Genomic DNA, 122,012 nt, shown 5'->3' with positions numbered 1-122,012 from the left:
ACAACACGTTTATTCAGAGCAAGGATACAAAATGAAGGGTATGAAATGACCATTGCCTTTAGGTCTGACAGCAAGAAACATCAAAAGAGCTTTACTTGAAACTGTTTAAAAGTACTAACAGCAAATGCTTACCAGTTGCTTCTGTGTCCACCTACAGTAAGTACTGCGTCCCCCAGAAATTACTGTTATTTCCATATAACATAAGGGAAGAGGCTTAGTGAGGTTAAGTCATGTGTCCCAATCACACAATTGCTATGATGGATTAAACCAGGATTTAACCTTAGCAATTCAATCCCAGCACTCAGAGTGCTCACCATTCACTGCAGATGTCTCCCCTCTTCACGCTGGGGAGAGATTCACTTTTATTAATCGTAAATCGAAGGTGGGTTTTGCTTAAAAGCAGAAGAAATAGGTTAAATGGGAAATGGGTTGAATATGTAGAGTCTACAGCTCATCTGATAGCAAAGTTAAGTTCATTGGATGCAAAAATAATCATCAGCACCCAAAGTTCGAAAGTTTTCAGTTGGTGTATCCTCATTATTGGATATGCTGTAAGTATTCTCTCTTCTTTTTCACTATAAGAGCAACATCATTTTTCAGTTTCCACAAGCTGGAATCTAATAGATCCCCAAAGTCCCTTAACATTTGTGACTGTTGGTGTACAAATGGTCGAAGCATTTGATCATCTTCCTAAAAATAAAGGGAAGGAAAAAAATGTGAGTAGACACATAATCAGAGTAAAAATACTGTGTGTACAAGGGTGGGGGCCCCACTGTGTTCTCCCTTTGCGTTAGAAAGCTGCATTTGAAAGTTGCTAACAGAAGCGGTGAGTTTTAGGAAGGCCACCCAAAAGACCTTTTAGTTAATGCCAATAGGGAAAATTGATGAGCTAATCTAAAATTAAAGGTTAGAGTGGTGTATATTCTAATGGTATATATTCTTTCAATACTATATAAGTTTTGAGGTTAAAAAAAAAAAATAGCCATGGGGGGGTGGGGATTCTCCCATCGGTTGGGTGTTGCCAATACATCCCCTGCCGCGCAAGAGCAGGGATCCCAGAGAAGGGCTGCGCGATGCCTGTGACCAGCGCTGGTGACAATGGCAGTCGCTCACTGAGGGGGCCTGGCCAAGAGCAGAGTGTAGGTCTCGCCATATCCTTTTAGTTCCTGTTTCCCAAAGTGCCTGATCAGGTATTTTGCCCATTTTTTCCAATGTGTTTTCCAACATGTCTGATTTTTTTAAGAGTAGTTATTGATATATTCTGAACACTGATCTTTGATGACAAATAATACAAATAGATCCTCCTAGGTTACGACTTATTTTAACTTTGTTTATATCTAACTAGTTCTTTCTTCCTTTTTCTATTGTGAGATGCATATACAAAAGAGGCCCCAGAATGGACACATAGGTACAGTTAAGGTGAACACACCCGCTCGAAAAAGACTCTGCCTCTAAGCTCTTCCTGCTGTCCCCTCCCCATTCCTAAAAGCACCACTACCCTGACATCTAGAACTAGCCCTATGCAATGCAGCCTGTTCACTGTTTATGGAATCACATGGGAGGTGTCTTTTTTTTTTTTTTAAAGATTTATTCATTTATACAAGAACCGGGGAACAGGCCAGATGCATGGGAGGGTAAGAGGATTCACCAAAGACAGAGCGGGGAACAGAACAGGCAGACTGACTGAAATACACTGCTAGGGGAGCAGTGGGTGAGACAGGAGGGAGAGGTCTGTTTTGTTATGTGGGGTTCTCGCCGGCCGGCCAGGCCGGGATCAAACCGGCACTGCAGAGATTGCGGACAGCCTAACAGTGTGGCGCTTAACCACCTGCGCCACGAGGGAGGCCCAGGAGATGTCTTTTCTGACTTGAAGGTTTTCATCACTACTCTTGGTGACAAGAATCATCCTGTTCATGTAGCTGTTCATTTTCTAGACAGCAATATAGTGTTCCACAGTATAGAAGGTGCTAGGCTTTACCCGCCTCCTGTGGGTGTGCACAAGGATACTATGTACAGTTTGGGACTCTTTGGAAGATGATGTTAATGTTAAGACCAATCAGTACACATATGCAAGTGTTTTTGCAGAATTTTCAGCTATCCCATCTGAACCACAGGACAGAAAATGATTTGACTTTTCTCAATTCTCTCAAGAATGGTGTATAACTAGTACCATTCTAGATGTACAGAAAAGAATCATTAATTCATTACATAATTGGGTACTTTAGTGTGATAGTTCTCAGACTTCAGTTGAAGGCAGAGTCATCCGGAGGGCTTATTAAAAGCACTGATTCCGGGCCTCACCCAAAGATTCCAATTCCGTAATTCTGGGCTGCTACCCTGTAAGAGGCATTTTTAGCAAGATCTCTGATGCTAATGAAACTGCTGGTGGGAAATCTCTGCTTCAGGGCATTAGGGTCAATTCTCTGCAGAAGCATTTTACTGGTGAAGGAGTTGAATTCAGGTCTTCTGGGGTAGATGCATGTTTAACTTTTTTAGGTTAATGGCGAACGTTTTTTAAAGTAGTACTGGGAGTTGCAATTGTATGAGGAATATAAAAATAAAATTTATTATAAAAAAATAAAGTAGTACTAATTTATACTCCAGCACTGCATAAGCATTTTTTTTTAAAGATGTATTTATTTATACAAGCACTCGGTACAGTCAGAAGCGCGGGAGGGTGAGAGAATTCACCAGAGGCAGAGCGGGGAGCAGAGCAGGCAGTCAGATGGAGGACACTGCTGAGGGGATCAGCGGGCGGGAGGTCTGTCGTGCCATGTGGGAACCTCTCTGGGGGCCGGGGATCGAATTGGTGCTGCAGAGGCTGTGGGCAGCTTCACAGCCCAGTGTTCAACCGCTGTGCCACCAGGGGAGGCCCACTGCATAAGCATTTCTAATGCTTCATATCTACACCAAAACTTGGTATTTTCAGACTTTAAAGGTTTTGCCAGTATGGTGGGTTCGTAATTTATTGTCATTTCAATTACTATTTTCTGAACTTCTGAGCACTTTTTCACATATTTATTGGACTTTTTGATTTCCAAACCTTTGACCATTTTTTTCTATTGGGTTATCTATATTTTTCTTACTGGTTTTTAAAGTAGTTTTTAATTTCAGATATTCATTATATGTTAAATATTTCACAAATAACTTTTCCCATCCCTTTGACTTCATGTTAGCATCTGGACCAAAGTTTAAAATTGTAATATAGGTGAATCTATCAATCTTTTTCTTGAAAGACAGGTGTTTTTCATGTCATGTTTAAGAAATCTTTTTCTTAGACATTCTCCTACAGTTTCTGCTAAAAGCATCAGGATTTGGGGGGAAATAGTTTTAGATAAGACTCCAAATTCATTCTTTCTCACATATATTCTTAGTTCTCCTAGCACAGTTTATTTAAAAATCCATCCTTGCCACGGTAATCGGCAGTCTCACTTCAGTCATTTGTCAATTCTTTAACCCCGAGTGAATCTTCTTTTCCTCTGATTATTATGTAATTTGGGGTCAGTACCTTAATATGGTCTGTTATAAAAGCATTAAAATAAACCTTGGTAACAGGGTTAATACACTGTTTGGGGGCTCCTAGTCCTGTCTTTGCCATTTTTGCTTTTGTAATTCTATCTAAATTATAGAATCATCTTGTCAGATTCCATTACGCTTAATTGGGATGACGCTGAATGGCAGGAAGACTTGACAGATTTAAAATAGCAAATCTTCCATGCCATGGAGACAGGACATGTTTCTCCACTTACTTAGGTCTTCCCTAACAGCTGTCTAACACATTTTAAATGTTTCTTCAGAGACGTCCACAGTTTCATGTTAGCTATAGACTTTAAAAACTTAATGTATTTGATGCAATTATAAAAATTTTCTCCTAATTTTTTTCCTGTTTGTTGCTATTATAGTCAAATGCAGTTCATTTTTAAATAGCAATTTTGTGTCCAGCAACTTTATAATTCTATTAATTTTAGAAATTATTTTGGACTGTCTGTTTACATAAACATGTCATCTGAGAATAATAGCAGAGGCAGTGTAGTGTAGTAGGGGAGTATGTAGACTGTGGCTGGGTTTGGCTCTTGGTCCTGCCATTTACTAGTTGTGGATCCTTATACAAGATACTGTGTCTCTCATCTGCTGTCAACTACAGATGGCTAATAACAGTACCTACATCCTTAGGTTGTGTGAGAATTGGACAGTATATGTAAGGTATTAGTAAGTATTATATAAATGTAGGTTATTATTGCTTTTATTTTTCCCTCCCAATCTTTATATCTTGCTTTTCTTCCCTTGCTGCACTGGCTAGATCCTAAAGTACAGTGTCAATACTGTACATTCTGTCTGTCATCAGGTGGATGCATATCAACCCTGCAATGACCATGGCGACCTAGAACCAGCCAGATGGACATTAAGATATAAAAGCAAGAACAAAGCTGGACGGTGGCCTGAGAGAGCTCTACACTCACACTGTTACAGGCTCTTCTGCTTAAGCACACACATGGCCAAGCTCAGGAAATGCAGTTAAATAAAATACCTATATGTATTAGAAAATAAAATTCCTTTTTCTCCCAGGATCCTGGTTACTTACGGGAGGTTTATAATTCCTCAATCTGAGGAACTGTCCTCTCGCCATACTCATGCTTTGGTAGAACACTTTAAGAGCTTTGGCAAATTCTCTGTCACAGCTGACTTGCTGAGTGTACATTTGATTCATCTCTTTGGCTGCTGGCAGTTGGGCTGTCATTCCAGTTATCTTCAGGATACTGGAAGGCTTGTGTACTGAGGTAAAAAGAAAAGATAACACTTATTCATCGATTTATCCGGGTGTCTGAATATTTTAGTTATCTTGATGGCATTCCACTAAATCAGTATTTACCAGGCACCAGTTTGGATCCATCCAAAGAAATCTTGTAAGGGGGAAGAGATAAAAAAAAGCAATGCCTCTTTTTAATGAAACAAAATATGAGTTAATTCATTAAAAAGGTCATTTCTTAGACAAATACACATCCAAAATGTAGGTTTAGAGAAAAGTTACACAACCAAGACGAGTAGCCTCTCACCTTGTTGACTAGAACCAGTTTTCCCAAGTGATTCTTTGAGAAGTACATTTTCCTCTCTGAGGGCTCTGTTAATGTTTCGAAGCAGTTCTGTTTCCTGTTCTAACTTGAACAGCTTCAGATTGAGTTCTGATACCTGGTTTGATGTCATCTACAAAAAGCATGTCAGTTTATCCTTTTGCTGCATTATTTGCATATCCTTTGAGAGACTGGCAACTTTATTACCACATGAAAACTAGATGGCAATGTAATGGCCAAGCTCAGGAAATGCAGTTAAATAAAATACCTATATGTATTAGATATTAAAATTGCTTTTTCTCCCAGGATCTTGGTTACTTACAGGAATGTGGTGAGCAAGGTTTAAACCCCTCAAGAGACACAGGAGTAAAGTAAGAAAAAGTTTGTTCAGGGGAAGGTACATTGATGATCCTGAAACAGTTATCATGCATATTATTTAATATCACATAAATGTACACACCTGGCCTGCATCCATCACAGTGGAAATTTTCTTGGTGTCCACCATGATGTGGCCTTCACCCGTTACCATGAAGTCAGCCTGAGAGCAGCTCAGCTCAACACAGCCTTCTGTAGTGTAGGGGAGAAGGGAAGACACCATCAGAGAAAGAAACCTCTGTTGTCCAGCCCAGTGTTGTGTAAGGAGATTGAAACCACATGTGGGCTAGGACCCAGGGGAAGGGATCCAGGGGGAAGATGGCTCTTGGCCATTGCTGTTAAGTCCTTGAGCTCCTCCCCACTCTGCAGCCCTAGGTAAACTGACATGACATCTGATGAAGAATTCATGCAAAAGAGGAAGTAAACAGAGTACCTTGGAGGCCCCACAAATCAACAATAAGAGCATTTGTCTGTAAATAATTCAGAAAATCCTGAGATACATTTAAGGCTGTAAATTGGACAGTCTCTTCGATTTGGGGGTTCACCATTTTCCATACAGGTTTGGTATATAAATTGTTTGGAAGATCATAAATTCTGTATCTGAGAAAAGATAAATAAAACATCATTTAAAAGCAGAAAGGACACATTTGCGAAGAAAAGAATCAGATAAGTGAAATAAATATGGCCTACATTGGTTAGCTGTAGTTTAGGCATAAAAAATGATATGTAATTGATTCTCCTGATTACCACCTCCAATGTGTCAGCAATTCACTATGGACATCATCACTACGTGGGTAATATTAAATGTCTGTGAAAAAAGGAAAAGAACTTTGATACTTTCTACACAGATAATCTAAAATTGTTCATTCTCCTTCCGAAATGGTTATTTGGTTTTTGTTCTTCCTCAACACCTCTCTTTCTTAATTGTTTTATTTTTAGCGTTCGTTAAGCCTAGTAAGTTTAGGCATAACTAGTGCTTCTGCCATATTGTAATATAATATGGCATAGACTTAAAAAATTCTATGTAAATGATACAATTTTCTGGAAATTATTTGTGATAATTAAAATTTCTGACTGTACTGCTTCAATTACTTAGAAGGATCACTACTCATTGCTCACAGCCCAGCCACCTGGAGGAACATGTGTTTCCTCCCTATTAAACAGATGGGGGATAAATCATTTTTGGGTGAAACTAAAGAAAGGAATCCCTTTGTAATATTTGCGAGGAGACCAGCCTCCCACTAGGCCCATAAGGTGGGTGGTTTGTGCACAGCAGCAGTGCAGGGTGATCTGTACCCCATCTGAACACCCCGAACTGCATCTTCCTTTAGCCACTTGGTGCCAAGGCACTGCACAATGTGAATCTGGAAATCCATCCTCTTGCCCAGCAGGTCCAAGGGGTCAATAACCACATCTTCCTCGCCACATGCCCTATAAACAGAAGAGGTGAATACCAATCACAGGCTACACTGGGTCTAAGCAAGTCAGGGTTGTGAAGTCATAGGGAATTGTACAGACTTCTTAAGAGATGACCAATTTCACTGAAGGAAGGCTAGATAATGTTGCCAACCATGGAACTCATTCATTCATGAGATACTTAACAGATCCTGTATTGCCACAAAGGTCAGCAGGCAGCACAGATTGAACTAGAGAAGCAAACAAAGACACCTCAATTCCTACCTTGAGACTAAGGGCAAAGAAACTATCAGAGCCTGTATAGAGGACAGAGAAAGAGGGAGCTCAGAAATCAGCTTTCTGCTTCTGGCCCTTGGGCCTCTTCAGCAGGAATGGGCCTGCAGCAGGGAATAGAACTGCACGTGGCAGGTGCCAGGGAGGGTGGGTGGAAGGTGCCACAAAACACCTGCTTCTCTATTCTGAGGGTAGATTTTTGGGAACCATCCCAGGTCTCCTAGCTCTTGTTCAAGGATCCTTCTACTCCTGCCTCATTCCCTTGGTTCCCAGAGCAGTGCTCAGCTGGACTTGAGATTTTTAATATTCCAGGTCAGCAGATTTGGCTGCCAAGGCAAAGATCAGATTTGACGTGGCCAAATCATGAATGAATGAGCTCGTTTATTAGCACCATGAATGACATCTTTAGAGTCCCAAGTAGACCACCTCCTCCAGGAGTTTGCTATGTGTGACTGACCCAGAACTAGGCAGAGAGATAAGGAGACACCCACTGTCCTGTCGGGGAGCAGGGCACTATGTGGATACACAGCACTGCCTCATCCAGTCCATCGCAGTTCAGAAACTCCACTTGTTCTTCTAGCTTCATGCAGTAAGCAAGCGCCTGAAGCCAGATGTGAGCCGAGCCCAAGGGGATGGCCTCAATGGGATCCCAGAAAGGGTCATCCTGCTGCGCCACACCGCTGTCTTCTCCATCTAGAAAACGCTGGTAGACTTCCTCCATTAGGAATCTCCTGTTGATAAACTTGGCCTTTGACCAGATCCACACCTGGAAACACAAAGGCAGGTCACTAATACTTGATTTCATCCATGTTGTTGCCCTAACAATTCCTTTTAATGTTCCCCCCCCCCCCCGCCAGCACGCTGCTCTGATAAGGTGGGTCTTGGGACCCTAAGGCCACGTAACATATCAAACTCGGCTATGTGCGGTCCTTCAAGAGCCCCATACTCATTCCTGGAGCTATTACTTCAGCATTCTTCACTTGCCGGAGACCAGGAAGTGACTCAGAGGAGGTAGTGGAGGAGACAGAAATCACACCCTCCCAGGAGAAATGAAGGTTTGGGACTGAGGTGCAAGAAGAATGACCCTCAAAGATGTCCACGTCCTAGTCTCCGGGACCTGGGGCGAAAGGGAACTAAGTTTGCCGATCGGCTGATATGACAATAAGTAGGTTAACTTGGTTTATCCAGGTGGGCACAAAAAAGATGGCCACAAGTAACAGAATATTGGAGGCCTCAAAAGGTGAGAAATCAAGCAAACAGAATCTGCCCCAACTCCCCCCAACCCAGAAAGCCAAGCAAGCCTCCCAACGCCTTGCCATTAGCCCAGTGAGGTCCACCTCAGACCCTTCCCCTACAGAGCTGTGACAATAAACGGGCGCACACACCCTGTGAGCAGAAACTCCAGGACAGGGAGGGGCAGGGTCTCTTTATCAGCACTGGCTGCTGGGAGAAGCCAGAGCACAGGGGATTCAAGTTACATGGAAAGTGTCCTGACCATTGACACCACGTCAGAAGTGATCACCATGGAAAACCAGCAACTCCTCTGAGCAACTTGGGGAAAAACAAAACAAAACAAAACAAACAGGCAAATCATTTGTTTTCTGAATGTTAGTGAATCTTCATAAAAAGGAAATCCTCCAGACGCTAAAAAGATTTCATTCTTTTTTTTTTTAAGATTTATTTATTTATGCATCAAGAGCTGGGGTACAGGCCAGAGATGCGGGGTGTGAGAGGATTCACCAGAGATGGAGTAGGGAGCAGAACAGGCAGACTGACTGAAATACACTGCTGAGGGGAGCAGCAGGCAACACAGGAGACGTCTGCTGCGGCATGTGGGTTGCTCCTGGCTGGGGATCGAACTCGTGCTGCAGAGGCTGCGGGTAACCTCATAGTGTGGTGCTTCACCCCTTGCGCCAGCAGGGAGGCCCAAAAGATTTTATTCTTGTTTATTTGCCTCAAGTAAGGAGCACATCATTCCTCTCCTAGAAGAGTCAAAGACTAAGAACCAAATGGGACACAAGAATGGGCTGCAGAGTCCAAGAGGAATCCTAGTGAGTTTTTTCACTTTTTATAAGGCCCCCAGGCGAGGGAACTAAGATAGTGGGAATCAAGATCATGAAACCAGTCCTCGGTCTCATTACTTATCATAGGCCACAGGCCCCTGTAAGTAAATGTGCTGCCACCCTTGCAGGTCAGGAGGAGGCTGTGTGGGACAGGCGGGGCGCAGGATCAATTCCCTGGCTGGAATGCTTTCATCTGAGTGACAGCTTTGGGCAAGGACTGCTGAAGTGTACCCAGGTCTCAGTGGTAAAGGGGTTGTGGGGAGGCAGCGAGTGTGTGTGTGTGTGTGTGTGTGTGTGTGTGTGTGAGAGAGAGAGAGAGAGAGAGAGAGAGAGAGAGAGAGACAGAGACAGAGACAGAGAGAGACAGAGGGAGACAGAGAGACAGAAACAGAGATTTGGGAGGGAGCAGCCCTCCCAGGGTAACAAGGGAATTAAGGAACATCCCCTGAGGAGGGGCTAAGGAGCGAGCACTTGGCTGGTGTGGAAGTCTGGGGCTGCTCCAAAGGAACAATATGCATTTGGGACATCAAAATATAAGCCTACTCTTTTCTCTCAAAGGAAAGGTGTCTTAAGTTCCCAAGCAGGACCTTCCTGATAGGGAGTCATGTCAAACATGGGAGTGCATCAGCCAGTGTAGCTCGCAAAAAGGCCTTTGTAGGAATCTTAATGCAAGTGTGGATTTTCTTATTGTGCAGAGTGGCAGATCTCGCTGGCATGCACGTGCACAAGGACACCATTGCCACTTGGATACACTTTCAGGGTCCCTTCCGGTACTAAAACCTCTGAGTCATGTTAAGAGGAAACTGAAAGTGCTCGATGCAGGTGGTTAGGCAGGAGCTGAGAACTGGGTGGGGGAGGCCCAGGAAGGGGTCCATGGGGAACATCCTCCTCTACATAAAGTCTGTGCCCAGAATCCCAGCTCACACTTGGAACATCGCACCCCTTTGCTGGGTTTCCACGGGACAATTAACCTGTGTACTCAAGAAAACTGAGGACCCCTTGGAGAGGCTCATGCCCACTCAGAGAGAGCCTCACCTCGTGAGTCATTTGGTTGGTCACCTTCACCATGACCTCTTTTTGTAGGTCATAGCCCCTGGAATCTGATGATGCTAAATTCTTCACTTTCAATTCCATTTTAAGTCCCTGGAAGAGAAACATTTATCACTAAATAATCCTCCATTTATCAGTTTCTACCATTTTGGCATTTTCATTTTCATTCTCTCCAAACGCTTTCTAAAAGAAGATGGAACATACAATCCAGCAATTCCACTCCGAGGTTTCTACTATAAGATCAGAAACACTAAAACTAATTTGACGGGACATCTGCATGCCCTTGTTGATTGCAGCACTATTTCCAATAGTCAACCCATGAAAACAAACTAAGTGCTTAAGGACAAATGAGTGGATTAAGTGATGTGTCATATATACATAATGGAATACTACTCGGCTATAAAAAAGATGAACTCTTGCCATTTGTGACAACATGAATGGAGCTAGAAGTGATTATGCTAAAAGTGAGAAGGAGAAAGAAAAATACCAGAAAATTTTAGTCATATGTGGCATATAATAAACAAAACAAAGTAACAGACATAGCTAAACAAAAATAAACCCTAGAAGCCTGACTGTAGAATTGAGGCTACCAAAGGGGTGTCGCAGGGGTGAGGAGCACAGGGGAGAGAGAGCCCGATGGACTACGGTGGAAGATTATTGGTGCTTTAGCGGTGTGTGTGCCATGGTAATGGATCAGAGACTAAATAGTTAACTTTCTTTCAGACCTTAAAGAACACAAAAGAAAAAGAAATGGTCTGAATTTCCTCTTTAAGGTTTGTACTTACAGATGCAGTTTATCTGACATCCTGAGCAAATGAAGACCGCATTGAGCTGTGTTCTCATGCCTGCTGGGAACTGAAAATGCAGAAAAAGAAGGGGCTACCCAGAAGAGGAGGAGGGACAGGACACCCTGAAAAAACACTGAATCCTGGCCTTGAATTCCTATTATAAAGAAAGTCTTTTCTAATTGGTTTGAATGGCTGGGCCGTGGTTTCTACAATAAGCTTAATGCTATTGGCCTTTGGACCTTGTCTCCTGAATTAGACCCCTTAGTCTCCAAAAGGCTGGAGACATTAAAACTTACGAATAATTGTAACTCGAGGGTATAAATAATTGGAATATAACCCTACAACAACCAGTTATAGCTGAAGTTAGCTAGGGGAAGATTCTGCTCTTCTATGGGCACCCCAAACTCCTGCCCCCTTTAAGCAGGAAGCAGTTACAAAAGACAAACCTTTGTCCATCACCCCTCAAGAATGAGGAGCAGATACAGAGGAGGGGATTGTTACTGGCCTAATAATCATGTGTTTCTCATCCTTGCCTTGCTCATTCTTGCTCTGCAGCTGTTTATCATTTTGCAGACAAAACCAGAGAAAAACAGGCAAGACTGGCTGAGACCAAGATGGAGGTAGAAGTAAGACCAGGGTTAAGCCAAACCTCACGACCACAGTGCAAAGCACACCCACCAGCACCGTGGCAGATCTGGTCAAGACCAAACTTGGAAGAAAAGGGGCCTGAATATAGTCCCTGGAGACCCTCAACTATTTTCCTGAAATCCTGCCAATACAGACACGTTCGCCTTTCCCTTTACTTATTACTACCCCATATAAGGCCTTGCTTCTCCCCAGTTAGGGAGATGGCTATAGAGACAAGGGTTCACTGGCTCCCCGGGTGTCCCGAGTTTTGGCTTATGAGCAGTAAGTAGCTAGACCCAGGTTCCTATGACAGTAACATACATCTGAAGAGGTGTGAACCTACACCCCTAAATCATATCATGTTGTAAACCAATGAAAAAATTATATATTTTTTTTAAGAAAAAAGATGGTCCAATTCTTGCTCCTTGGAACTCCCCCAAAGGAAATGATAAAGCATCAGCATTTTATTTATCAATATCCCAGAAATTACATGTATAGTTCTTACTAAAGTGACCAAGTCTCTTACAAGGTTCCAGATTTTTGTGACCCTCTGCCCCCAGGGAGCCAAACCCAGCCCAGGACTGACCCAAAGAGGCCCCTTTGGAGAGTTGTCTGGGATGGGTGATTATGGAGAGCAAGTGATGGTCTGGAGTCTTAGGGAGTGGGGGGGGGTCTTAGTGACCACAGTGGACCCAAAATGGCTGGAACTGGGAAGGTTGGGTGTCAGACAAGGTCTGTCACAACTGATTCTCAGCTTGTTCATCACAAGGTTCTTTCCAGACCTGGCATCATACCATTTTTCAGCTTTTACCTTCTTTAGCTCCTCACTCATTTGATTTGCTTCTGCAACCAGCGGCATCAGTTTGATGTAGTCCTGGAATGCAGCCAAGACACTGGGGTCTGCTTTCCCATCGCCTTTGCTCACAGCACCTGGGGAAAAATCAGACTCAAGTCAGTCACTTGCACTGGGGTGTTACCAAGATTTGTGGGTTGACCAAATGCCCAAAAATAGATGACTGGATCAAGAAGATGTGGTATAGATACACAATGGAATGCTATTCAGCAATCAAAAAAGATAAATTCATGTCATTTGCAGCAACATGGATGGAGCTAGAAGGAATTATGCTCAGTGAAATAAGCCAGAAGGAAAAAGAAAAATATCAGATGGTTTCACTTACAACAGAAATATAGGGTAACCAAATAAGACATCAGCATAAAAAAAAATAACAACAGTACAAAACACAACAAAACAAAAACAGACGATTATAAATGAGAGACATCCTGCAGGGGAGGAGGAGGGAGAGGGATTAGAGAGACGGAGGGAGGGAGGAGCACAGGGGACTGAGGTGATGGTGCGTGGGTGTCTTGGGGAAGGAAATTCTATGGGGACTCAACCTGAAGGGGTTGGGGGAAGCAAATATTGTTTAAAAAAATAAAAAAATTTAAAAACAGAAAAGAAAGATTTGTGGGTTGAGATGATCAACTACTGAAGTAAAAGTCAGGAAGTGTGTTTTTTCTCCACCTACTTAGCTTTTTTCTTTTAATTACATGCTTACGACTTTAAAATGTAGTTATTTGATGAGTAATTCAATGAATGATGAATAGAATAAAACTTCTTATAATAGAATTTCTTCAAATAAATGTAGCAGAAACGACGGAGCTAGAAATTCACCATTTGACAAGAATTATCATAATAATTAATCCAAGTAAGAACGATCAAGGGATGATAAATGAGTGGCTAAAAATGTGACATATAGATATCAACATGTCACAGGTAGATACCAACATGCCACCATCTCTCCCTGCAAAATGTTTATTCATTTAAAAGATAGGACTTCTGGGCCTCCCCGGTGGCGCAGCGGTTGAGCGCTGGGTTCAATCCCCGGCTGCCCAGCGAGGGTCCCACATGGCGTGCAGACCTCTCTTGCTGCGCCCACTGCTCCTCTCAGCAGTGTGTTTTGTCAGTCTGCCTGTTCTGTTCCCTGCTCTGGCTCTGGTGAATTTTCTCACCCTCCCGCGCTTCTGACTGTACCCAGTGCTTGTATAAATAAATAAATAAATCTTTAAAAAAAAAAAAAAAAAAAGAAAGAAATCATCCAAAACATAGAAACAAGATGGAAGGATAGGGGCCTCCCTGGTGGTGCAGGGGTTAGGTCTCAGCACTGTAAAGCTATCCGAAGCCACTGCAGCACCAGTTCGATCCCTGGCCAGGGAGGTGACCCACATGGCGCAGCAGACCTCTCCTGACTCGTCCGCTGCTCCCTTCAGCCACGTATTTTGGTCAATCTGCCTGTTTTGCTCCCTGCTCTGTCTCTGGTAAATCCTCTCACCCCCTGCACTTCTGCCCTACACCCCAGTTCTTCTATATAAAAATAAATAAAATCTTAAAAAAAAAAAGTGCAAGGATAACTGTTTTTTACTGCCATGGCCCAGCCGTGAAAGGAAGGAGTCTAGAATTTCCTGAGAGAATGACCATTGTCTACTTACTGTTAACCAGGCCTGCACTCCCAGCTCTGTCAATTTGTAAAAGATTAGGACTTTACAGTGGTCTTTGCCTGGTCAATCACTGGCCACTCACTCGCTTTTCCGGACGCAGCAATAATCCCATTTCTTGCCTCCGTGGGCGACCGGCCAGTATCCTCTAGGCCCGAGGCCATCTTTACCGTGACTGGGGGAAACAGCCTAGTGAATCAAACTGTTTGGCACGTGTCACTCTGTATTTAGAGATCACATTTCAACTTCCTGGACGTGCTTTGACACAATAAAAGATCATTTTTAAGACAACAGGAGAGCACCCAGGGAAAGCAGTTGCTTTCACGTCTGCACACGAGGACAGCCGAGTCGGGAGCCTGGAGCTGCTTACCGAGCTTGTCCACACTCATGCCCTCTGCGGCCGCCCTCTCCTGCTGGAAGAAGTCGTAGTCGAACCTGCTCAAGTCCTCGCTGCCGCGTTCTGAAGGAAACCCAACGTAGAGGTAGGCACTGCTGGGCCCCAAGATGATGCGGTCCTAGGAGCAGACGGTGGACTCAGGATGCGCCCCTCATAGGACTCCCCCGAGCACGAGTGCTCGGAAAGAGCCATGCGTGAGGACGGGCTGGGTCTTGCTTCTGTGCACCTGCTTTCACTTATTTCTCCCTGCGGTCAACAGGAGCACTGACTCCTCCGGACACTAGGGAGCAGTGGGGACCAGAGACCCAATCCTCTCCTCCAGGAGGTGGATTAAGGAGGCAACCATCGCTTGGAGAGACACCGGCAGGACAAAGGTGCTGCCTCTGCAGAGGACAGGGGGCCTGGGTGACGCAGGGACTAGAGAAGTCTCCCGCAGAGGTGCACTCTTGAGGTGAAACTTCAAGTGTGGAAAACTCTAGAGAGGCAGAGAAGGCTGCTTCCCAACAAAGCTTGGATGCTTCAAGCAACTAAGAGATCAGTGTGACCAGGGGAAATGTGAGGAGCAGTGAGGTGGTGTTCTGAAAGGGAGGCCACTGAGGACTTGAAGGAGGGAGCGAGCTGGTCAGTTTGCTTATCTAGAATACCCTGGGGACCTCAGCAGTGTATTTCAGCAGATCTGCCTGTTCTGCTCCCCACTCTCTCTGGTAAATCCTCTCACCCCCCACACCTCTGGCCTGTACCCCGGTTCTTGTACGCATAAATAAATAAATCTTTTTTTTAAAAAAAAAGACTCTGGAGAGAGGATAGGACTGCAGGGAGGCTGGAAGGAGCCCCTGCGGTGCTGGGTCCCAGCTGAGGTGGCAGGGAGGGGGTGGCAGGAGGTCCGTGTTTGCAAGGTGCTGTGACATGAAATGTCATAAAATGGTAGAGGTGGATGGGATCTTGGGGATCACCTAGCTCACCCTTTCTATAAGTGAGGTCCCAAGAAAGGAAATGACTTGCCCAAGAACACACATGAGGTCATTAATACCAGACCTCCCCTGGCTGCACAGCTGTGACCCTGTCATTAGAACGTCACCGCAGCAGGGGACACGGGGTGGTAGCACCCAGCCCTGCCCAGCCTTCACTCTAGCTCTCTCCTAGGTCAGACAGGAAATTCTAAGATCCAGCAGGAAAGTTTACCAAATGCTGCAGCTTCGTCGTGGTGGTGATGGGCACTCCGTTAACGGCAACCCTGCATTTGCTGTGCGGAGTGACTGTCACTTTACCATCTGAATTTGTGAAGGAAGCGTGTTTATCTGAAATTCTAAAAAGACAACTTATCTGCATGACCAGTTAAATTGCCATTTCAGTGAACAGTTTAGGTTGTTTTTTCTCATTCACCCAATTAAGTTAGACCCGCAGCTGCTGAGAAGTGGCAAGAAGCCTTTGCACAGGGCTGGGGCGTGGCTCAGAGGGGGTGGCCCTGCATGCGACATTGGGAGACATAAAGTCATTATTTCATTACTAGACCCAGCACCTACCAGGTGCTGAGAGCTGCAAGGAGCCAGGAGATGCAGGGGTCATAGTGAAAGACCTCAAAGCCCACAGACCAGTGGGACTGAGTGGGAGGGAAATGAAGAAAATTTAAAAAGATATTTCAGAAGAGGCATTTGGGAATGGGACTTGGTAATGAGCTTTATGTATTTCAGAGAGGTTTGCATCTGTTTCTGGGTCTTTAGTACACAAATCGAAACTTTAGATAAGATTTAGGGCCAGATGTGAGAGGTAGCAGCCTGACTGTTCCCTATACATTATCTGTATGGCATGAATGGCCAGGTCCATAACTGTTCTAGAATGTTCCAGGACTCTGATTGTTATGGAATGTTCTGGATGTTGAAACACATGTTCACCCATATCCCTTGTTTGCATGAGGTCTAGGATTCCCATGGCATTAGTTTTAATCTCAATTTAACTGGAGCTCAGCCATTTACAGACCCATGTGTTGGAGTGAGGGTCTTCGCAGGAAGTGGTCCAGAAATGCAGGGGAGGGGAAAGAAGCAAGAGGTCCAGGAGCCTGGAAGCTGGCAGTGCAGGGTACCAGCAGACCCTAAGTCAGCTCTACCTCCTCCCCTCCCCCTGCCACAACTCCAGGAGCCTTGACTTGGGAGGCTTGGGAACAGCGGAGAAACTCTGGGCTAACTGGTCTGACATTGCTCACATCTGGCCCTGAATCTTATATTTGTTTGGATTTGTATACTAAAGACCACTCTCTGTAAGAGCTGGGCAAGCCTATTGGCTGGAAATCTGTGGCTAGTCAAGACACAGTGGTCCTGGAGGCAGGAGGGAGAACCCTGAGGAGGGGCCGCCAAGGTGTGGAGACAGCTCTGGGGCTACGAAGCAGCCTGCCCACGGAGCACCCGCCTGGCTTTCCAGTTGAGTGCATCCACCCCCAGATGGAGGCCACTCTCTTCACTTCCCGGTCAGAGGCTGCTACATCTTGTGAAGAATTATGCAGAGTCTAGCAACTGACTTTCCTTCCTGTCCCAAGATCAGAGCCAACGAGGCAAAGTGAGCGCTGCAGAAGGGATTTCAGAGAGAGAAGGAAAGCCCTTCCCGAAGCTTCCCTCCGAGTGTGCCAGCCTGGGCCGCTGAGGAAGGCGTGCGCTTGGCTGTCCAGCAGGGTCAGCAGCCTGGCCTGATGTGACCAGGTGAATTTTGAGAATATCCCCTGATTACGTGATCATGCTCCTCTCATACTGGACAAAGACTCACCCTAAACCTTGAAGGGTGATGGCATTCGAAGAAGCCTGACCAGCATCGCTTGAGCCTGGAAAAAAATTATGATCATTTCTTTTCAATTCTTTTCAGGATTGGACCTTAGAGACCTAACAGGTCTGGTGTTTGGGAAGTGCTCTTTCTTCTTCAACAGGATGATGGGAAGGGATCTTCCCACTGAGGTGTCAGTCTTAGCGGTGCTCGAGCCTGCCTTGTTTTACTTTCTGCCTTTCGTGTGCGAGTCCTAACTTTTCTAAAGTTCCACCGTTCTTCATGGGAATTCTGGAGGGAGGAAGTATTGAGTTTTGGCCATAGGGGGGTGCCCTGAAGCCTGGACGATGAAGGAATTGGTGTGGGAATCTGTTTCTGAGCCGTGACTGTCCCTGAGGACATGGCAGAGCAGCCCCCCAGCCCCACTGCAGCGGCTGAGCCATGTGTTGGGTGTGCCCAGGGTTATTAATCAGCCTTTAAAGTGAAGGAAATTCTGACACATGCTGCAACATGTGTGGAACGTGAGGACATGATGCTAAGACATCTGTTGTAGGATCCACTTACATGAGGTGCCCAGAGCAGTCAAGTCCCTAGAGCGAGCTGGTAGGATGGTGGGTGCCAGGCACCAGGTGAGGAGACGCGGGGTTACTGTCTGGTGAGTACAGGGCTCAGTTTGGGAGATGAGAAACGCTGGAGATGCAGCGGGGCACAGCAGCCCAGTACGTGAATGTAGTTCATGTCCCTGCACTGCACGCTTAGAAGTGGCTAATGTGGTATATTGCATGCTGTGTATGTTTCACCCCACCTAAAATAAATTAAAAAGAGGGGCCTCCCTGATGGCGAGGGGTTAAGCACAGCACTGTGGGGCTGTCCGCAGCCTCTGCAGCACGATCTCGATCCCCCGGCAGGGAGCCGACCCACATGTGGCTCAGCAGACTCTGCTGTCTCGCCCACTGCTCCCCTCAGCAGTGTATTTCAGTCAGTCTGCCTGTTCTGTTCCCCACTCTGACTCGGGTGCATCCTCTCACCGCCCCCCCCACACCTCTGGCCTGTACCCTGTTTCTTGTATGCGTAAATAAATGAATCTTAAAAAAAAAATTAAGAAACAGGTTCGTGGGCAGGAAGGGTGAGTACCAGCGTGGATGATGTACTTGAGAACCCCGGTGAGCTGCGGGTCCTCGTTAACGTTGAGCAGGTGAGGGAAGGCCTTCATCAGCCGCCGCTCCTGGAGGGGAGACCAGAGGTTTCGTGTCCCAGTCAGCAGCACATTTGAGAGCAAAGTTCCTTTCCCACGACTTCTCATCAAAACCATTTATCTGTCCCACTTGTCAAACCGACTAGTGAAGCAAACCCAGAGCAGGAAAGTCGAGCGGGACAGGGGCTTCGCCCTTGGCAGGAGCAAAATCTGGGGCCGATCAGCTGTCAGGGGCCTGCGTGCCTCTGGACAGGACCTTCCCAAAGCCCTGCCAGTTCCGACGCTGCTCCTCCTTCTCAGCTGCCCTTGCTTTATGCCTCCCTCCGGACTTCTCCCCTAACATTTTCTTCATGTTCCTGGTGTACCCGGCAGTCTGGATTCCCTACTCTGGTGCTTCCCCCGGGGTCTCCATTCCGTTAAACCTGCAACCCTGCATCTCACTGTCCCCAAGCCCGGCTGGCTAGTTCATTGGCAAGCAGATGTTGGTAGCGAAAGGCGGCGCGTTGCAGCGCCCTCTCCTGGTCACCCGAGTGCACACATCCTTTAATGCACAGGTACTGCTCACAGAGGGTTGAGAGTCAAACAGAACCAGAATAAACTACTTAGACACAAGGAAAGCATTTAAAGTTTGAAGTTCTGATAAAGAAAGGGCATAACACGCCTTCCAGTAGCTGTTGCTCATATGGAACACAAAATCCTGTGCTCATGTGCTTTGTCTGACTCCTACTTGACCCCTGCTGCTAAGCAGCCCAGCCCAGCTACCCCTTGCATAGAAAGGTTTACTTGAATGGCATTTCTGGCTGCTGCATGAGCCCCTGTTATGCCCCCCACACCTCTGGAATGCCTGGTCCCTAATGTCATCCAGTCTCCTGCTGCCGCACTCCCTCCCGCTCCACCGCCACTGCCTGGGCTCGCATCTATTCCAGGCTCACTGAGCTTTTCAGAACCCAGGCTGGACCTCTCCCACCACTCCCCATGAGCGCCGCGTCTACCCATGACTTTGGGGACTGTCCAGAGTCTTTTGACTCGTGGAGTAAGACCATGGTGGGGGTGTGGCTGGCAGCAGCAGAGAGAGGAATGAAAGTCCCATCACAGCCCGTTTATGATCTGGGGTTGGCGGTGAACGCCAGGATACCACGGCTCCGGGCCACACTGCACAGTCCTCAGAAGGAAACCTGGGTGCCTTACATACTCCCTAGATCCTAATGATCAAGGCCTTGAATTCTGTCCTCTGGTCTGCCCGACGAGACACACCAAGCCCTCTCGGCTTCCTGCCCCCATGTGCCCTGCTGTTCTCTCCTGACTCTGCCAATAATTGTACTGTCCGTCCTATGTCACATGCCATATTTCACATATCACACATTAACCGCACAAACACCTCATCCTGACTACCCCCCTGCCAGCGGCGCCGTGTCTGGTTGAGTGAGGCGGCCTACCAGGCGGCCGGCCTGCGCGGGTGCAGGGAGAGCAGCTCACCTGAGCAATGGCCACGCACTGAGCCTGCCACTCTCTCCGCGCCTGCTCCAGCTGGTGCCCCCAGGTCATCTCATCAGAGTGAGGCCCCAGCCCGCGAGGTGCCAGCAGACAGCCTGGGTGCTCTAGAAGGAGGGAGGCATTTCAAGCCACAGGTCTGCAAGGTGAGGCCCAGGATAAATGCTCCTCTTGGTCTAACTGCAATGACTCAGCCACAAGGGATTCCCATGGGCGTGGGAGCTAGAACTGCTCTTCTCTTATGTGTGAAAAAGACAGGATGTGATAAGCTTTCAAAGAAGAGCGCTGCTTTTAATTTATAAGAAACTAAAGCAAGTGATGTTTTATAGGAGACATGAAGCTCAGTATTTATTTTTGTGTGTAGGCATGTGAGGGTGTTTGGATTTATAACATTGTTATAGAGAATGGGATTTGGGAGGAATCAAAGATTTATCCTACATTATTTTTCATTTAGTCTGTGTCTGTGCTTATGAACAATGGGGACGAGATACAATATTTTGGCCCACACCCGCACGTCCAGTTTTTCACCTGACAGAGATTGGTGACCGGCCAGAGCCACGTCTGGACTGGCACAGGCTCCTACTCTGCTCAGGAAGTGCCCTGTTGAGGCTATTGCCTTAGCGAGCCAGGATGTGGTGGCCTGAGCTAGGCCTGGTGGGGTCCACCCGGAGCCGGACATCCATCCAGGCAGCTCCTGTCTGTGCACACGCATGCGCGGCTGCCTGTGTTGCCCGCGCTTCTGTGTCCCTCTGGAGCGAGATGCCTCCTGGGGAGGGCAGGCAGGTGACAGCTATTAAAGCACACTGAGCACAAGAGGTTTGGAGCCTTTTGGTATTATTGTTTGGATACTGAATACCGTTATCAGTCTTACTTCAGCTACTTTTTATAGCTTTCATCCATCCCATTCTAATTTATGAATGGGCATAAAAATCATATACCTCATGCCCATATGAAATCTGAGGCCTTAGCTCAAAGTACTGGGTCTTGGTCAGTAGAGTTTCCTGAAACTTTAAGAACCGTCACTCCCCAGTGGTTGATGCAGTTGGTCTGGTGGTGCCCAGTCACTAGGGCCCGGCCCCCAGCCCTGTGCCAGCCATTCCCCCGCCTTCTTGCAGCTGGCTGGGACTCAGTGCTGACTCCCGACTCAGTTTACCTGCAATTCTGGAGTGTCCACTTCCAGGTAGCCGCTTGTTGTTCTCTTCCTTTGACTGTCTCCTCAGCGTGGAGGTGTTGACCACGGCTTTGTTCTGGATCTTTTTAGCCCTTTCATGTGCAGAGATGAACACGCACTCAGGCTCTGTGTGGCTGGGGAAACCCCACCACAGCACGGACCAGAAACCAGGCCTGTTCTGACCTCAAAAGGTCAAAGTGGGGACCTTTCATTCAGGTGACTCCAGATTCCACCACATCAGGTTCCACGAAGCCATTAAGGCCAAAAGGGACTTTGTGACTTCTGTAGCCCAGAAGCTGGAATCCAGCCCCTGATATGCTTGTTCTTTATCTGAAATTCAAATGTAACTGGACAGCCTGTATTTTTATTTGCTAAATCTGTCGACATTGCTTTTTTCATCTTACAAAGTAGAGACTAATGGAACAAGACTTGCTCCAAGTCACACAGCCCATGGCAAGTCTGGGACTTCAGGTACCATTTTCTCTTTCTTCTGTATCACACAGTGGGAGTGCTAGCATTTTACAGATTTGCACAAGCTGAAAAAAAAACAAATTTCTAGATATCACTAAAGAAAAACTCAACACAACGATCTGGACTGTGGAGAAGATGGTGGAGGAAAACATCTAATGGTGTGAAAAGCGGTCTTGAGCCTGCACAGTGAAGAACAAGAAAGCAAGTATCTGCCACTGAAATGCAGCAGCTTCCCTTCCTGAGAACAAAAAAGGACAAGCCAGGTGAGCACTGGGAGGCAAGATAACTGCCACTTCTGAGCATCAACTATAATCCAGGCAGAACTTTACCAGGAGTGGTTTGTGACTCCACATGGTCTTCACCCCAGCTCTGAATGAGGTACTGTCTCTTCGTGTGTGAGTAACTGGTGGTTAGGGGATGCAGGGCACACAGCTGGTAGCAGATCCTGACCAAAGCAGAGCTGACAATACACCTGACAAATGGTGTATCAGATAGTAATATAGTTTTGTGGGACAAGTCATGTCCTGGAAAACAGGTCCCCAATTTCTTGTCTGGCCCTAAAGGGGGTGCTGCAGAGGCAACTTCTCAATGTCTGCCCTGCAAGTAGGAGGGAGTGGGGTGGCATGTGGTTTCTACCCCTGGTTAGAGTGGATCTGCCACTCTTCACACCCTTCCCTTCTTAAAAGGGTCAGGAGAAGCAGCTTGGGTCGGGCTGCCGATGCCCATGTTGAAAGGACAGATCGTGCGGGCACGGTGACTCACTTCCCTGCCAGCCCGAAGGGAAGGTGCCTGAGAGCCCCTCCCTGGGAAGAGACACTGATGACTCTCTGGCCTTCTCCTGCTGTGTGGGGCTTAGCACAGGGGAAGCTCTAGAGCTGGTGAATGGCTGCCCACCCCGGGGGGTCGCCTCCTACACACTCATCTTCATTACCCAGAACTCTTGCTTGCGCTATTCTCTACCTATGACCCATGTGACATAAGGGGGGAGCTGTGAATGGCCACGCTACTTGGCAGGAACATACGGGGATTACAGTTATTAACCACATCAGGAGAGGCATCGGGTCTTCCTCCCCATGGATTGGAGTCCATGTTCCTCTCCCATCCAGGACTGCAGCTACAGAATGGCAGCTCAGGAGGACCCTGAGTCCTCAGGTCTTGCTCCTCTTACTTGTCTCATGCCTCCTCACTCCTCTCTTACAAATCATTTTCTTCTGCCTTCCCTTGGAGCCCTCCCCAAAATGCCAACCCACCAAGTATAGGGCTAGAAGACTAGAAGAGTTTGCCAGGTTTAGAATTTAGAACATTGTGGATGATAAATATTCATTAATGTACCTTTCAGCATATCTTAATGTTGATAATGTTTCCTCGTAGCAGATGTCAGCTGGGCTTATGGCCACTATCTGTAAAAAAAAAAAATCCCTTTCAGATTTTGTTTTTTATATAGGGGCTTAATATTGCTGTTGATATTACACAAGTAACATTCATGGAAAATCTTGTATTTTACAATATTATGCAAACTTTATAACTCAGACAGAACTCCAAGACTTAAAAAAACAGTAGGTCAGGGGCCCTCCCTGGTGGCACAGGGGTTAAGTCTAGGTACTATGAAGCTATCAGCAGCCACTGCAGCACAAGATCAATCCCCGGCCAGGGAGCTACCCACATGGCACAGCAGACCTTACCTGTCTCACCCACTGCTTCCCTCTGCAGTGTATTTCAGGAGATCTGTTTGTTCTGCTCCCTACTCTGTCTCTGGTGAATCTTCTCACACACCCCCACACACCTCTGGCCTACACCCCAGCTCTTGTACGCATAAATGAATAAAATAAATTTTTAAAAAATATAATTAGGCCAGATACTAGCTCGCAGAGCTGGGATTTGAACTGAGTCCTGACAGACTCTTCACACCTGTGCTGCTGGCCTGTGTTGCACTGCCCAAGGATGGAGCCCCCCGCAGATTTACTCGGGAATTTAAATGAAAGACAAATGCTAGCATTGCAGAGACCAATTAAAGTTACTTGTGACTGGTAGCTACTGGTTTTAGGTCTGGTTATTGATTTTGGATTATTGTTCTCAAGTTCAAATGAGAAAACAAACTTCTCGGTGAATGCAGGGGTGGGCAGGCTCCCTGAGGGTCAACCTGAGGGAATGGCACTGCCGTGTGGCAGTTAGTGGCCTATGGGCCAGAGGTCATAGTCCAGAGCACAAAAGCCCGGTGGACAATCCTTTATCTCTGTTTACCTGACAGCTTCTAAAGCTTGTTCATGTGTATCAACTCATCTAACTACCACAGCAATATTTCCCAGCGGGTATTGTTATACTCTCCACTTTAGAAGGGAGGAAATGTGGTTTTAAGAAAATTGTGCTGAGCCTGGAACTGGAGTCAGAGAGGCTAGAGTTTGGAAGTTAATCTTGAGAATTCTTTTGTTATTTGTCTCTTGAAGCGATTCAATGGCCACCTTCCCGACACTCCTAAACACCAGATATTTCCTGTCAAACCATTGTAATGCCTCGGGTACGGCCCTGCCAGGAGACCCAAGTCTGCCTCCCTTGGGTGACTTTGCACACATCTGCTCAGACCCGTGAGCTCTGACTCTGGTCTCACATGCAGAGGGCACCTTAGGGCACCTTATTTCCTCCATGTTCTGGGGGATTATCCCACTGAGGCCCAAAAGTACTGACAACCAAAAAACTTTTAAGTGAAATATTTAAAAATAGGCAGATGAAATGACAAAGAGCGAGACTGTATTTGTTGATTTAGGAGAGAGGTGCATATAACAGGTCTCAAATTACATCCAAAAGTTGAGATGCGGCGAGCATGTGTCTCCTAACTGGGATAGCAGGCTGGAGGTTCTTGGCTTTGTTCCTTCCTGCACCTGAAACTAAAGAGCAGAACTCCCTGCTTTTAACACGTTTCACATGGTACCCCCTCGGCAGCTATTTAGAAATAAGAGTCTGAGATAACAGGACTCAGTTACTCTCTAGGCTGATTTCCAGTCCTGTCAGGCAATGACTGCTGATTTAGAGTAACATGACATTGTGAGTGTTACTTTTTAAATTGCCTTTGTTTGCTTCTGACAATAAAAGTAACTTATCTTCCTTGTAGAGATCCTGAAAAGTACAGAATTTTTCAAAATTAAAATTAACAATATCGAAACTTTGAACACTGTAATAGAACAGGCTTCAGGAGCCCTCAGATAATATATATAAGAATGTGCTGTGAAATGCAGTGGTATACTGAGAATGATTTTATTAATAATAAAATAATGGTAGTTGAATTAGTTTAAAATGTTGCAAGAAAGTCACTTTACCAAAGCAGTTCTGCTGTTCCCGCCCAGAGCCGACTGGAGCAGCTTGGTCAAGACAGAGTCTCTGTAAGGAATGTGCAAGACTTTCTTCCCCATGGCTGCATCAGCCAGAGCACTGAGTGAGAAAGAAAATACAAATGAAAATTTAAGAGAATGTACCAAGAAGAAATCTGCTTCCCTGAGGATAAGTCAGAAACACCTCCTCTAGTCCCCTCTTTGACCCCCTAAACCTGATATAACTCTAAATTACAGCCAAAAGTTGAGAGCCCTTCTGTATAAAGATGCCAAAGCAAGACAGCTAACCACAGGGCTGCTGGCTCTTTCCTGAAATCAACCCAGGGAAAATGATAATGGAAAGAAGGGAGCCCAGATCTGAGTAACTAACACATTAAAATCTGTAAGGAAACCCTGAAGAGCTGAAGGCTGTTGTAAATTTGTGTCTAGGGCTATGATCTGAGAGGTGTGGCAGGCTAGAGAGTGAAGATAGGTATGAGCAATGAGTTTTAGTTCCTGCCTTTCTCTCATACTGCCTTCAGAAGAACCCATAAAATTAGGAGCTCATCTGATTACAGCATTAGAGTAGGTGAGAGATATAGATCTCAGCCCACCCACTCCAGGGGATCACAAAAAAGACATTGGCCTTAAAGAGAATGGGGAAGAGGAGGAAATCATATCTTTGAGAAATTATAATCAGAGAAATCTATCAAATTAATTTATTAATTTGAAAAAGAAACAAAACAATCTTTTAGAAAGGAATAAACAGTTAAAAACCACAGAGAGGTTTAACAGCAAATTAGACACTGCTGTAACTGCAGTTGTGAACTAGATAGTTCAAAAGCAGTCATCCAGATTGCAACCTGGAGACATACAGATGAGAAACAAGAAAGGAAGGTTAGACATAAACAACAGAGTGAGATCCAATAGTCAAACTGAAGTTCTAGGAGAGGAAGGAGAGTGGAGGTGGGCAGAGAATGGGCAGAAGCAACAGTGGAGATAATCACTGAAAATTTTCAGTGTTGATGAAACTCTAATCACAGAGCTGTGGAGGTCAAGAGATTGGAAGCAGTATAAATAAAAGCAAAAAACCATTCAAATGCAACATAATGGAATTAGGGAACATTAAAAGAAAGAAGGTGGGCCTCCCCGGTGGCGCAGTGGTTGAGTACTGGGTTGCGAAGCTGCCCGCAGCCTCTGCAGCACCAGTTTAAGCAGCACCCTGGCTGCTCCCCGGCCACCGGCAAGGGTCCCACACGGTGCGCAGACCTTTCATGCCTCACCCACTGCTCCCCTCAGCAGTGTACATCGGTCCTTCTGCCTGCTCTGCTCCCCGCTCTGGCTCTGGTGAATTCTCTCACCCTCCCACGCTTCTGACTGTACCCAGTGCTTGTATAAATAAATAAATCTTAAAAATTAAAAATTAAAAAAAAAGGAAAGAAGGTGAAGGAGAAGGAGGGAGAGAAGGAAGAGGGAGAGAGATAGAGAGGGAAAAGGGAGAGTTTAAAATCAGCTAGAACCAAACAACCAATTATTTCAAGAGAATAGCAATTTGAACAACAGTTGACAGCTGGAGAATGGTATCTTCAATGAGCTGAAATAAAATATTGCCCATGTAAAATTACATACTCAGCAAAATTATCTTTTAAGAATGAGATGAGGGACCTCCCTGGTAGCACTAGGGGTTAAGTTGCAACCTATGCTCTCCACAGCCTCTGCAGCACAAGTTCCATCCCCAGCCAGGGAGCTACCCACATGGCTCAGCAGACCTCTCCTGTCTTGCCTGCTGTGCCCCTCAGCAGTGTATTTTGGTCCTTTTGCCTGTTCTGCTCCCCACTCTGTCTCTGGTGAATCCTCTCATCCCCCACACCTCTGGCCTGTACCCCAGCTCTTGTATCCATGAATAAATAAATCTTAAAAAAAAAGGAATGAGATGAAATAAAAATATTTTGTTTCACCAAAACAAAAACTGAGAATTTGCCATCAGCAGATTATTACTAAAGAAAATTCTAGAGAATATATTAAACCAGAAGGAAATTGCTCTTAGATAACAACTCTGAGGTTTAGAAAAGAATAAACAATAACAAAAAAAAGAGATATGGATGAACTCTGACATAAAATAGCAGTAATAATGTCTTTTTTTTTTAAGATTTATTTATTATTTATTTATACAAGCACTGGGTACAGTCAGAAGCGCGGGAGGGTGAGAGAATTCACCAGAGCCAGAGCGGGGAGCAGAGCAGGCAGAGTGATGAAGTACACTGCTGAGGGGAGCAGTGGGCGCGGCAGGAGGGGTCTGTGCGCCATGTGGGACCCTCACCTGTCGGCTGGGGATCGAACCGGTGATGCAGAGGCTGCGGGTAGCTTTGCAACCCAGCGCTCAACTGCTGCGCCACTGGGGAGGCCCAGTAATAATGTCTTTTAGGGTTAGAGAATAATAGAATTAAAATGCATATCAACAATTACATAGGTAGGATACAGATCTTTGGATTATCCAGGAAAAAGGTATTTTCTATGAAAGAAAATACAGGGAGGGAAATAATGAAAAACACGCCTACCTTATGTTACACACAGAAATCAGAAACTTCTATAATATAAGTAGATATTTTTCTGACTGGTTTTCTTAAATGAGACACATACAAAAATGTACAAAACAAACCATATCTCTGCTCATAAATAGCTTCCTTAAAGAAGTTGAAAAGATAAGACACTGGTAAAAGATGTTTATAATACATATACCTGAAAAAAGAGTAATAATAAAAATATGTAAAAAATGTCTAAAAATTAATATAAAGGAAAATTACTCAATAAAGTAATGGAAAAAATATAAGCAGGTACTTCCAGAGGAAATACTGATGGTTAGTATATCAAATGGTACTCAAACTTGCTAGTAACCAAGAATATCAAGGCCATATTAAAATAATTTACAGTTCTTTAATTAGTAGAAATCAAGAAATCTAATAATACCAAACCTTAGAAAGAATAAGGATCAATAGGCTATGTTATACAATGTTGCTAAAAATGTAAATTGGTACAACCACAGAAAAAAAAAAACACCAAAAAACTTGGAAACAAAATGCCAATCCCAGGGAATATTGAATAAATTGCAATGCATTCCCATAATGGAATATATTCAGTCATGCATCACTCAGTGAGAGGGATATGTTCTGAGAAATGCATCTTCATGTGCTTTCACTGTTGTGCTAACATCATAGAGTATAATTAAACAAACCTAAGTGATATAACCTATTATAAACCTTGACTACATGGTAGAGCCTATAGGAATCACCATTATATCTACCAGTTGTCATCATTAAGTGATGCATGACTGTACTACATAACAACAAAAAGGAAGTAACAACTGCTGCAACAACATGGAAAAATATCATAGAACAATGTTTAGTGAAAGAACAGAAAGTAAATTAATTGTAGTCACACATAACATGGATAGATATTGTTAATAATTTTGAGTCTAAAAGCATATCCCAGCAATTCTACTCCTGGGCATACATATATTCAAAAATGAGTAATTAGTGTCCCCCAATGTGTATATATAAGAATGTTCATAGTACAAGTTATATGACTTGATTTATAATAGTCCAAAGCCAGAAACAAGTTAAATGTCTATCAATAGGAGAATGGACAACTTATGGTATATTCCTTTAATGGAATACTACAAAGCAATGAAAAAGAACTGCCAGTTGCTACAAGAAATAACATGGATTACTATCATAGTGCTAATGCTTAGTGAAAGAAACCAGATGCAAAAGACAATGACTCATATAAGTGATTGCAGTTATATGAAAAATTCCTACAAGGTAGGCAGAACCAATGTTTGGTGACAAAGTCAATTTTGTCTGATGAAAGTAAAAGCTAGGAGAGAGGGATAAGGGGGCTTTCTGGATTTTAGAAATGTTCTATATTCTGATCTGGGGACAATTACATATATATATATATATGCACACATATATATAAAAATTCATTGAGCTGAGCATTTAAGATTTATGCACTTCAATATATGTAATTTATACTTTAATAACTTAAAAAAATAAGATCCAGAAGACAATATAATATTTTACAGTTTTTATAAAATTAAAAAATGAGTGCCACTAAATTGTAATACTAACATGCAATAACACAAGAAAGGATGAAAGAAAGAATAAAAGAAAAGAGGGAGACAGACAAAAAGAAGGGAGGGAAAGAGACAGAGACAGAGAATAAATATAAAATACAACATGGCAGTTACCTCCAAGAGGAGACTAGGTCATGAATGGCACAAATATCTATCCACTGATTACTTACCTGATAACATTTCCTAAATTGGTTAAACTCAAGTTAACTCGTGATCCTTCCCGCAGTCTGTCTCCTTCAGATCCTGAAGATTTCTGCCTCTCACTTCCTGCTAAATCCACCAAATTAATAACGGACTGTTTGGTGAAGTCTCTGTCGAGGAAAACCTGTAGGAAAGCACCCAGGTCATGTGATTAGAAAGGTAGTAGATTACACATGAAATTCTCCTGGTTACATTTTAAAATTTTTCTTCTAATGTATTTCACACACAAAGAGATGGAATTAAAATCTGCAAATTAAAATGTCATCCTCTCTACAACAACATTTACAATGATGTGTCACCAGGTCCAAATGTCTCACTTGCCCTTCCCCAATGCTGCAAAACTATTTTCCAAGTTTTACTCCAGTATTTCTATGTCAATAAACTTTTACAACATAAAATCTGCAAAATAAGTAATAGTCCAAGATGGTGTGGTCATGTAGTAAAAAGAACATGATTTTAGAGAGCTATAAAAGTCCTTGTGGGCTACATGATTGTGAGCAAATAACTTTCGAGTTTCAACTTTTCAATTATATAATATAGCATCATGTTGAGATGTTATAAGGAGGGTAAAATACAACTGAATAATGGTTCTCACCATGCTTGGCATACAATAACAGGCGTTAGTATTATTACTGACATCAATAAAAAAATATTGATGTTAAATCTCTGCACTCATTTTTTCCCAATGGTTTCTTCTCTTGCCTCTAAAATATCAAGAAAAATAGGAGGGCAAACCATTTATAAAGCCTCTAAATGACTAACATTATAAAACCAAGTGAAATGTACTTAAAAGTTCTCTAAAATATAGTGTTTATTTGGGCCTCCCTGGTAACGCAGGTGGTTGATCGCAGCACTGTGAGGCTATCCGCAGCCTCTGAAGTGCCGGTTAGATCCTGGCCACCCACGAGAATCCCATATGGCACAGCAGACATCTGTCTCGCCCGCTGCTCCCCTCAGCAGTGTATTTCGTCAGTCTGCCTGTTCTGCTCCCCACTGTGTGTCTGGCGAATCCTCTCACCCTCCCACGCATCTGGTCTGTACCCCAGCACTTGTTTAAATAAAATAAATCTTTTTTTAAAAAATGTAGTGCTTATTTAAGCCTTCCTTCTTGTGAGGAAAGCAATTACCTCATTTTACTGACGAGAAAACCGAGGTGGAAGAAGAGTAAGTTATTTCCCAAAGTCTCACAGCTAGTAAACAGAGTCATATGTGGTCCAGTGTTTATTCCACCCTTTCTGGTTAGAGTAGACAATCTTCATTTATCACTATTTTATCATTCATGCTGTGGCTTAGGGGACAAAGGTAATAAAACAGTAGTTGCTTACACACGCTTTGTGAATAACCATTTCTGAGTTAAACCACTCTCTGGTATCCTCCGAGGAATATCAACGAGAAAAGTTAAATCAAAGAGTCTAGTTAGTGGAGAGTTATGGGATTACTTGGCTTCAAAGACTTCACATTTGTCTGGAGGGCCCATAGTGGTGGCTCATGATTCAGAAAACTGGTCACACCACACAGAAGGACAATGATAGAATTCTCCTTGACAACCCCCCTTGTGTCTCTACAATTTGCTTCTGAATCAACTTAGGGTCAAAATTCACACCTAAGGGCATGTAACTTACTGGAGGAAAGCAGCCTGTAGTACCATGGGCACTTTGGGGGATCTGGTAGCACTTCCTACGGGCACACCATGAGCAAAGCAATCACTTTTTCCTGCTTCTGACTTTATAATCTGTGGTTAATCCATAGGTCAAGTCAGAAAAGATTCTTAATATTCACCAACCTGTTGCATCGCTGGAGCCCTTCTCATAGACCACCTTTGAGGGGAGATAAGGAAAATGGCCTTCACTAGAATCTCACCTGCTTGAACTGAATGGTGATAACCATATGCGATCGGCTGCTGCTGGCGTTCATATTGGTGGAAGCTGTGGTCCTTGTTCTTGTCCCTTGTTCCATCAGCCTTTCAATTTGTACATAGTTCTCACATGGCACTGACTTCAGACCCTCCACGTAAAAACCCAGCTGCTGATCTTCCCTTACTTTGAGTCCTCCGGGTTTCTTGGTTCTGGACAGCAAGTCTCTTACCTATGGAACAAAGAATAAAAAATGTTAACTTCAGGAAGGCAGGGATTTTTGCTTACTTCACTGTTATAGCTCTGCCTGGAATATATTAGGTGATCCATAAATATTTTTGGATGAATGAATAAATGCTAAATTTCCATAGGCACCAGACAACCTTATTACTTTAAGAATTAGGGCTCTTTTCTGCCTGTGGATGCCACCAAGTAAGTATTGTAAACGTCTCCCCTTCCACTGCTATCATGTCCAAGTCATTCTCCCAGGGAGCTAGAAAATCTGCTTCATCAGAGGTTTAAGCTTTTAAACAATTGATGAGAGTCTAAGAAGCCATTTTGAGCAACTGGAAATGCCCACAGATTCTGTGGTAACGGGAGATCCAAACACCAAGTGAGCCAGAGGCTTTGGGTTTGCCACATATGCCACATGGAGGAGGTGGCTGCAGCCATGAATGCACAGCCCCGCAAGGTGGAAGAAACTAATGGAACCAGAGGCTATGTCAAGGGAAGATTGTCAAGGAACTGGTGTCCATGCAACTGTGAAAAAGATTTCTGTTGGTTGCATTAAATAAGACACTGATAAATAAAGAGATTTTGAGCTGTAAGGGAAATTGAAGTGACTGAATGACTGCATGAGGCAGTGGTGAGAGCTGAGGCTTTACTTTTGTAACCTTTGATGACCATGATTCTTTCATGGTCAGAAATCCCATGCTGTGAATGGCCACCACTCTGAAGTCAGGAAAACCCTGTCTAAGCAAGAGATGGCCAGTGATTCACCCAGCCAAAGGCATCCAAGTGATTCTGGAAACTTTGGTGGTGGTCGTGGAGGTGGTTTTGGTGGGAATGACAACTTTGGTCATGGAGGAAATGTCAGTGGTCGAGGTGGCTTTGGTGGCAGCCGTGGTGGTAGATGTGGAGGTAGTGGGGATGGCTATAGTGAATTCAGTAATGATGGAAGCACTTTTAGAGGTGGCAGAAGCTACAACGCTTTTAGCAATTAGGACAATCAATCATCAAATTTTGGACCCGTGAAGGGGAGGAAACTTTGGAGGCAGAAGCTCTGGTCTCTAGGTTGGTGGAAGCAAATATTTCACCCATCTATGAAATCAAGCTGGCTATGGTGGTTCTGGCAGCAGCAGTAGGCATGGAAGGGGCAGGAAGTTTAAATTAACTGCGGAAACTAAGCTTAGCAGGAGAGCAGGGCCAGAGAAGACGGGAAGAGGCAGGTTGCAATAATTTGTGAACTTGGCCGAGCACAGTGGTGGCAACGCCCAGCTGCTACAAAGAAAATATGTTTTAGATAATGCTCGTGTATGGGGGGGCCTCTCTGGTGGCACAGGGGTTAAAGACAGCTCTTTCAAGCTATTGCCAGCCACTGCAGAGCGAGTTTGATTCCCCAGCTAGCCAGGGAGGAAGCAGACCTCTCCTGTCTCACCTGCTGCTCCCCTCAGCAGTGTATTGCAATAGATCCACCTGTTCTGCTCCCCACTTTGTCTCTGGTGAATCCTCTCATCCCGTGCACCTCTGGCCTATACCCCAGTTCTTGCATACATAAATAAATAAATCTTTTTAAAAAAATACTCGTGTATGGGCAAAAAGCTCAAGGACTGTACTTATGATTAATTGTATAACAGATTGTTTTAGTTTCTGTTCTGTGTAAAGTGGAAAGTATTCCAAAAAAGGCTTTAATATAGTGGATTTAAAAAAAAATTTGGCACTCACACTGTTGATTGCTAAATGTAATAGCCTGATGATGACACTGAATAAATGTGTCTTTTAAATATATATATTTACATAAATATATGTATATATATGGAAATGGCAAGCAAGAAAATAGAGGAACCTGTTGTAATTATGAAGTCAGAAGTATAATTTATTTTAGAAACTCAGTTTTATTTTCAAATCCCTATTTATTTTATTTTCAAACACTCCAACCAGACAGGAACTCCCTTAGCAGGACTTGATTTCTTACTAGACGATGGCAACGTAATCCCTGACAATCAGTTGTTGGTTGAGAGAACAGTCTAACCAGAACTAGCTTGGCAAATGTTTAGTAACTGCACGCAGAGCAGTGCGGCATCACCCGCCCGTTCTTCCCCACAAGAACTTGGTAATAAAGGAAGTAAAGTCCTCCTAAAGTTATTCTCTGAAATAAAAGAGTCATCCCATCATCCAAGCCCATGAATGTGAAAGAAAAAGAAACGTAATCAGTGACCCACTTAAATCTACAATCAACCTGCCCCAGTAACAACTGACTCATGGAAGCATCTAAGGAACAAAATGGACATTTTCTCTCCTTGATATAAAAGGATAAATAATGACAGATTTATTCCTCTAATAATATTAACAATTAAGTGCAAGGCTTTGGATCGTGGTGGGAGTTACACAAAAGCTATTAGGATATGATCGCTGCCTGTAAGAAATTTACAATGACAGAAAACCTTCGTCAATTCATCCTCTCAGCAAGCCCCAGGGGCACCCATTCTAAACTAAGTATCTCACTCAGTGCTGCAGCTAGGATGGTGCTCACGAGGAGACCATGATGTGTTTTGGAGACACAAACATGTAAATGGGCTTTTAAAGGATAATCTGACCTGTAAAAAAATGTAATCACCTTACCTGTTCATTGTAAATTTCCAAATTTTCCTTGACCCTGGTCAAGGAAAAAAGCCCTTGCTGAATTTCTAGTCTTCTTTAGCACTGTGTAAGCAATTTAGAATTTAGTACGTCTTAATGTGCTGTATCTCATTTTAAATTCCCTGCTTTACACATGCGCAAACTCAACTCTGAGACGAAGTGATTTTCCAAAGTGACACAGCTCGTGCCCGAGAGAGCTGGGGTTTGAACTCTCCTCTTTTCTACCTACCCAGGAGTAGGCCTGGGTGCCAAGTTCAGCCTGCCTCCTTGAGACAAAGATATTTTTCACATTTTTATATGAGTGAAAAAAATTCCAAAAAATTATGTGGTGGTACACGAAAAGATGTGAAATCCAAGTTTCGGGGTCCATAGTTTCACTGGGGCTCAGCCACATCCATTTACTTACATGCGGCCTATGGGCGCTGTCATGCTACAAAGTCAAGTAGTCGCAACGGGGACTTTATGACCCTGAAAGCGTAAAATGTTTACTCTCTGATCCTTTGAGCAACACCACGCTGACTGAGGCCAACTGTCTCTGCATGTCTAGAGGAAATGACGAAGTTTAGTGGTTTCTTTAAGGGCAAAGAAAGCAGGAAGGGCATTCTGGAGAGAGAAAGGGCAGATGTAGCAGAGAATGCATGATCTCCATGGCCGAAGCATGGAGTGTAGAGAAAAAGGGACATTTAATGAAGCTGAATCTACCTAAAAAGAAGTAAAGTAGATTGTCAATGCCAGGCTGAACAGTTTGGATTTTAAGCGTGGGATAAATGAGGGGGCACCCCTAATGTTCATGAAGTGGCAGAGAGACCCTCAGATTTGTTCATCAGAAAATATAATCACCTTACCTGTTCATTGTAAATTTCCAGCATACTGAATGTAACCTGTATAAAAAAGAGCATAAATATTCTTTTGAAACAGTGAAAAAATATGGAATCAACATATATGTGCATAAAGGGAAAAGCTAATGTTAGATGTAGTAAAACTCTTTCTCATGCAATATGAGACTCAGATTTTTTTTTTTAGGATTTATTTATTTATGCATACAAGAACTGGGGTACAGGGCAGAGGTGTGGGGGGTGAGGTGAGAGGATTCACCAGAGACAGAGTGGGAAACAGAACAGGCAGACTGACTGAAATACACTGCTGAGGGGGGCAGCGGGCGAGACAGGAGAGGTCTGCTGCTCCATGTGGATAGCTCCTTGGCTGGCTGGGGATTGAACTTGTGCTGCAGCTTCATAGTGCTGTGCTTAACCCCTTGCGCCACCAGGGAGGCACCAAAACTCAGATAATTTTAATGATGAGGAGGGAATTCTTAATATAATATAAATTCAAAAACAGATAATAACTCTGTGGGTGTGTATTTGTATTGCTCACCCACCAACCTGAACATAGGCAGAGAAAAAAAAATGGTCTTCACACTTCTGGAATATTGCTAGCAAAGCTTGCACCTCTTAGCAGGAGAGGGAGGAGTCTGAATGGCTCTAACTGAAAGAAAAGGCTCTAAGATACTGACATTTCGCCCCCACTACTTCCCATCCACAGACAGGCTGGTGTAAGTGTCAGTCACCTGGGGTAAATCTTGCCAGTCTAACCTCATGTCTATAGAACTTCCAACTAACCAGAATGTCTCATGTTTTAAAATGAACAAATGGCTAAGGATTAGCAGGCAAGGACAACCTCCAACAAGAGTCAAAACAAACAATAGAAAAACATACAATAGAGAAACAGAACTCAGAGGAAAAGACAATGCATAGAGTAGAAGAAAACATTTTCAAAAGCCTGTAGTGAATAGCTCTAGAGAGATAAAGAATTATATCCATGAAAATACATGTTGGCGGGCCTCCCCTGGTGGTGCAGCAGTTGAGTGCTGGGCTACGAAGCTGCCCCCAGCCTCTGCAGCGCCGGTTGAATCCCCGGCCACCGGCGAGGGTCCCACATGGCACGCAGACCTCTCCTGTCACGCCCGCTGCTCCCCTCTGCAGTGTACTTCATCAGTCTGCCTGTTCTGTTCCCCGCTCTGAATCTGGTGAATTCTCTCACCCTCCTGCGCTTCTGACTGTACCCAGTGCTTGCATAAATAAATAAATAAAACTTTAAAAAAAAAAAAGACATGTTGGCATTAAAAAGATGCAGAGTTCAAGTGTATAAATTAAACTTATAAATTATAAACTCATAATTTATGCAAAACTAGTTTATAAACTTATAATTTATGCAAAAAGACTCCAAAATGGAAAATAGGAAGTAAAAGGTAAAATTAGAACTTTAGTACAAGAAGTCCAAAATCCAATTAATATGCATTCCAGAAAGAAAAAAATGAGAGAAACACAGGGGAGAAGGGTATAAGGAAGTAAGAGTAGAGAAGTTTCTCTGGATTGAAGGACAGGAATCTCCAGATTAAAAAATCCATCAAGTGCCTGGGATGATGAATGAAATAAAAGGCTCAGACTCAGGCACATCAGAACTTTGGGCATGGGGCCTCCCTGGTGGCACAGAGGGTTGAGCACAGCGTTGTGAATCTGTCCGCAGCCTCTGCAGTTCGATCCCCTGCCAGGGTGCTGACCCACATGGCGCGGCAGACCTCTCCTGTCTTGCCCGCTGCTCCCCTCAGCAGTGTATTTTGGTCAGTCTGCCTGTTCTGTTCCTGCTCTGTCTCTGGTGAATCCTCTCACCCCCCGCACCTCTGGCCTATACCCTGGTTCTTGTATGCATAAATAAATAAATAGTTTTAAAAAACACACACAAGAACTTGTTTTCAAGTTTCATCCATGATGTAGCATGTATCAGATGCTATGTTCTGTTTTAATCTTGAATAATAATCCGTTACATGGATGCATTTTATTCATGAGTTGATGGATATTCAGGTCATTTCCACTTTGTGATATGTTGCTATGTATATCCATGTAGATGTTTTTGCTTCCTTTCTCTTGCGTTTTTGAATTTTTAAATATTTTATTGTATTGATGTGGAAAATTTTTGGTTAAAAATTTAGAAAAATGTACTGAAATATGAATGCTTTTTAGTGAGGTAATGGGGTTTTAGTCATTTTTCTCTCTAACTTGAACATATTTTTAAATCAGTTGATGATTAAGATTTTAAAAGATGGTGCACTGTTGAATTTTCATAAAACACTTTAGTCACTTTTGTCATTTGGAGGAAGCAGAAATACAAGACTGCTTACTGTCATGTTCTAAAGCTAATTATGTTAATGGCTACTCTCCATTTTGAAAATGTCACTAAGCTTTAATGATTGTAAAATTCAGTTTTGAGGGTTTTATGCTAGGGCAAGTAGGGAACTATACTGGGTTAGTTAAGAAACAAAATAATGTTCTTTATTCTTTTCTTAAAATTAAAAACCAATAAGCTAAGATAAGCACACACCCACAGATTTGTAGAAGAGAGAAACAAAGGAAAGGGTAGACTTGAGTCAGCAAAAGTTTTATGGTGTAAGCTTCAATGATAAAAAATGTACTATTGTTAGCATTTAGGATGTCAGTTTCTTTGATACTCAAAATGCCTTTTAAAAAATTTCTTTGACTTTTACTCCATAGAACCAGAAAAAATTCAACACTTCATTTAGTGGCAATATGATTTTGTATTCATGTAAAAATTTTGGTATGGAAAATTAACATTATCCTAATAATAAAGATGCTGATAATTTTTCATTTGGGGTGAGGGATTTCCAAAATGAAAAAAAAAAATTCCCTAATGAAGGGATTCTAGGGATTCCCCTGGTGGCACAGGCAGTTGAGTGCTGCGCTGTGAAGCTGTCCACAGCCTCTGCAGCGCCAGTTGGATTCTGGCCGGCCGGCGAGGGTCCCACATGGTGAGGCAGACCTCTCCTGTCGTGCCCGCTGCTCCCCTCAGCAGTATATTTCACCAGTCTGCCTGTTCTGCTCCCCACTCTGTCTCTGGTGAGTCCACTCACCCTCCTGCGCATCTGGCCTGTGCCCCAGTTCTTGTATAAATAAACAAACAAACAAATAAATAAATAAATAAATAAATAAATAAATCTTAAAAAAACAATGAAGGGATTCTAGGAATTATCACATTCCTCAACTGCAAACTATTCTACAAAGCATTAGTAATGAAAGCATTATGATATCGATTACAAAATAGCCACACAGATCAATGAAATAGAATTCAGAGTTCATAAATAAACCCACACATACATGGACCACTCATTTATGACAAAGAAGCTAGGAGTATACAATGAAGAAAGGAAAGTCTCTTCAACAAATGATGCTGGAAAAGCTGGACAGTCATATACAAAAGAATGAAACTAGACAACTATGTAACACCATATACAAAATTAATTCAAAATGAATTAAAGACTTGGATGTTTAGACCTGAAGCCACAAAACACATAGAAGGGAACAGGGTATAGACACCAACACATTGACCTTGGAGATGTCCTGGGGACTCAACTCCAATAGCAAGGGTAATTAAACCAAAAGCAAGCAAATGGGACTACATGAAAACCACCTCCCCCCCTAAAAAAAAAAAACAACTCTACACACAAAAGAAACTATCATTAAAGTGAAAAGAATGAATCGGAGAAAAAAAAAATTGCACATAATACAAGAAGCTAATATTCAAGTCATAGAAAGAATTCACATGATAACAACAACAAAATTTCACATGATACCCTAAAAATGGACAAAAGACCTGAAAAGACACGTCTCCAAAGAAGACATACAAATGGCCAACAGGCACATGAAAAAAATTCTCATCATCACTTATTATTAGGAAAATACAAATCAAAACCATAAATCAATATCACCTCACAACTGTGAGAATGGCCTAAGTGTTGGTGAGGGTATGGAGAAAAAAAACCCCTTGCACACTTTTGGTGTGGATTGCAAATTGGTGCAGCCCTTATGGAAGATGGTGTGGAGGTTCTTCAAATCATATACACATGCTATGTTCATTGCAGCACTGTTTATAGCAGCAAAGATATGGAAACATTTGTTTTTTTTTAAGATTTATTTATTTATTTATACAAGCACTGGGTACAGTCAGAAGCGCGGGAGAGTGAGAGAATTCACCAGAGCCAGAGCAGGGAGCAGAGCAGGCAGAAGGACCGAAGTACACTGCTGAGGGGAGCAGCGGGTGGCAGGAGAGGTCTGTGCACCATGTGGCACCCTCACCTGCCGCCAGCAATCGAACCAGCGCTGCAGAAGCTGAGGGCAGCTTCGCAGCCCAGTGCTCAACCACTGTGCCACCGGGGAGGCCCAGATATGGAAACATCTTAACGATGACAGATGAGTGCATAAAGAAGTTATGGCATATAAACACAATGTAAAATTGCTGTTATTAAAAAAAAGGATGAACTCTTGCTATTTGCAGCAACATGGATAGACGTGGAGGGGGTTATGCTAAGTGAAATAAGTCAGAAGGGGAAAGACAAATACTGGATAATTTCAGTCATATGTAGAATATAAATAAACAAAGCAAAGGGAGAGACAAAAACAAAACAAAATGAACCCTTGGAGTTTGACCACAGAACGGGTTGGGAGCAAAAGATGGAAGTGGTGCCCAATGAACTAAGGTGGAAAGTTCCTGGTACTTTGGTGCTGGGTGTGGTGTGGTAACATACATTTGAGGAGCTGTGAACCTATATTCTCAAACATTTACAGTGGTGTAAATCAATGTGATCTCAAAAAAAAAAAAGTCATTCCGCAATAACACATGCCTGGTATTCTTTGTCGCTCTCTCGGTTCTCAATCTCTTGAAAGAGCTCTTCACACACATTTGGAATGAGCCCCTTGTTTGCACCAAATCCAATCATGGAATAGCTTTTTCCAGAGCCGGTTTGGCCATAGGCCAGGAGGGTAGAGTTATAGCCTTGCCACGCGCTGTCCAGAATCCCTCTGCCGAGGTCGTGGAAAATCTCCCTCTGGAAAGATCACAGGCATGATGTTCAGCACAGGCATTTCACGATACTCTTAAAATAGAACATATATTCTGGTTTGATAAATTCCACCTTAATTCAGATTAAATGACCTAGTTGAAGGCTAACTCAAATGCTGTCTTAGAACCAACAGAATGAAACTGGAAACCAAAGAGGTATTTGTCAGTTTAGAAAAAACTTATCACCATGGACCACAAGGTGTATCTTCAACTCACTAGTATCCATCAATCATGAATTTGTGCTTTTTACATCTTTGCCCAAATATGGACTAAGTTTTTTTTAAGATTTATTTATTTATTTGTATAAGAACCGAGGTACAGGCCAGATGCACGGGAGGGTGAGAGGATTCACCAGAAACAGAGCCGGGAACAGAACAGGCAGACTGACGAAATACACTGCTGAGGGGAGCAGCAGGCGCGACAGGAGAGGTCTGCCCCGCATGTAGGATTCTTACTGGCTGGCCGGCAGGCAGGAATCAAACTGGCACTGCAGAGGCTGTGGGCAGCTTCACAGCGTGGCGCTCAACCACCTGTGCCACCAGGGGAGGTCCATGGACTAAGTTGTTTTGTTTTTTTTTTTTTAAAGATTTTTTTTTTAATAGAGGCATGTTTTATTTATTTAATTTGTTTGTTTGCTTTGTTTATACATGCACTGGGTACAGTCAGAAGCGCGGGAGGGCGAGAGAATTCACCAGAGCCAGAGCGGGGAGCAGAGCAGGCAGAAGGACCGAAGTACACTGCTGAGGGGAGCAGCGGGCGGCAGGAGAGGTCTGCGCGCCATGTGGGACCCTCCTCCGGTGGCCGGGGAGCAGCCGGGGATCGAACCGGTGCCGCAGAGGCTGCGGACAGCTTCGCAACCCAACGCTCAACCGCTGCGCCACCGGGGAGGCCCCATGGACTAAGTTTTTAAAACTCAGAAAAATTCTGCTGGTGAACTCTCTTCTTTTTCACAAGACCTAGTGGTTCTGAGCATTTCTCCAACATACACTTATACAATTGTGCCCCCCTTTTTCCATTAAGTGGGAGACACAGACACTTGTGCCCACAATTGCTTGAAAAGGAGGCTGTGGTCTGACTGCTACAGGGGCCATTGGGTTTTCTTACTTAGGCTGTTTCAAAGAGTGCATTCGCTTCTGCTCACTAATTTCATAATACAGTAAGAAAGCATTAAGGGTTCCATTTGTTGCAACATATACATTTGCATATTTTCTGGGAAAAATACACGTATCAATTTAGTGTGATTTATACAGATACAACAAACAATAACCAAATTTTATACTGTTTCTAATGAGAAAGAAACAAAACTTATACTTGAAGAAAAGGAGAGATCCAGGTCTAAAACGCAGAATTTGACCTATGGTTTCCCTGAACATTGTAATCATATTTTTACCAGAAAAAAATGTGTTTATATAATGGAAATATGTTCTGCCATAGGAGTTATTAGCTAGATTTAAGTGCTTACCAAGCTTAGCCAAGTAACTAGTTTTGCTGTCTTCCCTGTACTAATTGGGAAAATGTACTTGGGAAAATGTTTTTATTGTCAATTTCTATATATTGAAAACCTTAAACAAGTAGTATAGAATGTTGTTAAATAAAACCTTAAAGGATAGAATTGTTCAGGGGCCTCCCTAGTGGTGCAGGCGGTTGAGTGCAGTGCTATGAAGTTGTCCGCATCCTCTGCAGTGCCAGTTCGATCCCCACCAGCCTTGGAGCAACCCACATGGCGAGGCAGACCTCTCCTGTCTCGCCTGCTGCTCCCCTCAGCAGTGTATTTCTTCAGGCTGCCTGTTCTGTTCCCTTCTCTGTCTCTGGTGAATCCTCTCACCCTCCCACGCATCTGGCCTGTACCCCGGCTCTTCTATAAATAAAATAAATCTTAAAAAAAAAATAGAATTGTTCTATGAATTTTGTTAGATGTGTAGTTTTCTCATACAGTTTTCTGTTGAAATATCTTTTGGGTATCGGTTGTAGATTGGATTTACCAAGAAGTCATAGAACTACATTTCCAATTTCTTCCCACACCATCCTATAATCAACTACACAAAACATTTTCTGCATTGTATTATGTGAAGCAATGATTCTGCAATATAGTCTAGGTTTTTCTAATAATAATAGCTGTATTGTAACAGGCAGGTGTTCATTCTCACTTGGGAATGAGAGGAAAGGTTGTTGGCAAAGTTGATCAGGCTTCATACAGCATAATTCTTACATATTTTTAAAAAATTGAAATGATAGACATATAACTTTTTATTAGTTTCAATTGTACCACATATTATCTAGTATATTAGAAAATGATCTATATATTAGAAAATGATTATATTAGATATATTCTAATATATTAGAAAATGATCATATTCTAATATATATTAGAAAATGATTTCCAGAATATTATACCTCTTGATGACCTTTACCCATTTCACCCATGCACCCACCCCTCACCTCTGGCCACTGCCAATCTTTTAAAATTTTAACATGTAATCAGCCATGTGTCAATCACCACAATCAATATTTTTAAAATTATAATTATTTCTGTAAGTTCTCTTGTGCCACTTTATACTCAAGTCCCTCTTCCCAACTTTGGCCCCAGGTCACTTTGTATGCATGTGTTTGTGAGTACATACCCATTTATATTTTTCTTGGAATTGCTGGATTGTCATATTAGTTGCATGCTTAAATTTTAAAGAAACTATCTGTTTTCCAAAATAACTGAAACTTTCTGCATTGCTGTAAACACTATATGAGAGTTCTAGTTGTTCCATATGCTTGGTAACACTTGGTATTGTCAGTTTTAAATGTTTGTCATTCTCTTGAATGTGCAGTATTTTCTCATTGTAGTATTAATTTGCATTTCCCTAATGACTAAAGGAGTTTTGCATTTGGTTTTAGGTAAATTATATATCTTCTTTGGTGAAGCCTCTGATTCTATTTTTGCCATTTAAAAATTTGACTTTTTTTTTTCCTTTTAAAAATTAAGTTGTGAGAGTTCATTTTATATTTGGACACTTTATTGGATATGTTTTGCAAAAATTATTTCCTTTCTTGGTTGTTTGTCTCTTTATGTTCTTATTGGTATCTTTCAAAGGGAAAAAGCTTTTTAAATGAGTTCCATTTTTCCAATTTTTTTAGTTTTGTCCTTAGACATTTTTGCAAAATCTGAGATCACAGTTTTCTCCTATTTTTCTTTTTTTGTTTGTTTTTTTAAAGATTTATTTTATTTATGCATACAAGACCTGGGGTGCAGGCCAGAGATGGGGAGGTGAGAGGATCCAGCAGAGACAGAGTGGTGAGCAGAACAGGCAGATGTACTGAAATACAGCAGGCGAGGAGACAGGAGAGGCCTGCTGCACCATGTGGGTTACTCCCTGGCCGGGCATTAAACTTGTGCTGCAGTGGCTGCGGAATGTTTCATAGTGCTCAACCCCTTGCACCACCAGGGAGGCCCTTCTCCTATTTTTCTTTTAGAGGTTTTATAATTTTAGCTCTAGCAAGTCTATGGTCCACTTTTGATTAATTTTATATATAGTAGAATAAATTTTTGTTCTTTTTAGTTTGTGGTAATTTTTTTTTTTTAAAGCTTTTTTTTTTTTTTTTAATAGAGGCATGCTTTATTTATTTGTTTGCTGGTTTGCTTGTTTGTTTTGTTTATACAAGCACTGGGTACAGTCAGAAGCGCGGGAGAGTGAGAGAATTCACCAGAGCCAGAGCGGGGAGCAGAGCAGGCAGAAGGACCAAAGTACACTGCTGAGGGGAGCAGCGGGCGGCAGGAGAGGTCTGCACGCCATGTGGGACCCTCCTCCGGTGGCCGGGGAGCAGCCGGGGAGCAGCCGGGGATCGAACCGGCGCTGCAGAGGCCGCGGAGCAGCTTCGCAACCCAGCGCTCAACCGCTGCGCCACCGGGGAGGCCCAGTTTGTGGTAATTTTTATGGCAACCCTAGCAGGCTAATACAGGTGATAATGTTCTTCAAGATGAACTTCTCTCCACAAATGGTGCTGGAGATATTGGATATCCATATGGAAAGACAGGAACTTTGATAATTTCCACACATTGTTCTGCTCCCCACTTTGTCTCCGCAGCCACTGAAGCACAAGTTTGATCCCCAGCCAGGGAGGTGACCTACATGGCACAGAGGCCTCCCCTGACTCTCCTGCTGCTCCCCCCAGCAGTGTGTTTCAATCAGTCTGCCTGTTCTGTTCCCCACTCTGTCTCTGGTGAATCCTCTCACCCCCTCCCCACACCACTGGCCTGCACCCCAGCTCTTGCATGCATAAATATTTAAAAAAATAAATGCCCCCTTTTCCTACCATGTTTTGCATTGTTTCATAATTCCATTTCCTTATAATTGATTCATTAGCTACACTTCTGTTTGATTTTTTAATTGGTGCTCTAAGACAGTGGTTCTCAAACCATTCCAGGGCCTGGAAGGTCCTTTCAGTGAGCTTGTTAAGTCAGAACAATTTGAAAGAGGGTATTTTTTTTAAGGGTGGTTTAATAAGGACTTTTGAAAGTGGGTAGACAAGAACAGAGAGTAAAGGCTAGGGGGAAATGAACAGTCTCAGTGACCTGTGGGACAATCTCAAGTATACATGTAATTGCAGTCACAGAAGGAAAAAGGGGAACAAAAACACTTGAAGAAATGATGGCTGAAATATTTCCAAATTTGATGGAAACTTTAAACCCACAGATCTAAGCAACTCATGAGTCTTGACCACATTGAAACGACTACTTGTACTCGGTGCTGTATTGTAGCTCGTAACTACTCTTATCGCAGAACCTGAATGCACTTGAATGCACTTATTTGCTTGTCTCCCTTTACCAAATTGTGAGCCACTTTAAGGTGAAATAGTACATCTCATACTTACACGCAATGTAACAAAAGATCTCAAATGCTAAGTGTATCACAAGTTTTGCTGATTTTGCTTGTCTTATAGAAGCAAAATAAAATTGACTTAGTTTAGATAAAATTCCTTTTTCAAAATATGCCAATATGTTGGGAAACCAACTGATTTGACTACCTACAAATTACTTAGGCAATGACTGTATTTTTGGAGCTCATGTTTACCTTGAAAAAGGAGTAACTTTAAAATCAAACATTATTTGCCCAAACATTATTGTACTGTTCTACTGTTAATACTTCAGTTTCAAAAAAGCTCCCACTGCCGTTGTATGTAATTTACCTGGCCTGCAAATTTACTGCCAGGATCAGCTGAAATAAACACACCATCTTTATCCGTTTCAAATCCATTGTGAGACCAATATGCCAGGTCAAAAGTAAATGTCTTCAGATGTTCTGGATTTTTAGGATCTTGTATAGTGGTAGTGGTTCTGGAATGCATGGAAATCACACATTTGCTCCCAGAATTCTTCTCTCTCTACAGTCAAATCAAATACAGAGTCAATCATTATAGTTTTTCTTTGTCATCCATTATATTTCACAAAAACTATCCCTATTAAGAAATTAGGCCAGGAACTTACTGTTCCTTCATTTTGTTCTCTAATTATGTTATTCTTAGCAGCTATTATGACAAGCAGTTGCACGTATGCTCCTTCAGAATCTCTACTAGTAGCAACAACTACAGCATCAGAAATACCCATTTTCAGCATGACAATATAATGCATTCTACTGTCAACCTCCCCAGTGTGAATACTGAAAATTATTAATTAAAAAAAAGCAACAATTTACAGCTGCTGGAAATAATCCTAAGAGCAAACTGCCAATGAAAAAATTCTATAAGAAAAGAGTGTGTTATTTGAAGCAAGACCATCCTTTCCCTTTCCCTTTCCAGCCCAGCCAGGTGGAGACTATGCTCCAGGCTTCTAGAGCCAGGAATACAGGGCTCTGTCCTCCTGGATTGCAGTGGGAGGGCTTTCTTGCTGGGAGTGCAGGATTGTAGGCTTTCCTCATCCTGCCCCCATCTCCATCTGCCTGCTTGTTGCTGAGGTGAAGTCTTGGGAGAAAGTGGACTAGACGTGGGGGTTCTCTCCCTTACCCAGCTCTCACTCAGGGAACAGAGGCTCAACTTTGGTTGTGGCATGTTAAAAATTCTTGCCTTGGCCCCCAAGGTGGTGGTTTCATGCCAGGAGAGACAAATTGTGGGGATGTCAGGCCTCTGGTCCACATTTGACAAGTGCTGGGTTTCGAGAGCAGGGATGTCACTCAAGAGAGCAGGTTGCCATTGTCCCCACCCCCAAATCCAGAGCTCTAGTTTAGTGATCTTGCCTGGAAGGTTAGCACCCACTCTCTTCCCACAGAAACTGATGTCATTTGCCCCATGGAGCAGTTCCTCAGGTCCTAAGCGCACTGTCAAGAACAGAGGAGGTTGTGATAAAAGGCAACTGGGAAGAGATACACATCAAATCGTAAGCCCTCTACTTTACAGGGGGTACTGGGGAATAAACAGATAGGAGGAACCCAACTGGGAACAGAGAGACACTGATCAAACATTGATCTTACAAACTATTCCTTTCAAATAAACTAGAATTTCATTGAATTAGTTTATAGAGCAATTTATGCACTGGGACATTGCTGAAAACAACAGAAAAAAATCAGCCAGTGATTTGTGGAGTTTAATAGGTTGGTGAGGTCATGATAGGAAGGTTGTCAAAACCATTGTTATCTCGGGGTGACCAAGCATAAGAAGAGCATGTCTTCCTGAGGCGTAACAACAAAGGTTGGGGGAAAGGGGATGTACTTCACTAAAAGAATCCAATTAGTCACTAAACAAACAAGCTGATAACAATTATAAGCCACAGAAGGGTGGCAGAACCAGTACCCAGATTATATATATATATATATATATATATATATATATATATATATATATATATACACAAATAAAATACCTAGCTAGCGGTAAAAGAAAAATGAGGCATGCAAATAAAGAGGAAAATGAGTCACACACTAGGGAAAAAAGGCAGGCAACAAACTATCCATGAGAGTGAGTAGATGTTGTGTTTAAGAAACTGTGAAACAATGTTTAAGATGTCATGTTATAAGAAACCATTATAAACATTTTACAGAACTAAAGGAAACCAAGATCAAAGAGTTAAAAAAAAAGGGGCTGCAATTGTATGGGGAATATAAAAATAAAATTTATTATTTAAAAAAAATAATGCAATAAAAAATGAAGTGTCAAAATAGTGAAAAAAAAAAAGAAAAACAAAAATCAGATATTTAAAAATAATGTTCAACCTTACCAATAAAGAAATACAACTAAAAATAATAAAGACTAGTAACATCCAATATTAGCTAGTAGGGAGACATTCTCATACAAGTCATCCTCTTCCAAAAAAAAAAAAAAAAACTTGAGTACCAAAAAACTAAATAATTTGGATGAAATGGCAAGATAACAAATTACTGCAGCTGACTTAAGAGACCATCTGAATAGACCATAACTAGAGAAGACATTGAAATAGTAATATTTCAATGGGGGGGGGGAGGAGAAGAAGAGGGATTAGGGTCAAAATAAGGGGGGTGGGAATTGTATGGGGAATATAACCAAAATGAAAATGCATACATTGTGCAAAAATGAAAAATGATGTAAGAATTATATAAAATAATAATAAAAAAGAAGAAATGCAAATGTGCATGTAAGGTATTCCTAAAACAATAACAACAAGAAAAAAACTACTAAAACTACTCAACCAAAATGGAGAAGAGGGCATATTCCCCAACTTATACTAAACCAGACAAAGACATCACATGAAAATAAGACAAACTACTATCTCTTATGAATGTGGATACAAGAATCCTCAACAAAACATTAGCAAACCATATCCAGTAACATATAAAAAGAATTATGTATAATGACCAAACAGGCTTTATGTTAGGGATGTAAAATTGGTTCAACATCCAAATATGATTATTGATCATATTTGTTATTTTCTGTATTTTATGATGATTTGACAGCCCGGGGCCTAGAGACACTGTCCTTCTCAGGGTTAACAAATTCCTGAAAGTCGTAAGGAACTTGCTTTTCATGCAATGAATCCAAAGCCCACATCTCAAACACCTCCTTTATTGTCACACAAAGCCAATTATTTCCCCTCCCTAAATCACCCCCAACATACCTGGTAACCAGAAACTATCCCCATAGTGCAGAATCCACTGAAATTACTCCTTATCCAACCCTAAGATTGCTCAAACTTGTCTACCATGCCTTGGCCACTCCTTTCTGAGAATATAAGGCTGTGGATCATGAATTTCTTGCTATCTTCTGACTGATCTTGACACCTGCCCCGGTGGCTGGTGTGTGACATGTTCCCTTCTCTCTCTCTTTTTTTTAAAGATTTATTTATTTATTTATACAATCACTGGGTACAGTCAGAAGCGTGGGAGGGTGAGAGAATTCACCAGAGACAGAGAGGGAACAGAACAGGCAAACTGACGAAGTACACTGCTGAGGGGAGCAGTGGGCGCAGCAGGAGAGGTCTGTGCACCATGTGGGACCCTCACCGGTGGCCCGCGCTGCAGAGGCTGCAGGCAGCTTCGCAGCCCAGGTTCAACTGCTGTGCCTCCAGGGGAGGTCCATGTTCCCTTCTCTTGGGGGTTATAAGGCAGATATGTCACCTTATTGTATCTGATTAAAACAATTTTGGGGTACACATTAAAGTAATGCTTTATACCAGGGAGGCCCAGCATTGCTAATCTTTTGTGAACTTCCAGTCATCTCATCATATATATTTTTATATATGCATATGCATGCTTGTAGTTTTGTTTAAAGAATCACATTTTATAGTGTTTTGTAAACTGATCCTTTCATTTTGTGACACACTGTAGACACCTTTCACATCTATAAAGTTAGATTTGTTTTCGGCTTTCTAAATGGATGCAGAACATCACATGCTAATACCATAATTCAATCAGCCAATCACATATTGTTGAATATTTAGATTGTTCCCAAGGTTTTCCTTTAATTAATAATGCCATGGTGAATATTCCTGTCATATTTTGGTCTTCATTTTATTTATTTGTTAGCTACTTAATTAACTTAAACATGGCTCTAAGTCCCCATTCAAAAAAAATAAAATGCTTTAATGTAGTATATCAACATAATAAAAAACCAAAAATCACATCTCTATAGATGCAGGAAATATATGTATATTTTTAATTTTCTATATTTTTTACAGCATTTTTCATTTTTGTACAATGTATGCATTTTCATCTAGGTTATTGTCTCCATACAATTCCCACCCCCACCCTTGTTTTGATCCTACTCCCTTCTCCCCACCCCCCCATAGTGTGTCTCTGGTTTATAGCTGCCTGTTTATCTTGATTTTCACTTTATTATAATTAGTCTTTTTCCTGATCCCTTATTTAGGTTTTCTAAATTCCGATGCAGGAAATATATTTAACAATATCCAACACCGTTTCATAAGCACACTCAACAAATTAGGAATATAATTAAAATTCCTCAATCTGATAAAGGTTATATGTGGAAAATCATCATACCTAATGGTTAAGACTCAATGTTACCCCCAAAGATCAAGCCTAAGACAGGGATTTCTATTATCGAAACCTCTACTCAATACTGTATCAGAGGTTATACCAGGGCAACTAGGCAAGAAAAAGAAATGAGGCATCTGGATGGGAAAGGAAGGAAAATAATCTCTATCTGAAGATGACATGCTCTTGCATATAGAAAATCTAAGGAATCCATTAAAAAAAACTTGTAAATGAATTCAGCAAGGCTATAGGATACAAGACCAACATTCAAAAACCTAAAAATTAAAAACAATTCCATTTCTAATAGCATCAAAAAGAATACTTATGAATAAATTTAACCATATACTCTAAACACTAAAAAAAAAAAAAATTGTTGAAATTGAAGAAAACATAAAAATTGGTAAGACATCCCATGATCACAGATTGGAAGACTTAGCATTGTTAAAATGGTAATACTCCTCAAATTGACATACAGATTTAGTACAATCTCTGTCAGATTGTACAAAAGATACTTCTGGGTTCTTTGTAGGACTTGACAAACTGATCTAAAATTCATATGGAATTGCAAGGCACTTAGAATAGGCAAACCTATCTTAAAAAAGAACAAAAAAATTAAGAGTCACACTTCACAACATAGTACAAACCAACAGTGATCCACTGTGGTTCTAGCCAAATGACAGACATATGATGTAATGCAATTCAGAGTCCAGAAATAAACCCAGACATCTGTGGTCAACAGATTTTCTTTCAGGCTGTCAAAATGGACAGAAAAATAACATTGGTAAGAAATGGTGCTTAGGAAAACTAGATAGTCACATGAAAAAAAATTAACTTGGACTCATACTTTGTACAAAGTACAAAAAACAAACAAAAAACAAAAGTGGGCCAAAGACCCAACTTTAGAGCTGAAACTATGAAAAGGAAATATAGTAGTAAATCATCATGACCTTCAATTCAGCAAAGAATTCTTAGACATGACACCAAAAGCATAACATAAAACAAAACTGGACTTCATTAAAATTTAAAACTTATACTTTAGAGGACATCATTAAGGAAGTGAAGAGACAACCCAAAGAATGGGAGAAAATTTACCAGTCATATAGATAAGAGTTGAATTCAGAATACAAAAAGAACAGCCTCAATATAAAAAGACATAATCCAATTTAAAAATGAGATCTGAATCGACATATCGCCCAGGAAGAAATACTAATTGGCAATAAACACATAAAAAGATGCTTGACATCATTAGTCACCAGGGAAATGCAAATCAAAAATAACATTTCACATTAACTAGAATGGCTATGATTTACAAAAAAAAAGTCAAATAACAAGGTCATAATAGAAGAAACTGGAACTGTGTAGGTGCTTTGGAAAAGTATGGTAGTTCTTCAAATGATTAGACATAGTTACTATGTGACTACACAATTCCATGTCAAGTATATGAACAAGAGAAATGAAAACATTTCTTCACACAAAAACTTGTATGCTCAAAAGATAAATGGACCAATGAACAGAATGAAAAGTCCAGAAATAAGGCCATGTACATGCCAGCAGCTAGTGTATGATAAAGCATCCATGACCATAAAATGGATAAAGACAGTTTCTTTAATAAAGTGTTTGGAAAAGTGGAAAGCCACACATAAAATGATGAAGTTGAATCACTAACACCATTCACAAAAAATAATCTACAAATGGATTAACTATTGAGATACAGAGAATTATGTGCAACAAGGTCAGAATGATAAAACCAAATGAAAATTAAAGACAAATACCAGACATTGACAGGGCAGGCAATTCAATAACATGAGACACTTTAAAAAAAAAAAAAAAAAACCCTAGTAGATATTAATAAACATCCTGAGTGCCTCTGGTAGCGCAAGAGGTTAAGATGCAACCCATAAAGCTATCCCCAGCCACTGCAGCACGAGTTCGAACCCTGGCCAGGAAGCTACCCACATGGTAGTACACCTCTCCTGACTCACCCACGGCTCCCCTCAGCAGTGTATTTCAGTCAATCCTCCTGTTTCTGCTCCCCACTGTGTCTCTGGTGAATCCTCTCATTCCCCCACACCTCTGGCCTGTACCCCAGTTCTTGTATGCATAAATCAATACATCTTCAAAAAAAAAAAAAAAAACATCCTGAGGACTCAAGAGGTAGAGGGGAGGAACAGGACAAGGGAACACAAAGGTGGTTGTGGGGAAAGACTGGTTCCCATTATTATCTCTATTAGAAAGAAACATATACACAAATGTTTATAGCAGAATTATTCATAATAGCCTATAGGTGACTAACTGAATCAAATATCCACTGAGGAATGGATAAAGAAAATGGGTGTGTACCCACACAAAGGAATATGATTCAGTCATAGAATTTACATTTTGTATATGCTACAACACAGACAGGCCTTGAAAACATAATGCTCAGTGGCCTCACTCCTGAGATCACCTGTTAACTGGAAGGACACTGCACCCAGACAATCTCATGACTCGGGGCAAAATTGGAACACCTCTGACATCAACGACCAGCACAGACCGCACCAGAGGGACATGGAGGAGATTCTGTACTTCACTGAGTTGGAGGTGGGTGGAGAGAGGGGCCTGGGAATGGTGGTTTGGAGGAGACATATACAGTGGGGCAGCTGCTCAGCCAGAGGCCCTGGGGAGGGGAGAGTTAAACCATGAGGCACACACATTTGAGGGGAAATACGTGAGAAGGGGCTGCGATTTAAATAAGAAAATAAGATTCAAGATGTAAAAACATCAATAAAAAAAATTCTAGAAAAAACTATGGAATGCTAGACCAAAAGGATTGAATTAATGACCTCAAAAATAATGCACAAAGGGGCCTCCCCTGGTGGCGCAGCGGTTGAGCGCTGGGTTGCGAAGCTGCCCACAGCCTCTGCAGCGCCAGTTCGATCCCTGGCCAACGGGTGAGGGTCCCACACTGCGCGCAGACCTCTCCTGCCGCCCGCTGCTCCCCTCAGCAGTGTGTTTCGACCGTCTGCCTGTTCTGCTCTCCGCTCTGGCTCTGGTGAATTCTCTCACCCTCCCGCGCTTCTGACTGTACCCAGTGCTTTTATAAATGAATAAAATCTTAAAAAAAAAAAAAAAAGGTGGAAAGATTAAGAGGGAAAAAAAGAGATGGATCCTTTTAAAGAAAAAAAAAAATGCACAAAGGACCCAGGTGGAAGAGAGAAATACAAAGAAGAAAAAAAAAAAAAAAAACCACTTTGAGAAGTATCTGACTCCATCAGGAAAGGTAACAAAGGATAACGGGTATCCGGGTATCTAAAAGGGAATAGAGAGTTTATTCAAAGAAATACAGGAAAACATCCCAAATCTGGAGATTCAACTATCCATACAACTCCATTGCAGCTACACCATACCCACATGGACGGTTAATTTATAACAAAGAAGTCCGCATATACAATGAAAAAAGAAAAGTCTCTTCACCCAATGGTGCTGGGAAAGCTGGACAGTCACATACTGAAGAATGAAACTAGACCACTACCTCATACTGTGCACAAGAAATTAACATAAAATGGATGAAGGACCTGAAACCATAAAACACATAGGCAACAGAGGCAAAGCACTCTGTTTAACACTGGCTTCAGGGATGTCGTTGGTGTCAACTCCAAAGACAAGGGAAGCAAAAGCAAAAATAAACAAATGGGTCAACATCAAACAGAAATGCTTCAGCACAGCAGAAGAAACCATCAGTAAAACACCCCACCAAGTGGGAAAATATATTTACACATCATACATCTGACAAAGGGCCAATCTCCAAGATCTACAAAGAACTCATACAAATCAACAAAATGTAGTCAAAAAACACAATTTAAAAAATGGACACAGCTGGGCCTCCCTGGTGGCCCATGGGGTTAAGCACAGCACTATGTAGCAATCTGCAGCCCCTACAGCACGTGTTCGATCCCCAGCCGGCCAGGGAGCAACTCACATGGCGAAGTAGGCCTCTCCTGTTTCACCTTCTGCTCCCCTCAGCAGAGTATTTCAGTCAGTCTGCCTGTTCTGTTCCCCACTGTCTATGGTGAATCCGCTCACCCCCCACATCTCTGGCCTGTACCCCAGCTCTTGCATGAATAAATAAACATATCTTTTAAGAAAAAAATGGACAGAGCTAGACACCTCTCCAAAGATACATAGATGGCCAAGATACCTGAAAAAAATTTTCATCATCATTTATCAGAGCAATGCAAATCAAAAAAACTGCAATGAGATATCACCTCACATCTGAGAGAATGGCCCCTATCAAAAAGACCACAAACAAGTGTTGGTGAGGGTGTTGAGAAAGCAGAACCCTCATGCATTTAGTTGGAATGTAGACTGGTCGGGTACCAATGGCAAACAGTACAGACATTTCTCAAAATATAAAAAATATGAGCCAGCAGTTCCACTGCTAGACAACTTCCCTAAGGACAAAACACTAACTCCAAGGGATATATGTACTCCTATATTCACTGCAGCTCTATTTACAAGTTATGGAACAATTTTAAGTGACCAACACAGGTCCCTAAAATGTAGTACATTTACACAATGAATATGCAGCAGTAAAAGTATTGCCATTGGCAACAACATGAATGGAACTGGAGGGGATTATGCTAAGTGAATTAAGTGAGGAGAAAGAAACACAGGATGATTTCACACATATGTGGGAGAGAGAAACAAAGACAAAACTAAACCAAAAACAAACCCCAGAGGGCCTCCCATGGTGGCGCAGGGGGTTGAGCGCCGCACTGTGAAGCTGTCTGCAGCCTCTGCATTGCCGGTTCGATCCCGGCCAGCCGGTGAGAGTCCAACATCACGTGGCAGACCTCTCCTGTCGTGCCTGCTGCTCCCCTCAGCAGTGTATTTCGTCAGTTGGCCTGTTCTGTTCCCCGCTCTGTCTCTGGTTATTCTTCTCACCCTCCCTTGCATCTGGCCTGTACCCCGGGTTCTTGTATAAATAAATGTCAATCTTAAAAAAAACCCCAAAAACCCAGATATCTGACAGTAGAATCAAGTGTACTAGAAGGGGCGGGTGGCCAGAACTAAGGGGGTAGGGTGGCCATGGACAATACAAGTCTTGGTGGGGGGTGTGATATGGTAATATAATCTAAAGGGGTGTGAATTTATAACTCTGAATCATATAACGTGTTGTAAACCAATGTTAGGGGGGAAAGCAAGACAGATTGTTTAAATTAGGACCAATGAGGACAACCAAAGGGCATACATTCTTCAATGAGCTGATAAAAATGTTCTAAGACTGGCACACATGGGAATATATGTGGAAAAAGACTGGTTCTATAAAATTTAAAAATTAGGTAGGTTCTATGTCACCTGGGAGGTATTACATTTGCTCAGGCGTGAGTCATACCATTCATTCTTACATCAACTCAAATGCATCCTCTTTTCTTTCTCCTTGCTACTGTTCTAATCAATTTTTGATGGTGACTAGAATCCAATGCTATCTTTTTTGAAGAGGGGGCCTAAAGGCTATGTAAATACATAGCTGCTGTAGTGCCTACTCAGCCACATCCTTATTAACTTCAAAATTTGCAGTTACTTACTCCTAGTGATATTAAAGGCCAGTGAAAAATATCCCTGAAATAACTACTCTGACAGGGTGTCAATGGGTTAGGTTATAAAGTATTCTCTCTTTTTGGTCAAAATATTTAATGCTGATTCCAAGTTACTTAAGATTTCTTTTTATCAGATGCCTGATGAACAATGCCACTTTACTATGGCATACATTGATATATTTTTTGATTCACTGAGGTGAGGTAGGTTATTATTGTATCTGCTTTGGGGGTTTATAGGTTTAAACCTCTACCAAGGGTTTATTTTCACACTCTGCCCCACCAACTGATACATTTGTTTACATAAAACTGTAAGCTTTTGATGAACAGAGAATTTTTATATGTTCTAGCTCTAGCACAGCCTTTAATCCATAACATAATAAAAAGTTTGACAAATAGGTCAACTGTCTCATTATGCTAAAATACAACCAATGCATTGATAATAGAAGATGTATGATAGCTACAAGGTCCTAGAATGAACATAATATTCATTTATCATCCTAAAATGTAGTTTACAGTTTTGTAATAAATTAGATATGAATACATAAATGCATTTAAAATATACATTAAGAACTGGCAATGCATTTGCTTATCCTTTAATATTATTAAGGGGGAAAAGTACATTCTTTGCAAATAGATACAAGTCAATATTCACCAAACTGCATTGGTTTAAAAAATTATTAACTTGACAGTACATTTCTCTTGTCAATGTTTTTATTGAGCTACTTGTGCAAAGGGATGAAATTAATTGTTCACTGAGTTATATTTAGATCGTATTTAACAAGTTCATTTAAATAAGTTTAATATTCCATAAATGACAAGCAGCTTAAATACAAGTTTGATTGCTATCATTAAAAAAATTAATAAAATCAAATTCATAGTTAAATTTTCAACAAGGCAATGTAACATCACTAACCTGACTAAAAGGCCGCACTCGTACTGCTACTTTCACACTGTCAATACTTGGCATAGGCATTTTCATCATTTTCCCATTATTTGTATTATTATTTGGTAGAAAAATAATGTAGAAAGCACACTGTTTATGCTTCACACTAAAACATAAAAAGCTTAGCCAACAAAAGCAGTTTGTTTCCAATGATCAATTATTAATGGTCCATTCATTACACACTATCAATTACTTGTTATAAATTATTTTACAACACTTACTTATTGATGAATTGTACAGCCCATATCAAGCATCATCACTTAATTGCACAGTCATACTGCAGAGAACAGTTTTTTGTTTTCCTTTTTCCAAGTCTCATCACACTCTTTCCCCTCCCCATCCTCTATAATCTGTGCCTGAGGTCCTCTGAAAATGTCAGTTTAAAAACCTGAATATTAAAGGGACTTCTGTGATTCAGTAGCCAGCTCCTCCACTGCAAGATTATATCAATATTAGGCACATACATGGTACAATGAATAGATTTGTTTGGAATCATGAAACAGATTTGTTTGGAATTTCCCTACTTCCTCCCTAGTGAGCAGTGAACCGGTCAGTCTAACCTGGATAGTTAGTCTCTGAATAATTAAGAGACTTTAAAAACAAACAGCCTTTAAGCTAGCTGAATAAGAAATGCCAACATTGTAGTTAATGAATGCATTACCCGGAAAATTACTCATTTGAGGTAGAGTACATAAAATTTGTTAAACTACAAAAAGTGGCAAAATAACATGCCTATAAAATTCAATTTCAACACAGCAACAGCCAAAAGAAATAATACATTTTATGATTAGAAATCTTAATCACAGAAGCAAAGTGCATAAATTATGAAATAGCAACTTAAAAAATCAACATCATTATCCCCATTTAAACTGTAGATAAAGAAAATGGGACCAGTGCCTACTGGCATATAAAATCATTTTTAAAACAGAAATCCCCTCACAAAAATCTAACAGACACAAACTACTGTGAAGTATACACTTTATTTAACATTCCAATAATAAGCCATATTTACACATTATATAAATGTATGAAGTCTTACTATAAAATAGAAAAAACTGCCTGGACTAAAAGAATCACACCCCATATGGAGTTAATTTACTTACTGAAGACTTTCTGTTTACAAAAATTTACAATAATTTATATAAATTACTTTTTCCAAATTAGATGATTTTTAATAACCCACACAATTCTGATGACTTTACAAACAGGTGTACATTAAAAATTTGAAAATAAAAATTACAGCATTTTTCTGCGTAAAACTTGCTTTGGAAAGGAAGACGGTTTCTTTCTATTCCTCCCAAGTGCTTTCCCTGTTACTTCTGTAGTTTTTCTTGGTTTGCTCTTTACCCCACCAACTGGGCTTGCCAAAGGAGAAATCAACTTAATTTCTACTGGAGGAGGTATCCAAGAACTTTCTTTTTCAGTGTTTCTGGGGAAAAAAAAACGGTAATTCAAATAAGGCTAAACACATTATATTATAAAAATATAATTGTCTTATCAATGTATTTTATGAAAGAGATGAGAAGTGAAACTAAGTCATAAAAGCTAATTACAGATAGAGTTAAGGCTTCACATAAACAGAATTTTCTCTTTTTGATTTGGATATTCAAGTATATTCTTTCAGACATTTCGTATGTACTAATAAATACTGTGGGGTTATGGGGATGAGCCAACTGCCAATAGTCAGTCTCTGGAAAGAGCTTAGCAAGTCCATGAAGCAGATGAAAAATCGAATCCTCAAACACCAGCAATTATAACTACATTTTTGTAATATAAAGTTTTCCACATATATATAAAGCCAATTTTAATATGCAAAAAGTATTATTATGGTCAAAAGTCTCATCAAACCAGGTTTTAAAGTAAAAGTAGATTAATTCAACCACGCCTAACCACAACATGAAGAAAATACTAACAAATATTATACTGAAATGCAGTAATTTACGATGGATAACATTCTATTTACTACTAGCTAAATAATCACAGGATTTTTAAATTTATAATTTGTTTTTACTAATAGTTATCTATCTTTACTAATGAAAAGATAAAACATCTTATCTCCCTTTCTTCACTCACTGAAAAAAACGTGAAGATTCACTGGGCACTAATCTACCCCAAACTACTACTTTTCTTAAAAAAATATTTAAAAATGGGCTTTATGCTATATAGAAAAAGTCACACTCTACAGAGAAGTACGAAAAGACAGTGTTCATAAATGCCCCTAAGAATTAAACTTGTTAAATGAAAGTCTATAATGAAGTGCTTTAAGCTCCATGGAACAAACTAGGTCTTAATACCTAACCTAATTAGAGTTTTGATCTCTCCCTTAAGTGGAATTTCGCCATTAATACGGCCCAGCACTAGTGAGGTAATCCCGGCAAAGGAAGTGATGACCTTGCCTAAAGATGATCCACTCTTTGCTATTAACTTCCTTGTCCTGCTTTCTTTTCTCTACAAAACTCATTTTCAACAGCACTTCAGGGTCTTCTCTATATGCTATCCAATTCACAGATCATTAAATAAAGCCAACATATTGGGTTTTTTTTTTGTAATGGGTTTGGGTTGTAATGGGTTTTTTTGGGTAACCATTTAACTGATGAGCTTAATTTCTCTTTTGAAGTCAAGAATCTTCTTTCTAAATTTTAATTTTAGAAACAAAATGGGTGAAACTAACAGCATAGAGAAAGCATACTTGCTCGCTTGTTTTGTTTTTGCAGTCCTGATTCTTTTGGCTTTTTGCTTTTCCCCGGTTTCTATTGATTGAGCATCATCTTCCTAAGGGTTTAAAAAAATTAAAAAATCTTAAATAACTAAGCATTTAAAAATCAAAATTGAAAAAGTTCCATTCTCAATCAAGGAACAGAGCCACACAGTGCTAATGAATTCAAACTCAACAACTCCAAAATGGACTCCTTGTATTTTCTGGTAGAAATCTTGGTCCTCAACAGCCACTCATTCTGACACATTTGATATCCAAGTCTTATCAGTTTTGATTTGGAATATTGTCCACTGTACTTTTATTTCCTGCCTCTGATCAAATCCAAGATTTTGCTATCTCATGAGGAGTAGGCCACCAGACTATTTTTCCCTCCCCAGAATTAATTTGTCATAGAAACTACTTAAAATATACACATAGCTGTATGCCAGTTTGTGAACAATCGTGTTTTCATGTTCATGGAAAATAATTCAAGAAATGCTTATGATTCATGGTTGATTAATGCAAGGTTTCATTCACAATCCCTAAACTATTTTTACTGTAGGGTTATGTACAACTAGATAATGGCATGAGCAGAGGCTCAGACACCTACATTTTAAATAAACACATCTAGACAATACTCATGATGATCCTAAAATTTAAAAACCTCTCTCCTCATAAGTAATTTAAACTGTACTTGTCACTCATATACCATTAGTAACATACCAAAGAACTATCTTAAAATAGGACTCCATAAAATATACACAAGGCAGTTTTTGGCTCTTTTTATAGAAGTTACTTAGAAACATTGCTTTAAAAAGTTAAAGCACACAGATAAAAATGCAATTCTTACCAGTTCATCTATAAGTTTGGATGCATTAGATGTGCTTTTCTGCCTGGTCCTTAAAGCAGGAGGTGAGAAGACAAATTGAGAGGATAAATCTGAAACTAATTCTTTTAGCTGTGCAGGAGCATCCATTTTTTTTGCTAAAGAAAGGAAAACAGTGCATCATTTTTATGTATATGTTCACACATACATCCACTATTTTTAAGATTTTTAATTTTTATTTATGCATACAAGAACCGGGGTGTAGGCCTGTAGGTACAGGCCTCTGTAGGTGAGAGGATTCACCAGAGACAGAGTAGGGAGCAGTGAAATATACTGCTGAGGGGAGCAGTGGGCAAGATAAGAGAGGTCTGCTGCACCATGTGGGTATGATCCCCGCCTGGGGATTGAATTCATGTGTTGGTGCCTGTCTGGCAAGAGCTTGATAGTGCTGAGACTTTAACCCCTGAGCCAACAGGGAGGCTCCATACATATATTTTTAAAGTTTGGAACAAACAAATGATTGATGTATATCAGAAAGAAGTAAACATCATAAACCTGGAAAACACTAATATCATTAACATGAGATTATGGACAGCATCTATAAAGTTACTGTGAAAATTAAAGAACAATGTGTGACATACAGTAAGTGTTTTACTGATACTTACATCTGTTACATTATTTCAAGAATATAATTTACAATTCTCAAATTACACTTCAAGATTATTTCACTTACTGGGACAAAGAGTACTATCAAGATGTCAAATTCTGCTTTTAAAGAATATGATTCTTACCCAATAGGGTGGTGGGGTGGGGACAAATAAAGTCCTCTCTGCCCCTAGCTGGTAAATGGTAGAAATGCCAACAGTTGGCATACCAACAGTTGGTAATACCTCCCTTTGGGCATTAAAAACAGAGAAATATAATCTCTATATATATTTTTTAGTTTTTTTTTATAAATATTTAAAAGAAATTTATTATTGAGGTAATAATATTGGTTTACAGCACTGTATATGATTCAGGGGAACAGGTTCACACTTCAATATACATCTATATTCTTTCCTTTTTAAAAAGATTTATTTATTTATTCATACAAGATCTGGGGTACAGGCTAGAGGTGTGAGGGGTGAGAGAATTCACTAGACACAGAGTGGGGAACAGAACAGGCAGATTGATTGAAATAAACAGCTGAGGGGAACAGCTGGTGAGTCAGGAGAGGTATGCTGTGCCATGTGGGTAGCAACCTGGCTGGGGATTGAACTTATGCTGCAGTGGCTGCGGATAGTTTCATAGGTTGTCTTAACCCTTTGCACCACCAGGGAGGCCCTATACATCTATATTCTTTCTATTAAAATGATACATTCTATTTTTCTCTTCCCAGGCTACCTGAACAACTTGGTTTTTCAAAGATGAGCTCATATTCTCAGCTTTCCTCCCTCTATTTCAAAGGAATAAATAAGGAAATACAAAAATACATTATGTACAAAAATATTGTCATTTTATTATGCTTCTTTGCATGTTAATTCTTCATGTGTCTCGATCAGCTTCCCAAGGGTTAAGTTTGATGGCCAGGGCTACTTAGGTTTAAGGAATTCTTAAGACCTAGGTTCAAACCCAGTCATACATTCTGGAACAAAAAAACCAAAAACAAACAACTGATTCAGAGCATTTACTGACTGGTGTAAATATTCCTACTACAGCTGGCTTGCGAAATTCCTGAATATTTAACAACTGGCTCTCTTACCAGTCAGGCAGGAGTCAGCCCTAGGACACCACTAATTACAAGGTGGGTGATATGGATGCCTTACTGAACTTACTGAACTTCAATATGCTCACTAAAAAGAAGGATCAATACCTATACTTAGAGATGCAAATGAATCAATGGATTATACACTCCTATAGCCTCAGGCTAAATACAGCAGGCCCCCTTTCCCTAAAGTATCTGCTGCTGAATAATGGAAATTAAAAGCAATGGAAACATCAAGTCTCACAATCTTTGAGCTAGTAAAACATTTAAACAAAATACTAGGATACTTGTTCTCTGACAGGTTTCAATTAGAGAGGAGTACCCCCAGCTTTTTAATCAATAATATTTCTGTATCTATTCTTCTCTGAAAGATGAGGAAACTTGGAAAAGATTTTCTGTCCAGTTAGTTAAGTGGCAGACATGAGACACTCCAGTCAGAAATTTCTCATCACTTCTAATATCATCTCATAGAAGAGACGAAATGCCACATATGGTCTTGATCATTTTAGCTGATCAAAACCATGCATAGCCAGGGTCTTGAAAAATATATTAAGAGTATCTAAAAAAATATTCATAAAGTAATTGGGGGTGGAGGTGAGTACAGAATATACATATACATAAGATATAGTTTATTGTTTTTTTAAAAAACTATATACATGACTGGACGGATATCTAACTTTCTATGGCAGATATGTATCAGTTTCACTAGGCATAGTTACATAAAAAAATTATGTAATATGTATCCAGAGATCCACTAGATGACAAAGATCAGATTACTGGGCTATGTTTGCTATCTATGCTGCATCAAAATAACCCACAATTATGTTTAAGACACTTCTCTATATCATGGAGACCTATTAATGACATTCTTCTGCCACTCTCACTACTGTAGTTTTTCATTTTAACTTCAATATAACAGCTTAGTAAAGTCAGCTAAAATCTCACATTTTATCATTTCATTCCCCTCCATGCAATGTAAAGGATAACCACATTTCCTTAATACCAAAATAAAAAAGATTAAATCAAATACAACAGGGGTGGGAGGAAGAAGAGGGTCTCCTACAACCACAAACCATTTCTAAGCCAAATGATCAATCTATGACAAAGGGGCCTTTACCTGGGCTCATGCTCTATAACAAATGCCTACATAATTATATTTAAAGAAATTTTTGCAAGGTGAATGTCGAAGATACAAACATTTCAATGTGTAGATTTTAAAAATGGCTTCTCGGGCCTCCCCGGTGGCGCGCAGTTGAGCGCTGGGTTGTGAAGCTGCCCGCAGCCTCTGCAGCGCCGGTTCGATTTCCGGCTGCTCCCCAGCCACCGGAGGAGGGTCCCACATGGTGCACAGACCTCTCCTGCCGCCCGCTGCTCCTCTCAGCAGTGTACTTCGGTCCTTCTGCCTGCTCTGCTCCCTGCTCTGGCTCTGGTGAATTCTCTCACCCTCCCGCGCTTCTGACTGTACCCAGTGCTTGTATAAACAAAACAAACGAACAAACAAATAAATAAATAAAACATGCCTCTATAAAAAAGAAAAAAAATAAAAAATGGCTTCTCTTTCTCTTGCCTTCCTCAAGAGGCAACATACATGATATTCACTCATGCATTAAAAAATAAATACAAATTTTTAAACATTTAAATAAACAATATTTAAAAGCCCTAGAGCGGCTTTATGGAAATTCAAAATTTAAACTGTAAGTGAACAACTACATTTTGTTTACCTAACCATTTTAATCATCTTTACAAAGAACTACCTCATGGGTTCTATTCAGGTACACCAGTGTATCAACCTCTTACCACCTTTTTTAGAGCTTTTCTTAATTACCTACCTCACAGAAATTTTTTGCTCGCAAGAAATCTCCATAGCACAGATGAGTCTTTCTATGCACTTAATGTATATACCTGTGCTTCATACATAAGAAATATAAGACTTACACCCTTTGGGGAGGGACATCACTCCTCTTCAGAAGGTGTGAACTATACCAACCAAATAACATAATCAGTCGCCTCACCTGTTGCAATGAGGGAAGTTGTGCCTGCAGCCATGTTAATTTATGAGTAACAGGGAAACTGAGTTTAACTAATTTTCAATCAATAAAATTCTGCTGTTTCCTTTCATAAACAACTGGGGTTGTGGATATCACGTGGGATAGGGATATGGTACTTGGATTAAGACTGCTAATTTTATTTGTGGAAAAAAACAGAATAAACTCATACAAAGGCAGAATGAAGAGAAATGGTATGATTCAAGAAAATTAAACCTTGTCAAAACCATAGGAGTCCACAGGTCATATTAAATCAGAAAATTCCTAAATGTCAAGAATTTGAAAATAAAATCTTAAAATTAAAAGAACATTTTGGAGAATGATTTCCTTTAACTCAAATCATTTCTAGGATAATCAATTAGTGCCTTAGAAATGAAATCGTGCTTAAAATGATAAAACTTTTAAGATGAAGATTTCGAATGAGATCAAAATTATACATTGAATAGAAAAATACCTTTCTCTTTCCTAGGAACCTTTGACGCAGGAGGAGAAAATAAAGACTCATTTTTTGGTTCAGAAATGTCCGGCAACAAGATGGCCTTGCTAGATCGAGTCCTTGTGCTGCGGGAAGATTTAGTCAAAGCAGCTGTGGCAAGCAATTTTTCTTCTTCATTATTCGGTTTTTTGTCTTTGTTTTCTTCTGAAATTGAGCGTAATGAAAATTTTTGGCTCTGATTTTCAGTCCTTTTAAGTTTTTTCTTAGAACTCATCACTGTAGCAAGATCCTCATTTGGCACTAAAATGGACTTTTCTAAAGCTAATTTTCCAACATCGGCACTTTCATTTTTAGCTGGGGTGTTTCTTGTTGATCTCCTTTGGACACTGGGAATGCCTCTCTTTTGAGGACTTCTCTCTTCCTCACGAGCCCTACCTCCTACATCTTCGGTTGGATTTGTTTTTCTTGGCCTACCACGCTTCCTTGGTGTAGCAGGTGTACCAGATTCTGTTTGAAGGTTCAACTGGGATACATCAAGTTTAGAGTCTTCCATGCCATGTGCTGCACTAACTTCTCTCTCTTTAATCCTTCTATTACATTTCCTACTAGGCTTCCCATCTTGTTTATATTCTGTATCTTCAGAAGCTTCTAAGTTAGCACTTCTCAATTTTCTGGTACTTCTGCTAGGACTTGCTGCTTTACTAACTTCTAGATCATTTACAGTTTCAAAACTTCCCTCATTCTTTACAGATTTTTTAATTTTTTTCGGAGTCTTTTTTGTAACAGATAATGTCTTGTCTTCTTTTCTAAAAGAAGTTTCTTCAACTGCTGGTTCCAACAGCTTAGATGATTTCAACCTTAATTTCCTACCTGAAGTAACCTGTAATTCCTGTTCTACAGAACTAATACTTTCTAATGTGTCCTGACTCATTTCTTTCCTTCTCCTTCCTCTCCTAGGAGTAACAGAATTTTGAGGTATTTGCTGGTTCTGAGACATTCCTTTAACATCAGAACAGGCACTTTCAGAAGCCTCAGAAATTTCTTTTGTTTTCCTAGTTTTCTTCCTACCTGAAAGTCCCAGCATCTCAGGAGTAGCAACATCTGCTGATTTGACATTTAGGTTCTGGACACGCTGTCCTCTCAAGCGAGTTCTGGAGGAAATCATGTCATTAACCTGGCTAATGTTTATAGTCATGGTGCTGGTTTCCTGAACAGTCTTAAATGTAGATTTGCCTAACTTGGTGGGACACAATACCTTCTGGCTCACTAAAGGTATGTTTTCATGACTGGACTGTTCCATTGCATCTGAAGTAATTTCTTTACTTCTTGTATCTTTAATTACATCCAATAAATTTTCTGCAATAGCAACTTTAATTGGTTCAGGCACATATGGTAATGCTTCTATCTTCTGGGACTCCTGATCATTCATTATGATAGCTGACAAATTTGCAACATCTTGATTATCATTGTCCCCACTGTACACACGTTTTTCTTCAGCTGCTTTGCTAGTCACTCTAGCTAATACATTAGATGCTGCAGAATCCCCAGTCTCAACTTCTCCTTCTTCACCTTCTAATATCAAGGTAAAGTTGCTCTGAGCTACAAATAGTTCCCCGTCTACTTCAGCAATGTCACACTCAGCAGAGTCTTTATTATCAGGCAAGTCACAAAACTGTTGCTCAATGGTATCAAAATTGTATTGAAGCTTAAGAGTTCCTGAGGGATACAACTCATTAAATGAAAGACTCCTAGCCTCTTGTCCAGAATCCTGAACTTCAAGCTTTTCACGTTCAACCACCTAAAATGAATTAAAGAGACCAGTTAAAGAATTTTCATGTATATACTTATTTCAACCTAAAGCATAAAGATTTTTAACGACCATCTCATTCTTGGTATATGAATTGTTAAACATAAACTACATTTTGTATGGCATATACTTATGGGTTTACTTCATAAAATATCTATTTAAGCAATCAGATTCAAGTCAAAATAACTACACAGAAAAAAATACTCTTGATTTTGAATGGCATTAAAGAAATTTTACATTTCCCTGGATAAAAAGACAGTCTTAACAAAACCTTGAAAATTACTATGATGAAGAATTAAGGACTTATTCTATTCTCACCCAAGAAAAAAAAAATTAACTGGAGAAAAAGAAACAACCCCCAAACTGTGTTTTAATGATAATCCCCAAATTACCTAACTATTCACACTTTTCTAAACAGCATGATCCCCATAAGGTTGAAGAAGAATTCACCTACATAAGCTCCCTTGGGCTAGACTCAATCCTCTTCCCTTTGCTGGGGCTGCATAAACCATGAAATTCCTAAGGCTTTCAAGTTCAGTACCTCTCCTGCAAGGGTTTGGTGGAAGAAGGAATGGTCCTTGCATTTACCTTTTGGTAAGGGAAGGGGAGAAAAAGGAGGAGGTAGAAAGTAACAGAGAGATCTCCTGACCAAGAAGGTAGAACATTACCACCCACCTAGACAATGACATTTTCCCAATCCCCAAACATTCAGTGAGATGAAAGACTGGAAACACCCAGAAAATGAGGATTCCCACTTACATCATGCCCATAATTTTTATTAGCTTCTCAGCTGATGGAATAAGGATTTTATCCATGTATTTCACATAAGGATAACCATGACATTTTTATGAGTTAGGAAACTCCCCAAATATTTTACAATTAGATTTCTATTAATAATTAGAAGAGTTGGCTTTTCATTATCTTAAATTTACCAAAAGTTGCCTAATGATAAGAGAGATTTGGTGGAATTTTCATAAATTTTAAGTCATTTTAAGTACCCACTGTCCAAAAAAATCCTTTCTGGGATGCATAGCTCAACCCCTGCCAATTGAATATTTTCCAACATGTATGCATGGGGGGAAAATTCCTATTTAATTGCATTCAATTATGTTCAAATACATGTTCTGAATAGCTTTGATGTCATATTTGTCTTTGTAGATAGCCAAGCCAGTATCTGTTTTCTTATGGCTAAAAAACCCAGATACTCAGCAAAATTAAAGTATGGCCTCTCTAACACGGCCTTTTGATTTTCTTGAAAAGCAACTTAAGGAATGTATTCTTTTATATTCCATAAAATATTTATATACTCTAACACAGATTTTTATGAAGAGGTTTTTAGATAGCAGTCAAATAAATGAATACGTTAGGTTTGAACTATGGTTTGAAACCTAACTAAAACAAAACTTTTGAAACTGACAAAAAAAGTAAAAAATTAATTTTTTTACATGAATTTCTTGAGAATCAGGAGAACTGTCAGGTAGTGGAGGTTTTTCTTCAGTTAAGTCAACACTTTCTCTTAGTACATCAACTTCTATTTCGTGATCTTCTTTTAAATTCAATGTTATTTCCTGGTCAAGCCTATGTTCACAGATAATAGGACTTTCAGAGATAACAAGCCCAGAGCTTCCACTATCATCAAGGACATCGGCCATAGCTGAAAGAAAAACAGGAGTCAATCTTCCATATCTTAAACTAAAAAAAGTAAAATATTCATGAATTGAGAAGGAAATAGCTACACTGAATTAAAAATATTCATTTGATAAATTATCACTGTGTCAAAAATAGGGGAGGGGCCTACAATGATTTACATTTTGACCCTGTATATTTAGTATCCAATCATTCAGTTTAAACAATACATTTTTGATACATACAAAGATAAAAATGCAGATTTTTACATTTAAAAATGACAACTGGTTTCTCTCAAATGGAATATAATCCTTGCCCTTATTGTCAAACTTCAATTTAACTGTTTTTTAAAAGGTCAAATGTTTGTTCCTTATTAAATAAATCTAAAAATCATGTTCACCATGTGACTACCAGAAAATGAGCAATCTTTGTTGAGAGCTTCTAAAGAATTATATGAGGGACATAAAATTTGGGCTTTGATCTGGCTATGAAAAAGACGAGGTAGCTCTCTTTTGGCAGAAAGCATACAAATGCTCACAAGTACACTCTACCACTTTAGTAAAAAATAGTGCTCACTTTAAAAATTTTCTCCTTATCTTTCACCTTCTTCTTTGCCAAAGTTTTAACAAGTCATTAACACTCACAGGCCACATATGAAGTTAAGAGTTTATGAACAACACAAAATTCAAAATACCTAGGGGGTTGGGGAAGATGATCTAACTAACTTAAAAACTTTTGTCTAACAACAACAAAAAAATCATTATAAAGGTTTTTAAAAAATACTAACTAGGAAAACATATTTTCATACTATTAACAGATAATGAGAATAATATCCCTAATAGCCAAAGACTGCTTATAATTACAAAATGGAAAAGTTTTCACTTATCAGTTTGGCAAAGAGGAATGGGAAAATATGCACTTTACCGTCCAATCTCCAGTGTATATGAAAGCAGTAAGCAACCTTTACTGGAGAAAACAATAAAATACAAAAATGTGTGCATATTCCTTAACCTGAAAAGTCCATGTTTTAGAAATCTACCCAACAAAAATACTAACACAAAATGTGCAAAAATATATACACAAAAATAATCACTACATAAATGATACAATAAAATAAAAATGCCATCAGCCTAAATGTTCACCAATAAGTAATTAGCTAGGCATATAGAGAACATTCCTGCTATGGAAAATGATTGAAGTCACTGAAAAAAGACTGGATTGATCTACATTAATGACATGGGAAAATGTCTTAAATGTATTGTCAAATGAAAAAAAGTTACTTTTGAATAAATTTTACTGGTAAAAATATGTAATAATAAACATTTATTGAGCTTTTAACATCAGAGCTGCTAAGATTTACAAAGAAACCAAATTAGCCTACAGCGTTATATTTACTAAATGCAGAACTGGGTCGTGAAGCCAAGCAATCTGGTTCAAGTTCTTATACTCTGTAGCCACCGTATTTATTGCTTCTGTCAACATATGGGGGAAAACCCGCCCAAAAAAATTTGCAGGAAAAACACTTTAAATTATTAATTAGAGTCCTAAAATAGGTAACAAGGTTATAGGGATTCTTAGTTTACATATTAGACAATACTCTCCAATTATTTTACTATAAACTTATACAGTCATGGGCGAATATAATGACTTTTCAGTCAACTATGGACTGTATATATGAAGGTGGTCCCATATACATAACCTACATGTGTAGTAGGCTATATCATCTAGGTTCATGTAAGTACACCCTACATGCAAGTTCACACAACTACAAAATCACCTAATGACGTATGCATGACTTTGTTAAGCAACTTATGACTGTAAGACTTTCTAAAACTGAGGGGAAAGGCTGTCTCCAGTCTATTCCTAAGGAGACAGGCAGGAAGGCAAAAAGAGTTAAGAGCATGGACATTATCATCAGACAGACAGTACCGACTTCTGCAATTATTTTCCAGCAAAAGGTCAATCTTGGTCTTAAATTATCACAAAGAATAAGAAGTTGCCTATGTAGATATATGAACCCCAGAAGATCAAACAGCAGGTATACAATCCTGCTGTGAACTGTTAATTTACTTTGTTCTATGGTGCTCTTGAGGGAAAAAAAAAAAAAAGTCCAGACAAGAAATGCTTAAACAAGTTCTGGGCATAAGCACTGAAGGTGTCTCCTTTCTCCAAACTCAACTGTGAGCCTACTAGGAAAATTTATCTTCCTCATTCAATATAGTCAGGGTCTAACTGAGAGGAGGCACTCAGGAAATAATGTTCATTAGATTAAAAAAATGAGTTCTACATATTTATTAACTTCCCTGAAGTAAGTTCAGCCATTTGCAATTATTTTCCAATAAAAAGGCCAATCTTGGGCCTCCCCGGTGGTGCAGCGGTTGAGCGCTGGGTTGCAAAGCTGCCCGCAGCCTCTGCGGCGCCGGTTCGATCCCCGGCTGCTCCCCGGCCACCAGAGGAGGGTCCCACATAGTGCACAGACCTCTCCTGCCGCCCGCTGCTCCCCTCAGCAGTGTACTTCGGTCCTTCTGCCTGCTCTGCTCCCCGCTCTGGCTCTGGTGAATTCTCTCACCCTCCCGCGCTTCTGACTGTACCCAGTGCTTGTATAAATCAAACAAACAAACAAACAAATAAATAAATCTTAAAAAAAAAAAAAAGGCCAATCTTGGTCTTAAGTTATCACACAGAATAAGAAGTTGCCTACACAAAACACTACATGACATACATCTCAGCAACATCTTTAAAGATGCATCCCCTAAAGCAAAAAAAGTGAAGGAAAAGATGAGCAGCTGGGACTACATCAAATTAAAAAACTTCTGTATAGCAAAAGAGACATTAAGCAAAACAAAGAGGCAACCTACTGACTGGGAAAAATTTTTTTTGCATATAATAGAACTGATAAGGGACTGATCACAAAGATCTACAAAGAGCTCACACACTCAACAAAAACAAAGTAAATAATCCAGTCAAAAAATGGGCAGAAGAGCTAAAAAGACACTTCTCTAAAGAAGAAATGCCAATAGACAACAGGTATATGAAAAAATGTTCAACATCACAAAACCACTTGTGGTTTTGTGCAAATCAAAACCACAATGAGATACCACCTTACACAAGTGAGAATGGCACATAATTAAAAAAAGGCAACAGATGTTGGCGAGGATATGGAGAAAAAGGAACTCTCCTACACTGCTGGTGGGAGTGCAAACTGGTCCAACCACTATGGAAAGCTGTGTGGAGGTTCCTCAATCTGCTAAAAATGGAGTTTCCATATGACCCAGCAATTCTACTCCTAGGAATATACCCAAAGAATACAAAAACATTAATTCAAAAGGAAATCTGCACCCCTATGTTTACTGCAGCACTATTTACAATAGGTAAGCTATGGAAACAACCCAAATGCCCAAAAATAGATGCTGGGATCAAGAAGATGTGGTACATATACACAATGGAATACTACTCAGCAATCAAAAAATGATAAACGCATGCCATTCGCAGCAACATGGATGGAGCTGGAAGGGATTATGCTCAGTGAAATAAGCCAGAAGGAAAAAGGAAAAATATCGGATGGCTTCATTCATAGGAGGAATGTCGGAGAACCAAATAAGGGACCAGGAAAAAAACTAATTATAATAAATCAAAAAAGAAAATTAACAGGCAACTATTAATCAGAGACACTGCAGGAGAGGGGGAAGGAGAGAAATCAAAACAGGGGAGGGAATGTGTTCTTATACAAGGGGCTATGGTGATGGTGAACAGGTGAATTGGTGATGGGAGTTTTGCGGGGACTACACCTGAAAAGAGAAAGCATGCATTGTGCAAAAAGGGAAGAACGTAAAATATAATACAATTAAAAAAAAAAAAAGTTGCCTATGTAGATATATGAGTCCCAGAAGATCAAAAAACAGGTCTGCAGTCCTGCTGTGGACTTATAATTTACTCTTATTGGCGCTCTGAAGAAAAAAGCCCACAAAAAACATATTAAGAACTAATAGAACTACAGAGTACTTTCCAAGCAACTCATTGATAGCTGATGTACATCCTTAGAATGCTACTTTTAGCCAGGGATGCTGACCAGCAAGAAAGAATTGAGTAAAGGAAATCTGGATAATAGATTACTTTGTTCTGAAAACAGAAAACTGCACACAAAACACTAAAATGAAATAATTCTAAAGTCAAAAGAATACATACATTTATTGTTACCTCCTTTAACTGCAGAGGTGCAGGTTTCAACTGATACTAGTCCTTTGTCAAAAACTGGTACCGTGGACGTCGGGGTGAGGAATTTCCTTTAGAAACAGAAATATAAACTTTAGTATGTAAGAAGCTTCCTTCTGCTCTAAACAGTTTACTCTATTCTCTCTTCAATTTGTCATTTTGTTGGGAACATAATAGTTCAAGCAGTCATTAAAAACAAATAAAAACTTTGCTAGTCTTGTGTCACCGAATGGTAGGGAATAAAACTGCCTTCTGAATCATATCCCTTATGCTCTACCTTGGTGCTATAGGAGACTTGCATCTCAACATACTGAAATCACTAAAAATGAGACAACATGGTAGAATGCATGGCTCTAAATGAAACTTTGGTCTTCAAAAAAATAGAATTACCAAAGAATATAAGAAGTCTGTCTTAATTCCTCATGTCTGTGCATATTCAGGAAATATCTAGTACCATTCTAAGATTTCTTGATAACCTAAATAACACACAACTGTACAAATAAAACTTTTGTAAGCATGGGATCTAATAGGTAATCTATGCATATTTTACTATTGGTTTTCATTAAATTTTATTAATATTTGAAATCTTCTCTAGAAACTTACCCTTCATGGATTGATGGTACACAATGAGAAGCTTCAACTCCTTGAATGGGATTTAAGTGATTCAATTCTGAAAGTGCCTCCTCTGCAACTAAGAGATCCTTTGTTTCAGCATCTTCTAAAGTGCCTATAAAACACATAGTCAAAAAATTTTTTTTAAAGATTTATTTATTTATACAAGCACTGGGTATAGTCAGAAGTGCAGGAGGGTGAGAGAATTCACCAGAGCCAGAGCAGGGAGCACAACAGGCAGACCGACGAAGTACACTGCTGAGGGGAGCAGCGGGCATGGCAGGAGAGGTCTGCGCACCATGTGGGACCCTCACTGGTGGCCGGGGATCGAACTGGCACTGCAGTTGCTATGGGCAGTTTCGCAGCCCAGTGCTCAACCGCTGTGCCACCAGGGAGGCCCATTAAAAATATTTTTAAATAAAAATTTATGCTACATATTTAGTAATACTCATGGTCTTGGATGATTATTTTTTTTTAAAGTTACTGGACCCACTTTTGTACTTTTAGGTTTACGGTAACCTTGGCATCAGACTGCCAACCATTCCTATTAATCTTCTGAACCTATGGAACAGCTTCCCTGTAACCAATCCACTTCAGACTTCTAACTTAACAGGCCCCATTTCAAGTGTTTTACATAATATTAACTCACTTAGTCTTCAACATTCAAAGTGCTATTATCACCACTTTACACCATTTTACAGGTGAGAAAACAGAACCATAAAGTTATACCGCATATCCCCAGTTACGAATCTAGCAATATTTGAATCTAACCCATTTTATTCAAGTCTGTGCTATATATTCCCTTGAAAAAACAAAATAAATTTCTACCGAGACCAATCGCTTTAAGAATCATCAAAGAAGAGGGTCTCCCCAGTGATGCAGTGGTTGAGCGCTGGTTGCGAAGCTGCCCGCAGCCTCTGCAGCGCCATTTTGATCCCCGGCCACTGGGCAAGGGTTCCACATGGTATGCAGACCTCTCCTGCCGCCCGCTGCTCCCCTCAGCAGTGTACTTTGGTCCTTCTGCCTGTTCTGCTCCCTGCTCTGGCTCTGGTGAATTCTCTCACCCTCCCGAGCTTCTGACTGTACCCAGTGCATGCATAAACAAACAAACAAACAAACAAAAACATGCCTCTATTTAAAAAAAAAAAAAATAGTGATGCTAACTTCTAGATATATGCTATTTATAACAACAGTTGTAAATTCTTACATCATTTAATGTTTATGATGTCAGCTTTATTTAATAAAGACTAACTGTTCTGGTCTCTTATCCTAAGAAAACTTAGCTTAAGTTAAGCAGAAAATGTCTCCCAAAAGAAACCACCTGACAGATTGTATATTACTATTTGACTTTACAGATTTAACGTTAGGAGTTACCTTTAAAAAATTTGCTTTACTGCATAGTGGATAAGAAACATGGATAATGTTTTCTAAGCAAGTTTCTCCTCTTTTCCGTATTCCTGTGGCCCACTCTCTGGACCCTAGCCTAGCACTTGTCAGACTATGTTCTGAGTACTTCTTTGTTTTTCACTAGTCTCTAAATTAGATTTAAGCAGCTCACTCCTACATAGAAGCTCACCAATCACACAACAACAACAGGGGCTCAGACATCTTTTTTTGATAGATAAATATAAAAAAAATAAATTCGTGGGCCCTTGGACCAAATTTATTTTGATTGTTAAGTTATTTTAGAGGTAGGGTTGGAGAGAATGAATTTCTGGTTTCTAAGCAGCTTTTTAGAAAGCTGAAACTGCAGGATAAATTAAAAATCATAATGGCAATCTAGCCTTTAAAGTCAGTATTTATTTCGTATTACTACTGGAAGGCCTTAAGGCAGAATCGCCATCTGACATGTCTTAGAACCTTCATGTTTTTCAAATTTTATTTCAAAAAAAAAAAAAAAAAAAAAAACCCTCACAAAAATTATCCTCCCCTCAAATATCTTACACATATTTATAGTAAAAAAATGTAAATAATACTTGCAGGTAGAAAGAATAAAATGTTTTGTGTCTAGAACTTAGTACACTGTGAATTATGTAATTATGTAAAACCTGTTACTTTCCTTATGGTGGAAAAAATTCCACTGCAAATTTTGTGGCAATGGCCAATTATCTGGAAATGTGTTCTTACCTGTTTGCTTCTCCAGTTCCGGAAGAGTTACCTCCAGCTCAAACACATCTTTATCACCATCCTTCTCGGTTTGTTCTGATAAATTAACAATTAGTTCAGTGGAAGAACTTGATGGCTTTGAGGTCATGAACATATCTTCAAAGTCTTCTGGTGCATCCTGATATTCCAAGGTAGTCTGGTCTGATCTGCTTGAGGTATTGCTGTTTTCTTTACTCACATCCAGTTTCTCTAAATTTTGTGAAGGCGTATCCTCTGACATCACAGCAATTTCCTGATGACCCTTCTCTGGGCTATTCAGGGAAAAAGATGTTCTCTTATCTTTGCTCTTCAGCCATTCAGTTTCTGCTGGAACGTCACATTTATGAAAAGATGTAACTGCCCTTTTGCCGTCATCTGCAGCCTGTTAAGTAAAAGGTTTGGAGGAAAAATTTTTTTTTTTTTTACTAGTAAAAATCAGTCATGTGGGGTGCTAAGTTATCAATCATACCAATCCTTTCGAAGCTCTACACTCTCTCCAAAGTCTCTTCTCAAACTACACTTTTTCTAAATCCTTACACGGTTAAAATTTAATGGTCAATAATTTCCCTATTTGAAAACAAATCAAGTAAAAAAGAATACAGTATGTTAAAAACAAACCCCCCAAAAAAAAACCCCAAAGCATGAAGTGTTTGGTTGTCTTGATTCTAGTTCTGTATCTGCCACCAAATAGTTATTTGACCACAGGCAGTTTATTTAGTGCCTCAGAGTCCTATTCACCTGCACACTATGGGTCTGGCTCAGCCAATGCCACCCTAATATTTTCTAAGCTACTATTTTCTGATTTCATGACTATCTGCAATATTACAATAAAAAACAACAGTAATTATTTAAATTGATTTATCCAACAACTCTTAAGACTTTTTTGTCTCAACTATTATCAAACTCACTCCAGCAGTCCATTTTGTGGTCATGCCTTCTTCCATGAATGAAATTCTGGTTTCTTTAAGTCGTAATGGAGGCGTAAGAGATGGACCAGGTGACAGAGACGGAGATGCTAAAGGTGTTGTTCGAAGACCCGTTCTTAGGATGGACTGAGGGGTGAACTCGGAAAATCCAGAGGCAGTAACTGACATGGCCAAAGTTTTAGCTTTCTATGACAAAGAGCAAATGGATTCCACCATTAGCATTTGCAAAAGGCATATATATATAACTAGCAACCAAGTCAACTGAGGGAATCATAAGAGTGACTACATTCTCACCACCGTAAACACACTACTAACCATTTTTATTACAAATTACTATTTAGAAAGAAAATAAAAAATTCTACTCAGGACATTCTATATGTAACTTTCTTAAGTAAGATACTATCTACAATCATTCTAGAAAATAAAGTGCCAAGATAAATTATTTAACAAACAGCTTAGGAAACTTGTTAGATGAAAGAGATGATCATGTAGATGAGCTGACCTCCGTTAATTAATTGCAAGAAGCTAATCTAAATAAGTAAGATTGATGTTAAAAGAGTATTTCAGAAAAAAATATAATTTTATCCATGAACGGTAACTCATTTACTTATAAGAGTCATCGAAGACTAACTATAATGAATAAAAATAATTAGGACAGAAACCATTTAGTAGAAATAATTGCTTAATTTAATCTCTCTTCTAAAGAATTAGTGAACATATTACTGGGACCCATTAGATTACTAAATTCCATTAGACGTGTTAAGATTGTATTGTTTTTCTAGACTGTTTCTGGTTAGCAGACAACAAAATTATCCTGATTTAATTTCATTTGAATGTAGTTGTAAAGAACATAAAATGATTGTCTTGTGATAGCTTAAGAGAAAAGAAATACTGCATTAGGTATTAAAACTTCAGGAACTTAGTCTTATTAATCTTTTCAACATTAGGAAGGAGACTGAAGTAATCATCCTTGATTGAATCAAAAATCATTGAAAGAATCATAAAATTTAACTGCAGAACTAAAAAAGATTTGATAGATAGAGCAAAATTAGAACATGAACTTAAAAAAAAAAAAAAAACCCCAAGAACATGAAAGCATTTTTCAAAGGGTCTACACCAATTCTGTAATAACCACACAAGCCTCGGCCTTGTATTACATTCAGAAAGACAATGTAACTGTGAACCTTAAGCGTGTCAAAGGGTAAGAAGAAAACTTTTTAAGACAGTATAAAATTACAGTAAGCATTTTGAAAAGATAACCACAAAATATTTTCACAGAGGGGGGAAGAAAAAGACTTAAAGCCATCAATTATTCAGAGATATCATTTATAAACAAATTATTTCTTCCTGCTACTTAAAAAGAACTTACTAGTTTTATTGTGAACTCTAGATATCTAATACTCACCTTAACTACAAGAGGAGTCTCAAGTAAATGTAATTCTGATGCTCTGGAGGTATTCTGATGTGATCCTTTCAATTGTGAACTTACGGGCAATGAACTGGATGCTAGACACAAAGGAAATCTTGGGGGGCTTTGCTGAATAAACCCCGAACACTGAGAAGGCTGAGAGACAGGATGAACAACCAAATCCAGTAGTCTGTAATCAAAATATACATATGAACAGAAAACTCCAGGTAACATTTATTGAGATATATTGAGGGGGGAAAAAAATCTAAAGAATTTAATATTCCATTTACTTTGATTCAGAGTTTTATATCCACTGGTAAATAGATAATCACATGCTAACATAAATGAAGTTAAGGGGCCTTCCTAGTGGTCCAGGGGTTAAAGTCTCAGTGCTATCAAGCTATCGCCAACCACTGTGGCCTGAATTCAATCCCTGGCTAGGGAGCTAAACCACATGGTGCAGCAGACCTGTATCTTGCCCGCTGCTTCCCTCAGCAGTGTATTTCAGTGCTCACCACTATGTCTCTGGTGAATCCTCTTACCCCTTGCTCTCTGGTCTACACTCCAGTTCTTGTATGCATGAATAAAATATTTAAAAAATCAGTTCATAAAGTCAGAAAATTATTCAGCAGCAAAAAAGAGAACTAGGAATTCTAGTTAACTAATGCAGTAAATAATACCATCACCACTGCACAAATTCTAGTTCTCTTCCCTATCTTTTACCAATATGTAGAGTCCACACTATGTACCAGACATTTCTTTTCAAATGAAGATGAATTGTTGATGACTTAAATTACTAAAGAAAACAAGGTAAAACTTCCCCAGCAATCCATCTGCTAAAAAATTCATTGTTACTAACATGTAAAAATCTTTTCACTTACATGCAAAATACTGGTTTGTTCTTTTAGTTCTGATCACAATAAAGACTAATACAACAAGAAAAAGCCAATAGTTACAAATTAATAATGTAATGACAAAATGGATTCTCAAGACTCAACTGAATAGTCTTCTAGACTGTCCTGAATCCATTACATACCAAATATAAAATTGATCTCATTGATGACTTGCAATAAGCATGCCTAGTCCAAATAGTTTGAAAATTTTAATTTTTAGAGAAAAAAATCTAATTTCAGAAGTGAAATTTTCATGTTACAATTCCTGGTGGACCATTTGATAAGGTCACTCATTTTCCAGTTTCCTAGTTGTTTATTTGATAGCTATTTTTTCTATCATTAAAATCACTACCTTTTTACTACACCAAAATGCCTATGTGGTTCTAGTGAAAATAATCAGTAAAGTGCATGTTTCAGAGCCTAGAAATAAAAACTTAGAGTTCTGTGTTTTCCTTGTTATTCTATCCTTTAGGGTAAATGCAATTTTCACTATGACCAACATAGGTCAGGTATTTTTAAGATCGAACCTGTTTTTTACCCAGTGGGGAAATATATGCAGGAAACATTTTCGTAAGAGAGGGTCTTTCTACTAACAAGTACTAAGTACAGTTTTGAGACTTCCACCAAATTAAGAATATCTGATCAAGCTGCTAGATATTCTTCCTCTAATGTCTGTTCTGATTCTTTTCCTTCTCTGCTTCATGTATCTTCAAATTCTGTATTTGTCAAATGTTTGCTCATTTTTATATAGAGCTCCCAAATATATAATTTGTTAAATGCCTTTTATATGCCAACATTTTACGTTTAAGGTGCCAGTTTATGAACAACTGCTTTTTAAAGTAGGGGCCATGCAAAAAACATTATCTACTGAGTAAAATCAAAATTCTTATGCTAACAAGACTACTGTATTTAAGTTATACTAAAAAAAATAATTGAGAAAATATCTTTATATTTTTGATTATGGTATTTCTTCAAAAAAACATTAAATATTGCACTAGGTCTTAGGATTTTCTCAACAATTTTTGATCACGAGCCAAGTATGTATTTGGAACACAGTCAAAACACAAACTACGTAAAATAGCACAGACCCTTATTATATGCAGTGCCTGTTAATACTACCCATTCTCTTTATCAGTCAGTCTAGTCAACTTACTACTCACAAAGCAAACCAGTTTGAAAAATATAGAATTAGGGAATGGAATGATTCTTATTAAAAAATATTTACAACTCAATGGCTTTAAAGATTCTCAAAGTACTTTTTTAAGTCCTTAGGCCATCAGTCAAAAATCTAAACTTATTAATGTTCCCTTCTTGAACATCAGATCTATAAAAGTACAAAGGGGGGCCTCCCTGGTGGCGCTAGGGGTTAAGACTAAAGTTACGATGCTATCCACAGCCACTGCAGCACGAGTTCAATCCCCGACCAGGAGCTACTCACATGGCACAACAGACCTCTCCTGTCTTACCCGCTGCTACCTTCAGCAGTGTATTTCAGTCAATCTGCCTGTTCTGCTCTCTACTCTGGTGAATCCTCTCATCCCCACCCCCGCACCTCTGGCTTGTACCCCAGGTCTTGTATGCATAAATAAATAAATCTTTAACAAGAAAAAAAAGTACAAAGGGACCAAGGAAAGTGACTTGTGGAAAAAGTAAGAACTACTGAGAGGAAAACAGAAAGTAACAATGATTCTTGAAACAATCTTCTTACACTTTCCTGAGGATACTTAAGAAAACAACCCCAACCAAAATAAATTTAATCCAAAAAATGGGAAATCCTTTCAAGGATTTCTGTTCAAAGGATTCCTTTGAAAAATATATGTTACGTACACTATGAACAGTTTTGGTCCTAATATCAAAAATTAAAATAATTTCATTCCCATGAAATCTTTATCCTTGATAAAATGTAAAGAATAGAAAATTATAATAATCATGGGCTTCATCAAAAAATGAAGAACACATTAAGAAACACTTGTTTGTTCTCCGCTATTAAGTGATTATCAACTGTTTTTCAACTAATGTCCTTTTAAATAAAACACAATCATAATTTCATCTTGAATGTAAAACTTCCATTTACCTATTTACCTTTCTAATACCATAGGATAAGATGTAAAAATATTACTGCATGTGAAGAAATCATACAAAAATTCTAAGCAGACTGCAGTTGATGCAAAATTTCCTAAAATACTGCCAAAATTATTTAAAACAAAAGCAAGCCTTAAAAACTCACTCAAGAACACAATCTTTGTAAAATTTTAATGATAACTGAAAACAACAATGTGTTTAACTACCTAACATTGTGTCTCTGAGAACAGCTGAATAAATTCTTACCTAGAAATTTTTTGTGAGGCTTTTGAAATTGGTGTTCCAACAAATGCCTCAGGCAGCTCTGGATCTGGGAGAGAATATACTATAGGAGATGGTTCTTCTATTTTAGGACTACAAAGAAAATTAATATTTAACTTTTGATTATACATCACAAGGAGTATTAAAAGTATTTAAGAAAGTGGGATTAGACAGGAGAGAAAGACTTTCACTTTTTAGTTTGTACATTGCTGCTTATTTAAAATAACAACACAATCATTTTTAAATTTAAAGACAAAAGATTTTTCTGTCTTACATTATTAATAAACTCTTAAGGCTGGACTGTTTATGAATGCTGACAACATCTGGGAAAGAACACACAGCATCACTATAAAAGATGCAAGAAAACGTACCTATTGTAGAGGGAGATGCTATTTTTAGGTTCACTGTTTGTCCAAACCTCTCCAATTTTAGACAACACATTATTGATGAAAGTAGATCTTGTTAACACAGTCCCTGTTACAGTTTTCTTTGGAACTGCTGATAATGGTTTGGGTCTAGAAACTGTAAAATGAAGAATGTAGTGTTTATTTTCATTTAACACAAGGACTTTAATATAAGATTAATATGAAAGTTATTGGAGAACATGGATCTCAAGATTAACAGTAATTAAAATTGTATTTGATTTAGTGGTATCTATGCAGAAATTAACAATTTGGGTTTTGGGGAGATGGTGAAAAAAATTATCCTACCCATTCTCTAAATTGAAAGTAGTTCTTCAAATGAAATAAAGGGGTCTTTCATTCTGTGTTAGATTCCCAAATAAACAAAACTTCCAAAGTCTTACATTTTTTGTGGTAGCATGGGTTACAAAAACAAAGTATCACTGTTTTGTTTTTATCTAAATATAACAATTATTTCAGAAGATAACCATTCAATTTTCTTTCTAGCCAATTAATTGATGGCACTTTCTTTTTTTAACACATAAAATTAAAATTTAAAAATTAAAATTTTAATTTATATTAAGATTCCCCTGGTTGTCTCATAAGTTATCTTATTTATTCCTTTTTTATAGTAGTAGGTTTGGCTTACAGGGTTGTTTGTGTAAAAGAACTATAATATCTTCCACCTCAGATGGTGTTACCACACTGCACACCACCAAGATACACATAATCCATTACCATAATCCTTGATGACATGTTTTAATAAATTTTACCTTCTCGAAGAACTGATGATGTTGACAAATGGTAAGGCTTTGCTCTTTCAACGGCTAATTTTCGCTGGACTCTTGGAAGAATTTTCCCATATTGGTCTAGTATAGAATTTCGAGCAACTGATCTCTCCCGCAAACGAGGATCACGATCATTCTATAGAACATACCATAATTGTTAAAAATATAATTATTAATACCCAAGAATATCTTTCTCTGCTAACATACCCATTCTTCTAATCCAAGGACCTCATATACCTAATTTTATCAATTCTTACAAATAGATAAATTCTACATTTCTCCTACCAAGTCTTCTCCACAACTAATAAAACAATGGCTATCATTTACTAAGCACATACATGTGTGAATGCAACATTACTTGACAAATACTTCACAGATAAACAAAGCTTATGGACAATGAGCAAACTAAGAACGAGTTTAACAGCTCATGCTCTTTGCATTACAGCTCCTACAGCTGTTCTTTACTTCTTTATGCAGATATACTTAAGTGTGGGCAGACATCTTAACAGAAATTCTTATAAATAACAATACCCTGGTATCAATTCTGCTATATATGGTAAAAAGAGCATTCGCCAACCTCTAGATTATCTAAATGCTGTGCTCACCAGACTATAAGCTCTTATAAAAAAGTCATTAGTTTCCTTATTCACATGTACATCAAAATTAAAATAAGTTAGCTATACCATAAGATTAATCTTCAGAGTTTGGTTCAATTTCAAGGCAGGGATATAATTGGCACGTTGCAAATGATGAACTAAAAGGAATTCATGGTTCTGAACACTGGTGCTGGACTGCAAAAATCTCACCAAACACTCCTAGGAAGAACAAAATAGATTTGTAAACTACTAACTTATTCCAAATTTCTGACAAGTTCATACAGGTAAGTCATTACCTGCTCAGTGTCTGTAAATGGTAGCTTCAGTAAATCCTCCATCAGGCCCATTTCCTGACAGACTTCATATGTGTGCTTTAGTAACTCTTCTATATTCAGCCTGTGAGAATGTTGTCGTAATAAACTCCAAGCCTCAATCATGCACCTGAAATCCGTATTTATCCATGTTTAGTCTTCAAAAAGCTGTATTTTTAGTTTATTTTTTATTTTTAAACAATATTTGCTTCCCCCCACCCCCTCAGATTGAGTACCCATAGAATTTCCTTCCCCAAGGCACCCGTGCACCATAACCACAGTCCTCTGTACTCCTCCCAAAAAGCTATTTTAAAATTTTCAAAACAAATAATTTAACCTAAGGACTCTCAAGATAATTTGTACATGTAATTTAAAAGTGCTTTGATAGTTTAAGGAATACTAATCACTCACAATGAAGTGTGCTAATGCCAACAGAAGACAAATCATCTAAGACTTAAATATATTTTTTAATTTACATAACAAAAAACATTGAAAAATATCCACTACGATTGATCATGTTTAATGTAGCAGTTAGAATATTTTGAGAAATCAACAATTTTCAAGACAGAAGAGGAGGTAGAATAAAAAATGCCTAATTAGACAGGGATAGCATCAAGGGAAAAGTTCAAAATCATCATATCTAAGTGAATGGGTAATTTTTATTTTATGAACATCTTAATAAAAAAGTTTTTACGGAAATAACCACCAACATTGGGAATAAAGACTTATATAAACAATGTGTAGAAACAAGGGCCTCCCCTGGTGGTGCAGCAGTTGAGCGCTGGGTTGCAAGGCTGCCCGCAGCCTCTGCAGCGCCAGTTCAATTGCGGGCCACCGGCAAGGGTCCCAAAAAACACCAATGTGTAATATGTGAACAAAGCCATACATAGAATTTATTATTCACAATGAAAATGCACTTGAGGAAGTTTTGGCAGTATAGTCCCAGGCTTCCTGTAAATACAAAGTTCCTTTAGGAAGCAAAAGGTACCCACTATTGGCAGGTGAGGGCCACCTATTATTTTTCTTGTTCTGGGACTAGAATAGTCTACAAGTCCTTTTCCTCAGGACTTGTAAAGACCACTAACCTAAACAGGTAAGATTTAGGCATATTCCCTAAACATCTACATCTGAATTGCCTTGCCACTTCTCTTTCTACCAGCACAGATAAGATAGTGTGGTTGTTATAACCTGAATGTTTTAGAGGGATAATTTTTTTCCTAAATCAAAAATATAGTAATTTGAAAATGAACACAACATTTTTGTAGAATGAGAAATAATGAAAATAAACTGAATACCTCACTATTAAAAAAAGCAGATGAAGGCATGAAAAGATGTTGAATTTGACTTAGGATGGGTGTACAGAATCTTCACTGTACTTTTTATTTTTGTTTATATTGAAATCTTCTCTTAAAAATGTTTATATAAAAAAAAAATCCAGTGGAAAAATAGTGATAAAAAGCCATTAAAAGTGGTAGTAAAAACCATGAAAATTAAAAAACATTGACGTGAAAAAGACACAAGTCTTAAAAATATGGAAAACTTATGTCTTCATAAAAACATTTTCAACATAATTTTAAATCCATTGTAAAGCAAAGTAAAAAGACAAATGATAAACTTAAAGGAAAAAACAATCTCAAAGGGTCAATAGCCATAACATACAAAGAATTCTAACAACTACAGAAAAAACAGACAGGTAATAAAAAAAGATACCTCTCCATGAAGAGATGTATTTTCTTCTTACTATAATGTGATCAAACACATTATGATTTTCACCTATAAGATGGATATACCGGGCATGCCACAAGCAATGGGAGGTTAAAATGGCATAAACACTTGGAAGGTTAATTTGCTACAACTATCAAAACTACAATTGCAAATATCCTTCCACCCTGTAATTTCACTTTTAGGATCTTATAAAGGTGCAGTAATATCAAATGTGTGACAACTCATGGCAAAAGACTGAAAATGGCAAAAAAAAAAAAAAAAAAGTGAAAATAACATTACATTAAAAATAATCTAAATGCTCATTAAAGTGAGCTACTTAAAAAGAAATACTGGATCATCCACACAATGAACTACTATGCAAGAGTTAAAAGTATGGATGCTTTCATGTACTACTGTGAAATGAGCATCAAACTATTGATAAATTGAAAAAAGTGTATTACAGAAGAAAGTATACAGCATACTTTACATTATACAGTATACTTTACATTTTTAACAGGAAGAACGAACATATATGGGTTGTCGGAAAAGTCATGACTCATTTTTGCCTAAAAAATATACATCATGACTTTTCTAACAAACTAATATATTTGCTAACGTATAGCATTAGCAACATCTTAGGAAGTACACAGAAGAACTAATTAACATGATTGGTTTCCAGAGGAAACCAAGAAGATATTTTATATGTTCTGAATAAAGTATATAAATGTCATACTATTCAAAAACAAACAATTAAAAAGACATATTGGACCCTCCTCTCTGGCCTATTGGTAAGTTGTGTTGTTTTTTGTTTTTGTTAAGTTTTTTACTTTAAGATTCTACTTCCCATTAAATAGTAGGATTCAGATGAATTTATTTCACTCAACAAGTATTAGTCTGTAACAGCATATTAAAAACAAAACACAAATGATCTTTTATCCTAGTTTCCCTCACAGCAGGAAAAGATAGTTACCTCCACTTCAAGAAATGGTTGCTCCATTGCCAACACTTACATACATTTTAAAATTAGAATCCCTAAACTCTCCTTAATCCCTTGTTCCTATGGTTGCAAAGTCACAGTGCAAGGAAGAGCAGTAAGAAAAATAATCTAATTGATGAAAGACTAGACTACCATGTTGGCAGTAAGCCATTTCAATAAAAAAATATATGGGGGTTCTTTGTTATACAAGACAGAAACAGCCACAAAAAAAACTCAAGAGGCAAATCTTTAAAAATGCTATTCTACCTAAGAACATAATCATCACACTGTACAGACCAAAATGAAAAAATAAACTCCAGAGAAGTAAACAAGCAACCACTGATTTCTGGGCAGTATAAAAGCAAAAGACTGGGAAAAGGTTTACCAGGTATAAAAGAATTGTTGGTGTGGCTCTATTGACAATTAGCCTATAAAAATAAAAGGTGATAGTAAAAAAAAAAAAGAAAAAAGAAAAATTTAAGCTCTTATGTAACAAATTAAACTACAAAAAGCTGACAGTATTACAAGAAATAGAAAATTCATTGTTAGGACACAGGCTGCCTACCTCTCTTAGTAACTTATTAAACAGATTACACACAAAAAAGTCATTGATGCTGGAAGATTAAAGTCAAAATGAACAAATGTGATCTCAGACAAATATACTTGAAATCTCACCTAAAAAATGAGTTACACACTGATGACCTACCAATGAATAAAACAAGTCTTACTAAATATAAAGGATGGGCATCACAATGATCATGATGTGTGATCATAATGCAATTAAGTTCCAGAAGAAAAGGTCATTTTTCAAACCTCCATTTGATAATTATACCTTCTAAATAACTACTAGGAAGAGAAAAATATAATGGGACTGTAAATATTAAAGTTAGAAGACAAATATAATTAAAATTGTGGCATGAAACCAAAACAATGTGCAGAACATTCAGATTTGTATTTTTATGTCAGATTTAAGAATAAAAATGAGAAGCCACCCAATCTGAGTAAAAAAGTACAGAATTCAAGAAATAAAATTGAAAAGCATACATAATGATTGCACTTACAGAAAAAAAATTCTTAGCTCTATTGTACTTCTAATAAACTAAGACAAAACAATGTTAAATAGCTGAAAATCTAAAGCATATTTTTCTACCTTCAATCTACCACTGTACTGTGCATCATAATTAATTTTCAAGTAACCTGTATTATCCTTCTCCTTCCCTAAGACCTTTATGCTGGTAGCTTTTCCATGGTGTGAACTGTATTGATGGACATACCATCACAACTGTGGCTTGGCATACAGGTTACTTAACATTGACAGATCAAGAATCCTAAGAATAGGGCTCCCTGGTGGCACAGGGGTTAAAGCCTCAGCACCATCAAGCTATTGCCAGCCACTGCATCATGAGTTCAATCCCTGGCTAGGAAGCTAACCCACATATGGCACAGCAGACTTCTCCTGTTTTGTGTGCTGCTCCCCTCAGCAGTGTATTTCAGCATATCTGCCTGCTCTGCTCCCCACTCTGTCTCTGGTGAATCCTCTCACCCACTGTACCTCTGGCCTATACCCCAGTTCTTATATGCATAAATAAATAAAAATAATTCTTTGAAAAAAGAACCCTAAGAATACTATGTAATAAAACCAAATAAAAGTAAAATATTATACATTGCTAAGTCTATTTCATCAATTGCACTAATATACATGACCAAGAGCCTGTCTGTACTCTCAAAACATGTACTTACCTATTAAAAAGCAGAACGGTTAGGTGAAGGATAACATCACTACCATTGGACACCGTTGGCTTCATTGTCTGAATGTATCTGAGGGCTTGTCTGTGTTCACCCTGACTCATGAAGGCTTGAATAATTTTTGAATGTTGCCATGATACAGGCTTTGCAGTAGCTGGGTGAAACAGAAGATCCAAACCACTCTAAAAATTTTAAGAAAATTGATAAATATTATGTTTTACATCTGGACAAAGTAGCTAACACTTTTAAAAAAAAAAACAAACCAGGCATTACTAAGGTCTCAAAAATCAGGATCAAACAGTTTAAATATGTTACTTTAACTTATGGTACATTTTTATTTTTAAATAAAGGCCTTATACTTTTGAGATTTTATTATGACATTATAATTTTTCTACCACCAATTTCAGTACTTATCAATGCAGTTCCCCAATAGATCTCTGAGATAATCATCATGGCATTTGCACTAGGTGTATTGTTTATTTATTTTCTTCTTTAGAAACGAACCTGGAAGGCCTCCCTGATCGCACAAGGGGTTAACACCCAGCCAATGAAGCTATCCGCAGCTACTGCAGCACGAGTTCGATCCCTGGCCAGCCAGGGAGCAACCCACATGGCACAGACCTCTCCTGACTCACCAGCTGCTCTCCTCAGCAGTGTATTTCTGTCACTCTGCCTGTTCTGTTCCCTACTCTGTCTCTGGTGAATCCTCTCACCCCCAGCATCTCTGGCCTGTACCCCAGTTCTTGTATGCATAAATAAATAAATCTTTAAAAAAAAAAAAAAGGAACCTGGAGTTCTGAAGTGTTTTATTCTTCTATTCTTACTGCCTAACATGCTTGGTGAAAGTACTGAATAAACTGAGTTCTTATTTTTAGGAGTAGAATGTGTATCTTGAATATCAAATTTAATCTGGTTATGCAATTTTCTAAAATGCTGACTAAAAAAGTGTACATTCTAAGCAAACTAAGAGACTTACCTCATAGTCGTTGTGATCTATCAACCAAAACCCTTGAATAAGTTTAACCTGGTCCCAAGAAACGGCAAAGGCAGTTGGAAATGATTCAATTGAAGTATTTGTTTTGTTTGGAAAAGAATACATAATATCAAGTAGCAAATAAATTGTCTTTAAAAAAGAGAATTAAGGACAATAAACAAAGTAATTCCTACACACGTATTTATAATAGGTAGCAATAAAATACAGCACAAAAGAGGGAAGAGACTTGTTTTACTAGTCAGAAAACCGTTATGGATATCTAACAATGGGGTTATGGTTTTACTAAATGTGGGTATGGCCAATCCCACCTGTGCCTTTATTTCATTCTCAATGATTACAACCACAAAGATGAATAAAACATACTTTTTTCATAGAGTCTGCAGCTTAGCAATTTAAGAAACAATAGATAAAACCCTCACCAGCAAAATCTGGCAGCTTAAAGGAAGCACATCATGTATCTTATAGATAATGATTGAAACTGCATTTTTAGACTATGAAACTGGCTTTAGTATACAAATGTAATGTAAAGACCACAAGGCTTGAATACAATGCCTAAGGCTAACTTATATTCATATTCAGAATGTAAGTTAACCTCTTAAAAATAACTACTTGTGTTTTAGAGCAGCTGCTCTTAACTTTGGGAATATCTTGGACCTACTTGAAAATCTGAGGGAAAATAAAAACAAGTCAAAATTTTTGCATTTTCAGGCTAAGCATAGGCCACTTTAATTCTACTGACAGATTCTGGGTTAAGAACTTCTTTTTAAAAAAATCCAAAAGCATACTGAGACTGAATTGTATGTGTAAGGTACCTATTGTAAATTTTTTTGATTTTGGTAATAAATTATTTGATAAAAATGTAAAGGATACAACAAAATGTTTGCTTGCTTCAGTAACGTTGTCCAGTAGGTAAATGTCAAGTAGTGCCTGTAAAAAGGACCAAAACTTCAGTTCATTTTATATATTCACTAATTCATTCATGCTCCCTATTTACTCCAAGTACGTGCCCAGCTGTGAAAAACACAGTTAAGCATGCCTCTACCCTCCCTCCTCAATGCTGTATATTCTTTAAGCGATGTTATTGTAAACCTACATGCAAACTAGTAGGAGGATATTTTCCTGTGCCTCCTTCATCACGTTTCCACAACTTCTCAATTCGATCTCCTAACTGAGAAACCATTCCATCAATCATCAAGCAATCGGGATTCCACTTCCCTCTGTAATAAGGACAGCATTAAGAATTATTTTAGTGTCAATATCATTAAAACAGTAAGTATTACATTCTTGGAAGAAGAGTCTATTAAAAGCAGAAAAGTTGAGAAAATGACCCCAATTAGCATCATGAGAACTCCAGATGCAAAGATTTAGTCAGATAAAATAAGAAGCCTTAAGGCTTGGTCATCAGCAAGTCATTCCATCATGGTCAAGTCCCAGGGTACAATGTGGTTCAGCCAGTCAAATGTCTAAAGCTGTTCTATTTTATATCATCATGAACAAGTTACAAAAATTATGGCAGTCTGTACACTGGAAAATAATACTGTAATTCAAAGTTATACAGTCAACACCTTCAGCTTCATTAGTTGGACCTGTCCTTTAACCTCAGTTATTTCTACAAAAAAGTATTAACACCTTCAAGGTGATAAGCAGATACAGTCCCTGTTACTTCATCTAACATTAATGACAGCAGAACTACTACTTACTGAGCTTTTTCTATAAATTAGGAATGTCACAAAGTGACTTGCACATAGTTTTATTTATCCTTATAACGACTTTATAATTTATGCAACAAATAGGATTAGAAAGCTCAGCAAAGCTGTCCAAAGTTATCACTTAGGGAAAAGATGAAATATTTAAATAGGCCAAATAAATTGGCCGAGTCCAGGCTCACTATCCTACTGGTTCTCAAAATTTGCCATGCATCAAAATTATAGTTGGCACAAGCTTCAAAATACTGTTTCGCAGGTGACTTATGCTTCTCAAAAATTCTGTTATTCATTCCATCTTAAGGAAGAAGGATTTATAATTCCAGAGGTAGGGCCAAAGCCCAAAACACTACTCTTTCTTCTATTAATTCTACTTCTGTACTTGAAAGGAACCAACTAGATAGATAATCAGGTAGTCAGAAGGGAAGGGAAAGATAACGAAAATAAGGGGGGACAGGGAGTGGGAGGAAGAAGCCTGGTGGTTGAAATAATGATATGGAACTGTTAATGGAAAGAATGTAAAATAGCTGGTTGGTGATACATCTGATGTTTTGATAAATAGTAGCTTCTAGTCTTTTTCTGAGTAAGAATTCTCAGGAAAGCTACATGCTTACATGACAGAATCTCTTCTAATAAATCAATCAGTGGAAATAGTTCCACTTAAGAAATAATAAGCAGCTACTCAAGTTCTAAAACAAAGGTAAGATAAGCATTAAAACAAAAATAGTAATGCTATTAGCAAATTATACTTGACTGAAAAGTCCACCCATCTATTTTGTGACATGAATTCTCTTTATCTGAGAAAGCTTTGAGTTCTTATTGAAGTTTTTCTAAAATGTTGTTCGAAGGTTCAGAATGTATTATATACCTTGCTAAGCGCTCACACTTCTGTCGACGACTTGTGTAGTAGTTCTGAATTACAGGGTAGTTGTAGCATAACCTTGACAACTGCACAGCATCATCTAGAGTATAAAAGTGGGGGGAAAAAAGCTAATATAGCTCAACATTTCAAGTTACACACACTCATGATGTACTGTAATTTTATAATGATATTTAATTTGCAGGCTTCTAAAACTTAAGTAATCAAAGAATACTACACATCCCTTTATTAACAGATGCACAGGTGAGAAGAGTATCTCATGAAAGTTTATAACAACAAGATGTCATTAAAACCTTGGAAAAGCTTTTACAGAAAATGATTTATTCCCTTAGACACAAATGTTCATTTGAAAGCAAGCAATGCTCACAATTTCTTCAAGTCAAAATCTAAGAGAATTATGAAAAGCTAATGGCAATTATGCATCATGATAGAAGCACAGCTAAATAAAATCTTATGTCTTTCCTGGAGTTGCAAGAAGTGGGACACTTCGGAATTGTGTTCTAAACAAATATAAGTCAAATTCTCTATTTCATGGCATTGGTAAAAATCATTACATAAAAGGCAATATTGATGATAAATAATATTGGTTAATAACCATCTTAAAAGAACCCTTAAAGAGAAAGAGGTCAGCAAATTAAAGTTTTATGGATAAATTAGAGTTGATCCTATTGAACCCATGTTCAGTTTATTGCTCTACAATAAACATTTATGGAACACCTATGTAACAGATCTGGGGGTGAGGCACTAAAAATACAAGTGAGGAAAAATGTAAGGAAAAAAGGTTAAGAATGGAGGAAAACATAAATGAGATAAGAGATAACCTAAAACATTAGAACACAGTAACGAGATTACTTGTTTCAATACTTATAGAATAAGCGAATATTTTACCTAATCCTTCTGGTAAAAGCCCAGAATGAGAAAACCAAAGAACCACTTGTGCATACTGACAGATGAGCTGGGTAACCATATATTTATTGTGCAAGTCCATAAGACCTGAAAATAAAAGTAACAGTTGTTTTAACTTTTAATTTACCAACCACAGTAAAAAAAAACCAAGGTACTTAAAGACTTTTTAAAAGCTATTTGGTGATTTTGAACAAAATTTGCTTGAATAAATGATCTATGAATTGATAAAGTAACTCACTGCCTAGACATTTTAGGTAAATGTGCTTCCACCTTAGCTACACTTTCTTTGATTTCAGAAGTCAAATATGCATTAATGCAAACTAGCATAGCATCACAAGTTCAAGTTATTCGAACTAGGCCTTTAAATAAATGTGGCCATTTTGTTTAAATAACAAAACGGGGGGGGGGGTATAATAACCTCTATGAAAATAATCTTACATATAATTCTAAAATTTTAAATTGTATCAGAAGTAAACAACCTGAAAAAAAAAAAACCTCTCAAGCTAATTTTGTGTATGCTCATGGCATATCTAATTATGTAGCATGAAAACAAAAACCGCTAGCATTTGAGAAATAATGGTTTCTCTACACAATAATCTAAGACACAGGACATTTATCCTTTCATGTAATTATAAGTATAAAAACTTTTATTAATATACAACAAAGAGCAAACCTCTCTCAGTGATATCTTGGGCCTCTGTTGCAAAACAGCCTAAAACTGTAGTAAGGTTGCTAAGAAGTAAATGGCACTGTTGAATAGATTGTATAGTTTGTGGATCGATGAAGCGACACGAACCATCAAATAATGGTGCACCTTTCAAGATACAACACAAAATTAGTTTTGACACATTAGTAAATCTGAATTCAATTCACAAACACAGAATTTCTCAAATTTCTATTAACCATTATTTTTGTATACATTGAGCTTTACAAATAAAATCCTGAAATTGCAAATACTCTTAACAAACCTAGAATGGACAGACAAAAATTATCTAAAAAATATGTATGATGAAGTTAAAAAATGTGGCACAGAGGATAACATAAATGCAACTTCAGATGTGCTAGAGATCAGTTCTACTCAATGTTTCTCCTTCTTTTACATTAGAACTTTTATGTACCATGTTTTATGATTAATTTCTTGATTTTACTAATTTATCAATATATATGTTTAATTTTAGGAGTTACATTTTTCCTCCTCCATATGTGCACATGCTTCATCATTCTCCACCAAACCTCTACCAATGCCCTTCTTTCCCCTATTTTTTCTATCTCTTCCTCCCTTCTCCTTTGCTCCCTCTGGTAACCAGCAGTTTTTAAAGAGTCTAAGAATTGCTTTTGTTGTGTCTTGCCAATATATGCTTTTTTTGTATTAATATTGCACAGACAAGTGAAACCATCTCTCTTTCACTTTCTGATTTATTTCTCTTAGCACAGTAATTAATATTTCTTAAAAATCCTTGTTTCACATTCAATCTTCAAAGGGGAAATTAAGACTCAGATAATGTCTTATTACAATAAAATTAATATTTATTATGATTCATTGTAGACTCAGCTATCCTTTTGCTTCAAACTCAAGGTTAAGTTTCCAAATACAATTTTTGCAGAGAAAAAATTGTTTTAGTTGCTACTGGTTACATCTTTTAGGTAAGATTTAATTACAGTAATGTTTAACATGCGAGTGGAACAGAAAACAAATATCTTAATTCTAAATCCTTTCTCAAATCAAATTATTTGCCTTACTTTCAATATACTAAAAATATGTATCATATTTTTTATAATTTAATTAGTTTTTAAGAAGAGTCAATAATGAAGCTCAAACCTAAACACCACATTCTGTAATTTAGGGCATAGTAAAATCATACTTTTATGAATTGAAGTGAACTGATTTTTCTTCTTTTTACATAATTTATATAATCAGTCCTGGAAACATCTTACAGTAAAAAATAATTTTTTTTAATGCCAACATTGGGTAATCAGCTGTTCAAGTTTCTACTATGCAATCCAATTGCCGAAATATTTAAAATTTTTCAGTTTTGTAAGTATGCCCTTAAAATACTATAGAACTCCATGTCTCACAAATTATTTAAAAATTCTTTATTAAGAATAACAAAAAAGTCCATTTGTTCATTTATCAAGACACAATAACATAATTAATAAAAACAGACACTTCAAAATAACACTTATATTTTATTTTCACACAGACAGCAATCAAATTACTCCTAACGTTGTATTTCGCACAATGAGCTAATATTCACAAGATACCTCAAAAGAGCCAAAGTATACAACAGAAAAAAAATATCAAGAAAAATGACTTGCTATGATGACTGCAACATGCTAGAAAAGGGGATGAGCTTTAACCCTGTCATTCAGCTTTTTTGTATTCAAATATAAATAGAAAATGAATAAGCAGAGGAGCTTCTGGAGGTAACTGGCATATTGTCCTTATTCTATCATCAGCATATTTCATATATTAAATTCCTAAAGTGAAAAAACAAGGTATAATTCTGAAACTCGTGCCTGTGGACTTACTAACATGCTGCTAGCTTAACACTGTTTTGCAAAATATTTGTGATAATTTTGTCACTGTAACCCAATAAAAAATAGTCTTCTTTTGAGACTTCTTTAAAGCATTTACAATTTCAAAATGATTAAAAATTATGAATGCCATGTACACAAAACCAACCAGTTTCTGGATATTTTACTTACATAGCCTGTCAAATTCCTCTTTTGTGAGAATCACTTTATTCCATGTCCATTCAAGAACAAAGCGCAAATTAGCAGCAGAATTGGGTTGCTCTAATTTGGAAATGTGAAAGAAAAAAATGATTACTAATCACCAACAGAAAACCAGTAACTTTTCAGTGGAGAAACCAGATAGAAACTAACCTAACCAAGTGAGAAATGTTAATGCCAACACTAATGGAGACAAACTGGTAATACGTATCTTCTCTCAGTGCATCTCATCTGGGAGCACATCATTTGCAAAAGTAAAACATGAATCTAACAACCATGAGGAAAGATCAATCAACACAAACTTAAAGGCAGTCTATAAAGTAACAGAAGTATTTTTTAAAAATCTCAGTATCTTGAAAGATAAAAGCTTAATATACAAGACAAAGGGAGATTTAAGAAACATGAAAATAAACACAAAGTTTGGTTCTGGATTGGATTCTGTTTTCCAGTTTCCTAAAAATACCACAAAGAACATTATCAACACAACTGGTGAGATTTCATTAAGTCTATATATTAAATGATTTTTAAAACTGTTGAAGTGATTTTCTAATGAAGATCCTTGTTCTTGGAAGGAAATACTAGTGAAATATTTATAAATAAAGAAAAAATATTTTCAACTTATTCGGAAATGATTCAGATGTGTGTGTGGTGCATTGTTAAAGAGAGTGGTACACATAAGAACCTGGATGAATCCCCACAGAATTCTGCTGAATAGAACAGAGTAAATCCCAAAAGATTACAAATTATATGATTCTATTTATGAACATTTTTGAAATGACAAAAATTATAGAAATAGAGAATAGATTAACAGTAGCCAAGGATTAGGGACAGGGGAAGGGAAATGCAGGTGTGGCTAAAAAATGGCAACAGACACTGATTGTGTATACCAGAAGTTTGCTAGATGTCACCAAAGGGTAGGAGTAATGTGTAAATGTATTAAAGGGTACACAGGATCGATCACCTTTAATTGTGTATGTGTGTGTATACACACACACACACACATTTTAAAGTGTATATATATGCATACACACATTCCAAAGTTTACCTAAAAAAAACCCCAAAACCAGCAAGTCAAAAATTTGAAAAATACTTATTTGAAAATAGTAACTGGAAAAATAAGTAACTTCTGAATTATTGAAAATTATAATCTTACCTTCTGTTATCCACCTTTTGATACATCCAGTCAAAAGTCCCAGGGAACTTGTGTGAATTGCTGCTGATAATATAGCTTCTAACTGTTCTTCCTAAACCATGCATTAAAAATTAAAAAGAAAAAAGGGGAAAAAAAGATGTGTGATCACAGACTCAGAGACAGCAAGTCTACTTCAGAATATAAAATTTTAAAGGTTTTTAATAATCAATATGGGGCCTCCCTGGTGGCGCAGGGGTTAAAGTCTCAGCACTATCAAACTATCAACAGCCACTACAGCATGAGTTCACTCCCTGGCCAGGGAGGTGATCCACATGGCACAGCAGACCTATCCTGTCTCACCTGCTGCTCCCCTCAGCAGTGTATTTCAGTTGATCCACCTGTTCTGCTCCCCACTCTGTCTCTGGTGAATCCTCTCACCACCCTGTACCTCTGGCCTATACCCCAGTTATTGTATGTATAAATAAAAAATCTTGGGCCTCCCTGGTGGCACAAGGGGTTAATAAGCACAGCACTATGAAGCTATCCACAGCCTCTGCAGCATGATTCCGATCCCTGCCAGCCAGGGAGCTACCCACATGGCACAGCAGACCTCTCCTGTCTCACCCACTGCTCCCCTCAGCAGTGTATTTTCAGTCACTCTGCCTGTTCTGTTCCCCACTCTGTCTCTGGTGAATGTTCTCACTTCCCATACCTCTGGTCTGTACCCCAGTTCTTGTATGCATAAATTAATAAATCTTCAAAAATAAATAAAAAATCTTTAAAAAAATCAGTATGACCCATTATAACAAGAAGTCACAAATGTTGGTGATTATGTGGAAAAATTGGAACTTCATACACTGCTTGTAGGAATATAAAATGGTAAAGCCAATTTGGAAAACAATCTAACAGTGCCTCAAAATCTCAGAGTTATCAAGACCCAACAACTTCACACATAGGTACAAACATGCAAGAGAAAGGAAAACACGTCCACCTGTCCACTATGAAGCATTATTTATGATGGCAAAAAAAAAAAAAAGAAAAACCCCAATACCCATCAAATGAAGAAGGGGATAAACCGAATGTAGTATACTTATATAGTAGATTATACAAGCACAAAATGGAATGAATGCTACAACATGGATGAACCTTGAAAACACTGCATTAAATCAAAGAAACCAGATATAAAACACCATATATTATCTTAGTCCATCTATATGAAAAGTCTAGAAAAGGTAAATCTAAAGAGACATAAAGTAGTTACACTTTTAAAAACTGAATATTTTAAAAAGGTGAATTGTATGGTTATGAATTATATTCTTGATAAAACTAAAGTTATTGTAACCTGAAGTTGTTGCAAGCCATTTAATATCATTAATGTAAGCCATTTAATATCAGAATCAATAAATTTAAGACATTTAGTATCAGAAATCTATGGATTTCATTCATTACAGCAGCAAAAATTCAAGAGATATCAAATGAATAAAAAGACAAATAAACAGGAACAGAGAACTACAATATGCTAAAGACTCCCCAAAACTAAGAAAAATTTGCATGAATATAAATGGAGACTCACTAAAGCAATTTCTATTACAATCAGGAATAAAATAAGGACATCTGCCTATGCCTTTATTTTTCAGTTATAAGCCATACACTATGAAAAACTAAAAAATATAAATAGGGGTGAAAGTCTATTTTGCTGTTGACCACATATTTCATAGAAATTTAAAATGAGGGTTAATTTTTAAAAAATAAAATAGAAATTAAAAAACGCCCATAAAATAGAACCAAAGGCAAAAGAGACAAACTGTTGGAAGATAAAGATAACCTAACAGAGTACCAACTCAGGATAGTCAACATTTCAATATCAACTCTTTGTGGAGTTAAAACAAACTAAAAATAAAGAAATTAAGGTTGTGTGAATAAAAGGCAAGGAAAGTTTTTTAAAAAATAGAAGCGCACATTTGGACACTGCAGGGAAAAAACAAGCTACACATTAGAAAAAAAACTAATGTAGATTACTATATGACTATGCAGTGAATAACATTTATACAGACACAACATATAAATCTGATGAGACTGAGTTTTTCTCTTTATTTCCATAAAATTAACTATTAAATTCCAAGTATAATTTATTAAACTACCAACAATAGTATTTACATTTCATCCAATATGTGAAAGGTTATTTCTTTCTAGCAATTCATTACGGTACATATTTGTTAATTCTTTAGTTAATACAGACACTACACCTGGGGAGAAGGCGCTAAGACATTTTCTTTTTTTATAGGACGATGGAGTGGGTTTACTTTCTTCTTTCATATTTTACTAACAAATAGTACGTTAAAGCATATTTTAATTAGGAGCTGTGACTATGCAATACTTTTTTTAAAAAAAAATATTTATTTATTTATACAAGAACCGGGGTACAGGCCAGATGCACGGGAGGGTGAGAGGATTCACCAGAGACAGAGCGGGGAACAGAACAGGCAGACTGATGAAATACACTGTTGAGGGGAGCAGCGGGTGAGACAGCAGAAGTCTGCTGCGCCATGGGGGATTCTCCCTGGCAGGCTGGGATCAAACATGCACTGCAGAGGCTGTGGACAGCTTCACAGTGTGGCACTCAACCGCCTGCACCACCAGGTAGGCCAACAATACTTTTCTTTATAAGAATGACTCATTGGTAAAATGAATTGGGATTAGGAAAATAAAGAAGGGACTAATACCTATTCAGAGGTTAAGATTTTGGCTTCTACAACTGAGTCTGATCCTGTTAACTGTCATACTGCAGGAACACGGGTTTCCTCACTAATTCATTTTCATAAAATACTAGCTTCTTCAGAGCATTCTCATAATATTGCATCAGAATCATATTAAAGGTTTATTAAAATAGATTTACTGGGCTCCATTCCTATAGTTTCTGATTCAGTAGCTCTGGTTAAGAACCAAGAATTTGAATTTCTAAGTGTTCCCAACATTTTTTTTTTAAATAATAAATTTTATTTTTATATTCCCCATACATTGTTGATACCATGAGGTTCATCTATGTAAAGACTGTTCCCATTCATGTGCACTCATTCTCTTATGCCTATGTTATTCATTCTGGAGGAAAGAAAATGGCTCCAAGACTGATATAACAACTACTCACATGGTACTTGCAGCCACAATGTGCTTTCTGCCCTAAATCCATCCAACACAGCAAAGTGAACTTGGTGCCAAGTTATTGCCTATGGGAACCCAGCCAAACTTAAGACCATGGTTACTGGTCATGCTAAGTAGGCACTATATTACTTACTTTTTTTCCCATAGAAATGATCTAATAGATTATTATTTATTGAGATAACAATGTTTTACACTATATTATGATTTAGGGCAACGGGTTCATACCTCCTCAGATGGAAGTCACCACATTCATCATTACGGCACCCACAGTCCTTAGACCACTGGGCTCTCTGCCCCTCTCTTCTTACCTCGCAACCCCCCCCCGCCTTCCCACTCTAAAAGGTTCAAGCCTGCTGTCATATTTATATGATTGGTTTAGTTTTATCAGTTTCTTCGTTGTGTTTCTCTATATCCCACATGAGTGAAATCATCCAGTATTTGTCTTTCTCCTTCTGACTTATTTCATTTAGCATAATAACAGATTTTTATTATATAATGTTTTTTTTTTAAGATTTATTTATTTATTTTATTTTATACAAGCACTGGGTACAGTCAGAAGTGCGGGAAGGTGAGAGAATTCACCAGAGCCAGAGCGGGGAGCAGAGCAGGCAGAAGGACCGAAGTACACTGCTGAGGGGAGCAGCGGGCAGCAGGAGAGGTCTGCGCGCCATGCGGGACCCTCCTCCGGTGGCCAGGGAGCAGCCAGGGATCGAACCGGCGCTGCAGAGGCCGCGGGCAGCTTCGCAACCCAGCACTCAACCACCGCACCACCGGGGAGGCCCTTATTATACAATATGTTAACATATGACCCAAAATAAAAACCAGTTCAATCATCTCACCTGACTTAAGCTGGAAGGTTGAATATCAACAAGCCTCGGTGAGAGAAGGCCAGCCACAAGACATCGATTATAACCATCAGGAATGACTTCATTGAGAGCTGGTCCTGATTTCTTTAAAAAAGTCAAAGTCTATAACAGATTGATTAATAAGTTACCAATCAACACTTAACCCAAATAATCAAATTTAAGAAAAATTATACTTATTACCCTAGTTTACACTTAAATGAAACTAAAAGACACTACATGGAAATTGTGGAAATTTTTCTACTTTTTGTAAGGAATTTATAGGTTGTTGAACTAAACCAACACTTAATGGGTATAAGTAATGAAACTGATAAGAGTAGTTTATTCAGCTTATATGTTTTTATGAAAGGTGACCCTGTTACCTTTTCTAAAAGCTGACTGATTTGAGAGATCTTGACACACAAGGAAACGGTGCAATTTATACTTCTTGGTCTAATGTAAAGAAATCTGACATGAAGAGTAAGTTATTTATCCACATTTAGCTGATTATCAATTAAAAGGACTGCTGCCTGGTGTTCTCCTGGAAAGTATTTTTTAGCATGTAGTCATCATATGCTCTGCTTCCGTCTTTTCCATGAGGTCTAAATAGCTAAAATCTACATAAGATGGATAAAAAACATTCCTAAGTCCTCTCTGACTGGTTGCCAACAGTTAACTGAGGCTACTAGCTGCTAATCTCATAAACCTAGCAGAAACCACCATTTATAAAATTAATACTCAATAAAGTTTATGTCTATCACCTGACTTCAATACAGTAAGAAATATTTTGTTCACAATGCTATTACCTACCTCTTTCTGAAAACCAGTACAAGTCAAATGAATAACTCCTGAGTTTAATAAACAAGTGGCATCTAAAAAAGAAAACCCACTTATATATTATATTTGCGGTAACAAAACAATGAAATTATCCTAACAACAGCTTTCTAGGCAAAACATTAAACTATTACATTTAATAAGTTTTCAACCAACTTTAGGAACCTTAGATATATTTTTAAACTAAAAAGATACCAAGCCTGATCACAAATGCATTAAATGAGTTAGTATTTGCTACCAAACTGAAAATGGTGATAATTTCTTCATAAAACAAAATACTAATTTTTCATGCACATATATTAATTTCCTAAGTTATCCATGTATTAAAACTCATATTAAGATATATGAACAGACAATATTATTTAGATATACTCTTACACAAATACCTAGAGGTAAGTATATACTCTTACATAATAGTTTTCTCAGAAGATAATTGTTAAATACATACCAAAATTGTAAGTGCTTGGGTTAAAAAACTGCTCAGGAGGTGGGTATGAAGGAGGTACTCCTCGACTTAAACTTCTCTCATGGACTAATATATCCAAGATGTAATGTGGAGAAGTCCTACTTACAACAGAATCCAGTGACCACAGTGCAAAATATGGGCAATTATGTAGATATTCTCCTGATCTAAAAGAAAATTTTATAAAATTATGAAGTCACTGAACTGTTACACATACAAATACCAGAGGGAAAAAAGAGCGAGAGAACCATACCTTAATGAGTCTGGCATTTGTGCGTGATACCAACGATTTATGTCGAAAAGTCCCAAATATAGAGAAGGCTTTCCCTGTCCATATATATTCACCTGCCAGGTAAAGACTGAAACACTGGTGTCAGGTGACAAAGCTAAAAGAAGATAATTATTAAAAATAAATAATCTCAACATAAAATTGTCCAAATAAAATTATAGCAAGATTTTCTAAAACAGATTTAACTCCTTTGTGATTTGGTAAAACATATTTATTTCTATTATTTGTTACATATGAATAGATTCAATCATTTGTATCTTTAATGTTTTTCTACTTCAGGAAGACTTTATTAAAAGATAACCATCAGAATTCATTTCTACATTTAAGAAACTTTGTGGTTTTGTAGGTGGAAGTGGAAAATGATTTAAATGAATATTCTCCCAAGTATGATACAAAGTTCGTACCAGGGAAATTAATTCCCTGCCTAAAATGGATGCCTGTGAGCACTAGATCTTAATTCTGGTTGAGGAGTCATCTCACTATACGGTAAAGGGGAGGCAAAGTGCAATAAATACTTAGTGGAATGGAAATTTGGATTGTGGAATAGAAAGATGGTAAAAAAGAGACATCGGTAGAAGAGAAGGAAATTAAAAATGAGACACAATGGGAAATACAGAAAGAAGGGTGTAAATGGGGATTAAAAAAAGAAAGTAATGATTTGTTTTCTATGTTTATTAATTAGATGTGAAAACTGGATCACAAATACAAATGTGGGGACTAGAACAAATGACATCTTTGGGATGAAATAACCATGAGAATGAATTCCAATAAAAACACAAACACAACTGGTGAGCATTCACAGAATTGAATGAACCTGACACATTATCACATTTAATGTAATTGTGAGGACACCCCTTTGCAAAAGGTATGAGCCCACCCACAAGTGGGAAACAAAAGTTCAAAAATGTTAACTTGTCATAGGTGACATCTACAGAGAGAGCTGGGATTTAATTCCATGTTGGGCTCTAAAATTTATGAAACTTTAACTGTGCCAGGATTTTTAACAAGAAAGTAAACAGAAAAAATTCAAGGTAAAGGCATGTTTACCATAAGGCTCAAAAAATATAGGGGGAAACATGATTCTTGTTCTAGAATGGTACCTAAGTCTTCAATTCACACTAGTCAATAAGCAATCTGGGGTACAAAAAATACCTATATGTCATAAAGCCTGAGTAAATTTTGTAATTAATATTCTAATTTTTTTAATTACAAGGAGTATGAACTCTAGAAACCAATACCTGTCTTAAATCTTAAATCAAGCTAGATCCTAAATCAAACAATAATATGATTTATATAATTAAAGTACTTTTAACCAACCTTCATTCATGCCTTCCTCCCTGTCCCCATGAGATCGAAATTTTTCTATACTCTGGCATCCCAACAGTTTGGTATTACTAGTCTGTCCCCTTAAAGGAAACATGCCACCTGTGAGATCCACTGTGTATCTTTCTTCACAGTACTCTAATCCCTGAAAGAAACATAATAAAATACACACAAATATATATGTTAGTGGGATTCTAAGCAAAAAAATCATTCCAAAATTAAATGGTCTCAAAATTTCCAGATTTTTCGCATGGTACAAAGTAAATACCAAGAAGTTAAAAAGACTAAAGAAAACAAATCACTGAAAAGGGCTCTAAATTTTTTTACATGGCATAAAGCAAAAGACTAAATTTAACCTCTTGAAAAAAACTACCAATAAGTCTTCTAAAGCTGTTATCTAACATGGGAACTTTCATGTACTACTGGTTGGAGTATAAACTGGAATGATCACTGACTTTATATATGTATATACTCTAAGCCAACAATTCATTCCTGTGTTCTCACTGAAATTTTTGTTCTAGAAGAGTTTTATATTTTTCCCACTGACAATATTTTGACAAAATCTCTAAGACTGCCCAAGAAAAATGCACAATCATAAAAATGCCACTCCTATTTCAGGGAATTCATGGCTTTCTTAAAATCTGATAGACATTCAAAACTAGGTTTAAAAGCCAGTACTAAAGAAAGGAATCTGAGGATTGGCCAAATACGCCCACTAGTAGCAACCCACTATTTCCTCAAGACTTCAAGCTAGTTCCACAGTCATCTAAGAAGCTAGATGCATTTATTCTCTTACAATTTTAAAAGGCAAGGTTGTTCAATAAAGCTGCCCCATGAATTACTGCTTGTTATGTTAGTACAACAAAGTGGTTTTATTTTTTCTGAATACCAAATAGGTCACAGGTTGAGTCTAGTCCAATCACCTCATATTAGATGGAAAGGATGCCTGGACAAGTGAAATAGCTAAACTCCTGATCCCTAATCTAACACTTCCTTCATTATGCAATGAATATAGTATTAACTTGAATATAAGAATAACTTTTAATAACATAAAACAGGTACTTAAAATAGGCCAACAAACAAAAAACAGTAATATTAGACTACATTACCATTACCTCATATAAGATTTGTCCTGATGCCAAACACTTTCTATCACCAAAGGCCAGCTGAAGTAAATGCAAACTCAAAACATCCCCTTCACTGAAAGAAATAGAAATTAGCTGAAGAAAACCACTAAATTTCATATTAATACATTAAGTGTCTCATACCAATCAATTTAGCGTGCATACAATATACAGAGCATGTAACAAAACTAAGGTCACTGAAGAATTTATTTGGTTGTTTTCACAAAATGCAGCTCTTTGAAATAACTGATTTTTTCCTTTTTATTGACTGCAACTTAAAATGATAGTTTGAATACTTTAGGTGATATGCAGAAACTACTAATTATTTAGCCAATATTCTTCCTTCTTCAATAGTTACTTTTGCCTAAAATACACCACATTTCCTTTGCAGTTATCTCTAGTAATAGGAAGGCTGCAAGGCTGTTTCCAGGTCTCTTCTCTACTAGTCTCAGTCACTTTTGAAGCCACTGAGTCTCAACTTTGGTTGCTTATTATAAGAACCACCAGAGGAGTTTCGAAAAAATACTAGTATGTAGGCCTTAAGCCCAGAAATTAATTTATCTGGGGCAGCCAGGTCAAAGTCACTTTTTATCCTGGCCTACACCTCCCTTTATAAACCAGATCTACTTTTCAGGCCTCAACTATGATTAATCTGTACCCTAAACATAATGCCCTTCTTGCTTTTCCTTGAGACATTTTACTAAGGCCTTTGCATTCTTTGCTCAGATATTCCCATAACTCTCTCCCCATACCTGCCTTATTTTATTCAAACCTAAACTAAAATAACAATTTCCTACACATCCCACTCTGAAATTTTATTAAATACATATAATAGTATATTTATTATTCATCTTCCTTACTGAAATATAAAAGCTATATGGATTGTTATATGTATTGCTACATGTCTAGAATGGCTACAGTCACAGAGCAAATGCTCAGTAATTTTTCAAATGAATAAATACATGGATATGAGGCAGAAACAATTTCTAAAAGACTAGTAAACAGGATAAACCACACACAACCAACATTTATTTTCCACATTACAAAACTAAATGTAGCTTTTATTATAATAAATAAGCACTGTGGCACCAAGATGTATGCCTCTGTAATTTCTAGTGGTATACTCTACCTGTTTCATTTTTTTTCTTTTCTTTTATTCAAATGATTGCTTTAATGAAGGCACAGATATCACACCTGTCTTTCTGATTTAGACTTATAATTTAAATTTTTATTTTAATTGCTATTTATACCAATAAAGTGTTGTGGGAGATTCAATGAACAAGAAATAGGAGACTTTATTACACATCTTCATAAAACATTAATCTAAGAATGATTTAAAACAGAAGTCTATGAGCTCCCATAAATTATATAGACTTATTTACATTTGTTTACACACTCCCCCACTACATGCATAGCTAATATGTACATAGTTTCTTTATGTACATAAGTAGTTTGTGTATATGTATATAGTGTATATATGTAGTTTATACATGTATATATTATCAATACTCGTTCTATACTCGTATACAATTTACAGAACACACAGAAGGTGTCAACACATTGTTCAACCCAATGCTTTAAACCATTATATAAATACATATACACATACATACTACATACCAATATATATCATAGCCTTCATCAGACTTTCAACAAGGTGCATGACCTACTTATTTTAAGAATCCAAATCAAAGTAACAGTTTTCAAAAATACTTTCCATTAGTAATTCTGACAAATGCAAAGTAAATCATCTAGGAAAAAATGATCCAAATTATAAATTAAAATAAACCTGTCCTATTGAAAGAACAGGTAACTAGGAAAACAGTCTAAAATTCACTAGATAATTTGTTCCCCTATTTCAATGAATGTGTTCTGAATAATAAAGAAAATATGGGGCATCACCATAGGAAAAATAAAGGAAACCACTAACCTGTCCATATTTTAAATTATCATTCATTTGTGTTTCACACGTACATACAGCACTGCAGATTACCTCAAAAAAGGACTACGAGAAGTGTATGGTTCACGTATTTTTTAGTAAAAGTCAGTAGCAGAAGAAGTTAGAATAGCTTCAAGGTTATTAAGGACAAAGTAGGGATCAATAACAGGACTAAAAAGACTAAACCTGTACACAATTCATAATATCAAGCGTAACATGGCAAAAATGAACTATAGTAGGATAAGTTAGACTCTAAAGAGTTCCCATAAACCCCTTAAAAAGCAAAATTAGCAAACATAAGGCATTTTCCTCAAACTTGTGCTTCTGGCCCACATTACACTCAGATGGATAGAAATATGGACTTGACTCAGTGAGGGGTATACCAAGAGCTGTCTCTATAAATTTTTATTTCAATTTTTCTCTAGAATCGACAAATTTCAAAAGTGACAAAGCAATTCTTCATTTATTGATTCATTCACTATATGGCAAACTAAGACAAAATCTCAAAGTCAGGACATCTAACACAAAGATCAAAACTTAATATAATTTAGGTCCCTAGAATCTAAAGTAGGATAGACTTGGGAAGAGACAATAATGGAAACAGTGAGTTATTAAGAGCACAACACTTATAACCAAATTTAACCATTTCCTTGATCATCACAGAAAGAACTAAACACCACTGAAAAATAAAGAGAAAAATCACGCAATTATGCTGCCTTCACCAGAGAACTGTTCTGTTGTACAGCACAAAGCTTTCCAAGAGAAATTAACTATTGTTCCACGTTTGACGAATATCTTTAAAACCATAGTATCATGCTTACCTATCTTGTGTAGACTGAACAGCCCATAAGTAACAGCAATTACGAGGATCATTCTCAGGTTCTTGAAAAGTAACAGCATATATAGGAACTCTTCCACCTTCCAACTGTGTAAAGTATCTATAATGGGCAAAAAATTAGTATACCTCGCATTAACTTAAAATTTTATGAAAAAGGAAGAAGGTGGCTCATGTAAGAATTTGGTTTAGGGCAACTATTGTTTTCTGACTAAAATTCAGTGATTGGGGGAACATGGTCAAGTTATTATCTTTAAAAATACAGAGGGTGTAAGACATCAAGATTACAGGTATGGCATCCACCCCAGGTAAAACTGGGGAGGGTTAAAATTAACAAAGCACATGCAGATATGTTTGGGTAAACCAGACATTCTAGTTACATAAACGTATTCAACTATGTGCTGCTTGCCAGTAAGAGGAGCCCTAGAGATAGAATACTCCATTTCAGTTGAGTTTAGTTAGTTTCCCAACTCTAGTAGGATAAGTTAGACTCGAAAGAGTTCCCATAAACCCCTTAAAAGGCAAAATTAGAGAAGAAATGATCATGGTAGAGAAAACACTGATGAGGCCAGCTTCTCCAGACACTCCTGTAGAAGCAATTCAAAGAAAAAGAGCTGATAAAAGAGTATCAGCAAAGACAGCAGACACGAACTTCCCATAAGGAGGCACTGGGCACTAACAGAGCCACCTTTATCACTGGTGCTCTGCAGAAAAATATGAGGAAGCACAAGTATAGTCAATGTTTACTTGCATCGGCAATAATTCTATTTTAATATTATCAAGGAATGCAATAGTAAAAATGGGCTTAGTTTGAGTTGAGGGAATCTTCTTGTTATTTTCAATTTCTCTGTTTTCCTTCACTTATAATTTAGCAAATAATTATTATGAAATTCAGTCAAATAGGAACCAATTTGTTGGCAAGACTAATTAAGTAAGCAGAAACTTCAGAACGTTCACTATTTTATTGACTCACTTAAAATATAAATTAAAAATCTGTAATGCCTATATGCTATTTCCTTCAATAAAGGGCTATCTCCTCCATTAAGGGGTTAATTGCTCTGCAATTTAAAAAACATAAATAGTAATAAAAAGTACCAATACAGTTATATACGAAGGAAGTTTTGGCTCTATAAAGAAATAAAACACAGCACTTTTAATTACTTTAATTTTAAGGTTTTTTTCTTTCATCTGAGAACATTACTAAACCACTTGATACACGTGGTTATGAAGAAGTATTTCTGAAAAGAATTTATAATATACAAACATGTAGGTTATAACCATGCTTTACTAGCAAACTAGAACACAATTAACTAAAATGTCTTAAAACACCGAATCAACCTAAATTCTTGTCCTAAACTACTCACACTCCATCATAAATCTATTCTACCTATAACTATCTATGCTAATTTATAAATACTGAGTACATTATAGTCATAAAGGAACCATAATCAAATAAGAGCCAAAAATTATACTTACTCTCTTTTCATGCTTTTCATATTCCACAGTGCTAGATAGCCATCAGAAAAACCTACAGCAAGCTGGTTTGTCCTATTTATATAACTAAGAGTTGAAACAGCTACTCCTGATGGGCTTACTAATTGGAAACACAGATGGCGTCCTTCTCGCATCACATTTTCTCTGATGTGTGGTATTTCAGCTGGGATGCCAGTTATAACTTCAAGATCTTAAAAATGAGACAAGATTAACAAACTGTAAATAGCATAAAAGCTAATATGTCACCTATTAAACAGGTAACAGGTGAAGATTACTAGTCATTTAAATGATTAGTAATTAAAAAAATGTTTATAAAATAGCCACTAATATCTACTTAAATAATATAATTTTCAAAATACATTTCAGGGTGTAATTCCTTTAAAATCTCACAGAAACTATCAAATATTTCCTCTAACAATCATAAAGTTAATGTTTTCTTTATTTAAATTAAAAGCTAATTTAAATGATTATTTAAATAATTTAAATAATTTTAATTTAAATAATTTAAATAAATAAATTGACAAAATTTAACTACTTGTTATTCTCTGTAGAAATAATCAGAAGCAGAATGGACTATGAGGGTAAAGGCTCAAGTACAATGTGATGGGATTTCCCATCTTCATAACAATTTGAAGAAATTTGCCCTTAATAAAGTCTGAATTTTTTTCTTAACCTGAAGATTTCAGATAGCATCAACTGTATAGAAGAATACAGGAATTCCCATCACTTCAAGTTAATTTTCAGAATTTACCATATGTGTAAGCCTAAAATAGTTATAATCAGAATTAATTTTGTACACAAAAAAAGATTCTGCTTTAAACCCCCAAATTCAATTTTTTTGTACTATAAAATCCAAATAAATCTCATAATTGATAAATGGTTCTATTCTCTGACCCCAAATCCAGAGTTTCATTACAAAATTATTCTTGCATTGAATTCAGTTACTGATTGTTGACTTTTGAAAAAAGGATGGTTTGATCTAAGAATTTTGTGCTTTAAGAAAAGCATTTTAATCAGCCTTATATCTATACCGCTATCTACAAAATAAACTCGAGGAAAAAATCCCATCAGAACTAATTCCTTTGTCAGTTTTCTATAGACCATAAAACCATTTTCAGTATTCTATAAGTTCATCATTAGTTGGTTTTACTGATCAATTCTTTTCATTTAAACGTTCTAGTATTTATTGATCAGTATTTATTAATATCAAATTTTAAGGTATAGTTTTTGTCACTATATTCCTAAATGCATATGTGACCATCATTTCTGTCTGAAGTATTTTCAGGTCATAGGCTGCATGTTTAAATTTTGTTCACATGGTTTGGTTCTCCATTTTCTTGTTAAATATAATTTTTACCACTTAAGAGTTTAACTACACATTGACAATTTTTATTAGTTATACTAATTACAAATTGGGGTTAAACTGATTATTTTAATTACTTTTTAGTTGATACATAAATGAACAGATCCACACTAATACACCAGGATCTGAGGTCAAACGGTCCTTTCTCAAAACTTAATACGTGATAAATTTTTGAAAGTTTAGATCCTCCACCTTATTAAAAAAAAAAAAAATCAACCAAATAAAGAGTCCCATAATTAAAAAACCTGAAAGTATTTATTAAAGAGAATATTAATAAATGTAAGCATTAGTATTAAGGGGGAAACTGTCTCTTTTGGATTTTAAGTATCATTAGTTCTATTTTAGGATGCTATTTTATGAGGTAAGACTTATAATTACTTAGTCATTTCCTATTAATTTATTTTCTATCTTAATCATACACCACAGGAACACAAACAGTAAGCCAACTATATACTATGTAAGATCTTACATGATTAGATAACTTTATACTGTCTGATATGGATCAAGATTTTATACCATTAGTTTTTCTTCTGGCATTTAATAATAAGTATTATTTAAACATATTCAAGTATAATATATACATATATTATTCAAGTATATACACACACACACACATACAGCAGGAGGAAGAAAAATCAATATCTCTACCCCTTTAAAGAGGTACCTAGTACATGAATACTTCCTCAATAAAATAGAGTAACTCATCCCAAAAGTATCCAGTGCCCAAAACAACAAAAGGAACAGTAGGTCCAAACAATAAAAAAAAACACAGATAGCTAGGTTCCTATGTAAAAAACTGTTATTTTTAAAAAATCCACTGCATCAGTTTTGGTTTCAAGCAAAGATGACAACTTACCTGATGCCTCTACTTCATTCTGACTGCATGACAAATCATCCAAACACAGGTCAATAAGAAGGATCTGTCCAACATCAGTTACCACAGCTGCCACACCAAAAAGCCAACGCAGACTTGGGTGTAAATGCTGTGTGCTTGCACTGGCTCCTCCATGATTAATTATAGGTTCAATAGCTGTTACCTAGAAAGCAGAGTAAATGATATGCTTTTCTGCTACAAAATAACTAAAAACACAACAGATTTAAGTTAAACAGTTATTATAATAGACTTAAACAGTTTCTAGTACAAAATCATAAACCCTTATTTGATATTTATGTAACAACTGAAATCTTTAGGTACAAAAGAGATTATGTCATTATTTCAATGTTAAAAAAACTGTGCAGATGGAATAACAATCAATGATTATTATTTACTATATGTGAAGCACTATGCTAATGGTGTTATTTGATGGTCACAAAAACTCTACATTTTTACAAAAAAATGTTCACAAAAAAAATCTACTTTTTCCTCACTTTAAATCTCTAAACCAGTTACTCTATGATTAAATAGATTCTTCTCTTAAGAGTGAAAATGAATCATTCCAAGAAAACTTACTGCCTACAAATTTTTTTCCCCCAAAAGATTTATTTATTTATTTATACACGCACTGGGGACAGTCAGAAGCGCAGGAGGGTGAGAGAATTCACCAGAGCCAGAGCGGGGAACAGAACAGGCAGACCGACGAAATACACTGCTGAGGGGAGCAGCGGGCGCGACAGGAGGAGAGGTCTGCCAGGAGGAGAGGTCTGCGCTCCAGGTGGGACCCTCACTGGCAGCCTGGGCTGCAGAGACTGCAGGCAGCTTCGCAGCCCGCCACCAGGGGGGGCCCTACCTATATATTTTTGCAAACTTCTGAAGAGGTCTAACCTTAAAGGGACTGTACTATATAATAGGACCCTCGCGAAAAATCTTGGCATTGACCATATTACTGACATTTAAACAAGGACAGAAATCAGGTGGAGAAAATCATACTGTAGCTACTTTATGGACCTTACAGGTCAAGTTTTAAATGTCTGTACCTAATAATCCATGTTTTATACTAACATTCCTTCTATTTCCTATTAATTCACAAAAACGAGTTAAGGTATGATGATAATTAAACATCTGGCAATTTCTACTATAAGAATAATCAATGTCCCAGGAAAAAAAAATGAAATTTGTTATTAATGGTTTATGTGTTAAAATGAAAATGTGTTTCAGACAAAAACCTGGCTCGTTCCATATTTAAGTATAACACAAAACATTCCATAGTGGTTTTAATTCCTAAAGCTGTAATTTCATGAATTGTCTTCCTTTTCAAATTATGGTAATAATATCTATAAATACTAAAGCACATTTTCCTTAATTTCCTCAATGAGAGTAAGAAATGTCTCACTTTACATTCTACATACAAAATAATGAAATAATTGATAACCCTACCTTAATTAATTTTAGAAAAAGGTGGCTAAAAGTAAACATATGGGCCTCCCTGGTGGTGCAAGGGATTAAGATGCAGCACTCTGAAGCAAGATGCAGCACTCTAAAGCAATCCACAGCCACTGCAGCAAGAGTTCGATCCCCTGCTGATCCCCGGCCAGGGAGATAACCCGCATGGCGCAGCAGACCTATCCTGACTTGCCCGCTGCTCTCCTCAGCAGTGTATTTCAGTCAATACGCCTGTTCTGTTTCTCACTCTGTCTCTGGTGAGCCCTCTCACCCCCCACACTTCTGGCTTGTACCCCAGTTCTTGTATGCATAAATAAATTAAAAAAAAAAAAAGGTAAACATAGTCAGAAAACAGTTAAGTTGGCTGAACTTCTTTGGAAGGTATTTATCACTATCCTCCCAATATTTTCCTTCTCCTATAGACCTTCTATGTGAAACCAACTGTCTACCCAAATGAACAATCAGACCTTTTAACGCTTGCTCCTTTCTCAATAATCATCCAAATAATCTACAACTTCTGTTTATGTTACCTTTCAAACCTGACCTATTCTCTCCACTTCAGTTCACCACCATAATTTACTTGAACTACATCTCAATCCAAAAAGCTTTTTACACTAAAGTTCTGCTTTAAACTTAAAATGACTTCACCCCAGACATTAGGAGACCCCTAATTGTAAACAGGCCATTTTACAATCTCAATCTTCACCTTATTTCTTCCTGCTGTCCCTCTCCCCAAGTCAATGTGAAAAAGTTAAGCTTCCCAAATGTCCCATATACTGCGAACTTTTTACATGCTGGTCTCTACATGAAAAATGTCCCTCCTTTTTGAGTAGAAATTATCCAGGTGATCTCCGTGTTCCAAGTACTTAAAATTATCAAAATACTTAAACTTGTGCTATAATCTTACTGTCTTTTCCTACTAGATGACAAACTTTCTCAAAGTATGAACCAAGTTCAATTCATCTACTTACCCCCTAGAATCTAGCTTTATTTATAAAAAGTACTCAATAAACCACTAATTTTATTATTTTAAAGGCAGAAGTAATAGTCTGACCTTTAAAATCACCACTAACAGTACATACAGTAATTAAATAGCCAGTACATACAGTAATTAATAGCCAGTGGATGCCTGGAACCTCAGAAACCTACATACATATTTATGATAGCTTAATTTATAAATCAGGTACAGTGAAAGATTAGCAATAACTAATAAAACTATAACATTATAATAAGAGCTCTGTAAGATTTCTCTCTCAATATATTTTAGTATATGCAAACATTTTCAGACCACAGGTAACTGAAATCATGAAATACAAAACTACAGATGGGGAGTGGGAGGCATACTGTATCAGATACTTGGCTATAAACTACTTCAGACCCCTACTTTATCTCATTTGATCAATTTCCCCAAATATAAAAGCATATTATTTGTCATTAAGATCCATTTTAACTTTAAAAATACAATTCTAATCATTATATAGTAAAACCATTAAATACACATAAAGTACATTTTTGGGAAACATCAGGTATAGAAAGAATTCTACTCTTATTATTTTGTATTTGTGTATCTTTGTAAACATAAATTTTTCTCATCATATATGGAAGAATAGCTATAAACCTGCTAAATAAACAACCAGAAATTAATAATTACCACTGGATAAGATGTCTGGCACATAGAAGGCATACATATATTAATAAATGATTCCATTATTTAAATACAATATTCAAATCTGAAGCAATAATGAAGACATGCTATCCATATAGCTCTACTGCTATACTCTCAAAGGAGAAAAACAGAGAAATGAGAAAAACAATGACATCATTAAAAACTATTTCAATAAACTTTCAGAGTCATTAGATACATTAGATAACACAACTGGATATAAGTACAAGATTCAGCTGATACTTCATAGAAAAGAATATTAGAACACTACATGTCATTTTTACACTGCAATTTTCTAACCAAGAATAAAGTTAAATTTTCAATTTTTTCCCCTTTTAAAGTTCATTTGATAATGTCTTTAACCTCTTTTTCACTTTAAAGTTTTTACTGAAGTATAACACCGCTCCACATAAGTAAACTAATAATACATTTATGTCTCAATGGATTTTCATAAAGTGAATGCACCATGTAAGCAGTAAGGTTCAGTTTTGAAAGCAGAATGTCCACAAATCTTGAACAGTACCTACCCTTCCAGGAAGAACAACTGCTTTGACCACTCTTGATATACCAAGGTCATAAAGACAGAGAACACTCCCTTCAGCTTCTTCCAATCCAATTAGCAAACCAGTCCTCTTCTGCCAAGAGAATTCTTTCACAGCAAGGACTACAGGAGGCTGTTCATTCACTCCACTGAATCTATATGCAGACAACCGCTCTCCTGTTACAGAATTTACTACCTCGAGTTGTGGACCACAAGCCAAACAAGCAAGCCCGTTTTTCCCTAGAAGAAAAAAAAGCTATAATGTTACCCATTCTAATACTGCATTACACAACAAAACTAGAGAGTAGTTAGCTCTTTTACATGTATGATATAAAGTTCATTAAACTTTACACATCCCATATTGAAATCTAAGTATTCACAGAATAGAATGCTGTCAAATTAACAGAATAAATTGAGCAAGACTACTGGAATAATAATAAAATAACCAGTAAAGGCATTATCCTACACACATTATCTCATTTGTTCCCTGGCACACCTCAAAATAGAGATAAAGCAACTAAACCTTTATATAGTTAACTTGCCTAAAACCATACAACTATAAATACCAGAGCAGAGTGAATCCCCAAGTGTGCTGAGCTCCAAAACTCTTATTTTTATTTCATTATATATTAACAGGTAAGCTACATGCCACGGGAGTTGTATATATACCCTGTATGATTCTATCCCTAAAGAGTTCAAAATCTGAGAAAACAAGACATAACTGGCCTAGCAACAGGAATCTAAGATGTCATTTTAGTTTCTTACTAGTCATATTTAGATTTCACTCTGTGCCCAATATAAAGTAAATGGAAGGTTTTATTTCTTTTTTTTAATTTTTCTAAAATAAATTTTATCTTTATATTCCCCATAGAAAGGCAACCCCCTTATTTTGACCCCAATCCCTCCCCTCCCCGCCCCCACCTCCCATAGAGTGTCTCTGGTTCATAGTTTTTTGTTGATTTTGATTTTCACTTTCTTATAGTTAATTCATTTCCCTGGTCTATTATTTAGGTTTTCTAGATTCCTGCTATGAGTGAGACCATCCAGTATTTTTCTTTTTCTTTCTGGCTTATTTTGCTGAGCATGATCCCTTCCAGCTCCATCCATGTTGCTGCAAATTGCATGTGTTTATCTTTTTTGAATGCTGAGTAATATTCCATGGTGTATATGTACCACATCTTCTTGATCCAGTCATCTATTTTTGGGCATTTGGGTTGTTTCCAAAGCTTAGCTATTATAAACATAGGGGTGCAGGTGCTCTTTGGAATTGATGTTTTTGTGTCCTTTGGGTAAATACCTAGGAGTGGAATTGCTGGATCATATGGAAGCTCTATGTTTAGTAGGTCCAGAAATCTCCACACAGCTCTCCATAGTGGTTGGACCAGTTTGCACTCCCACCAGCAGTGCAGGAGAGTTCCTTTTCTCCACATCCTCGCCAACATTTGTTGTTGCTAGTTTTTTTAATATGTGCCATTCTCACTGGTGTAAGATGCTATCTCATGGTAGTTTTGATTTGCATTTCCCTGATTACAAGTGATGTTGAACATTTTTTCATATGCCTGTTGGCCAGTAAATGGAAGGTTTTAAACTGGAGAGTGACAGCCTGATTTAATGTTACTCCAGCAGCTAAACAGAGAATAGCCAGTAAGGGGAACACAGAGTGTAAGTAAGGTGATAATACCCTATACTTGGTCAGTGGCCATAAATAGAGAATAGTGGATTGACTGGAGATTAATCGTAGAGGTAGAACTATACGGATTTGCTTGCTCTTGAATAAGATATGGGAAAATCAGTAAGAATCAAGACCAGATTGCGAATTTTTGCTTGAGCAACTCCGTGGATTTTAGTAACTTTTACGCCTAAATTTGTGATATCTATCATGCATCCAAGCAGACAGATATACTAAACTGAGGGATTTCCAATATCATTTAAGTAAGTAACATGGCATAGTGAGGACTCAGACATACAGGCTCAAAACTCATTTGCTCTTGTTTTACCACTTGCTATCTCTGTAACTGGGATCAAGCTATTTAACCTAATTGATTCTCAGCTACCTGTAACAGAAGTCTAACACCTCAGTTAAAAGTTGTTACAGTACATGTAATAAAGTACCAATGCTACTTTTTGTAACAAGAGAATATCAAAATACCTAATATATACACTTTGCTGTATATATTTATACAGTATAGCTGTTAAAATTCATTTTCAGACGTCATCTGTAATATTTTATAATTTAATGTCTTCTTTGTGTATGATTTTCTACTGTATTACATAATTGAATCCATGTTAAATTCTTGTGTTATGGAATTAACAAATGAGACTTCCCACATCACCTAGGCCCGAACATCAGACTTCCCAAATTACACAGGGCCCAAACATCAAATTTTTCCATTTTTAAGACTGTTTTGGGCCTCCCTTGGTGACGCAGCGGTTGAGCGTTGGGCTGTGAAGCTGCCCACAGCCTCTGCAGCACCGGTTCATTCTCCGGCCGCCTACGAGGGTCCCACACGGTACGACAGACCTCTCCTGCCGTGCCCGCTGCTCCCCTCAGCAGTGTGTTTCATCAGTCTGCCTGTTCTGTTCCCCACTCTGGCTCTGGTGAATTCTCTCACCCTCCTGCGCTTCTGACTGTACCCAGTGCTTGTATAAATAAATAAATAAATCTTAAAAAAAAAAGAAAAAAAAGACTGTTTAGATTCTAATCCAATCTCATCACTGGTAAAACTGATTATAAAGGAAAATCAGGTATATATTATTCCTACATTCCAAATGCAGGTACTCAATAAAGTTTTTAAATTTATAGTATTTTAATAAAGAAAAATGAACTATAACCCCCCACTCAGAGATCTACTGAAAATATATTCTAGCATAAATAGATGTTACATTGTGTTTAACATGTATCTATTTAAGATCCCTCTAACCAGGTTCTGCTTTAAGTCCCTTCCACATTAAAGAAACTGCAACACGTTTATTATTACTTTACAAGTCAATCGAATTGGTAAATTTTTAGCATCATTATTTTACCTGCAGCAAACTTTCCACGAAGCACAGATTCTAAGGTTATTTCGTCTTCTCCGAGTGCCTGAATAGTCACTTCTGGAAATTGCAGAAGACCACTAGTGACCTGTGCTGTTAAGTCTCGCATACTTCCACTGTAAATATTTTTAAAAGAGGACATTGTTATGACATATTTTTACGATACACTTGATCATTTCCAGTCAGAAGGAAAAAAAAAAAAAAAACAAGAAAAAGACACCACAAACAAAAACATAAACTATGTATTTTTACAATGAGATTTGATTTTATTTACTGGGTCTGCAGTATTCTAAGAAAATACTTACCAAACAGTCTTAGGAGAGTAAAAACAATTAAGCCAGATGTCCTAAAGATATACATGATTCTCTAGATTCTTTGAAAACTGGTTCAATGCAATTAATCTTATTGCCTGACCGACCCTAGAACAGTTCACAAACAGGTTAAATTAATACATTTTAGAAAAATAACTATTATAGTAAAAGGGCAGAGAATCCAAGAAAAAAATGTCCCAACCCAAGTGACTTCAGGAATTGTGTATGGCACATGTCTTTAGACAGAAAAAAAAAAATAATCTTTTGTTTATAATATATAAATGACAAGATCCCCTGAATGACAACCAAAACTGCTAGTTAAAATATGAAAGTATCTTTTTGAAAGAATCCTGAATTGGAAAGCCAAGAGTAAAAACATTAGGAATTCTGGAAGACATGTAAGCTGGCTTAGCCTCAATGGTTAGCAACCAAATGCTGTCACAATGACCCTAACTTTGTTTTGAGCACTCTGAGGTACAGAGGCAGATGATAAAACTCAGGTCTATAGGGCTAACACAGTTAATAACGCAAGCTAAGAAGAGTCTTCCTCCTCCCCACCCTCAAATTCCATTAAATTGCACAAGGATGTATCATCAGCTTAAAGGTCAAACACCCATTGGGTAAGACAGGGAGCAATAATCCTGTCCATTTTAACTATGACTCCAAGTCTCTATTCAAAAAAAGAAAAATACTCTTCAAATTAGTAACCAGAAAACAATCTGTTATCTGAAACTTCTCAAGTAAAGAATTTATCATTAACAGTAAGAAGTGACAATATTCTAAAGTATATGTTCCAGAGTTGTGGAGATACAGCAATTCCCCGAAATCAGAAAAATCAAAGAACCTTAAATAAAAACAAAAGATGTAAGACAAAAACTGAGCCATCCCCACCAAGGGAATTTAAAGGATTAATGGCAGAAGAAGCCTTCAGACAGAAAAGGATTAGACAGAAAATCTGAGATACAAAAAGTATGATATGCCAAAATACTGGGAAATACATGGAAAAATCTAAAATACTAACTACATAACAGTAACAACCACAGTGGTTACTGTATGGGATTTAAACAAAAAAAAATCTGTTGTCCTACTATGGTCTGAGAATAGAGAGACATTAGTTTGTTCTAGACTTTGTTACACATCCATATTAAAAATTTATATAGGAAGAGACCAACAAGAGGATAGTTTCAGTAGTGTAATAGCAAGCTACTAAAAATAACCAAACAAGAGAAAGTAAAGATAATACCAGATAGTAAAAACATACCATGTTATAATAATTAAAAGCATATGATACAGGCTACTAATGGACAAACAGAACAAAACAATTTAGACACCAAACCACAAAAATTTAGTACACGATAAAAAGCAGATTTGGTTATTTCAAATCAGACAGTACGTGTGGAATACTCAATTAAAGTTACTGGTACACCTTGCTACTCATTTCCAGCAAAGAAGTTAGTTATCCACTGGTGGAGTGAAGAAGTTACAGCTTTTCCCTATTAAACTTAAAGCCTCCAGTATGCCAGGTGTTAGCTTTTCCCAAAGTGGAGTGTTCAAGGACAATAAGCAAGAAAGCTCCGTATCACTGCAATTCAATCAAGATCATGCTAAAGGAATTTTTAAAAAGACTTTCACAAGGGCCTCCCCGGTGGCGCAGGGGTTGAGCGCTGGGTTGCTGAAGCTGCCCGCAGCCTCTGCAGCACCGGTTCGATCCCCAGCTGCTCCCCAGCCACCGGAGGAGGGTCCCACATGGTGTGCAGACCTCTCCTGCCGCCCGCTGCTCCCCTCAGCAGTGTACTTCGGTCCTTCTGCCTGCTCTGCTCCCTGCTCTGGCTCTGGTGAATTCTCTCACCCTCCCGCGCTTCTGACTGTACCCAGTGCTTGTATAAATAAAAATAAAATAAATCTTAAAAAAAAAAAAAGACTTTCACAAGATGATTCTGAAGCTCATCAGAGGAAGTCAGTTCTTCCACAGGACAAAAAAGGCATCTCTGCTTATGTCTGGACGATTTTGTGTCCCTTCGCTTATAAGAACCCATGAATACAATGCAGCAGTGCAGGAGCATGGCTGGTGCTATGGAGGCCCCTATGTGGGTGAAGCACTGCATGGAGCTGAGTCTGGCAGGTGTCCACAGCCAGGACTGCACAAGAAAAAGCACAAAAGCAAAAAAAGAAACACAAGAGTGGCCTCCCTGGTGGCCCGAGGGCTTAAGACGCAGCATTATGAAGCTATCTGCAACCACTGCAGGATGAGTTCCATCCCTGACCAGGGAGGTGATCAACCGACCAGGGAGGTGACTCACATGGCGCAGCAGACCTCTCTTGCCTCCCCCGCTGCTCTCCAAAGCAGTGTATTTCAGTACATCTGCCTGTTCTGCTCCCCACTCTGTCTCTGGTGAATCCTCTCACCCACCCCATCTCTGACCTGTACCCCAGCTCTTGTATGCATAAATAAATCTTTTTTTAAAAAAAGAAAGAAACACAAGAAGAAACCATCATCAGGAAAAGGAGGCTACAGCTCAAACTCAAAACCAAGTGGGGTGGGCAGGTCCTAGGCACCAAGAGTGATTGCTGAGAGGCCTCGCTCATGCTCTCTCCTGATGGTTGTAGGCAATGAAGAGGAACTTCTGGAAGGAGTCCCCCTTGAACAGTATGCCTCTCTGGCTGAAGACAGTAATCGAACTACTCCTGTCAGGAGGCTTAAGAGGAGGAATAGAGGTGGCTGGATGCCAGAAGGGGGAGCAGGATGACAAAGGACATTTCGAGAAATAAATTAATTAACTGCTACTCACTGCTCTACAACTGCTCTGGAGCCTGCTCCAGAAGGCTCAGAGTGAGCCTTTAGTCTTCCATGGGCTGCACCACCCCTGCTCTCACTGAGGAGATGCTGCTACTGAGGCGGGAGGAACCAGTGCATAAGTGACGGTGCAGGCAGCGTGGGGGACAAAGGAGCACAAGAACCAGGTTATCCAGTGCCTACGGAGACTTTGCAGGGCCCAGGGGGCCTTGAGGGGTGAGCAAGTGGAGGGCGAATCTCAGCCCCAGCCTCCCAGTGAGCTACAGCAAGAGGAGCAGAGTTTCCCCTTTCCTTCCACCCCTGCCCCAGCGCCAGTGTTATAAGCCCAGACCATCCCCATGAGGCTCTCCTCCATGATGCCCCCTGTCTCTGGCTGTTCACACAGGCCAGGCACTCTGCAGCCTCCAGTGCTACCGCATCAATCTGCAGAAGTGGCAGGTGTGTTTGTGATGCACAGGCCAGGAAGCCCAGAATCCTCCTCCCTTTGGCTATGCAAGTCCTTACCTAACAGGGCCCTCTCCCCTTCCCTGTTTCAGTGTCTTCCCCACCCTATTAAATTTCAGATGGTGGGGGGTAAAATGTCCAGTGGAGAGAATACACAATAATCACTATCTTTAAATAAACTCTAATGTTCCATTTCTTAGACTGAATGTGTTTCCTGCTGTTATGTTGTTTTTAATATAAAAAGAAAGTGTATAATATGGAAGTAATGGCTCAAGCAGTTGCAATATTTAAAAATAAAAGTGTAGTTTACATTGCAGAGATACCTTCCCACCTGTAAAAAATGAGGACAATATATGAAACAAGGTGTTCAGACAATGGGCAGTGGTCCCTAAGAGAAGGACAACAAACAAGATGAGCTAGAGGACTGTCCCAGCTTTCTGTATATGTGTCCAGGACAGAGAACAGGAAGAGGGAGCACAGTAACCAAGTCTTCTTGAAGAGATAGGGCAAAAAATGCCCAAAAGTCAAAGTAGTAAGAATTCACAGGCTAGAGTACTGTACTACAAGATCTGATGTAGTACTGTACCAAGAGATCTGAAGTAGTCTCTCCTGGATCTTCATATAATTGATAAAAGCTTGTAAGGAAACTACCAAGGTCAAAGTACAAATCATTGGAAAAGTAAAGGACAAACTATCCAGAGCTTACAGCCAGGAATAGCTCCAGAGTGGAAAAATCTCACAGTACATGGGGGCACTTAGTACTTAGGTACAGATTACCTCAGTAGTGGGAAGAAAAATTAACCCTTAAACAAGGATTGGGCTTGCCCAAAACAAATTCAAAAGGACCAAACTGTTTTCAAGTAACAGCTACATCCCAAAAGAAAGTTCAAGCATGTGTAGGGAATGCAAAAGCAGGCATGCAAAGGAGGAAAATAAGAAAAATATTAAATAACCAATAAAACTTAGAAATGACACAAAAGTTAGAACTACTAGATGGGGATGTTAAACATAAATCAGTTATTCAAGCTATAATTCCTAAATCCAAGACAAAAGAGGAAAGCAGCAGCATATTGAACATTTAGAAGATATGAAAAAGACTAAATCAAACTTGTAGAGATGAGAAATACACTGGATGGGATTGACAGATAAGATGACGAATGAGAGAATTCAAGACAACCACAAGAGAAGCTGTCTAAAATAAAGCAGAGAAAAATGGATGGGTGGGGGCGAACAGAACGCATCACTGGATTATGGCACAACTTCAAGTGTTCTGATATGGTAACATTAGTCTTCAAAATAAGACAAAAATATTTGAAAAACCAGTAGTCAAAATTTTTCCAAATTTGATAAAAACCACAAACCCACAAATAGAAAAAAAGCCAATAAATCTCAGCACAGAAAAAAACATAAATTAAGCTAAAAGAAATCGAGACAAAATGAAAAAAAATTTTTTAAGATTTATTTATTTATACATACAAGAATTAGGGTACAGATCAGAGTTGTGGGGGGTGAGAGAGCTCACCAGAGACAGAGTGGGTACCAGAACAGGACAAGTAACCGAAATACACTGGAGCAGTGGGCAAGCCGGGAGAGGTCTGCTGTGCCATGTGGGTCACCTCCCTGGCCGGGGGATTGAACTCATGCCACGGCAGCCATGGATTACTTCATAGGTTGTGCCTCAACCTCTCGCGCCATCAGGGAGGCCCCCAAATGAAAAATTTTAAAGTAACACTGCAGAGAAAAAAATGACAGGAGAATCATCCTTGAAAAGAACAGACAGCCTTTTGGCATACTTGTAAATTCTGAAAGGAAAAAAGTGGTGGACCTACAATTCTATATCCAGTGGAAGTATCTTTTAATAGTGAAAGCAAAATACAGGCCTTCAGGCATAGAGTTGAAAAGACAATCATCAGGAGATCTGCATTATAAAGAATGTCGAAGGATTCTTTGAAGCAGTAGGAAAATGATACCAGATGGAAATCTGGTTCTACACGAAAGAACACAGACAATAAACACTCTTTTCCTTACATTTGTTTAAAAAACAAGTGTCCACTGGAAGCAAAGATGAAAACAATATATCATGGAGTTAAAACAAATTTACAAATAAAATGACAACACAAATGCCTAGAAAGGAGAAATGGAAGGATACTGTTAGTGGGTTACTTACTTTATTTTATACATTAAATGCTATAATGTTATTTTAAGATAGAGCCTAATAAAGATGTGTACTGCAAACCTTAAGGTAACCACTAAACACATACACACACAGTTAATAAATCAAGTAAAGATAAAACACCAGCATAAACAAGTTAATCCAAAAGATGTACAAAGTATAAAAATGGGACAATTCTGTAAAAATAATGAGATGGTAGGCTGAAACCTAATCATACTACATCAATAATCATATTAATGAAATGAGTTACCATTTCAATTAAAAACAGTCAGGTTGGATTAAGGGAAGATGCAATTTAAACAAAAACACCATAGAGGTTGAAAGTAAAATAGAAGATACAGCATGCTAACACTAAAAATGCTGAAGTAATCATTTTAATAACAAAGTAGAATTCAGAACAAAGACTATCACCAGGGATAGAAGGCAATTTCATAATGCTTAATGGGTCAATTCACCAAATGACCATTAACAATCCTGAACATAATTTATATAATGAATAATGAATAGATCGTTAAAATACACGAAGCAAAAACTAATTAAATTCTTCTCAAATATGGAGATGATTTACCAAGATAGACTATATATGTTGGGCCATGAAAGAAGTCTCAAATTTAAAAGGACTCAAATT

At 38.2% G+C, this 122,012-nt stretch overlaps 2 protein-coding genes across 3 annotated transcripts; both read right to left on the bottom strand.

Moving 5' to 3' along the window:
• Positions 1 to 537: 537 nt before the first annotated feature.
• On the bottom strand, positions 538 to 55,855 carry LOC311184201 (kinesin-like protein KIF28P; the record flags this gene model as incomplete). The annotated part of the gene is made up of 23 exons (XM_084254051.1): positions 55,820 to 55,855; positions 45,060 to 45,254; positions 39,667 to 39,870; positions 34,820 to 34,855; positions 31,123 to 31,347; positions 29,232 to 29,386; positions 24,939 to 25,050; positions 22,960 to 23,027; positions 21,139 to 21,248; positions 19,971 to 20,092; positions 18,434 to 18,524; positions 17,306 to 17,360; positions 15,734 to 15,857; positions 14,525 to 14,669; positions 12,473 to 12,591; positions 10,232 to 10,339; positions 7,625 to 7,899; positions 6,741 to 6,875; positions 5,878 to 6,044; positions 5,530 to 5,636; positions 5,055 to 5,202; positions 4,583 to 4,773; positions 538 to 690 (listed from the first exon to the last, which is right to left on the bottom strand). Exons 2-23 carry the CDS (start codon positions 45,216 to 45,218, stop codon positions 538 to 540), a joined length of 3,009 nt encoding a protein of 1,002 aa, XP_084110177.1. The 5' UTR covers positions 45,219 to 45,254; positions 55,820 to 55,855.
• Positions 55,856 to 57,085: 1,230 nt separating this feature from the next.
• On the bottom strand, positions 57,086 to 115,853 carry AHCTF1 (AT-hook containing transcription factor 1; the record flags this gene model as incomplete). 2 transcript variants are annotated; one of them, XM_084253646.1, is made up of 35 exons in its annotated part: positions 115,651 to 115,853; positions 112,613 to 112,866; positions 108,959 to 109,139; positions 106,722 to 106,929; positions 105,232 to 105,348; positions 102,463 to 102,547; positions 101,342 to 101,492; positions 99,989 to 100,121; positions 99,721 to 99,902; positions 99,249 to 99,310; positions 98,436 to 98,564; positions 94,459 to 94,549; positions 93,279 to 93,368; positions 91,246 to 91,386; positions 90,555 to 90,659; positions 89,655 to 89,748; positions 88,177 to 88,300; positions 87,954 to 88,010; positions 87,066 to 87,212; positions 86,084 to 86,271; positions 81,649 to 81,793; positions 81,440 to 81,571; positions 80,742 to 80,892; positions 79,939 to 80,089; positions 79,553 to 79,660; positions 76,329 to 76,521; positions 74,906 to 75,109; positions 73,980 to 74,379; positions 71,844 to 71,967; positions 71,214 to 71,311; positions 66,848 to 67,056; positions 63,614 to 65,393; positions 59,395 to 59,528; positions 58,539 to 58,621; positions 57,086 to 57,278 (listed from the first exon to the last, which is right to left on the bottom strand). In XM_084253646.1, the coding sequence occupies exons 1-35, from the start codon at positions 115,802 to 115,804 to the stop codon at positions 57,086 to 57,088; spliced, it is 6,798 nt and encodes a 2,265-aa protein (XP_084109772.1). In that variant the 5' UTR covers positions 115,805 to 115,853. The 2 variants fall into 2 exon arrangements, with proteins under 2 accessions (XP_084109772.1, XP_084109773.1); XM_084253647.1 differs by having other exon boundaries at positions 71,226 to 71,311.
• Positions 115,854 to 122,012: the final 6,159 nt, after the last annotated feature.

The sequence above is a fragment of the Talpa europaea genome, assembly GCF_964194135.1.
Source record: "Talpa europaea genome assembly, chromosome: 14".
In the NCBI taxonomy this organism is placed as follows: Eukaryota; Metazoa; Chordata; class Mammalia; order Eulipotyphla; family Talpidae; genus Talpa; species Talpa europaea.
The sequence above is the reverse complement of the archived record's forward strand: the minus strand, read 5'-3'. Positions and strand labels throughout refer to the sequence as shown.